Here is a 144,179-nt window from a genome sequence, read left to right on the forward strand (position 1 = left end):
AAGTCATACTTAGCATATTTGAAAAAAAAACTTTAAAATAAAATAAAAATATATGTGAAAAGATTGAAAGAAAATAGAAGAGAGAATTTTATAAAGCTAGAGAGAAGAAGAAGATTAAATTCTCAGATGTTGAGAGATATGTTTCTAGGCTTACCCTGAGAGGGTATTTATAGCCTTCAAAATCCTAAAAATAAGCTAAAGATAATTCCTAAAATAAATAAATAAATACTAATTAAAATACTTAAAACTATTTAAACTAAAATACCTAAAACAAAGATAAGATAAAATAATATCCTAAATCATAATTAAAATACTTAAAACTATTTAAACTAAAATACCTAAAACAAAGATAAAATATAATATTTAAAATAATATCCTAAAACTTAAGTTTAATTCAAATCCGAATTGTAAAAACGTGCGATTGATCCATTAATTCTTCTAGAAGCGCTGACTGGATTTTCTAGAAGGTGCTGACGTCATCTCCTCGTCAGATGTTTCATGCCCAAAGTCATGCCCACTAATCCAACTTTGATTCTGAAAATTAAAAAAACTGCAGAATTCTGTCATTTTAGTGCAATTTCCAGAATGCATACTGCATAGAAAATGAATCAAAACGAACAAATAAGCCACAAAAACCAATGATTTTAGAGCAATTTAAAAGCAAAATATTAACTAAATTAAGAACTTATCACCAGGAAATAGACAATCTCGTATTACTTTTATCCCCATCAGAGAGTGTTTACGGCAAGAGCAAACCTATCTTCTAGGAAGATCACAACCAAAGAAAGACTTAAAGATTTCAACCTATCAATTAATTACCGGGATTACCTCCAGACAGAGAGATTGAGTTTTAAATTGAGGTTATACGAGAATAACCCCAACTTCGATGGCTCCTTATAGAATGGCACCAAAGGAACTAACTGGGTTAAAGACTCACTTGCAAGAGCTATTGAATAAAGGATTCATCAGACCTAGTGTGTCACCTTGGGGTGCACCAGTGCTATTTGTAAAGAAGAAAGATGGTTCGATGCATCTATGCATTGATTATCGATAGCTCAATAAGGTGACCATAAAGAATAAGTATCCTCTTCCAAGAATCGACGATTTGTTTGATTAATTCAAGGGAGCTTCAGTGTTTTCCAAGATTGATTTGCGTTCTGGCTATCACTAGTTGAAGATTCAAGAAAGGGACGTTCCAAAAATGACTTTTAAGACTCGGTATGGCCATTATGAATTCGTAGTTATGCCATTTGGATTAACCAATGCATCAACAGCGTTCATAGACCTTATGAATAGAGTGTTTTAACCCTATCTCGATCAGTTTGTGGTCGTCTTCATTGATGATATTTTGGTTTATTCAAAGACAAATAAGGAGCATGACTCCCATCTGCGGGTGATTTTTCAAACACTATGAGACAAGAGGCTTTATGCTAAATTGTCTAAGTGCGAGTTTTGTTAATCGAAGTGTCGTTCATTGGACATGTGGTTTCTGTAGAGGGGATTAGGGTGGATCCTCAGAAGATTAAAGATATATTAGATTGGGAAGTCTGAAGAAATGATTATGAAGTACGAAGTTTTTTGGGATTGATGGGATATTATCGAAGGTTCGTAAAGGACTTTTCGATGATTTTTCCCCTTTGACCAAACTGTTAAAGAACGATATGCCTTTTATATGGACGAATAAATGTCAAGAGATATTTGAATCCTTAAAGAATGTGATAACGGAATTTCCAGTGCTAGTACAACCATAATTGGACAAAGATTATACAATTTATAGTGACGTTTCATATAATGGTCTAGGATGTGTTCTGATGCAAAATGAAAAAGTAGTAGCTTATTCTTTTAGACAGCTTAAGTCATATAAGAAAAACTATCCGACGTACAATCTTGAGTTAGCATCGATTGTGTTTGCACTGAAGATATGACGCCACTATTTATATGGTGAGCGTTGTTACATTTTCACGTATTAAAAAAGCTTAAAGTACTTGCTGACTCAAAAAGAGCTAAACCTGAGACAAAAGAGATGGATCGAGCTACTTAAAGACTATGATACAATCATAGATTATTACCCCCGAGAAAGCCAACATAGTAGTGGATGCACTTAGCTGGAAGACTTTTGCAACTTTACGTATGTTAGATGCCCGACTTGCATTAAAGGACAATGGTGCTTTAATGGATGAATTAAAGTTAAAACCGCTATTGTTGGAGCGAATAAAGGAGTCATAAAGGAGGGATGATAAGTGTTTAGCAAGGATAAAACAAGTGGGAGAAGTTGGAATCAAGGATTTTGAAGTAAGGTCAAATGGATGCTTATATTACATAGACAGAGTTTGTATTTCAAATGATGAAAAGTTGAAGAGAATATTCTTTCTAAAGCTCATTGTAGTCCGCTGACTATGCATCAAGGAGGGAACAAGATGTACTAAGACTTGAAAGGAAGATATTGGTGGTCTGGCATGAAAAGTGTCATTCCAGAATTTGTTTCAAAGTGTCTAATCTGCCAACAAGTAAAAGTTGAACATCAAGTGCCTTTAGAACTATTAGAATCGATCTCTATTCCTCAATGGAAATGGGAAAGAGTTACGATATATTTCATAATGAGTTTATCTGTGACACTGAATAAAACTGATTTAATTTGGGTAATTGTGGATAGATTGACGAAAATCGCACACTTTATTCATGTTCGAACTGATTATTCAATGGATAAGTATATTGAATTATACCTCAAGGAAATAGTTCAACTTCATGGAGTGCCCATTTCAATAATATCTGACGGAGATCCAAGGTTCACTTTGAGGTTTTAGAAGTCTCTACATGGAGCATTGGGTACCAGATTGAACTTTAGCACGACTTTTCATCCATAGACAAATGGTCAATCTGAATGGATGATTCAGGTTCTGAAAGATATTTTAAGAGAATGCGTGATTGAATTCTATGGATCATTGGAAAAGTATATGCCACTTGCAGATTTTTCTTATAAAAATAATTATCAATCGAGTTTCAAGATGGCTCCTTACAAAGCTTTATATGGAAGAAAGTGTCGAACACTATTAAATTGGTTTGAATTGAAAGATCGAGACTTAGTGGGGCCAGATATGATTAAAGAAGTCGAAGAAAAAGTGAAGATTATCTAAGATAATCTTAAGATAGTTGTTGATAGACAGAAGACCTATATGGATTTGAAAAGAAAAGAAATTGAATTCTAAGTAGGAGATAAAGTATTTTTTAAAAGTTTCTTCTTGGAATAAGGTACTTCGTTTTGGTCGAAAAGGAAAACTCAGACCGAGGTTCATTGCACCATATGAAATTATAAAGAAAGTTGGACCAGTAGCATATCAGTTCGCTTTTCCACCAGAAATAGAAAAGATCCACAATGTCTTTCATGTATCAATGCTCAGGAGATATCGATCATATCCTTCACACATCATAGCACCGAAAGAAATAAAATTTTAACCTGACCTGACATACAAGGAAGAACCAGTGCAAATTTTAGCATATGAAGTCAAACAACTAAGAAACAAGACGATTCCGTTAGTTAAAGTTATATGGAGAAATCACAAAGTAGAAGAGACAACATGGGAGCGTGAAAAATACATGAGAAGACATTTTCTTCATCTCTTTGTACAGTGAAAATTCGAGGATGAATTTTCTTAAGGGGAGAATTATAATACCCAAACATCGGGTCAGAGATTAAAATGTAAGAATTTAAAATTTAGTGGTTTAATTGGAATAAATTAAAAAGTTTAAGGACTGATTTTGGAAATTTGAATTTAGGACTTATTAGCAAAGAGGAATCTTCTCTTCTCATTTCTTTCCCGTAAACTCCATTTTCACAGTAAGTTGATTTCAAGTTGGTTGTTTCTTTAATTTTTGGGTTGGTTTTGAAGCATTGCGTAGTATAGAAGCTTAAGGAAAACTTAAGGATAAATAAAACTAAGAGTTTGGTGAATTAATGATTAATTGGTGAAATGGGTTTTTAAGAGTTTTGATGAGATGGATTAGTATTTGGATTTCTGATGATATATTTGACTTGTCAATGATCTAATTAAGAAGTTAGAAGTATTAGGAATGATTAAGAACATGTTTGAATATTTGGTGTGATTTTTAGTTCTAAGTGTTTTATGGAGAAATTTAAATGTTACAAGGGGATTTATGGAAGTAAGTTAGCTAGGATAAGTGATAATAAGTTTGAGGGTATGAATGGAGCTAAAAGCTTAGAATTTAGGTGAAGTGTGGGAAAATTTAGGTGAAGTGTGGGAAAATTTCGGAGTGAAAGAGGTAAAATCTGGGTTCGAGTATCGGTACTGGACGAACAGTACAAATACAATTGGGTTAAATTGAAAGAAATTGTATTGAATCGGATGAACATTATTGATACTGGTTGAAGTATTATCGATACTGATAAAGAGGTATCGATACCAAGAAGAAGATATCAATACTATAATTGAATTCCAGAATGACAGAATGATATCGATACTGAAGTGGATATCGGTACCATAGAATAGAAGTATCGGTATTGTAGGAGGGGTATCGATACTATTCAGCCTGAAATGTTAGATTAAATATTTTATTTCGTTTGTGTAAATGCTAATTGGTTATACGCTAATGGAAGTTGGTATTAATCTTGGACATATTGGTGTGTAGATTTGGATCGAAAATGTATTGATCGAAGCGATTTAGCAAAGAGACTAAACGAAAGTTAAAACGAATTTGTTTAGGTCTTACATGAGGCAAAGATGAGTGCAAATTAGATTTTTATATTAGATTTGAGGACGGCTTGCGATAAGCCAGCCTCGAAGTTTTTTATCAAAAACTGTTTATTTATTTTATGCAATATTTTATTATGTTTTATATCAAGTGTATTTTCAAAGTATTGTTTTGATTTTATATGTATATGATTATGTTTTATATGAGAATGTTCTACATGAAAGTGCACTATGTGAATGTACTCTATGTGAATAAGACACACTTTGAATAATGAAATGAGAAATAATTATATGGTTAAAGCCCAAGGTATATATATGAGAATTAGAGGTATAGTTGGCATGCCAAGAGTCGAGGGTTTTACGCTGTCCTTCGGGACAAATCTATGTGGTCTTTTGGGATAATTCTACGTGGCACTTCGGTGCAATTTATATGAGCAGTGGTGCCTGCATTAGTGCATAACCTCAATGTACTCAAATACCTAGAGTTCTCAATAATATACATTGGGCTGTTAAAACAAAGTGATATAAACTACACAATGTGTAAAAGTATACATTCTTTTCATGAAATATAAATTAAGTTCATTATGAAATGTTTTCTATGAGATGAATAAGTAAATATTTTACAATGTTTTGTTATACTCGTATTTGCCTCACTAAGTCAACGACTCAGTGTGTGATTGTTTCACACATATGTTCAAAGAGATCAGGAGATTAAGGCGAGGAAGGGATAACATACACGGAAAGAAGATCAGATCTGAACAATTTAAATTGTAGGTTTTCTTGTTATTATGTAAATTGTTGGCATGTATCACAATGTTTAAATTGAAATGCCCTGATCCATTTTGTAATCATATTATTTTATATTAAAGTAAATTATTAAGTATTTACTTTCAATGTGAGTTTGAATTTTTAATAGTAAATTTGATTTAAGGGTTTCACCACTTGAGTATAAATAAAAGTTTAAAAAAATCTACAAGTTTTCAACAAGTCAAAGTTTTAAAAAGTCATGTAGACAAAGCTTTATGTGGAAGAAAGTGTCGAACACTATTAAATTGGTTTGAATTGAAAGATCGAGACTTAGTGGGGCCAGAGATGATTAAAGAAGTCGAAGAAAAAGTGAAGATTATCTAAGATAATCTTAAGATAGTTGTTGATAGACAGAAGACCTATATGGATTTGAAAAGAAAAGAAATTGAATTCTAAGTAGGAGATAAAGTATTTTTTAAAAGTTTCTTCTTGGAAGAAGGTACTTCGTTTTGGTCGAAAAGGAAAACTCAGACCGAGGTTCATTGCACCATATGAAATTATAAAGAAAGTTAGACCAGTAGCATATCAGTTCGCTTTTCCACCAGAAATAGAAAAGATCCACAATGTCTTTCATGTATCAATGCTCAGGAGATATCGATCATATCCTTCACACATCATAGCACCGAAAGAAATAAAATTTTAACCTGACCTGACATACAAGGAAGAACCAGTGCAAATTTTAGCATATGAAGTCAAACAACTAAGAAACAAGACGATTCCGTTAGTTAAAGTTATATGGAGAAATCACAAAGTAGAAGAGACAACATGGGAGCGTGAAAAATACATGAGAAGACATTTTCTTCATCTCTTTGTACAGTGAAAATTCGAGGATGAATTTTCTTAAGGGGAGAATTATAATACCCAAACATCGGGTCAGAGATTAAAATGTAAGAATTTAAAATTTAGTGGTTTAATTGGAATAAATTAAAAAGTTTAAGGACTGATTTTGGAAATTTGAATTTAGGACTTATTAGCAAAGAGGAATCTTCTCTTCTCATTTCTTTCCCGTAAACTCCATTTTCACAGTAAGTTGATTTCAAGTTGGTTGTTTCTTTAATTTTTGGGTTGGTTTTGAAGCATTGCGTAGTATAGAAGCTTAAGGAAAACTTAAGGATAAATAAAACTAAGAGTTTGGTGAATTAATGATTAATTGGTGAAATGGGTTTTTAAGAGTTTTGATGAGATGGATTAGTATTTGGATTTCTGATGATATATTTGACTTGTCAATGATCTAATTAAGAAGTTAGAAGTATTAGAAATGATTAAGAACATGTTTGAATATTTGGTGTGATTTTTAGTTCTAAGTGTTTTATGGAGAAATTTAAATGTTATAAGGGGATTTATGGAAGTAAGTTAGCTAGGATAAGTGATAATAAGTTTGAGGGTATGAATGGAGCTAAAAGCTTAGAATTTAGGTGAAGTGTGGGAAAATTTAGGTGAAGTGTGGGAAAATTTCGGAGTGAAAGAGGTAAAATCTGGGTTCGAGTATCGGTACTGGACGAACAGTACAAATACAATTGGGTTAAATTGAAAGAAATTGTATTGAATCGGATGAACATTATTGATACTGGTTGAAGTATTATCGATACTGATATAGAGGTATCGATACCAAGAAGAAGATATCAATACTATAATTGAATTCCAGAATGACAGAATGATATCGATACTGAAGTGGATATCGGTACCATAGAATAGAAGTATCGGTATTGTAGGAGGGGTATCGATACTATTCAGCCTGAAATGTTAGATTAAATATTGTATTTCGTTTGTGTAAATGCTAATTGGTTATACGCTAATGGAAGTTGGTATTAATCTTGGACATATTGGTGTGTAGATTTGGATCGAAAATGTATTGATCGAAGCGATTTAGCAAAGAGACTAAACGAAAGTTAAAAGGATTTCGTTTAGGTCTTACATGAGGCAAATATGAGTGCAAATTAGATTTTTATATTAGATTTGAGGACGGCTTGCGATAAGCCAGCCTCGAAGTTTTTTATCAAAAACTGTTTATTTATTTTATGCAATATTTTATTATGTTTTATATCAAGTGTATTTTCAAAGTATTGTTTTGATTTTATATGTATATGATTATGTTTTATATGAGAATGTTCTACATGAAAGTGCACTATGTGAATGTACTCTATGTGAATAAGACACACTTTGAATAATGAAATGAGAAATAATTATATGGTTAAAGCCCAAGGTATATATATGAGAATTAGAGGTATAGTTGGCATGCCAAGAGTCGAGGGTTTTACTCTGTCCTTCGGGACAAATCTATGTGGTCTTTTGGGATAATTCTACGTGGCACTTCGGTGCAATTTATATGAGCAGTGGTGCCTGCATTAGTGCATAACCTCAATGTACTCAAATACCTAGAGTTCTCAATAATATACATTGGGTTGTTAAAACAAAGTGATATAAACTACACAATGTGTAAAAGTATACATTCTTTTCATGAAATATAAATTAAGTTCATTATGAAATGTTTTCTATGAGATGAATAAGTAAATATTTTACAATGTTTTGTTATACTCGTATTTGCCTCACTAAGTCAACGACTCAGTGTGTGATTGTTTCACACATATGTTCAAAGAGATCAGGAGATTAAGGCGAGGAAGGGATAACATACACGGAAAGAAGATCAGATCTGAACAATTTAAATTGTAGGTTTTCTTGTTATTATGTAAATTGTTGGCATGTATCACAATGTTTAAATTGAAATGCCCTGATCCATTTTGTAATCATATTATTTTATATTAAAGTAAATTATTAAGTATTTACTTTCAATGTGAGTTTGAATTTTTAATAGTAAATTTGATTTAAGGGTTTCACCACTTGAGTATAAATAAAAGTTTAAAAAAATCTACAAGTTTTCAACAAGTCAAAGTTTTAAAAAGTCAATGTGACACATCAAATTTGTATCCGGGTCGGGTACGGGTTGGGGGTGTTACAACCTAACTATTTAATTGGTTTCTATATTTAACGTAAGTTCCTACATGGCAGTTAACAAAATTGATCTAGTTACATATTAAATCTTTATAACTTATAAATCCTCCCACTTTGGTCCTAATTTCAATTTAATTTAATAAATTTATTTCTCCAATCAAATCGTGTCACATATCACAACTTGATTAGAGTTTTTTTTTTTAATTTTAATTTAATTAATTTAATAAAGTTTCAATCCAATCAGAAGATGACACATGTCTCCTTTTGAATTGAAGAGAAAATAATTAGTGAAAATAACCTCAGTGACCGAAAATGCCTTATAATATATGATTTTAACCAACTTTTTTTGGATTTGCCAAAATGACCAACAAATTCGCAACGCGATCTCAAATTCGCAACACGAATTCAAATTTCGCAACTCAGGTTCCAAATTCGCAATGCGAAAGTCAAATTCGCAACACATAAGTCAAATTCGCAACACGAAAGTCAAATTCGCAATGCGAAAGTTAAATTCGCAATGCGAAAGTTAAATTCGCAACGCGATTTTAAGATTCGCAACGTGATAGTCCAAAAGCACAACGCGATAGTCAAAATTCGCAACGCGATTTAAGATTCGCAATGCAATACTCCAAAATCGCAATGCATTTTTTCTTAAGAATTTTCTTTAAAAAGATAGTATCCGCGCGGACGTGTCGAAGACACGTATTACCACGACCACGACCACGACGGGACGAGACGGGATGGACGGCGGCGGCGGTGCGCGAGAGTCCCCCTTGTTCTCTTTCACTCAATAAGGAAATGGGAAATCCAAGCCTTAAATACCCATTCCCAATAGTGTTTCCAATACTATGTGGGATTGAGTATTACCAACACTTGTTTCCAATACTAAGTTGAAACATTTAACATTTAACATTTGGAAGTTGGAATACATTTAACCAAGTGAACATCCTTTCGGTGGCCAAGATAATTAAGTGATATTTGTAATCGAGTTGGGAAAACTTGGTTTGTTTTGCAATATTTAAGTGATATTTGTTTTTAACATAAGATTCTATTCTATTATTACGTGCCAGGATGTACACAACACATTGGGGTTAATCAAATGTCTTTTGTGTTGGCTACATGGTGTGATGGCGACATCGTCGGGGGAACACGATGAAGTGCTTATGTAACATCCTCAATCCCGGGTTAGTGACCAAATTGTAAAGTTTTAGAAATTGGTGACTAAAGTAGGATAATTGGATAGTTCAATGATTTATTGGATATATGATGAAGGTTATTTAGTAATTATTGAATGAAGCCAAGGGTAAAATAATCATTTGACATGGAAGATTTTTATTTTTCTTTATTAGATAAGGAAGCCACGTGGAAGAGAAAAGAAGGCAAAATAAACTTCCAGAGTTCTCTTCTTCTTCTTCAGTCGTGAGTTACCATGGCAAAGGTGAGTTTTGTGGTTAGTTGATTATTTGTTAAAATAAAAGTTGGCTTATGATTATTAGATGATAACTAAGCTTAAGGAAAGCTTAAGTTATCTTAAAATCAAAGTATGATGGAGTTAGGAGGGATTAAAGATTTGAGGTTCTTTGGTAAAATCTTGAAATAGAGTTCATAACTGGAGTTGAAAGTTAAATTTGACTTGTCAATGATCTAATTAAGAAGTTAGAAGCCATAGAATTGGAATTAAAACATATTGCAAAGTTGGTTTAATTCTTGAGTTACATATGAGGAAAAGAATTTTGAAGCTAAAGATGGTTTATATGAATATAATTGGGTTTAAGCATGTGTATATGAGTTGAGAACATGAAAGGGGATGAAAAATAAAGCATTTGAGTTGATTTGAGTAGATTTTTGGGTTTAAAAATGAATTATGGGTTATGTGCATCGATGCACATTCAATGTGCACCAATGCATCAAGGGTAAATTTCCAGAAATTTGAATGTCACCGAAAGACTCTATGATTTTGAATGTCAAATTACCTCTATTATTTATAGAAGTTAGTTGGGTGCTCTTCTATATTTCTTAGCCATGTGTGATTGTTTTGTTCTTATATTTTTACTCTTTAGACTTTTGAGATGCTCTTATATGTTTCTTAGCCATGTGAGATTGTTTTTAAAAAAAAAATCAAATCAAACAATATCATTTTGTTATGTTTTTTAACCCCAAATTTATTTTTAATTATAGTTATATAATTATATTTATTATTTAATATATTTTATCTTAAATATTATGTTGTAGTTAATTTGAATCATTTTGCTTCACATGATTTTATGGTTTTTAACATATATATGTTATGACTTGCTTTGAATATGACTTGTGATATAAAAAATTATTTTTTATTAAATATTTTTGGTATTTTTATTTAATTTTTTAAATAATTATAACGTCGTCCGATTCTTCACCGATCAAACCGATTCGACCGATTGAATCAATGAACCGATAGCATGATGGGTTCGGTTCTGAAAACCATGCCAATATGTTACAATTCTATATATGCTGCTAACACTCACCATACAAATGATGACAGCTGGCCTTCCCTTATAACAGAATTGATTCCCCAACAACTGCTTCCCTTATTTATTCACAAGCAGGCTCGGTGTGACAGGCCTAATGAATCACCACGTCCCCCTGGCCCATGTCCTTCCCAGCTGACCCATCCGCCACGTGTGCTCCACCTGATTCAATTCCCACTCCTCATGAAACCACATTCCCCTCTTCTGTTTCATCCAAAATCCCTAAATTTCTCAATTCCTTCTCGTAACTCTCCAATTCACCACCTTGGGCCATGACAGAAGAAGAAGAATAAGAAGGGAACGGGAGATAAATGTCACGTAAGATAAAATTAATGGAGGTAACATTAAAGATTTTATTGAAAATATATTAAAAGTTTAATCTGTGATATAATTTTTAAAAATTAGGTGATCAAACACCCTTACAATTCAAAGACTATTTATGTACTTTACCCATGATTAAAATCGTTACTTTGGTAAGATATCAGTAAAATAAAATAATTTAAAATTTACAGTTTGGCTAGCTCGGGCTGTAATGGTGACGCTTTTGCGCGTTTATAGCAGAGGATACTGTCTGAAGATAAAAGTTAGGTTGATAAAATTTATTTTGGTTGTTTTTTAAACTTATCACTTTTTATTAAATACCTTTGCATGTATTTAATTCATGCCTTCTTGCTACGATTATAGAAAGAGTTCAATTTTTTCAGCTTTTTCACGGGCTCTGTCGTGATTGGATGGATAGAAAATTCGTTTACTTAACACACTTACAGTATAAACGGCAACTTGCAATTGTTTTGTGTAGTTCAAAATGCTAGAATAGAGTTCTTAAATCCTCATTTGATGAAACTTCGGTGACAAGGCTTGTTTTACGTTATCTTTCAATTTCCAGCTCTGCTTTTACAAACAAAATGTATTTTTCAATTTGATATGACTTCGATTTTTTAAATGATTGATCTGGAATGGGTTTTGACCATCTGAACCTTGGTTTTCATTATATTTTAGATTCGGGTAACAAACAGGAGTGGATTTGAATTGAAGGCAAGTGATTTTGAATGGAAATGAGCTTACACTCGATGTTTCTACCTCACTTTCCGTTTATTTCATTCGAATCTTAAGTTTACCTTTTGTTGTTTCAGTCTGTGAACAGCTAAAAAAAAAAAGCAAATTCTGCTTCAAAATTTGTTTTTCTAAGAGTTCCACTTTCAGCAGGGTTTATGGATCTAGTATCTTAAAACTGGGAAAAAAGGATCTCATTTCAAGTTTATCTTAATGAAGATTTTCATTGCTTAAGATGAACCATTTTCCCCTTTGGCTAACTGTTGAGGATTTCAGGTTATAAAAATGTCAAGGCCTCAGCATCAAGGTGTATCTGCAAGACGGATCTCAGGCAGCAGCAATGATCTATTGGAATCACAAGTGAAAAATAAAACCGAAAAGGAAGAATTGAATAGAGATCATTCTTCCCTCAGGTTGCCTTTTTTGACTACCCATTGCAGATAATTCTCCCTCAAAATATGATGCCACTGATAATGGTTTTGCATTTGATCCTTTCACTGTTGGGGCTCCAAGAAGCCGCCATAGGTTGACAATGCTGTTTTTGAAGTCAAGTTTAGTTATGATTGTGATTCTTGCTCTCACTGGTTCACTTTGGTGGACACTTTCCATTTCAACATCATCTAGAGATCATATATTTCATAGTTATAGGAGACTTCAAGAGCAGCTTGTTTCAGATTTGTGGGATATTGGGGAGCTTTCTTTAGGCGCTTCAAAGATGGGAGAACTAGAATTCTGTCCTGAGGAGTTGGAGAATTATATTCCCTGTTTTAACGTTTCGGAGAATCTTGATTCGGGTTTTTCTGACGGTAAGGGGTATGATCGAGAATGTCGGCAAGGGTCTAGGCAAAGTTGTTTAGTTCTTCCACCTTTGAACTACAAAATTCCTCTTAGGTGGCCAACTGGGAGAGAGATCTTTTGGGTTGCATATGTTAAAATCACTGGTCAAGAGGTATTTTCCTCGGGTAGCTTAACTAAGAGGTGAGGGAGTGTTTCACTCGTCGGTCAGCTTCCACATTTAACTTCCTTCTTCAAGAAGTGTTTTTTCATCTCAAGTGATTTATCATTTATGCAACTGCAGGATGATGATGTTGGAGGAAGAACAGATTTCGTTTTGTTCAGCATCATCCATGTTTGATGATGTGGAAGACTGTTTCCATCAAATTGCTGAGATGATTGGATGAATCTAATTTCATACAAGCTGGGGTAAGCCAAATTTTCCTTGAACATACTTGTCGACCTTGTAGTGTTCCGTTGTTCATGATTTTTACTTCATCTAATTTATTCTGGTAATGTTATACCTGTTTTGCTTCAAGGTTCACATACGATTTGATGTTATCAATTCTTACTTATTAGTGATGCAATAGTTGCCACATTTGGCTTGTTGCACATTGCGATGTTGGTTATATGGGCTGAATTAGCTTTAACCATTCTCAATAGCTACTATGAACAAGACTGGTACTTAGTTTCTTTTACATAATCAATTAGGCTACCCGTGCAGATTCGAACCATCTTGGATATAGGATGTGGTTATGGTAGCTTTAGAGCACATCTCTTTTCCGAACAGATCTTAACCATGTGCATTGCAAACTATTGAGTCCTCAGGCAGTCAAGTTCAACTCACTCTCGAAAGGGGCCTTCCTGCAATGATGGGTTCTTTCAGTTCAAAACAGTTACCATATCCATCTCTTTCTTTTGATTTGCTGCATTGTGCATTCTGCGGTATTGACTGGGATCAAGAAGGTATCAGTTATAACAGTTTCCAACCTGCCTTATTTAAAATGATAAGTCTTGTTTATGTGATAAATTCCTAGCGAAAGCCGAAAGGTTCATTTTGACTGCTACTCGATGCATATGTTGGCAGTTCAGATCTGCCATCTGATAAATAATTTAAAAGAACACATTAAAACCATGGTAAACTTCACTTTTTTCATTGCAAGTTCAGACCTTTATCGACCTTTATAGTATTTGCTAATTATGATTTGTAAACATATTTCAACTCACTTGTGTGACATTTTAAACCTTTTTGTTCTTTCCGTTTTTGTGTTTGAGCTAGAGTTAGTTAAACTTTTATGTTAAATGAGCGGTGCAGGCGGTATTTTCTTGATCGAAGTTGATAGAGTTCTAAAGCCTGGTGGATACATTGTGTGGACTTCACCTCTTATCAATGTTCACAGTTCTCGCCGGACAAAGTGAAACAGAAAAGATGGAACTTCGTTCGTGATTTGGCAGAAAATCTCTGCTGGGAATTGATGTCCCAACAAGATAAAACTGTTGTGTGGAAAAAGACTAGTAAAAAAAGTTGTTATAGCTCCCGGTAAGGCTGTTTTCTTGATTTACTTTCACTTTCTTCAAAAGTTAATTCATTTTGACTGTTTGAATCATTTGTGTCCAGGAAGCCTGGTTCAGGTCCTTCTATCTGTAGCAGAGGACAAGATGCTGAATCTCCGTATTATCGACCCCTTCAGAACTGCATTGGTGGTATGCATAGCCGCCGATGGGTTCCTATCGTGGAGAGGGCAACCTGGCCTTCTAGGTCTAACTTAAAGACAACTGAACTAGCTCTATATGGTAATTAGATGTTCTTCTCTTGCTTATGTTACAAGTCGCTATTCTTTCATGATAGGCAATGATTAAAAAATTTCTTACTGCCACTCTGATAATCTATTTGCTAATCTTTTTTTTTTTTCTTATCACGTCTTCAATCTGAAGAACTAAATGAGGATACTGCAAACTATAAGACAATTGTTCATAATTATTGGTCTCTTCTGTCACCCCTAATATTCTCCGACCATCCGAAGAGACCCGATGAAGAAGACCCTTCTCCACCTTATAACATACTCAGGAATGTGCTAGACATGAATACACGCTATGGGGTTTTGAATGCTGCATTACTGGAAGCCGGGAAAATCTGTCTGGGTGATGAATGTAGTCCCAACAACTGGACCTAACTACCTTCCCCTGATTGTATTGCATGATTGGTGATTCTCCTTGCTAGCTGAACTTTTCTTTATTGTTTTTGTTGTGTTGTTCTAATATATGCTCTCCATAATATGATTTTTAGCAACTTAAATACTCCGTAATATGCTTTTTAGTGTGGAGTAAAAATAAAGTTACATGCAACGAACTAAGAAATTATTTGTTTACATTAAAATGCATGCGTCCTATGACTTTCATAAGACTAAAAGGGAAGCAAACTTGAGTTTACCGACTTGTGTTTGCAGAAAGTATTATTCTGCTAGAAGATGCCTATTCTGTTTATGGTTCGATGGTGTTCATCGAAACTTGAGTTTCAGGTCAGGGCACCATTTATTTGACATGGTTCAAAGTTGATTGGCCGCTCTTCATTTATCAGCTTTTTCAAGATACAAATGGCTTCCATTTCTGTTTCGACTTTTATTTGCTTTATGATCCATTTGTATCACTTTCAGGTGTGAAGCATTTCCGACATATCCTAGAACTTACGATATGGTACATGTAGAAGGACTTCTATCCCTCGAATCTAGTCAGCATTGGAGGTGCAACATGCTTCATATATTCACCGAGATAGACCGGTTGCTTCGTCCCGAGGTACAAAACCCAAGCTATCGATTTACAAATCAGACTGCATGAATGACCGATGTCAAAGCAACATGAGTCATACACTCATAGCATGCAAACAGCTTTTCATATACTTCATTGAGTATCATCTATCAAACTAATCTTTATGTATTTTTTGCATAATCTAAATTGTAGATTTAAGGAATTGCTTGATTGTTGTATCACCAGAAGAGTGTTAAGAAGTAAATTGATCATTTAAACTCAATCAACTATGAATCGACCTTTCAAATGCTTCCAGTGGAATTGTTTTCTTGTGCTATGTTTTAATATGATATTCAATGATCGGTGCAGGGTTGGATAATCATCCGCGACATGACTCCGCTTATTGAATCAGCTAGGGCTCTAAGGAGGCAGTTGAAATGGGAGGCTCGAGTCGTAGAAATCGGAAGTAACAACGAGAGACTCCTTATCTGTCAGAAACCTTTCTTCAAGAGACAAGCAAGCTAAGAACCATTTCGCGAGAGAAACTCGAAGTTCAAGTCTCTGTATTCAAATTCATCTTGTGCATGCTTAACCATATATTTAGATCGGAAACGAGAAACATGAAGATAACTGAGGAAAACAAGAACAAAACTTGATGACACCAACGACGACGATTCCTAGGAATCCGTAAGGCACACATAGGACGACGACCTTGTAAGTACTCAAACCCGAGGCACCATTACAAGTTAGAAGTATAGCATTAGATTTTAATATTCATGGTATGTCTCATTTATAACTATACAACTACATGATTAAGATTGCAAAGATGATCTAAAGAATAAGCAAATGCATTGAGCTGGAACTGTAGGGGAAAGGAAAAAGAATTCCTCGGCAGTGCCATTTATGATTAAATGTTTTTTTCCCCTATCATTCATATTCAACGGAAGATGATCTAAAGAATAAGAAAATGCAATTTCGTAAATTTTAATAATTTTAAATATTTTTATTAGTGAATATCATAAAGAACTATTATTAGTGAAAAATATCTATTTTTCAAAATTTTATTGATAATAAATTCTTCATATATTTTATTAAAAAAATTTAAAAGTGTAACAATTATTTGAGATGGAAAAAGTAATACATTATAATCATGTTTAATAAAATTATGGCCCCAATTGATTTATGATGCAATTAATTCGTACATACTACAAGGCTTGGTTTCAACTCCAATTTGGCTTAGTTTCAATGGGTAACATGGTTTGAAATACTTAATCTCGAGTTCGAGTATCGAATAAAAGTATGTGTGTAATACATATTCCATTCTCTAAACTTTTTCATATATTTGAAAATTTATAAGTAAATCAAGAAAAAAAATGCAGAAGAAACATAGGAATGGCTTATACAATACAATAACTTCCTAATTAGTCAAAATGTGAATACACAAAAGCCTGGTTTTATTACAGGATTACAACATTTCTACCATCATTCTCTTCTTCCCTTCCTGATGAAGAAGAAGAAAAAAAATACTATACAGCAGATCTATGAATATGGTAGAACATCGGGAACAAAGGATAGCAGATACATGCATCCAAGTCCAGAGTAAACTGCAGATCGAAATAGATTGGGGGGACAATAGATGGGGTCGATAACACGACATTTTATCGTCCAATCTGGCCACAAGACCGAGCATTCCGCATGTACTAGGCCACTGCCTTCTGTGTGTATTTGTTTTACCTGTGATTCATATTGCCGAAGCAGTCATGGTTACAGTGATATTAAATCGATAATTGATCGGTTAGATATGGAATAATGATTCAGAAGTACTTACCCGGTTTGAGATAACCGCTGCCTCCAATTAACGATTCGGTGGGATTGCGGATGCCTCTGTAGATAAGATGAGCTCACGCTGATACCATTTTCATCCCCTATGAATGGCTCTGGATAACTCGAAGAAGGTGGGGACCAAACCGGAACAACTCCCCCATCCCTTTCTATTCTACTACTACTGCTAGATGATTCGGCTGTGGAATCCTCAGCATTTCTCAACCCCATTGGGAAGTTAAGTTGCGGCAACATGTTTTCCTTGCGAACTGTTTCCGAGATCCCTTGGTTTAATGTGTTTCTTTGCGGTTCTCGATTTATATTTATAGTTCTTGGAACTTCAGCTCTGCTTTCTTCTGCAGATGTTCGAAGAGAGTAAGGAGGTTCTTCGTGTTCACCTCTCAACAATGAAGAACTCAAGCTAGGAACCATCTGATCCTGGTATCTCCCAGCTGTAGCTGAACCACTGTTCCTTGCTGGTTCAAGGTTTTCCTCCATTTGTATGTCTTGCGGAAACGCAAAAGGTGACGGTTCGGTAGTCTCTCCAAGGCCTTCCTCAGTTACATAATGCAGCTCTTGAAGCTGCTGCTAGTTGCCACATCTGCGAAAGTGCTTCTTCTAACCTAGATTTTGCAGCATCTATTCCTACAATAGGCAGAGGGTAATTCGACCCAAGGTCAAATCCAGCGGCTTGGAGTACCGATTCAGGAGCATTCCAAGGATGGTGAATCCAATCAGTTGGAAGTCTTGCAAGTTCCGGGAGCCACCGCCGGACATATTCTCCATTTGGATTGAACTTGTAACCTTCAAACTGAAAAACAACTTTTAACTAGATGAGAATGCATAAACTAGATTTCAAACACTTCATGAAACAGAAATAAAAACAATTGCAGCCAAACCTGTGGATTATCAATACGATCGAACTCACAACCATCTGGAAGAGTACTGGATATATACTGCCAACCGAGAGCATCGCTTTCTAAATCTGCATCCAAAAGGGTATCCCAAAAATACTTCATACCCCATCTCCACGGAAGCTGCAAAACTTTGACAAAGAAACTCGAAACGACAACCCGAATTTGATCGTGTAGCCAACCAGTGACCCACAATTCTCTCATGCCGGCATCAACTAGTGGATAACCAGTTCTACCTTGTCTCCATGCCTTGAAATAACCCTCATTGACAGCCCAAGGGAAGAACTTAAGATGCCCAAGAAGAGGCCTTTCATGGCTGTAAGAATGGTTAAAACTCAAGTATCTCAAGCACTCTCTCAAACCAATTGATTTGAGAAACAAGTTTACACTCTCTTCACCAGATTTATTCCCTTGTTAGCCCATAAAACCTGCTTCATTCGGACGAGATGAAAGACTTTTCGGACGCTAACCTCCCAGAAATGTAAATGGGGGGGAAGAAATGAGGTTGTTGCACTATCAGCTTTACGTCTGTTCATTGAGTACTCAAGTAAAGGTCCGTTAATGAATGTTGTCAAAGCCTTATCAGCATTGCTCCATCCAGTTGACCATGCTCCAGCTAAAAGCGCATTGCTTCCCTTCTCAGATTTGTCTTCAAACACCAACGGATCCATGGTGCAAGTTAACACATCACCTGAAAACAGAGATTGAGCAATAAACATGTACAATTTCAACAAGGATATGGCAATCTAAAGCTAAAAATGCCTCAAGCTGCGCCCGAATTTCAAAATTTCATATTGTTGAAGTTCAATGCATTAATGTAAATCAATTATGTTAGAGCAAAGTAATGCAGCAATATCAAAAGCATTAACAATAGGGAAAAATAATATTTCACTCAAATTCGGATAATCATACATATACAGGTATTTCAATTTTTCAAGTATTTGGAGGGTCTTTGGGAGATCATATCTCCTACACATATCCGATATGCATCCGACAGTGAGGAAAAGAAGGGGGCATTCAATGGAGAATAACCTGAAACTATTCTATTAGGTGGAAGAAGTGGAGCTTCAGGGTCCAAAGGCATGCTAAGGCATTTTTCCCAGAAAGCAGAAAAAGTAGTGAAGGGGCAGCCATTATCATCAGTAACATCCCAAGGTTCATAAAGTAAATCAGCATTGTAAGATCTCACTGTTACACCATGGGCTCTCAATATTTCCTTTGCTCGATGATCTCTAACCAAAGATATAGGATCTGCAAATCCAAAAATGAACAGCAAATTTCCTCTTAAAATGTTGAACCGGCAAGGATGTTAACGGAGATTTCACATTTACTCAGAATTTGATGCTTAAATGGAACATAATCAGAAACCCAAAATTTCAGAAAGGGCCATTTATACAAGCTGATGGCAATTAGTGAACAATCAGTCAACAAATATTATAAGAATCCATCTCTCCATCGATGCTAGCATCATAAAAGCTCAACTATTATATATAATCATCTTTTTGTATAGAAACTGGCAAATAAAGAAACTAAAAAATTAAAACTACTGGCAACCTTGTTAATGGAGATTTCAGATTAACTTGAAACATGCATGATGCAAAAAAAAAAAAACAGAAACTCAAAATTTATACAACAGCTGATTGCAATTAGTAGACAATAATCAATCACAATTATAAGAATCTATCTCCCTCTTGATGCGCCTAATAAGACTGTGTACCAGGGTGGAAATTATTGGTTTCTGGGTAAAACTGTCATCTTTCTTGCTTTTTGTCAACAAAAGGAGATTTTAAGCATTATTAATGAAGTATAATGGCGCAAATAGTATTTACTATATGATTATTATCTCCATTATTTTTCTGTGAATATCTTCTATATATGAAACCTGAGCGAAGAGGATTGGTTAATGAAATTGTGGGATACTCAACAAAACTGATGGGCGATATGCGGCCACAACTTTTTTTATTTTTATTTTCCATTTTTCTTCTCTATCCATCCTTTGTAAGAAAAACAAAAATCCACCCACCAACTCTCTGAAAAAAGTCTAATCCATTTGCTTAATTTGTGTATTATATACTTCAAAAGCCATTTTTGAATAATATAAGAGAGAGATTTGTGATTAATTAGTGCTTCTCTGAGAAAAAATTGAAATTAAAAAACAAAGCACTTAAAAAGATGCATATAATCAGTTTTCTTGAATCTGTGCCATTTTTTAGGGTACGATACATTCCTGCTCGCAGTGTTTAAATTATGAAAAGCTAAACTGAATTTATTTGCATCCGGTTCTATTGAAGAGATGACATGAATGATATTATCATCTCAAGTCTCAACTTAAGATTGCAATGGAAGCTTTAGACACGGGAAGGGGACAGGCAGGCGGCAGTTTGGTGTTTACACCTCTTCAAGTGCCTCTCCCTCTCCTTTCTTTTCTTCTTCGTATAAAAGTGATTTATGATGCTCTTGTACATCCATGGATCCACTTAGATCATGATTCAAATCTTTTTTGGTGTACTTATTTTGCGAGGAGAAAAGACACGGCAAAGGAGCATGGTGTGAACACCATGTGGCAGTGGTTCTCATATGTTTATATGCTATTCACGATCGATTAATGGTCCCCCGTTCTCAGTCTCAACCTTCTCCTGACCTCGTCAATTCAAGAATCCAAACAACAACAATAATATTTGGTTTCGCTTTTGTCTCCCTCTCTCATTACGTATATGATGGCATATAAATATATGTACATACTCGTAAATTAATTAAAAAAATCAAAGATTTGACAATAATATTCAATCCAAACATTAAATACTTAAAATATTTTCATTCTAATGGGGGTAGTTAAAGAAACTTGATTCAAAGCAACATAAGGTTAGATTTCGCTTGGTTATCTTACTTTTAACATCTTTTTAGGGTTTGTCTATTTTAAAATAGATTTGTATCATTTTTTTTTGGGTACAAAAGGTAGATAAGCAGGGTCGCCCGAAACAGCTTCTCTTACATTCTAAGCTTTCCTTCGCCCCGAGCATCCGCATCTAACAAGGGAAGGAGTTCGCTTGGAGGTTCATCCTACACTGTGGTGGAATCCACTTGATTTTTCGCCAAGTTGGCTATGCCGTCTGCACATCTATTCCCTTCTCGCCAAATGTGTCTCACCTCGCGCACCCAACCTTCTTTTACCGGCTTCATGCAGTCCTTTAAAATCACATTATCCTCATGGTCCTCATCCTGGTTAGCATTTAGCATATCGACAACCCACTTAGCATCCATTTCCGTTATACGACTTGTCGCCCCTAAGGACTTGACTAATATTAGACCTTGTCTCACGCCCCATAGCTCAGCTCTTACACTGCTTGTTTTCCCAATTTTTGTCATGAATCCTCCTATCCAGGAACCTTCATCACTTCGGATTAGTCCACCTGTTGTCGCTAACCCTGTCGATTTATTGTAAGCCCCATCTGTATTCAATAACCAGCAACTCCTCGGAGGCTTATTTCAACGAACCCAAATTGGTTCCTTTGCGATGTTTCTGCTCGCAATATTCGTTGCTACGCAAATATCTCTAGCTAGTTTGGTAGCCTGGTAGGAAACTCTACTAGGGTTCTCCACCTTACTATTGAACACTTTATCGTTTCTATCTTTCCATAAATCCCATAGCTTAGTCGAAAAGAGAGTTCCCCATTTTAGTCCATTTCCCCAGTCTTTATTCGAATGACAATTAACTTTTAACCATCTCTTTAACTCCATCATGTCAAACTGATCATTCTGTTGGTAGTTCCTCCCACACCTGCTTCGCTGTGTTACATCGTCGGAGAATATGCTCGATCGATTCCGATAGTCCTTGGCAGTTACTACAGTTTTCACCCTGCGTCATATCTTTCTTGGCTCTAACCTCATTGGTGTTCAATTTATTCAGATAACACAACCAAGTAAAGAATCTAATGTGTTCTGTCGTTTTGATTAATTTCCAAAGTCAGTCGGCGACTCCATATGCTCAATCAACTTACATGTCGATGCTACAGTAAACTGTCGGTCTTTCGACCATTTCTAGCGGATTCTATCACGATCCCGATCACTATTTGTTAAAGGTATAGGAATACCTTTTATTTGATTCATGGTTTCTTCCGAGAGGATGTGCTGAAGTTCTTGTTGGTTCCAGGAGTTCTCTTCCGAGATATACGTGCTCACTGTGTCATGATTTTCAACTGAGGTCATTCTCGGATAAGCCTTTATTAATGGATCATCTCCTACCCACCAATCATGCCTAAGCTGCATTTGGTTTTCCGATCTAACTAGCCAGCGGCTGCCGTTCTTAATAACGTTTCGAGTTCAAGATCCCTCTCTAGGTTTAAAATCTCTCAGTTGGCGTATAAGTTGTGGGTTCAATATGATCTATATGAGTAAAATTCTCTTCCCCTTCTTTAGGTAGTAATTATTCAAATAATAATAATATATGATTTTTCAAATAATTGGAAAAGCATTAAATATGTTTAAATCAAATATATATCCATATTCGATAGGTATATTAAACTCAGATAATCTGGTATCGTCGGATTAAACATCATTTTCACCTACTATACCCAGAGGCGGGACTAGGCATGATCAACATGCGCGATGGAACAGGGTCCCGGAATAGTAAGGGCTTAAAAAAATAGATTTATTACTATTCTTACAATAAAAAAATAAACAAAGTATTATGGATCAGTGATAAAAATTTTGGGCCTAAAACCATAAACCTGCAGTCGAATCTTATAAAGGTTTTCTAGTTAATAAAGTCATCTTAAAAAAAATTGAGATTTAAAGACCTCTTTTTAAGAATTTGCACAGGGCCTCCAACGTTCTAACCCCAGCCCTGACTATACCTACCCCATATATTTGCTCTTACTAGAATTTTCTTACGTCGTTGCAATTATATATTGTATATTAAATGATTTTTTTGTCCGTCTGGTTCTAAGGCTTTTGTTTGATTAATCTAAATCAACTCGCGTGCACACTTAGTTTTGTAGGTGAATATCCCAGCAGAGTTTACTTCATACACAAAGACAAACTTGAGACATTGCTTAAGCGATATCAAGTTACTTACCACTTGAACAAACACATATTCGTATTAAATGAAATCTTTGAATGATCATATGTATAATATATATATATATATATATAATGTGAACGAACAAAAATGTTTGATGTAAAAAAATTATATTATAAAATATTGATTTAATAAAATCTTTCAAGTAAAAAAATAATTAATAACTTTTATATAATATTTTTAAATTTATTTATTTATTTGAGATATAAAATATTTATTATTGTATTATAAAAATTATAAATTAATCAAAATAAAATAACCATAATCTTTATTTTATAAATAATTGATCATCTAAAGACTAAGGTTCAATTCAATTTTAAATTTATTCATTTTCTTTACTCAGTCTTAACTATCATCTCGAAATTATATACATAAAACTGCTTAGTAGAGCAATTTGATAATTTTTGTATAATTAATAACAATTCAATCATAATATATCATGTTCCTGCTCACTCAGATAATATATATATAGAAAATTAAAGCCTGAAATGCAGTGCAGATTTATCTACAGTAACAACAACCAATGGGAAATCCGAATCCCAACACTCAAAATCAAGACTCACTATGAAATAATCTCATGAATGATAGAGTCATCGAAATAGAGTTCAGACCAGTAGGGAGAGGCGGCTGCCGTGCCGTTGTAGCTCGACGCACTGCTCGTGTCTCCCGGCATATTACTCACTGATGCATCGGCTGCGGCAGCCGCCGTTTCCAGGGGGTCCTCTAACGATTGAAGAAGCCAGGACGATGAGTTATCAGTCAGGTTATCTGCGTGGCTGACGACAAAGTTGGAACAGTACTGCCCCAACTCATCGCTGTTCATCGATGTTCTCTTCTCGTTATTATTCAAAGATGTTTGGAAACCGAAAGGGACTTGAGGTGGTGGTGGTGGATAGTGGAGCAGTTGAGATTGAGAGGTTTCGTTAATATTATTTCCAAGTGGAAAATGGGTTGGATTTAATAAGTTGAGAGAAGCTGCTTCTTCCATGTCTGCAATGGCGCCACCGTAGTTGTTGGGCATGGAAGAAGATTGGAGGAAAAAGTGGAGGCATTGAAGCTTAGCCATGTGAGCAGCCTCGGCCTGCAACGGGTTCTCCAAGAGATCTTTAAGGCTGGCAAGGGCTATCAGCTGAGGCAAGTTAGCCAAGATATCGGTTCTGGGTTGATGAGTCATCGGGTCGATCCCCATTTGAATCAGCTTTTTCTTCAAATGGGTGTTCCAAAAGTTCTTGATCTCGTTATCCGTGCGGCCGGGCAGATGTGTTGCAATGGCTGACCACCTTTCACCCCCGAAAAGAAAAAATAATTAAAACCAAAATTTGAGCAAAAAGAAAATCGAAATCGAAACTGAGTAGTAGTTACTTGTTCCCAAGAATGGAATGCAAGTGGAGGATTGTTTGTTCCTCATCTTGAGAAAACTTTCCCCTCTTGATATCAGGCCTCAAGTAATTGGTCCACCTCAGCCTGCAACTCTTCCCACATCGGTTGAGACCTGCAATGGCGGATTTCAAGAATCCCACATCGGGAAATGAAAGCAGAGATTATTAGGGTTAAAAATCAAGAAACCTGCAAGCTTGGGCAAAGCTCTCCAGCTGCCATGGCCGTGGTCGTTTATGAACTGAACCAGCTTTTCATCTTCTTCGGGAGTCCACGGACCTTTCTTCAGACCATCTTCATCGCAACAAGTAGATCTCCCCATGCTTAATCTCCTGTATTCGCTTTGCTTAACTGCTTCCCTTTATATACACATTCTTTGACTACTTCCTTGATTTGCATTTTATAACATGTTTTCACGATTAAGTGTGTTTGGTTTGGCCATATGTGTTATTTATTTATTTTTATTCACCAATATATTTCATAAATATAAATTTAAGCAACATTTAGCAGTGAGAAAGAAGTCAATAAAATCTAGAACAATTTTAGATTCAATATTACTCATACTCAAGTCTAATCTATTCAATTTAATTTCTAATTTATAAGTTGAACAAATATTAGATTATTTGAATTGAATTTTAATTTCAATTCAATATTATTAATTTACCTTTATATAGTATAAAATAAATTTTCATATTTGAATTAGAGAAAATAACTTAAATCCATATATTTTTAATAAAAAAAATATCACTCAACAACGAATATTTAATTTACATATATTACTTTTTTATATAAAATAATTTATTCCCTCGATATTTGATCCTAACTCATCGTTGATTCAAACCGATCATAACCAATGAATTATTTCAGTTTGGATTGATCATCTTTGGTATTTAATTGAATTTAAACTTATTTATAAAAAAATAGGGTAAACTACACCAATGGTCACTGATATTTGGGTAAGTTTTCGTTTTCACCACTAATGTTTCAAAAGTTACAAATCGGTCATTAACAGCCATTAAGAGGCGTGACGAAAAATACAGTTGGACTGTTATCTACTGAGTTGGATCGTTGACTGCCATTTTGACTGGCTCTTCTTCTTCTTCAACCCATTCCCCATCTTCTTTTTCTTCACTTTTCTTCTTCTTTCTTTCTCTTCACTTTTCTTCTTTTCCTCTTATCACACACGTTACAACCCTCACCTCCAAAGGCCAAACCAAACATGGAAACTTGCTTCATTATCATTGTAACATCCTGAAATCAGGGTTAGTGACAAAATTGAGAATTTTAAATTTTGGGAATCAATTAGGAAATTTAAAAATTCAAGGATTTAAATAGGATTATTTTAGTATTGGATGAAAGGAGTAAATATGAAAGGATTATAAGGGCATTATGGTAATTTTAGCTTAAAAGATATTTTCCCCCTTTTATAAGAATGAAACACATGGGTTTGGAGAGTTATCTGGAACTCTTCTTTTTCTTCTTTCTTTCTTCTTCCCGTGTGTTCATGCTCAAGCCTCAAAGTTGAGTTTTAATTTTGATGGTTAATTCTTGAATATTTGAGTTTTGTTTTATTCTTTGAGTGTTATATAAGCTTAAAACACCAAGAGGAAAGAATTAGGAAGGAATTTCTATTAAGAGTTTAGAAATGAACTTTTTGTTATAAAAAGGTTTTTGAAGTTTTAAGGATGATTTGACTTGTCAATGGGTTAATTGAGAAGTTAAAGGTGATAGAATTGAATTTAGAACACATGGAAAAGTTGATGAAATTCTTTAATTCAAGAATTGTGGTGAATTATGAGAGATGGTAAAGTGTTATAGTGTTATAAGAAGGTTTACATAGGTATAGATAAGTTTTAAGGTATAAGGAGGGATTAATAAGTAGAATTGGAGAGATTTTCGTGCTAAAATGACATTTTTGGGGGCTATGTGCATCGATGCACATTCAATGTGTATCGATGCATCAAGGGTATTTCCAGAAATTGTTCAGTGTGTATCGATGCACAGGAAGTGCATCGATGCACCCATTAAAAAGGAAACATTGAATGCAATTAGTGCATCGATGTATAAGAAGTGCATCGATGCACCCCCCTTAAAATGAAAATATTAAAGGTGATTTGTTTATCGATGCATGGGTAGTGCATTGATATATTATAGAATGTACCGATGCTCTTCAATGGGAAATGGAATAAATCTTTCTTTCAGTCTAAGAAATTATAGATTATAATATATCAATGGGATACTGATAGTATAAATATATGATTGTGTAGACATTGATCGAAAGCAAAGTTCAGATAGGTCGGCAGAGTAAGATACGCAAAGAAAACAAGAGCTTAAGAGTGTTCATTGAGACCATGTGAGTACATGATAGTAAGTGTACATTAGGTTAAGAAATTAAGACTTGCGATGACTCTAATTCCGATATTATATGATATAAGTACTAAAACATAAACATGTAGTGATATGGTGTTAGATGTATGGTATATGAGTAAATGCATATGTTTAATTGTTGAATGCATTTTTATGTGTGAACTATGTAAATGCATGTATTTATGATAATAGGTCATGTGATCATGAGATATATGATAAAATATATATGAAAATAATATGACTCATATGTGCTTCTATTAGAATGATATATGATATGTTATGTATATGAAATGAATGACATGAATACATATTAGTATAATAAGATAGATTAGATGTTATAATTGAATGAAGGGATTGTATGAGAACATGTATATGCGAACATGTGTTGTATAATAGTGATCTATGAGATATTGATAATAAGACATAAGATTACATGCATATGTAATATAAGTTAAAAGATAAGAAATAATATGTTATATGCATATGAGAAAAAGGTATATGTGATGTGACCATGTGTGAAAAGGATGAATAATGTGAATTTCATGGAAAAATACTACGTGAAAGTAAACTACGTGACTATGTGATCATATGAAATGTGATAAAGAGCTATGTGAAAGAACTATGTGATATGAATATGTGAATGTGTAATGAGGTAAAAGATGATGCCCGTGTCATGTGTTATGAGAGCTATAGGTATAGTTGACATGCCAAGAATCGAAGGTCTACGCGGTCCTTCAGGACATAGTGGTCCTTCGAGATATATGTGTTATATGTGGTTCTTTGGGACATATACGTGGTCCTTCGAGATAAATTCTACGCGCCCCTAGTGGGATTTAGACGAGCTGTGGTGACAATATTGTGCACAACCACTATGTACTTACATACCTTAAGTTCTCAATAGTATGCATGGGCTTTGAAAAGAAACATAATTTGATATAATGATATGTGTGTTTCTTGTGAAATAGTATATGTGATATGTGATATGTATAAGTAATAAGTTAGGATCATATGATAGTAATGGTAACAAATGCATATGTGTAATGGTGATATGAGATGTTATATGGTTATGTATGATATGATCATAGTAATTATTCATGTATTGTTGTGTGTTGAAGTTATATTATATGTTTATGTTCAATATATGCTCATATAATAGAATGGAATTAATGACAATGAAATAAGTAAGGATAAACATGTTAGCGATGAGTTCAATAGGTGTATAAGTATAATGTGTATTACATAAGATGTTCATGCATTTGTTAATTTACTTTATATATTTACATATCTCACTAAGTCTATGACTTAGCGTGTAAGTGTCTTACACGTAGGTGTGGATAAGTCAGAAGATCAAGCTTCGGATCCGTAAAGCAGCATATCTCCGTGCAAAGTTCAGATCGGAAATATTTTGTAAAGAATGTCTTGTCATATAATTTGGTATGTTGGCATGTAACTAAGTTATTATATATATGAACGCTCTGATAGAGTCTGTTAAGGTTTTAAACAGGTTTATGTAAAAGAATTACTTTATAGAATAGAACTTTTAAATTTTCTATGGTTTTTATAAAAGTATACGCTTTAACTGGTCAATGTGACATCTCAAACTCGTATTGGGTCAGGTACAGGTTGGGGGTGTTACATTTAATGGTATCAGAGCTAAGATTTAGCCGATTCTAAGCTTAAACCGAAGTCAAAAGTATTTTGAAAAGATGTGCATGCCAATAAATAGTGAAAGTTTCTGATCTGATAGAGTCATGAGTATGTTGTCTTCTAATAAATTATATTGTTATGTATTAGATGTCTGATCGTGAGAGTCCTCACAGTGAAAGAAAAGTAATAGACCTGAGGGTAGTAGCAATTCACTGTCCTGGCCAGGCATGATGAAGAGCGAATACCTCCAGAAGTACCAGTGGGAGATCGAGGGTTATTTTTTGGGACGTTAAATGTTGTTTTGTCATGTTTTCAACCCTCTGCGCCCTCAGTTCCTCGAATGAATATAGCTAAAGAATTGAAAGGTTTAGGAGCACCTGAGTTTAAGGGTGAAGCTGAGGAAGATCCGATTGCTGCGGATCTTTGGTTGAACGATGTTAAGATTATGTTAGATGGGCTCCACTGTTTTGATGTGAAAAAATTAGATAGAATAGTTTCTTTGTTAAGGGGACAAGTTAGAATATGGTGGACTAATGTCACCATGAGATTAAGAAGTGATCAAGTGACTTGATTATTCTTCTTGGAAGAATTCAATCGTAAGTATATTGGTGGACAATATATTAGACAGATGAAGCAAGAATTTCTGAATTTGAAGCAAGGAATTATACAGTGTATGAATACGAATGTGAGTTTAATAAGTTAAGTCGTTTTGCTGAGCTTATTCCGACTGAGAATGATGTATGTGACTGGTTTGTGGAGGGTTTACACCCTAGGCTAAGAGAGTTGCTGATAGCCTTGAATTTGTCATCGTTTCAAGAAGTGGTTAATCGAGCTAAAGCTCTAGAGAGAGCTCAGAATGAAAGATTTAAAGAACAGAAAGTTCAGAAGTTCAAAATAATTGGTGCTTCGTGAGCTCCTCTCCATCCAAGAAAAATAGGGAATGGGATTCTCCAACTCATGATATGTTGGAATCAGATGTTTTTATTGATAGAAGATCAAATCTCAGTCAAGTCAGGCAATGTTCATATTGTGGAAAGAATCATACAGAGGTATGTAGAGTAATCTCCAAAGCTTGTTTTAGATGTGGGGATGTTGGACATCTCATTCGATATTGTCCATTTATGACTGAGGAGACGATGCAAAGAGAAAGATCTACTACAATACCTCAACGAAATAGAGGTAGAGGTCGTAGAAGGAATCGATCTGAGTCATTCACTCAACATGATATGCAACCATCTGCCCAAGTTTATAATTTAAGGATTTATGAAGATTTTGATGACCCAGAGATTTTGGCAGGTAAATTTTGATATCGTGGTAAAATAGTTTGGTTTTAATAGATTTGAGTAAAAACAATAAATAATAAATTGTTAAGAATTAATAGTATATGGTTTCCAAGTAAATAAGTTGTATGAAGGTTGTTTATAGAATGAGTAAGAAAGATATATATATATATATATATATTGAGTATTGAAGGAGAACTGTATATGAGAATAAGGTTAATAATAAGGGTAAGATAAGAATTGTTGAGTATTATAAATGATTGTTTCATTTCAAGGTAAAGTGAAAATTCGAGGACGAATTTTCTTTAAAGGATGGGAGATTTGTAACATCCTGAAATCAGGGTTAGTGACAAAAATGAGAATTTTTAAAATTTGGGGATCAATTTAGGAAAATTAAAAATTCAAGGATTTAAATAGGATTATTTCAGTATTGGATGAAATGGGTAAATATGAAAGGATTATAAGGGTATTATGGTAATTTTAGCTTAAAAGATATTTTCCCCTTTTATAAGAATGAAACACATAGGTTTGGAGAGTTATTTGGAACTCTTCTTTTTCTTCTTTCTTTCTTCTTCCCGTGTGTTCATGCTCAAGCCTCAAAGGTGAGTTTTAATTTTGATGGTTAATTCTTGAATATTTGAGTTGTCTTTTATTATTTGAGTGTTATATAAGCTTAAAGAAAGCTTATATAAGCTTAAAGAAAGCTTATATAAGCTTAAAACACCAAGAGGAAAGAATTAGGAAGGAATTTCTATTAAGAGTTTAGAAATGAACTTTTGTTATAAAAAGGTTTTTGAAGTTCTAAGGATGGATTTGACTTGTCAATGGGTTAATTGAGAAGTTAAAGGTGATAGAATTGAATTTAGAACACATGGAAAAGTTGATGAAATTCTTTAATTCAAGAATTGTGGTGAATTATGAGATATGGTAAAGTATTATAGTGTTATAAGAAGGTTTACATAGGTATAGATAAGTTTTAAGGTATATGGAGGGATTAATAAGTTGAATTGAGAGATTTTCGTGCTAAAATGGCATTTCTGGGCTATGTGCATCCATGCACATTCAATGTGTATCGATGCATCAAGGGTATTTCCAGAAATTGTTCAGTGTGTATCGATGCACAGGAAGTGCATCGATGCACCCATTAAAAAAGGAAACATCGAATGCAATTAGTGCATCGATGCATAAGGAGTGCATCGATTATGCATCGATGCGCCCCCTTAAAATGAAAACATCGAAGGTGATTTGTGTATCGATGCATGGCTAGTGCATCGATGCACATGTTAAGGGATGCATCGATACACTATAGAATGTACCGATGCACTTCAATGGGAAATGGAATAAATCTTTCTTTCAGTCTAAGAAATTATAGATTATAATATATCAATGGGATACTGATAATATAAATATATGATTATGTAGACATCGATCGAAAGCAAAGTTCGGATAGGTCGGCAGAGTAAGATACACAAAGAAAACAAGAGCTTAAGAGAGTTCATTGAGACCAGGTGAGTACATGATAGTAAGTGTACATTAGGTTAAGAAATTAAGACTTGCGATGAGTCCAATTCCGATATTATATGATATAAGTACTAAAGCATAAACATGTAGTGATATGGTGTTAAATGTATGGTATATGAGTAAACGCATATGTTTAATTGTTGAATGCATTTTTATGTGTGAACTATGTAAATGTCTGTATTTATGATAATAGGTCATGTGATCATGAGATATATGATAAAATATATATGAAAATAATATGACTCATATGTGCTTCTATTAGAATGTTATATTATATGTTATGTATATGAAATGAATGACATGAATACATGTTAGTATAATAAGATAGATTAGATGTTATAATTTAATGAAGGGATTGTATGAGAACATGTATATGCGAACATGTGTTGTATAATAATGATGTATGAGATATTGATAATAAGACATAAGATTACATGCATATGTAATATAAGTTAAAAATAAGAAATAATATGTTATATGCATATGAGAAAAAGGTATATGTGATGTGACCATGTGTGAAAAGGATGAATAATGTGAATTTCTTGGAAAAATGCTACGTGAAAGTAAACTACGTGACTATGTGATCATATGAAAATGTGATAAAGAGCTATGGTAAAGAACTATGTGATATGAATATGTGAATGTGTAATGAGGTAAAAGATAATGCCCATGTCATGTGTTATGAGAGATATAGGTATAGTTTGCATGCCAAGAGTCGAGGGTCTACGCAGTTCTTCGGGACATAGTGGTCTTTCAGGACATATGTGTTATATGTGGTCCTTCGGGACATCTACGTGGTCCTTCGAGACAAATTCTATGCGCCCCTAGTGGGATTTATACGAGTTGTGGTGATAGCATTGTGCACAACTTCTATGTACTCACATACCTTAAGTTCTCAATAGTGTGCATGGGCTTTGAAAAGAAACATAATTTGATATAATGATATGTGTGTTTCTCGTGAAATAGTATATGTGATATGTGATATGTATAAGTAATAAGTTAGGATCATATGATAGTAATGGTAACAAGTGCATATGTGTAATGGTGATATGAGATGTTATATGGTTATGTATGATATGATCATAGTAATTATTCATGTATTGTTGTGTGTTGAAGTTATATTATATGTTTATGTTCAATATATGCTCATATAATGGAATGGAATTAATGACAAGGAAATAAGTAAGGATAAACATGTTAGTGATGAGTTCAATAGGTGTATAAGTATAATGTGTATTACATAAGATGTTAATGCATTTTTTAGTTTACTTTATATATTTACATGTCTCACTAAGTCTATGACTTAGCGTGTAAGTGTCTTACACGTAGGTGTGGATAAATCAGAAGATCAAGCTTCGGATCCGTAAAGCAGCATATCTCCGCGCAAAGTTCAGATCAGAAATATTTTGTAAAGTATATCTTGTCATATAATTTAGTATGTTGGCATGTAACTAAGTTATTATATATATGAACGCTCTGATAGAGTCTGTTAAGGTTTTAAACAGGTTTATGTAAAAGAATTACTTTATAGAATAGAACTTTTAAATATTCTATGGTTTTTATAAAAGTATACGCTTTGACTGGTCAATGTGACGTCTCAGACTCGTATCCAGGTCGGGTATGAGTTGGGGGTGTTATAATCATCATCACTTTTTCTCTACTTATTGGAGCTCTTTTCATCTCTTTAATCAAGTACAAAGAAGTACCAAATTATAAGGCCATTCTTTTCCCATATGTATTACTATAGACCTAAAATTTTTACACAATTTTCCATCTTGTTTTCTTCTCTGTAAAGAAGCTTAAAACCCAATACGTTTTTAAATATTATATTGGGAGTTGAGGTTTTTTCCCTTTTTTAAAACTATATTTCTTTTCCATTTTCTGTCTCTATTTCCCCTGCAACTAGTTTCTTTTATATTCCCGTTGAATTTGTTCATTTAGTTAAACCTCTAAACCATTAAGTTTTCCCTCAAAATATTCATAACTTAATCTTCCAAATCTTTTTCTTTTTAACTGTCAATGATACTCTCCGCAACTATTACAAGTCTAAAAATGGAGAAGCGATTACAAGTCTAAAAATGTAAATGAATGCAGAAACCAGACAAGAGCCAAACGTGGTGGAAAACCAGTGCTCCTATTTTCTGATCTAGTGGTCCCTTTCACTCTCCGCAAACAACCGTTGATTCCAGACATGCACAGGTCCTAAAGTACTCCCACTCAAAATCTTAAAATAATCAATACCGCTCTTTTAAACCGATAGCTATACCGCGAATTATTATGCACCAGAAAAACCTAAACCTGGTTTTCACTTTATCCTGCTTTGCAACCCAACCAATGATCATGACTTTTCCAATAATGGCTACCACTCGAAAACCAGACCATTGTTAATCAAAACGCACTTTCTATTTAAAAAGCCTTTATTAAGACTCCAAAACCTTAAAAACCCACCAATCAATTCGCTTTCAATAGTTTCTGATCATCTCTCTCATTTTTGTATAGTTCCCAACTCTAAAATTTTACTGCATGGAAGCTGGTAATAAAATCGGTTCGATAGCTCATCCCAGTTCCTTACACCCCTGGTCCGCGAAGATGCCTCGAAACCCCAGGTGACAAAGAATTATGATGCATGCTTGTCATGTTGTTAGATTGCATTGCTGGCACAGAACCTTGTAAATTTATGACTGCAACTGAGGGTTCATTTAATTATCAAGAGATTGTGTCTGATTAATTTGTGTTTATGCTTGTTGCATGGAATGTATATGAGGTGGAGGAAACTGTCCTTGCAGCAGCATAGAGGCAGGCTTTCATGGCCTATTGGAATTCACAAAATTTATTATCTGCTTCTCATATGAACTCAACTTCTCCTTGAAAGGGGTGTTATATTTGCTTTGGGAATAAATAAGAAAGCTAAAATATGCTCCAACATGGTCTTGAATAGTTTCAACTTGTCAACCTGCTCAGACTTTGGCTGTTGTGGATTAAAATCATGCTGGAAAATAGAACACATAATTATCTTAAGCAACCCAAGTAAAATTGCAAACCACTATTCCACCATATAAGCATAAGTGAGACCACTAAACACTGCAAGAAGCAACACAAAAGTGGGGTGGGATCAAAAGCTTTAACATAAATTAGTGACTTGCTCTCTAAATTTTGTTAATAGATACAACAGCAGAGTATGATACATAAGGGTTTTATCACTCTTGAGATGTTAAAGAATGCAGAAGGGTTTTATCACTCTTGGAAGCAACGTGTGTGATAAGAGGAAAAGAAGAAAACTGAAGAGAAAGAAAGAAGAAGAAAAGTGAAGAGAAAGAAGATGGGGAATGAGTTGAAGAAGAAGAAGAGCCAGTCAAAATGGCGGTCAACGATCCAACTCAGCAGATAACGGTCTAGCTGTATTTTTCGTCAAGCCTCTTAACGGCTGTTAAATGCTAGTGACCATGTTGTCACAAACGATAACGTTAGTGACCGATTTGTAACTTTTGAAACATTAGTAGTGAAAACGAAAAGTTACACCAGTGACCATTGGCGTAGTTTACCCAAAAAATACTATAAAATGAAAAAAAAAAAATTAGTGTTTCAACTGAAAATATTATTTTTCAAGGCTTCTTGAACATAATTAAGATATGATTTCGTGAAAACGTGGACATGCGAAATTGGTCAAATCAATTAAAAGGAAAGCATTTCATGCACGCAGGCAACGAAGAATAATAATCGTCTGCGTCATACCGATTTCTTCTTTTTAATTCTTTTGCCTTTTTTTGCATGGCTTCGAAAATCTTTAACGTCCCATTATTTATTTTAGATTTCGCGACGAGACTTCAGTTATTTAAGAAATCTACATACCAAAGCAGTGCCCCATCTACATGTATCCGAATTTTTTTTTAATTAGTTAATTTATTCTATTTATGGTATCAATTTCGATAACAGATCTAAAAATATTTTTAAGAGAGGGTAACATGATATATATATACTTTGATAAAAAGAAATTGATTAATTTTGAATGATTAAAAATACATATTCGTAATTTTTTAATCATTAATATATATAGTAATTTTTAATTGTTCAACTTTAAATTTTCTATTTAATATATTGAAAAAAAACGTTTTCATAGTCTACGCTTTCTTTTCTTTTTCCAAAGAAGAATCCATACAAATAATTAATTATTCACGCAACATTAAATTTTAAATTTTATATTTATTTTCTAAAATATTTACTCGGTACTTTTTCATTTATTTATTTATTTTTACCAAATCAAAAGTGATTATTTTTATAAATTATAATTATCAGTTTTTTTATATTAATATTTTCACCCATAAACCGGTATACAATTGGACTAGTATTAGGGATATTCAGAGTACCGTATCTGATGAATTTTGATGCAATCAGATTATATAAGGCTAAATATTTTTCTTAAAAAAAGGTTTAGGTTCGAATTTGAGGTCGAAATTTTTGGAGGATAAATTTAGTTCAATTCAAGTTTGATTTTAGGGTAATTATATATGATATATTTATAGATAATTGCGACAATATTATTATTATATTCATTCATATCTCCATTTTATGATATAAATTAAGAAATATATACATATATAGGGGCGGAATTAGGAGTTTATTAAGGGGATCAAAAAATTAGAGGGAATCTAACAATATCAACATATCAATGATCATATAATAATATTTAACTTTTTTCAATTGAGAGACCCAATAGAACTTATTTTATTTATTTCCTAAAAATATATATTTTCTTTTAAAATTAATAAACATTAAAAAAAGTTGGGAGGGTCCCAAGCTACTCAGATTATATCATGTCCGAGTTTTATCCCAAAAGAAGAATCTAATGATATCACGGTAAATCCGAGTTAGATCAAATTTTGGGCGAAAGGTTATTTTTATTAGATTAATCAAAACCAGACTCATGTCCATCCATAACTAATACATATGATTAGTTCTGTTGCTATTGTTGTAAATTTTGTGTGCTCTAATATGAGGCGTAGGCTTCTATGAGGGCTTCCTTATGTTTTGTTTGGGCATAATACATATGATTTTATTTATGGATACATAGTTAAATATATAAAATTGCAAATATGTATGGAAATCATTATTTAATAAATAATCTAAGGGTGAAAAGTAAAATGCTTATTCATCATGACAGATATCTAATTTGTTGGAAAAAAGACAAATGAGGATAATTTGACCCATTATTATACATGGTTAGAGGAGAAGAGGTTGGTAGAGCCAACACCCCAAATCAGCACCAGGCTTTTATTATAGTTTTTAAATAAAAATACCCATCTTCTACATTTACATCCGATAGATATTCGAAAAAGAATATATAGATACAATTTAAAAAATATATAACAAAGTATGTACTTCAAATATATATTGATAAAGGAATATGAAAATGTGCAATAGAGACGGACTTATTAAAAATAAATAAAATAAAGATATGATATAGAGAAGAAAAAACAATAAAGAATATCGGCAGTCGTAAGTTGGCGTCGCCGCTGATCAACAAAGACGTAAAAAAAGAGATGAACGACACACCAATGAGATAAAACTAGGTTTTTTCTAAAAAATTCAATCACACGTATTTATTTTGTGATTAAAATTGATAATAATAATAATAATAATAATAATAATAATAATTAGGATGAGTCTGTCACGTTCGATGAGCACTATTGAGTATCACTAACGATGATAACCGTTGAACACCATTAATTTAATTTATAAAAATTGAAAATTCTAAAAGGCTCAACGTATAATTATAAATTAATTAAAATTTTAAACGTAAATGATTTAAAATAAAATATTAATTACATTATTTTTCATAATTTTCAATATTTTTAAATAACTTTTAAAGGTAAATTATAATTTTTTATTAAAAAGATTATAGAAAATAATGTAATTAATATTTTATTTTAAATTTTTAACTAAATTATAATTATACTTTAAGTCTTTTTAGAATTTTAAATTTTTATAAATTAAATTAATGATGTTCAACGGACTCTTCGAACGTTGTAGAATTTTTCTATTTATTATATCTAACGTCATGATTGATCCATCATAACAAAAATTGATGAATTGAGGAATGGTATTAATGTATTTTTAGATTGAATTTATTTCTTGATTCTTATTTCTGAAAGAATAGAAACTTAACTTAAAACATAAGATAAATTAGAACATTCAAACCTAAACTCTTGTCTGATTTGTCAATGTTGTTAGTGTCGATGTCATTTGCCAACAGCTCCAAGAGTGACACCCATGTTTGTACTCAATTTTTCCTCTCTTTCCAAACAAACTCTAACCTAAGATCTCTCTCTCTCTCTCTCTCTCTCTCACACACACACACAATGATAGTATATATATATACTCTCATTTTTCAAACCCTTGTTACCTGTACAGGTAACGTATTTAATTATTTAATTTTTTTATATAATTTACTTCTCTGTCATATAGAATTCAAACATGATAAGATAATAATATTTTATTTAAATTAATATTCAAATAATAATAATTAAATTCGATGTAGATAATATATTACTTTAAATTTTAAATTATTTCTGAATTTATGTTCAAATATTACATAAAATGAAAATATATTACCTTTAATCAATCTTTTCTCTTATCAGTTTGATAAGAGTTAAAAATTTGGGTATATGGCACAGGTGCCACTCAACTATAGTAAAAAATCATTTTGACCATCGATGTTTCAATTTGATCAAACAGACCACCAAACTATTGAAATGGTTCAATCAAGCCGCTGACCGTTAGCTTTTAACGGTGGAAGTGATGTGGCAGTTAAAATCTAACCCTCAGAATGACTCCTCAGTTAATTTTTTGGTATAATTATATATTTGGTCCTTGTTACTTACTCAAGATGTTAATTTGATCCTAATTTTATTTAAATTCAATAAATTTAATCCCCTAATTAAATTGCGACACGTGTCGGTTTCTGATTGGAAGAAATAAATATTAAATTAAAAATAAACTAAAATAAACTTAGCCTTCCAATTAGAGACTGGCACGTGTCGTAATTTAATTAGAGGATTAAATTTATTGAATTTAACTAAAATTAGGATCAAATTGACATATTGGGTAAGTAACAAGGACCAAATATATAATTATACCAAAAAGTTAACCGAGGAGTCATTATGAGGGTTAGATTTTAACTGTCACATCACCTCCACCGTTAAAAGTTTACGGTCAGCGGCTTGATTGAATCATTTCAATAGTTCGGTGACCTGTTTGATCAAATTGAAACATCAATGGTCAAAATGATTTTTGACCATAGATGAGCGGTCGCCCGTGTAGTTTACCCTAAAAATTTTCCTACTCAATATTTAAATTATAATGAATATTTGATATTTTTATTATAATGAGTGGGAATATAAATGATATATAACTAGATACTAAAAAGTTGGTCCTTCAACACAGGTTCCTTGTCGGGTGGACCTTGGTGTGATTTGAACAAATAAATAAATAAATAAATAAAACAGTTATATAATATATTATAATACAAACCAATTAAAATAAAGTTCAGTTTAAACTTTCAATTGTCAGTTAAACAAACCGAATTGCTTGATTCATCAGGTTTCCAACGAATGCATTTAAAAATCTGCATTTACCGACACATAATCATGCAGATGTGTATTACATCTTCTAATTAAATTTATTATAAATATAATACTCAAATTCAAATTTTAAACTTTAAACTTTATTTTTTAAAATTATATTTTTTTTATCAGTGCTGAAATAATGGGAATAAATGTCAAAGTGATCAGAGTTTTTATTCTCAAGTAATGTATTTAGTGATCAATTCTAATGCAGTGTTAAAATTAATTAGTCCAAAATTTTAATAAATGGTTCTTCCTGGTTCCAATATATATATATATATAAATTGTTTCCCTTAATTCAACAGTAGCAAGTAGTCTGCCTGTAATCCACCTTCAGTTAAAGGCAAGAGGATGAGGGAAGATGGCTTGTGGAATAAGGTTGTCCCCGGGAATTGATAAAACGGGAACAGTTGGAAACCCATTTCACTAAATTTGTTGTTAAGTCCCCCTAATGGATAACCTAATCAGGACCATTTTCCACTTTCATCAAACACCAAGCAATCTTACCTCACTTTAACTTACCCTAGCTATCAATCTCCCACCTTTCTAAATTTCTTAATTTCAAATATGATACAAAAATACATTACATTCTAATATAACCTGAATATCTATGTGATAAAAACGAAAGTTATTTTTTAAAGCAAGTCTAAATATATATTAAATGTGAATATTTAATATAAATAAATCAAACAAAATAAGAAAAATGGAACCAGATAAATCAAGTTAAATGTCTGGTAAGACAGAATAAACAAAATCAAAATAATTAGAGTGAACTGCTTGAATTATTATCTACCCGAGATGTGTGGGAGGAGATTTAGGAGCTTCAACCATTGAACTAAATTAATTAATTGGTTAGATTATAACATGTTTTATTTATTTTATTGATTAAAATTTTATAAAATAAACTCGATATCGAGGGATTTAAACCCTGATCTGATGAGGTGGGAGACTATATTCTTAAATGCTACGTCAAGTTTAATATTTCATGAAGGTTGACAATATATTATATATAGCTTAAACTGTCACTAATAAGCAATTAATAAGATAATATAAAATAGTATGTTTTTATTTTATTGTTATACAAAAATTATGAATCGCGATAATAATCTAATGTGATAGGTATCATATGTTTAAATTGTGAATCACGATAATAATTTAATATGGCATCCTAAATCCTCAAAATTATTTAAATCAAATTTGGATGTTACAAGTGGAACAAATTTTATAATACTAAGTGCAGTGACATGTGGTGTTTGATAAAAGTCGAGAGCAAGAAAAGTAAGCTAATCATGTCAGATGTTACAAGTATTCCTTTAAAAGTCTCTAATCAATACCAACCAAACTTATTATATGTTAAAGAAATAGTTATTATTCTTAGTAGTCTTAGGTTCGAATACTAGAGACGACAGAATATTTAAACATTATTAAATAATTGAAAGTATTTAAGACATATATTACAATTTGTAAGCAACCTAAATTAATCCAAAAAAAATCCCCAAACAAGTCCAAATTGTGAATGGTTTATTTACAGGCCTTAAAAGTGGTGATTATAAAGACATATACTAACAAGCTATTATATATATTAATATATATACTAAATAGGCATTTTGAAAATAATGAATTAAAAATAATTAAAGGGAATAAAAATTAAATTTATTAAATTTAAAACTAAAAGTTATAAAAAGGAATATATAAACCTACAAAAGTTGGGGGATGACACCTCTCAAATTACAATCATGAAATGAAAATGGAAGAATGAATTACACAATAATAAAACCTTGGATCTAAACTGAGCTGTTCTATTTTTATATGACCCAAACTAAAATTGCTCTCGAATATTCAACCATTGTTATTCGGTTTAACTCAATAATATCTCTAGTTTTGAATAGATCGAAACTTAGATATAGAAAGGTAGATTCACCTTTGAATAGTTAAAATCCCTCCAAAAACAATGAAAAAAATTCAAGTAAGTCCCTAATATTAAAACCTTTGAGTTATGACTGGTGAAAACATTTTTTCCCCATTAATCTTCTATATAGCCCATTAAGTGATTACATGATAAGGGACAATATAAACGATGTAATGTTACTAATGTGACAGCTGATATTGAAAAATAATGACGTATAAAAGATTTAGTTTGATATTGATTTTTTATTGTTTTATAAATACCTTTAATTTTTTAAATAAAATTACTATTTAAATATATAAAAACTTATTTAAACAGTATAGAATGCTATTAAAAACATAAAAATTATAATTATGAAATAATTGAATAAAATCATAAAATTTATAAAAAATATTAAAATCATAAATTTACGAAAGTTCATTTATAAATTAAAAACATGTTACATTATTCAATTTATAAAAAAATTGTATTTATCACACACCATATGTGATACTTTAATGAAAATATTAATTTATTAATGATTATCATATGTGATATATAATTATTTTAGATATATATTTGAAAATGTAATTTTTATAGATTCTTTTTAATTATTAATATATCAACAATTGCAAGGTATTTGAATATATATTGTTAAATGGTTGAGAGTTTTAGAATAATACTACTACTACTTGTAATCACTCTAGATTAATAAAAAAACTCTAAAATTAAGCAAGAACATTTGGTCAGACTAATCGATTGACTAAATTATTTGTTTTTTGTTTCCTTATATTTTCTTAAATCATGAGATTTATAACTACTGAAAATGCTATCTTTTTTGTAAAGTTCCCCTTCCTTTTCCTCTTTTAGGGTTGTTTGATAAAATAAAATAATTAAGGGTTGAATGATTCAATGGCCTGAATGATTCAAAGGTTTTGTATGAATTAGTTCTGAATATACAATCTGAATTATGAATATTTTCATTTTTACCTTCATAATGATTTACTATATTATAAGATATGATTGTTTAATAAGACAACATGTGAAAAAATAGGTATTATGGTAAAATACCGGGTGCTTAATGATTCAGAATGTACTTTAATGATGAATCATTCAGCTGTGTTTTGTTGTTTCATTCAGCATAGTCTTCATTCAGAGGTGAAAATCAAACACACTTAATGCTGCTGAATGGTGAACGGTTCAACATTCAGTGCTGAATAATTCCATTCAGCAGTAAACAAACTGTCCCTAAGTAAAATTAAGATTATATTTAAAATTTATATTAAAAAAACACCTCAAAAACTATTGGCTCAAGCTCTAATGCTGACTAGGGATAACAGTATATTCCAGCCCAAACCTAGATTTGGCTCAAGAATTAGGGCTTAGCTCTAACAACATCTTAAATTACTAAATCACCCCAAATTTAACTTATATATAAGGACGTATTCGTCTTTCCGCATGTCACTGATACTCAAAAGGCACTAAAAAAACCCTACAAGAAGCCAAGCATCAATCAAATAAACTGAAAACAAGCGATAGCACTGAAAAGAAGAGAAAGAGATGAGATTGTTAACTCACAACATGTTATCGTCGAACATCAAAGGGGTAACCAATGGTTTCCCTCTGAGGATCCAAGTGGAGAAAGTGGTGGAGAAGGAAGTCGAAATCAATCACGATTTCCTCAGGAACATATTTCCGAAGATCGATTGGAAAGCCCTCTCCGATGCTTCGAGAATCATGGGGTACAACGAGCTCCCGGAGGTGCCGCCGGAGCCGTCGGTGTTGGAGTCGGACATCGAGATTTTGAGGAAGTTTCATCATGCCCTGTTAGAGCTCCATCTCGAGGAAGGTGCGCTTCTTTGCCCCGAGACTGGCCGAAGTTTCCGGTTAATAAGGGTATTCCGAATATGCTTTTACTCGAGGATGAGGTTTGAGAAAATGGTTTGGTGTTTGATACGGTTGCGTTTTGGGGATTATGAGTTTTAATTAGGGTTTCACCTCTCTCATTTTGTGTTTGAATATTTGAATCATTGTATGGATCTGTTGTCTTAACAAATAAAAACAGCGTGAATTTGTTTGGCAAATTGAAGATCTGAAAACAAACAACTGTATTTCCTTTCAAAATCAAAATCAATTTTTTTTCGGCAAATTTCATGTCAAAATGAACAGAAATATTTGAAGAATTTTTAAGCCGAGGCTAGTTTGCCCAGTAATTAATAGCAGTTACATTCATCGTCGATAGAGATATCAAATGTCAACTTCATAAAGAAAGTAGAAATCAAAATAACGAAGATTACTTGAAGAGTGAGCTCCATTGATCCCACACGGTTCCTTAACAAGAGCTAACCTCAGATTTCTATTTCTATCATCATCTTCTTGATTTTACCTCAAGTTCAAGAAGGTCAAATTACGATTTTACCTCAAGTTCGCCGTTTTCTGCAGATTCGAAGACGCTATTAGAAGATGATTTCAGTGAAGAAAGCAGAAACGCAGCTTTGGCACATGGAACTGCGATTTGTGGTTTTGGAGTACCGTCTATGATTTGCCCTTTGGTTTCTTCCATTTGCTCTTCCTAAATGAAATTGAAAAGCTGGTTTTGAAATTTGAACTCTGATAAATCCTTAAATAGTGTGGATAATGCGAGCCAAACCCCGGTGTTTACAACTTTATTTTTGGGACTTCTTGATTTATTCTAATGAATCAGACCAAGCTCAAGTAGTCAAAATTCGAATTGAAACAAAATTTAGGTTTAGAAGTTCAGCTCGAGCACGATCAGACATTACTCTTAGAGATTGAACTACTCAATTAAGCTCATTTTATAAATAAAAACTTAAATCTTTATCTTAAACTTTTTATAAACAAATTAAACAATCTTAATGGTTAAAATGATAATTGTTATATTTAAAGATCGAAGGTTCGAACACATCGTTTATAAGGGTGTTTGAGCCTTCATTATCTAATGATTGAATCTTTTAAACAAATATTACATCCAAATTAATTAAAGAAAAATTAACCACTCATGTTTGAAGTCAAATTTAAATTTAAATTCTTAAATAAAAGTATTATTCATAAAAATTAAAAGTTAGATTAAATTTGATTCAAGAAAGCATTAAGATGCTTAAATTTGATTCCCTTAATAACTCAAGCTCTACCTCAAGTGAACTGTATTCAACTCTATGATGGTTCTTTCCTAAGGGTTTTTTTTATATCTTTTTCCATTTCCTAAGTTGACCTCTTACTTTTTCTTTTCCCCTCATGCCCCTTTATAATTTGAATTATATTAAATTAGACTTCTAAAATCACTTTTAGCTAAAAAAAAGCTCTCTTTTGACCGCACAATTAATGTCAAACGAATAAAACATAAAAAAATACAATAGAAACGGTAGATTCAAACCAACTACAAAAGTTAAGATTTGAAACTTTTTCATTTTCAATTTTACGGTTGAAACAATGGTTATTGACTCAAACTAAGAAGCCGAAAAAACCATGCTTTTACATTAAAATAGTTCGTTTGGAAAAGCATTCCTGTAACCCTTATATAGTTTTTTTTTTCTGTTTCTTAGATAACTATTTTATTCACCAATACTTATAAGAGAAATATCATATTTATGTAATTATTTTTTATTTTTTATTTCATCCTGTAGTTTTAAATATTAGTTATATATTTAATAAAATTAATGGATATTATTATTCGTTTGGAAAAGCATTCCTGTAACCCTTATAAAGTTTTTTTTCCTGTTTCTTATATAACTATTTTATTCACCAATACTTATAAGAGAAATGTCATATTTATGTAATTATTTTTTATTTTTTATTTCATCCGTAGTTTTAAATATTAGTTATATATTTAATAAAATTAATGGATATTATTATTAAATATTTGTAACCGAATCATACTCAAGCATTAAACATTTTTGAGTTGTATCCAAGTAAAATGTTTCGTTTACATTCTTAGGAGTTGTTTGTTTGATCCTGAATAGAACCATTTAACGCTGAATATTAAACCGTTCAACATTTAACATGTTTGTTTCGCCCCTCTAAATGATTCAGTGTCAACTGATTCAGCAAAACGGTATTAAATGATTCAACATCAAAATATATTTTGAATGATTCATAGTCATTATCAAACAGCATGCCACATTCAAAGCTAATTCATACAAAATCTCTGAATCATTCAGTATTTAAATCATTCAACGCTTAATCATTTTGAAATAAACAAACAACCCCTTAGTTAACATTATTATTTGCGTCTTCCTTGTATTTAAGCTTAGAGGTTAAGTCGCGACCAGTGTCAAAAGGAGGTCAATTAAGAACTCACACTAACCGAACAATTACAATCAATGTACCAAAATAAGCAATAAAATTAAATCTGAAACAGCCAAAGACCTTCACTAATACGGAATTGATAAAACACAAGGCCATGGACTAACCATGCAATTAGCAATGGTCCATAGCTCATTTGACATGTTAAATCCTAAAACATAATTCCCAAAACCCCACAATGAAAAAGGTCAAATAATATAATCACACCTCCATTGAAGAGAGAACCGAAAAACACCCGGAAAACAGAGCAAACTCACATGTTAGACCTAAGATATTAAACCAAAGCAATGCTGCTTTCGCCGCCAGGGGGTTTGCGTACACCACCAAGGTAGTCTCGAGACTCGAGCTTCCCGTCTGCAAATATGTTGCTGCCACTTATCTCCCGCAATTTTGCTGTACTAAGTGGTTTCTCGGCAGAACCTGGCGGAACATCACCCTTAAATATGTCATTACCTGAAAGCTCAGCGAATTTCTGATTGTGAATTTTCTTAGCTGTCTTAACCACAGCATCCTCAACGCCACCTCCAGCAGCCTACAAAAAAAATCATCCAAGTTCAAAAACAGGTTAGATATTCAAATTTGATTGTTGATGCAAATCGAACTAAATGAAAACATTTGTGTACTTAATGATTGTGAAAGGAAAACTTCAGGTACAACACAGTCCCTGACACCCTGTACAAGCAAAATTGAAGCACAGGAAATGTATTTCACCTATTTATTGAACTTTCACCAAAGCACAGGTATATGATTCATAACTAGCTTAGGTGCAATTTATTGCATCAAGCACAATACGTTCTAGCATTGCCAAAATTCAGTAAGCAGTTTTGACATGTACTTACATTGCTAGTATGAGATTCTCCCATGTCAAAATTGTCCTTCAATGCCAATGCACGTACAGTTGTTGGCCTCGGTAAGATTTCAGATGGGGGAGCAAAGATGTCGTGTCCACTAAGCTCCCTGCACTTTGCATCTGAAACCTGCTGCTTCAACTTTGAATCCTCACTTTCTAACGTTCCACTCAGCTCACGTTGCTTTGCAACTTCGGGAAGAGTAGTTGGCTTTCTTGGGGAGATACTCTCTTCCTCATCAAACGAAATGTGACTAATTCCAGCTAGCGCTTTCTGATGGTGCCAAACATTGGAACATTTAACTAAAACACTACTTGACACAAATGTAGTATGCTCTAAACATTCACATAAATTACAGTATATCATCGTAACAGAATTTGGAAACAAAAGAATTGGACAGGTACCTGGTACATTCTTAGTCCTGTTTTGGGGTTTGAATCAGGATTGGCACTACCTGTTTCGGCCTCGTCATTTTCTCCGTTGGCTGCAAAAATACCACTACCAGTCATCTCCTTCATTTTGTATCCAGAGGGAGGTTTCCTATAGCATCAATGGCAGTTGCAGAGATAATTAGATAAACAACATAAAGAAGATGCAAAGTTCATCGACTAACAAATATGCATCAGAGATGGATACTTCTAGGTTAATAATGAAGAATCAAAAAAGATTTGAACTGAGTTTTACTGCCAGTAATTTCACCAAACTAACAAATCTTAAATAACTGATCCTCGCAAAGCATTATGTAATTACCCAATTGAAGAATACATTATTGATCCAGTACGCAAGAAATAGTTACAGTTAGATCTCGTTCAATGGTTGATACATAAAAAAATGGAGATCCGACGGATCACGGAATAATGGATGGTAAATTACAGCTAATAAGGAAAGAATGCACGAAGAATTGAACAGATCAAACTTGAAGTTTTTAAATTACGCGCAGATTTGACAAAGTTTCCAATTTTCCTCAAAATTTTCAAAATAGGATTTTTGAGATTATATATATCAAAACAAAAGAAGAGTTAAAAATTTCCAAATAAAGCAGATCTCACCGTTTGTTTAAGCTTTCAAATTCTTCGTCAGTCACTTGACCTCCAAATACCACTTTTTTTATCCCATCCGACGGCTACCATTAATCAAAAGACAAAAATCAATCAAAAACACTAATTCACCGCCCAAAGTAAAAGTGTTTGGGGGGGGGAGAAGTACCTGGAAAGGGCGGGCGGGGCGGGCGGCTGAGTCCGGCGGAGGAGTCTCAGACCAAGTGAGCAGATCTGCTGTAGAAGTATGTGGCTTCCTAACAGGAGTGTTCCTCTCCATTTCTCTCTCTCTCTAATTCCACTCTCAAAACTACTGACAGAAACGGAAATGCTTACAATTTAATCAAACGAAAGCCTGCGGTTCCTCTATTCTTACGCCTCCTCTGCAACAACAACAAAAGGAGGGCAGTAGGGCACTGTTTTCAGAGGTGTGGAAGATTGAAGAGAAAGATTTAAAATGGGATCTGAGGGAAAGAGAAAGGTGGATATCGACGAACCTGTCCAAAATCCTGATAATCCCTTGATCTGGAACTTTCTTTTGTGCCTTTTTCCTTTGAATTTTGATCTCTCCTCTCCTTTTTCTTTTAAATTTCCATTGATTTGCTCAAATGAATTTATACATTGAAAATGAAAAAGTAGAGTAGCTACTATACTCATTTTTTTGAATATCTATACGCCCTACTATTCCATCTAAATTTGAAATTCTGATAATTCTTTATTATTATTTTAAACTTTTCCCCTGCCGTGCTTATAAAGTATTTAGTGATTGAATTTACCAATAAAATATGAACATAACAAATATTTAAATTATAAAAACAAATATGCCCACCCTTCTTCTTCTTTCAATCAATTTATGATAAAGCAAAAGCTGACAGGCATCTACTACTTTTACGTCTTCAACAATTTCTTTTCATTTCCAATTTTGCTAAGTTCTACTTCAATATTCCAAAACAATGATGTGTTTATGGATACGAAATTAAATGTTAGAAAGACGAGTTTGTATGTTTGAGAAATTATATTTTACAATAATAGATACAAGAACAAGAGATTATAAATATTTTATCCTTTGGGACTTGAGATATAAGTTAGGTCTTATTGTGATTGAATTTTGAAACCAAAGGGAGAAAATAAGAGAGTAGCATGGTGAAGGTTGAATTTAAATTTTTTCAATTAATTATTTATTTTGAGAGAGATAGAGAGAGCATCGTTTTCGCTTTTTCTCCGTTGCGTTGTCATCCCCGTGTGAGCATTGAAGGGATTGTTTGTAAGCATTTGGACAGCCATTCAATCATCTCACCACTCCAAACCAAATCATTCTTGTGGACGTCCTATCTCTATGTTTCACGTGCGCTGAACTCAGCCACCCAGCTCCCATCATTCCAACCCGATCTTGGATAATACACTATATATTTATATTCCATTCATTCATAAATTAATTTATAAATTGGGTATAATCAAATATTTATAAGAAATATTTTCTTAATATTTTTTTTATCAATATTAGATAAGTACAAGTTATTATCTATTAAAAAATGACGTTCAATTATTTGACATTAAACGATCATATCCTTAATATTTCATAGTACTCGAACCCGAGACCTCAAGTAATAATAATATCTGCTTTACCAAATAAACATACTATTTAATTCATTTGATCCGTTAATAGAATTAAAAATAATGATAATATTAATTATGAGAATTTAAATTGAGATCTAAGTCTAATATTTATAGGTGAGATCATCTTGCGTTACGTGACCTTCAACATGCTAATAAACAAGCTATTGAACATCAAGAGGGCCTGAGTTTTAGTTGGATCTTGATTCATTTTATGTTAGTATATCAAAACTCTACATACTATTCATTCACTCGGTCCGAAAATTAAATTAAAATTAACGATAATGGTAATATTAATTATAAGAATTTAAATTGATGATATATAATTTTAAAACTTTACTATTTTTATGGCCCATTTTATGAGAAGAGATCGATATATATATATATGAAGATTCTGGTTTCTGTTGACTCCACGTTGCCTTTTGGGCCTTTCATTTGCTCTCATTGAAAGCTACCCTTTTTATTCCTCCCAGGGAGGCCTCTTCAATTATTACCAAGAGATTCTTAGATTGAAACGATCAGAGGAAAAGAACATGAGTTCAGTTATTACCGGTAATCTCAGACCCGCGATTTTACCACGCCAACTCGGTAAAAACTCAGCTCATTGCTTGTTCAGAGTTAGATCCTTCACCACTTCCGTTTCCAGAAGAAATTTAACCTCGAAAATTCGCCTTTCTTCTACTATCTTTGTTGAAACCAAGCCTACGGTATGCAATATCAATTCTCAGAAAAACGGGTAAGTGTTGATGCCAAAGATATTTGTCTTATTGTTATTTCTTAGTATTATTACCGATTCTTTTGCAGGCACCGGCTGCGGTGGAGAAAGAGGATGGTGGCGGCGCCAGTGGTTTAGCATGTCCCATTTGTTATTACCCATTAACGGGGATCAGTGATTCTCCTTTATATGTGTGAGTTGCTGTTGTCATTTTTATTGCTATGCTATGTTTCTGTTCTTGAATTCTAACTCGAGTTTGAATTTGGAATGGAACAGGGGAGCAACAGTAGGGTCTAATTTGCAGTGTAACACTTGCAAAAAGACTTACTTTGGTAACCAAACACATCTTGATCTGGTTGTCTCAAGTGGGTCTAAGCAATATGATGAATCCATGCCGCTAGCCACCGAATTTTTCAGGTTAAAGTGGTGTTTTCATTCATGGTTAAATCTTGATTTACATGTGATGTTTATATTCAAGTTGAGTTGGTTTAGGTTGGACATTATTCTGTTGTTAGGTGTTACTTGTTACCGCATGTTCTCCTGTCTAATACTGATCCGAATTTGTTAAGTAGTCTGGCAGACTATCTTTATATTCAAGTTAATCCTCTCCACCCATCTCATGCCACTTCGGTTTATATTGAATAGAGTCTAGGTTCTGTTTTGTTGTTATTGCATGTTCTCTTCCCTTTTACTTATTTTGATTTTGTCAAGTAGTATGCTCTTATTGTCTGCAAATGATGGGGCCTGTTAAAGTAGTGTTTGTTCACATAGGTTGAAATCTAGATCTACTTATGGTCCTTTTATTTAAGTTGGTCTTTCCACCTATTATGGATTTGTTTTAAGGTTGACGATGTCTTTAGTCTTTACTATCTTTTTCAAGAGGTCTTTGTTGGTACAAGCTCTAACAACATTTCGTGTCAATGAATGGTTGTTTTGGTTTCGAAATGAAGTTCTGAATCTGTTGTTTAACACTACATAGTGAACTATTTTTGATATTGTTACTGCTTATGCCTTCAATTGATTAGTACATGAGCTTGATGTTATGTCCTAAGCTTGTTTTGCTTTTATCTTACTTGTCTGTTGTATGTTGGGATCATTTTCATAACCAGGACTCCTGTGATATCGTTCCTCTATGAGAGAGGTTGGCGTCAAAATTTTGTATTTGGTGGCTTTCCAGGCCAAGAACTGAACTGGCGTAATATACATTGAATAGTTTCTCAATCCACACCATATTGGTTTACAGTCTTCCTATTGATTTGTTGACAACAGCATTCTAAAGATTTGCCTACACCCCTCAATGAATTATTGTATTTTTTGGAGGTCTAAGGACCATATGGTTTTATCCTTCGAGAAACCGCGCTTTTTCATGGGGAGGGTGACCATTGCTTTTAAAGTCAGAATTCAATCCCTGCCATGTTGGTATGGGATGATTTTATCCCTCAATAGGAGTCACTAAGTAACTATCAATTTACATTGCAGTTTGATATGGCTAAGAATTACCTGAAGCCAGTGCTAGGTGGAACCATCGTTGATGCTAGTTGTGGCAGCGGGATGTTCACCAGGCTTTTCTCCAAGAGTGGACTATTTTCGCGGGTTATTGCTCTGGACTTCTCAGAAAACATGCTGCGACAATGCTATGACTTCATAGAGGAGGAGGAAAACTTCCCCAAAGAGTATAAGTTTACCTTTAGTTTAAGCTAATCTCATTCGATATGTGAAAGTATATAACTTTAAGTACTTATGAACTTAATGATATATGATTATGGATGTTATGTGTATTTTTGTTTTGAAGGAAAGTGACCTTGGTCAGAGCTGATATCTCTCGACTTCCTTTTGAATCAAGTGCTGTTGATGCTGTGCATGCTGGTGCTGCTCTTCACTGTTGGCCTTCACCATCAACCGCTGTAAGCATTTCTTTTAAATGTGGTGATTATTTTAACCATTCCCATCTTATTATCCCTAATTACTGGCATACACAGACTTACATAATAGACCGACATGGCAACACCTATATTGCTCCGGCTTTTCATTTTATTTGAAGTCCTTGTACACATTCAAAATATGAGTGTCGGGTTTGACCCTCCAAATATATGAAAAAAAATCATAGAATGGTTGGACATGCTTTTTTAAAAGACGTGTCCTTACCCAACACTTTCACAGAAGTTCGAAAGGGGATATCTTAAGGCCTCATTCCTAAAAATGGTGGTAGCAAAGAGGATAACTGATAAGCTTTCACGACTTAAGATTCTTGCATATTTTGTTGGAAATGAGTTCTTTATGCCAATACTACAGTTCTTGGGGTAACAAATACAGACTTTAATGGGGAACTAAAGTGTTGAAAAAGAGAATTCTGCTGCATGGAGAAAAATCTAGTAATGAAATTATCAAAGATCGGGTCAAAGTTATTAATAATGAAACTAAATATCGGGTCTAGTGAGAATATATGTAAGTAAAAAGGTTTAGAAAGAGCAACATTGTTTCTGACAAAGATACTTTAGAAGCTGTTCTTGTTTCTTCTGCTGCTAATGTGTGGCATAAGTCCTTGTTGCTCGAGGGCTTTTATATTTTATATTTTACGCCCATGTTTTAAGTGATTCCTAAATGTCTGGTCTAGGTAGCAGAAATAAGCCGAGTTCTTCGACCCGGGGGTGTTTTTGTTGCTACCACCTACATACTTGATGGACCGTTTGCATTTCTTCCATTTTTGAGAACTTTCCGAGAGGTAAACTATTTCACCTTTGGAATCACATCGATCACTTCACAGGTTTAGTCTTGAACGTTTATCATGCACAACTGACACCCATAAAATCCTTTCCTGAAACAAATTCGTTGATATTTTCCGTAAATGGTATTGAGTTCATAAAATCCTTGTTCATTGTTCTATGTAGAATATCATGGGAATCGCAGGAAGCCATATCTTCCTTTCCGAACATGAACTTGAGGATCTGTGTCGAACTTGTGGACTGGTTGGCTTTACATGCATAAGAAACGGAACGTTTGTGATGATCTCTGCTAGAAAACGAAGCAGCTAAGCATCAGTCTTCCCAATTTACAGGTTCTTATTGCCTTGTAATCTCAATGATTTTGCAAACTCAAATTTGTATAGTCTATAGTGGGTCGTTTCTTTCCTCCTCTTTTTTTCTTCTTAAGTGTATGTTTCTGATGGCCTTGTATTGAAGTATACCCAAGTTTACTCGGCTTGTCATTCAGTTGCTGTTAAAAAGTAATATTTCTTATAGTCCTATGAAGAAGATAATGGAATGTATATGAAACACCCCCAACTCGTACTCGACCCAGATACGAGTCCGATGTGTCACATTGACTTTTCAAACTTTGACTCTTGACAAAATTCAAAGAAAATTTAAAACTTTCCTTAGAGTAAAAGCAGTTTAGTTATGTAGTTTGACCACAATAACCAAAATCGATCATAGCATATTTAACTCAATCAATTAGTACATGCCAACTATATTCAAAATAACAAAAATCATTTAACTCATCTATTTTCTGATCTGAAATCTTGTAAGGGAGATGCTGACCTGTATTACTCTTCTTCTCTTCTCTTCTTGCTTCTGTACCCTACGTGTGAAACGATCACACGCTAAGTCGAAGACTTAGTGAGACATAAAAACTTATAATGCACTTTATAACATATATCAATACATGCATGTTCTGTTCTATCATGTTATACCAAATTACATGATTTCCTCGTATCATATAAAATCATATCAGATTAGTTACAGTAAATACATACATACACATAACTCATCATTAACAGTTTATCATGTAATCACATATTTTTATGCTTAACCTTTTCAATCAAACACTATACATACACAACATCATATCATTTCTATAACATTTATCATATCATTAACATATATTTGTTTATATCTCTTGATTATCCCATGTACATATGTGAAAACTATAGATATGTGAGTTTATGGAGGTTGTGCACTAATGCTGTCACCACAGCTCATATAAATGCACGAAGTGCCACATAGAATTGCACCGTAGTGCCGCGTAGAATTGCACTGTAGTGCCACGTAGAATTGCACCGTAGTGTCACGTAGAATTGCACCGTAGTGCCATATAATAATGTCCATAAGGACCACATATCATTCCTTAAGAATCATATACATATACTAGGGATCAAGTATGTGTCTCACCAGACTTCACACATGTTCCAAAGAATACATATATGTCCCGAAGGACCACATATCATTCCTTAAGAATCATATACATATGCCAAGGATCAAGTATGTGTCTCACCAGACTTCACACATGTTCCAAAGAATACATATATGTCCCGAAGGACCACATAGACCCTCGACTCTTGGCATGCCAACTATACCCCTAGCTCTCATGACACATAACATGGGCATTGTCATTTATATCATTTCACTTCACTTATTCATATCATTTCCTTTCTGTCACGTACCACATGTACGTGTAATCATTGATCTTACAATCACATATTTCATATAGTCACTTGGCTTATTTCATTTCACATTGGGCATATCTCATAGCATATACACATGCATATAATCATGTAACATATATAATAACTTATATCCATTTCATGTATCCATGCACATTCAAAATCATAAATCAAATAACATTGTATTATTACATACTTTGTTCCATAGCCATATATTTACATATCTTATACTTACCTAGTTTACTCTATTTCACACATAGTCACATAATCACATAATTTACTTACGCATAGATCATTTTCATACCTAAATCATATAACACACAATTCTTCCTCATAAAGTTATATATTATATTCATATAATATCATATTATCCTATAAGTAAATACTTATCTTATGGTTTGGTATCATCATTTAGACTCAATTCCCACTAAATATTATTCTCATATTACTCTATAGTCTAATCTTATTTAACTCATCACCTTTCTCATGTAGTCATATAAATCTATTATATTAATTCTTATACTTGATCACGTATACTATTAACATGTATGGTCACCTATCATATAACCTATTTCACATTCCCATGCAATCATATAGACCATTTATATTAATTCCTATACTTATCACAATACATGTATTCACACAATCATTTAACATATGTAATATATACACTTACCCACATCAAACATATGCCTATGATCATAAATTAATACATTCTAATATAGGAAATAGACTTGTCGCAAGTCTTATTTCCATTAAACATCATAAACTAACTTGTATGCACTCACCTGGCCTCACTAGTCCTTTCCAATCTCTTATCTTCCCTTTTTATCGATCTTACTTGTCAATGATTCCGGAACTCGTTTAGGCTCTGAATCTACATAATTATACATTTTAAGACAATTATTAGATATGTTGAGATAATCGAATGACGAAATTGGCCAAGAGGGGGGTGAATTGGCAATAAAAATTTTGTGGAAGCTTTTGCAGAAAATTGAAAGCAATTGCACAGCGATTTATAGTGGTTCGACTTTCTCAAACAAAGTCTACGTCCACTACCTTATCCACACTAAGGATTTTCCAACAAATTCACTAATTTGTTCTTTCTTTTGAGGCCAAAGAGATAACCTTACAATTCCCTCAAGAGTATACCCCAACTCTTGAGAACACTCTTTTCTCAAAGAGAAGATTACAAATTTGCAAACTTACAAGAAAACCTCACAAGGTAAGATGTTTGCACAATTCTAGAACAAAGAAAAGAACACTCAAAGATGAATACAATTGAGCACAAAAAATGTTCTTGAAAGCAAAATGAATATTGAATGAAAATGGGCTTGAAATGCTCAAACTTGAGGTTTGATGCTTTCTCTTTGATTCTCTCTTGATTCTAGTTGCTTGATGTTTCTTGTTTTTGATCAATGGCTCTAAGCTTGCTTAAATACACCTTGGATCACTTCTAACGTTGGGGATAATTAGAGAAGATATTATAGCGTTTAGTGTGAAAACATTTAATAAAACAGCTTAGAGCGTGGGGGGAATCGGTTCCCTCTCATAGGGAATCGGTTCCCTAAGTGTAAAATTCAAATATTTCGACGTTGAACAGGGGGAATCGGTACCCCCTTGGGGGGAATCGGTTCCCTCCGAGCATTCTGGAAATCTCGGAGCCAAACCATTCAGGGGGGAATCGGTTCCTCCTATGGGGGAATCGGTTCCCTCTGAGCAATCTGGAATTTTTGGCTTTGAATTGGTTCGAAATACTTTGTAAAATTATTTTGAAATTATTTTATGATTAAAACTTAATTTTACACTTAAGTAAGGATCAAAAATGATTTTTGAAATATTTGGAGTAATGTTTTGATATTCGAATAGTTATATCGAATATACTTAGAAAATCATTTGGAAAATCTTAAAATCCATTTAACTTAATTTGTTATATCGAAATATTAAAATGTTTCAACAATCTCCCCCTTTTTGATATAACAAAACATTTTAGTAATTTTAAGATTTTTGAAATCAAGTTTTGAAATTACTCCCCCTTACTTTAACACTTCTTAAATTATCATGTAAAACATTTAAAACTTATCTTCTCCCCCTTTTTGTTAAATCAAAAAGACATTGTAAAACAAGGTTTTGAAAATCATTTAGCCAATTGATTTATTAATTATAAGCTTAAGCTGCTAAGATCACAATCAAAAGAGAGGTTAGCCATTAATTTCATAAATCAATATTCATAAATAATGTGATATGGCAAAATGGTCATATTGTTAATGATAATGTAAATGATGCAAAAATGAATAAAACACCAAACATATAATTTCACACTATCCATAATCCAAAATCCAACAAAATCAACAATTCAAAATGTTGAGACAATATTCATTTTGTTCAAAGTTTAAAGCTAAACATAAATCAAGCATCCGGATCGGTAGGTGGAAAACGGGCTCGCATAGCGGCCACTCGTGTGTGAGTTCATTGATACGAGCGTTGGTTGATTCATTGTTTGCACGCATCTCCGAAGAATCTCTAATTGTTGAGCTCCCATTGTGGATAAATGAGACTCTATAGAGGAAAAGCGTGAGTCCATGGTAGCGTATCGGAAATCGAATGTCTCCATAAAGGATTGAAATATGGAGGCATTTGATGCGTTTGTTGTGCTTGTTCCTCGGACTGCTCTTCGGGTTGTTCAGGTTCTTCTTCAGCTTCATCAATCCCTCATTAATTGTTCAAACTCGGGATCTTCGTCAGCTTCGGGTGGAGCTTGTGAAGAACTAGCTCCCGGAGTAGAAGAACGAACCCATCACCGGTTTCTTTGTCCTTTACCCATCCCGCTCTCGTTAAGGAAAGAAGATTTATTTGTTTCTTAAGAGGAAAAACGGCATCTAGACCGACTCTAAGCCCAGCTTTGAAAACAGATTACTCAAAAAGCAACCGTAAACTAGAGATGAACAGTGTTTCTTGTTTAGGAACAAGATTTACGGTTTCAACAATTTCAGCAAAAATAATCTGAGGTAGGTTAATTTTAATACGGTTTTCGAAACAATGTAACCACCAAAGATCCAAAGCTCTAGTAGAATAACGACCTCCGGATGGTCGAAACCACCAAGAAATCATTAGATGAAGAAAACGCTCATGTAGGTCTAAGACACTCGCACTATCTCTTCTTTTGTAACGAGAACCTAAAATTTTGTTTTTCATTCGAGATACCATCATTCTAATCCAATGTATGGGCTATATATGCCGGGTCAATATATAAGAATTGTCCTAGGAGGTAGGAACGAATTCCTATGGTTTCGGTTTCAGCTTGGTTTTTAACATACGGCATTAGAGTAGAATATACGAACAAGTTGATGGTAAACGATGGGTTCAAGATCAAAGTTTATCAAATTTCCATTCTTGTAAAATGGGAAGATATTTAAAATCGATAGCTAACATAGCTTGACGAGAAGGAATACGTTCTTCCCGGATTTTGTAAGAATCGAAATATTGATAATACCAATATCGGTGATTTCTAGACCCAGGATGATTGAAACACGAATTTTGGATAGTCAAGTTAGGATCAGTGGGATTGGGATTAGAAATTGGAATAGAAGGAGGATTTGGAGGTGGATTTGGTTGACGACTAGAACGACTAGATGAAGACCTAGGACGTTTAGGATTTGACATGGTGAACGAAATCGGAATAGATATAATAACCTGCAATTTTAAAACAAGTGTATGCAATTCAATTAATCCCAAAACTCAAATGAGTCCTCAATATTTCAAGATTCTCTAAATCAATTCTAATGGGCAAAGTTTTTGAAAAACTTTTGAAAAATATGGTTTGAGAAACAATATGTTTAGTTTTTCATAACAACAATATAATTTGATCAAAACACAATAATTTGAAAAATAACATTTTTTTATTTCGAAAATTTTAAAAAATTTGAAAATTCTTGTGTTTTTGATGAAATTAGTTGTAACATCTAGTTTCTAATCACTAAATAATCAATGCCCGATCACTATTTCACCTAGAACTAATTGAAACTAATCCTATGTTCAAAAATAATGAAATAAAGAGTTTAGAAAATTACCTTGAAATATGAAGATTGAGGGGATTTAGATGTTGTTTGCACGATTTTAATGATTCCAACAGGTTTGGAAGATGATTTATGAAGCAAATTCCGATTAATATCGTTGATTTGAGGCAAAAATGGAGATTTGAGGGGTTTAGAGGGTGAGAACGGCGGAAGATATAATAAAATGAGGGTTTGGGATTTTGGGGTGTTCTGTTCGATTTTAACAGAACCCCAGGGGGGATCGATTCCCCTGTGGGGGGAATCGGTTCCCCTTCAAGGGGGAATCGGTTCCCTCAGGGGATCGATTCCCTCTGCACCAAAATGCTAAAATCCGAATTTTTAAGCACAAAATGCTAAATTAATCTTTTCTAGTGGTATTGGCAACTCATATATCAAACATAATTATGTTCAAATAATTAAATTAATCTTTAATTGATTTTTGAACATAAAATTAATTTCATTAAGAATCACAAACTCCCCCTAACTAATAGCAAGAATGCAATCAAAAATTATTATTATAAGCATTTTTCAAGATTTATTAAAAGTGCTAAAATTATTTTAAACACTAAGTGAAGATAGGTTAGTCAAACCTAATTCTCTCCTAAGTGTCCAAAATCTTTCCTTGTCTAAGGGTTTTGTAAAGATATCCGCTAATTGGTGCAAAGTATCAACAAATTCTAGAACTACATCTTCCTTAGTGACATGGTCTCTAATGAAGTGATGTCTTATTTCAATGTGCTTAGTTCTAGAGTGTTGGATGGGATTTTTAGTGAGACAATAGCACTAGTATTGTCACACTTGATAGGAATAGTACCTACTTCATTCCATAATCAAAAAGTTGTTTCATCCATAAAACTTGTGCACAACAACTACCAGCTGAAATGTATTCGGCTTCAGTGGTAGATAATGCAACACAATTTTGTTTCTTTGAAAACCAAGAAATCAGCATATTTCCAAGGAATTGGCAAGTACCGGAGGTGTTTTTCCTATCTAATTTGCATCCTCCATAATCCGCATCAGAAAAAGCATGCAAGCTAAAGCTAGAGTCTCTAGGATACCAAAGTCCTAAACTAGGAGTGTCCTTAAGTATCTAAAGATTCTCTTAAGCTAGTAAATGTGATTCCTTAGGACATGATTGAAATCTAGCACATAAGCAAACACTAAACATAATGTCCGGTCTACTTGCAGTTAGATAAAGCAAAGAGCCAATCATTGACCTATATAATTTAACATCTACACATTACCTCCTTCATCTAAGTCAGCTTTGTTGAAGAGCTCATTGGAGTGTTATGAGGTTTCCCATTTTCCAGTCCAAACTTCTTGAGCATATCTTTGACGTACTTAGCTGATTAATGAAGATGCCATCTTTTCTTTGCTTGATTTGGAGTCCCAAGAAAAATGAGAGCTCCCCCATCATGCTCATCTCAAACTCACTTTGCATTAGCTTAGAAATTCTTGACAAAGAACATCATTAGTAGAACCAAAATATTATATCATCAACATAAATTTGAACTACTAATAAATCTTTACCTTTTCTCTTTAAAAACAATGTAGTGTCAACCTTTCCTTTTAAAAACCTTTTTCAATTAAAAATTTGACAATCTTTCATACCAAGCTCTAGGAGCTTGTTTTAAACCATAAAGAGCTTTTGTCAATTTTAAAACATGATCCGGAAATTTGAATCTTCAAAACCTGGAGGTTGTTCCACGTACACTTCTTCTTTTATAAACCATTTAAAAATGCACTTTTAACATCCATTTGATATAATTTAAATTCATTGAAACATGCAAATGCTAATAACATTCTAATTGCTTCCATCCTAGCTACGGGAGCGTATGTTTCATCATAGTCTATGCCTTCTTCTGAGTATAGCCTTGAGCAAAAGTCTAGCCTTGTTCCTCACTATATTACACTTTCATCAAGTTTATTTCTAAAAACCCATCTAGTACCTACAGTAGATTTATTACTAGGCCTTTCAACTAATGTCTATACTTTACTTCTCTCAAATTGATTTAATTCTTCTTGCATAGCCATAATCCAATGTTCATCTTTTAATGCTTCTTTGATGTTCTTAGGCTCTATGCATGAAATAAATGCAACATAATTACAGATATTTCTAAGAGAAATCGAGTAGTTACCCCTTTTGATGGATCACCTATAATTTCACCATCCTTGACATAGTTGTACTCTCTTGGAAAAGATACTTCCCTTTCTTCAATGGTTGGATTCTCGAGGGATCATGAGTTTCCTCATCTTTTGTTTCTTCCTTGATGATGATTCTCTCAACGTCATGTCAACGTCATTTGCTTGTACAATCCTACATCATCATTAACAGAATCCTTCCTCGGAAGGGGATTATCATCGAAAACAACATGTATAGACTCTTCTACAACTAAAGTTCTTTTATTAAATACACGATAAGCTTTAGAATTTAAGGTACCAAGATTTTCTTTACCGTTGTTTAAAACAAAATTTACATCCAAAAGATGAAAATAGCTATGTTAGGCTTTTTATTTTTGAATTTCATATGGTTTTAAAAATTGGCCTAATCATTACTATTACAACATAACAGCGGTATTTGTGGCTTCCGCCCAAAAATTTTTGGCAAATTATTTCGCAAAGCATGGTTCTAGCCATTTCTTCTAAAGTTCATTTTTCCTTTCAACACTCCATTTTGTTGAGGGTTCTAGGTGCTGAAAAATTGTGGCTAATACCATTAGAATTACAAAACTCAATAATCCAAGATTTTCAAATTCAGTTCCATGATCACTTCTAACACTAGTGATGAGTATCCTTTTCATTTTGGATTTTTTTGAAAATGTGATGAAATTTTCTAATGCTTCATCTTTAGTACTTAAGAATAGAACCCAAGTGTATCTAGAATAGTCATCTACCAAGACAAATGCATTGTTTTCCTCCCAAGCTAGTAGTTCTAGTTGGCCCAAAAAGATCTAAATGGATCAATTGTAATACTCTACTAGTGATACATCATAATAGATTTAAAAGAAACTCGTTTTGTTTTCCTTTAGCACAAGCATCACAGATTTTATTATTATCAAATTTAAGCTTAGGCAACCCTCTTACTAAGTCTCCTTGAATTAACCGTTGCAAAACATCATACTAGCATGACCCATCTCCTATGCCATAACCAACTATCATGCTCATCCTTAGCAACTAGGCATAAATTAGTCATATCAATAGAATCTAAATGCACCTGTAAATGTTTTCCTATTATGACCAACAAGCATAATCCGATTAGCAATGCAATGACTTTACAACCATTAATTTCAAATAAGACATTGAATCCTTTATCGCATATTGACTAATACTCAATAGATTATGCTTTAATCCATTCACATAAAACATTCTTAATTTGTATGGAAGAGGTATTACCTATTGTACCAATACCTTCAATGTAACCTTTTGAATTGTCTCCAAAAGTCACTTCTCCTCCATTTTGGCGTTAAGCTCAATGAACCGGCTTTTGTCTCCGGTCATGTGTCTTGAGCATCCACTATCAAGGTACCATGAATTTGAATTTGTTTCCCGTGCCTTGTAGCAATGCTCCTTTCCCTACAAACATAGATTAATTTTTGATTTTGGTACCCAAATTCTTTTGGGTCCATATTCATTAGTTTCCAAAATCCTAGTTCCCTTAGGTATCCATTTTGTAGGATATCTTTATCTTTAGTAGTAATGAGTCCTTTAGGAACCATATACTTCTAAATATTTTACCATTTAGGTTCGTTGAGGATTTCTATGATTGTAGTTTCTAAAATCTTTTCTAACAAAGTTGGATTTTGAATTTTCTCCTTTTTCAAAACGTTTTGTTCCAACTTTATCAAAAGATTTTAAGATCATCAATTTTCTTTTGATGATCATCATTGACCTTTGAAAAATTTTGCAAATCTAAATTTTTCTTTTCAACTCTTCTAGTTTGATTTGCAATCTTTAATTTTACTTTCAAGATCATTGTTGGTTTTGATATGAGTTTATTTTCATTTTTCAACTTTGAAACATCATTTTTATATTTTAAAATAATTTCTCATAATCCGAAGCCAACCCATTATATTTCTCTAATAGCTCATCATAAGATAAATCATCAAAATCAGATGAGTTAGAGGTTACCTTAGAATCTTCCCCGAATGCCATCAAGCACAGTTTGCTACTTCTTGTTCCTCTTCACGGAACCTCTTCATCGCTCCATAGCCACATGAGCCTTGTGCTTATTCTTTGATTGACTCTTTTTCTTCAATTGTGGGCAATCATATTTGACATGCCCCGGCTTTTGCATTCATAGCAAATGATTGGGTCCTTCTCTTTTGGTTCTTTTTGAGGCCTTCGTTTCGTTTGAATTTTCTTCCTTGGTAAGGCTCATCATTTTCTGAACCGTTTGGCAAACAATGCCATTTCCTCGTCATCATCATCATTAGAATCACTCTCTCTTTTGGGATTTGAGAGCAACTCCAAGTTTTCTTCTTCTCCTTTGGTGTCTCTTCAACTTTATCAAGGTCCACCTCATCTTCAAGCATCATCTCATGAGTGAGGAGTGAACCGATAAGTTCTTCAAGAGTTAAGGACGATAGGTCCTTAGACTCGATGATTGCCGTTCTTTGATTGCCATGATTTGGGAGGGAGTAGACTAACTTCTCACAAGCTTTTCATTTGAGATGATCTCTCCATATGATTTGAGACCATTGACAATCGTTGAAAATCTATCCGTCATAGCTTTGATGTCTCATTTGTTTCATCCTGAAATTTCATAGCTATGCGTTAAATACTAATTTTTGATTTCTTTACATCATCTGTACTTCATGTGTGACTTGAAGTTTGTCCCATATTTCTTTGGCGGTTGTACATGAAACTCTTCCGTATTCATCTGGTCCAAGAGCACAAAGATAATATGGATGGCTTTGGAGTTAAGCGGAACATTTTGTATCTCCTTCACTCACAACCTTGAGTGATAGGCTTAATGTATCCTTCTTCTACGGCATTCCATGCTCCCATGTCACTTGCTTGAATGAAGTACATCATTCTATTCTTCCAATAGGCGAGTTAGCTCCATTGAAGAAAGGAGGCTTGTTGACGGGCATCGAATCGAGACCGGAGTCGAAGTTTGAAGTGGAGGCCATTGATGACTTTGTATCGATGTAACTCTTCCCGGATCGACTCAAGAGGCGATTAAACCTTCAAATGAGTTAGGCTCTGATGCCAATTGTTGAGTAATCGAATGACGAAATTGCCAAGAGGGGGGGTGAATTGGCAATAAAAATTTTGTGGAAGCTTTGCAGAAAATTGAAAGCAATTGCACAGCGATTTACAGTGGTTCGACTTTCTCAAACAAAGTCTACGTCCACTACCTTAGCTATCCACACTAAGGATTTTCCAACAAATTCACTAATTTGTTCTTTCTTTTGAGGCCAAAGAGATAACCTACAATTCCCTCAAGAGTATACCCAACTCTTGAGAACACTCTTTTCTCAAAGAGAAGATTACAAATTTGCAAACTTACAAGAAAACCTCACAAGGTAAGATGTTTGCACATTCTAGAACAAAGAAAAGAACACTCAAAGATGAATACAATTGAGCACAAAAGTGTTCTTGAAAGCAAAATGAATATTGAATGAAAATGGGCTTGAATGCTCAACTTGAGGTTTGATGCTTTCTCTTGATTCTCTCTTGATTCTAGTTGCTTGATGTTCTTGTTTTTGATCAATGGCTTCTAAGCTGCTTAAATACACCTTGGATCACTTCTGAACGTTGGGGATAATTAGAGAAGATATTATAGCCGTTTTAGTGTGAAAACATTTAATAAAACAGCTTAGAGCGTGGGGGAATCGGTTCCCTCATAGGGAATCGGTTCCCTAAGTGTAAAATTCAAATATTTCGACCGTTGAACAGGGGGGAATCGGTACCCCTTGGGGGGAATCGGTTCCCTCCGAGCATTCTGGAAATCTCGGAGCCAAACCATTCAGGGGGGAATCGGTTCTTCCTATGGGGGGAATCGGTTCCCTCTGAGAATCTGGAATTTTTGGCTTTGAATTGGTTCGAAATACTTTGTAAAATTATTTTGAAATTGTTTTATGATTAAAACTTAATTTTACACTTAAGTAAGGATCAAAAATGATTTTTGAAATATTTGGGTAATGTTTGATATTCGAATAGTTATATCGAATATACTTAGAAATCATTTGGAAAATCTTAAAATCCATTTAACTTAATTTGTTATATCAAAATATTAAAATGTTTCAACAAGATACCTACACCTTGTAATTTGATACTAGCAACTTAAACGAACTTATTAAACCAATTTACAATTTCCTTTAGGGGAATCGGTTCCTATTGGGGGTATCGATTCCCTCATGACATTCTGGAAATTTTTGTTCGTTTGAAGGGGTATCGGTTCCTCTTGAATGGGTACGATTCCTTGCCCAGAAATCATATTTTTGAGCTCGAAATTCACTTCATTTCAGCTTAAATCTTCATATTTTACTTCCTTTAATATTCCTAACTTCCATACACATATTTAAACTCATTTCTATTCCATAATCACCACTTTAAACTCAAAATTCCATCATTTACATGGCATTCAAGAATCACACTAAATTTTCAATGTGTTCTAATTCCAATTCTAACACTTCATACCTTAATTAGATTGATGACAAGTCAAATTCATTCATAAAACTCAACAACCATTATATCAAATTTCATTTTAAACTCATATTACAAATTCCTTCTTAATTCCTTTATCTTATTGTTTAAATCCCATATAAGCTTTCCTTAAGCTTATTTAATACCCAAAGAATCAAAACTAATTTATAAATTCAAGAATTAAGAAGCTGAAATTAAACTTACCATTATGAAGTAAACCAACGAGAAGAAGAAAAAAGAAGAATGAAGCTTTCCAGATACTTCCTCCCAGCTTCTCTCTTTAAATAAGAGATAAATATCTTTTACATAAAAAGACTATAATACCTTTCAATTCTTCATAATTACCATTTAATCCACTATCAAAATATTACACTTTAAATCCCTAAACTTTTCAATTTTTCCTAAATTGATCACCAATTCTGAAACTTTCAATTTAGTCACTAACCCGGTATTGCAGATGTTACAAATCTCCCCTCCTTTTAAGAAAATTCGCCCTCGAATTTTCACTGAACATCTTAATAAGTGCATATCTTCTAATGTTCTTATGTTGCTTCCCTGACTTATTCTTTCTTGTCATATCAGAAACTACTTTCAATCATTTAGTTTTCCAACTATCTTTTTCGTTTATACATTCATCTTCTGTTGCTTATCATATAAACAATAACCATAATACAATCCATTGTTGTCTTTTCTCTCATTCGATTATGCATTTTCCTTTGACCTTTCTAAAATTCCATATAATGTCACTCATCCGTTGACAGTAAAATCCTCTCATCACTATATATAAATCCATCTATTTCTTCATAACTCTCTAAATACCTTATAACTATACCAAAATTGTATTTTCGTCATCATTTGACCAAAAAACAACTTTAAATCTTCTTCAATTGTGATTAAACATATATTTTTAAGGAGTCAAACAATATTTTCACATCACCTGCACACTTTCGTGTTTCTATATCGAACTTATCATTTACACTTCCATACGAATTCTCACTTCATTCACTATATCACATTTACGTAATCAAAATATACAACTAATCCAATACAATTTCATCACAAAATCTTGTTAGTCAACGCTAACTCTTTCATTCTAAGTACAAATCCTTATCATCTCCACACTCTTTCTTATACGCAATACTATCCCATTGTTTCAAATTCATAACTCTGATTTCATTCATATAATGTTACTTATCCTGTAGACAGTAACATCAATTCTTATCACTCAAAATCAAAAATCAGTCAATTGATTTCTTTCCTCATTTTCTAATTAATTCACCACAATCCAAACTTTTATTCATTCTTTCATCCTTGTCTGTATTACGATACACATAATCTTCATATAATCTTACATACTTTCTTACTTATATATCAAAATTATCATCTACATTCCATATAACCTTGATCGTATTTGATCCTTTAAACTCAATCCCTTTTCATTTCTTTATTCCATTCTTCCTTTTTTATTCCTTATACACAAATCATATCTTTCCTTTCATGTTCACATACTCTGTCTTATCACCTATATTCATCTCTGTGTAACAATCTTCATGCTCCTCATAACTTTGATATCCTTATTTCTTATACCGAACTTTATTCTTATCATCTCTTGTATATGTATTTTCTTCTTTAAAGCACTTTTTAAAACATACCAATGCTTATCTCTTTGCCTACATCATATCTGTATGATCAAGTACATAACCACATCCAGATTCATATCATATTTGATTAACTCCACTTTATCTTTCCTCCAATCTTATAACTCTAGCACCTTTACTCTGACAGCTATATAATAAACTTTTGTTCAATCTAGGGCACAAGCCCTATTATACCAATCATATACATCCTTTCCAATCTAAATTATCTCAAAATTCGCTAACTCAACTTATCAATTTCACCTCTATTCTTATACATCCTGAAATTTCTTTTGCTCAAACTCAATATTCTGACTTCCTGTGTCCTATAATCTGATCATCGATATACACATTCTCAAACTCTTCTTATCACTCCTCAACTTTACTCAAATATACAAATTCTTACTTCCTTTTCCTTTACTATACCATACTATGATCCAAATATGCAACTGTATCCAGATCCATTTCAGATTGGTTATTATATCCTGACAATATCTTATAATCTTATAATTTTAGTACATTTTATCACATACTCTGGTTAGCCAATGCTAACTCTTTCCATCTACAATTTCACCTCTATTATTATACATCCTGAAATTTCTTTTGCTCAAACTCAATATTCTGACTTCCTGTGTCCTATAATCTGATCATCGATATACACATTCTCAAACTCTTCTTATCACTCCTCAACTTTACTCAAATATACAAATTCTTACTTCCTTTTCCTTTACTATACCATATTACTATGATCCAAATATGCAACTGTATCCAGATCCATTTCAGATTTGGTTATTATATCCTGACAATATCTTATAATCTTATAATTTTAGTACATTTTTATCACATACTCTGGTTAGCCAATGCTAACTCTTTCCATCTAGAATACAAACTCTTTTACAAACAATAACCGCGTCACTTAATCTTTTAACATCCTTATGGTGACACTCGTTCACCATATTCCATCTTTTCCACATAATAACAAACTTCTCAATTTAATTTCTCCACTATGGAGAAATGAACATCTTCTAGCATTATCTTCATATCATATATCCAAAGGTATGTAACAACAGAGCCTTTCTCAAATTCACCCTTGAGATCGGGTGCTCATAACTCTTTTAACTATTTCGATACATTCATTCTATGAGTTAGCGAAGTATACAATTAAAAACACATCGGGATATCATTCAACATCATGAATCATTCTCTAATCTTATACAGACATTCCCTGAGGTTTTCGCTCTTCTCCCTGCCTGGCCAGGGCAGGTGAATGCTATTACCGTCAGGTCTATCGCCTTGTGCTTCACTTTGGAAGCTCTCATATATTCATGTGCCCATATCCTTACTTCTATCACATATCACGTGTGCAAATGATCATCCAATTCATATCATATAACGTATGTCATTTGTATATGTTCACATATCATCTATCAGATTATATAAACATATATATATATATATATCTCATAACTCATTCTCAGTATTCACTTATCTTATAACATACAATTTAACTCTATAACAAGACAACACACTCCTTACCCTATCAGATCATAAATTTTTCACTCTATGTTGGCATGTACACCTTTTATGACACTTTAGACTTCGGTTTATGCCGAGAATCGGCTAAACCTTAGCTCTGATACCATTAAATGTAACACCCCAACTCGTACCCGACCCGGATACGAGTCTGATGTGTCACATTGACTTTTCAAACTTTGACTCTTGATAAAATTCAAAGAAAATTTAAAATTTTCCTTAGAGTAAAAGTAGTTTAGTTACGTAGTTTGACCACAATAACCAAAATCGATCAGAGCATATTTAACTCAATCAATTAGTACATGCCAACTATATTCAAAATAACAAAAATCATTTAACCATCTATTTTGATCTGAAATCTGTAAGGGAGATGCTGACATGTTTACTTCTTCTCTACTCTTCTTGCTTCTGTACCCTACGTGTGAAACAATCACACGCTAAGTCGAAGACTTAGTGAGGCATAAAAACTTATAATGCACTTTATAACATATATCAATACATGCATGTTCTGTTCTATCATGTTATACCAAATTACATGATTTCCTCGTATCATATAAAATCATATCAGATTAGTTACAGTAAATACATACATACATACACATAACTCATCATTAATAGTTTATCATGTAATCACATACTTTTATGCTTAACCTTTTCAATCAAACACTATACAAACACAACATCATATCATTTCTATAATATTTATCATATCACTAACATATATTGTTTATATCTCTTGATTAGCCCATGTACATATGTGAGAACTATAGATATGTGAGTTTATGGAGGTTGTGCACTAATGATGTCACCACAGTTCATATAAATGCACCGTAGTGCCGCGTAGAATTGCACCGTAGTGCCGCGTAGAATTGCACCATAGTGCCGCATAGAATTGCACTGTAGTGCCACGTAGAATTGCACCGTAGTGCCACGTAGAATTGCACCGTAGTGCCATATAATAATGTCCATAAGGACCAAATATCATTCCTAAGAATCATATACATATACTAGGGATCAAGTATGTGTCTTACCAGACTTCACACATGTTCCAAAGAATACATATATGTCCCGAAGGACCACATATCATTCCTTAAGAATCAATATACATATGCCAAGGATCAAGTATGTCTCACCAGACTTCACACATGTTCCAAAGAATACATATAGGTCTCGAAGGACCCACATAGACCTCGACTCTTGGCATGCCAACTATACCCCTAGCTCTCATGACACATAACATGGGCATTGTCATTTATATCATTCACTTCACTATTCATATTTCCTTTCTGTCACGTACCACATGTATGTGTAATCATTGATCTTACAATCACATATTTCATATAGTCACTTGGCTTATTTCATTTCACATTGGGCATGTCTCCATAGCATATATCACACAGCATATATCATCATATATAATAACCTATATCCATTTCATGTATCATGCACATATCAAAATCATAAATCAAATAACATGTATTATTACATACTTTGTTCCATAGCCATATATTTACATATCTTATACTTACTAGTTTACTCTATTTCACATAGTCCATATCACGTAATTTACTTACATAGATCATTTTCATACCTAAATCATATAACACCCAATTCTTCCTCATAAAGTTATATTTATTCATAAATATCATATTCTATAAGTAAATACTATCTTATGGTTTGGTATCATCATTTAGACTCAATTCCCTTCACTATATTATTCTCATATTACTCTATAGTCTAATCTTATTTAACTCATCACCTTTCTCATGTAGTCATATAAATCTATTATATTAATTCTTATACTGATCACGTATACTATTAACATGTTGGTCACCTATCATATAACTTATTTCACATTCCCATGCAATCATATAGACCATTCATATTATTCCTATACTTATCACAATACATGTATTCACACAATCATTTAACACATATTGTAATATATATCACATACCCACATCAAACTATGCCTATGATCATAAATTAATGCATTCTAATATAGGAAATAGACTTGTCGCAAGTCTTATTTCCATTAAACATCATAAAACTAACTTATATGCATCACCTGGCCTCACTAGTCCATTCCAATCTCTTATCTTCCCTTTTTATCGATTACTTGTCAATGATTTCGGAACTCGGTTAGGCTCTGAATCTATAATTATACATTTTAAGACAATTATTAGATACCTACACCTTGTAATTTGATACTAGCAACTTAAACGAACTTATTAAACCAATATTTACAATTTTCCTTTAGGGGGAATCGGTTCCCTACTATGGGGGTATCGATTCCCTCATGACATTCTGGAAATTTTTGTTCGTTTGAAGGGGTATCGGTTCCTCTTGAATGGGTATCGATTCCCCTTGCCCAGAAATCATATTTTTGAGCTCGAAATTCACTTCATTTCAGCTTAAATCTTATTTTACTTCCTTTAATATTCCTAACTTCCATACACATATTTAAACTCATTTCTATTCTATATTCACTTCTTTAAACCCAAAATTCCATCATTTACATGGCATTCAAGAATCACACTAAATTTTCAATGTGTTCTAATTCCAATTCTAACACTTCATACTTCTTAATTAGATTGATGACAAGTCAAATTCATTTAAATCCCATATAAGCTTTCCTTAAGCTTATTTAATACCCAAAGAATCAAAACTAATTTATAAATTCAAGAATTAAGAAGCTGAAATTAAACTTACCCTTATGAAGTAAACCAACGAGAAGAAGAAAAAAGAAGAATGAAGCTTTCCAGATACTTCCTCACCCATAAGCTTATCACTTTAAATAAGAGATAAATATATTTTACATAAAAGACTATAATACCCTTTCAATCTTCCATTACCATTTAATTCATTATCAAATTACACTTAAATCCCTAAACTTTTCAATTTTCCTAATTAATCACCAATTCTGAAACTTTCAATTTAGTCACTAACACGATTATGCAGATATATATATATATATATATATATATATATATATATATATATATATATTATTTGCTATCGGAATGTGCCGTTACTTATCCGATCGAGTGTTCATGTTGGTAGTTACTTCTTTGGTTTATTTAATGACGATGCCTCTTCCTATAGAGATAGTATCATTGATGGGTCAGCCGACGATCATACTATGGCCAATGACTGCCCTACAAGTAGGATTGGGTTTGAGGAAGTCAAAATGACTCTTAGAAGATGGGGACAAAGCTGTAGGTCCAGATCAATTCTCACTGTGTGGGGCCCTAGGAAAGAGGGAGTAAAGTGGTGACCAACATCTTATATTATTTAGAGACTGCCAAGATGCCAGAGGAGTGGAGAGAGTATACGATGATACCAATCTATAAGAACAAAGAAGATCCTCAACGTTGTGGCAACTACAGAGGTATTAAACTACTCAGCCATACCATGAAGCTATGGGAAAGGGTGATAGAGGCTAGGTTGAGACAAGTTACTATGGTTTCGGAAAACCAATTTGGCTTTATGCCAGGAAGGTCTACTACGGAGGCGATTCATCTACTTCGACAGCTTATGAAGAAATATAGGGAAAAAATAGAGATCTTCACATGGCGTTCATTGACATTGAGAAGGCATATGATAGCGTTCCCGAATACGATCTGGAACACCTTGGAAACGAGACAGATCCCAACTGCTTATATCCGGGTGATTCGTGATATGTACTGTAGATCTACTACATACGTCAGGACTACAGTTGGCGACATCGAGGCATTCCCAATGGAAATCAGACTCCATCAGGGGTCGGCTCTTAGCCCTTACATCTTCGCCTTGATTATGGATGACATCTATTGTGCGACACCAGATGGTTCCATGGTGTATGCTTTTCGCTGACGACATTGTCCTAATTGCTGAAACAAAAACCAAGCTAAATAGTAGACTGGCTACCTAGAAGACTACTTTGGAAGAAAAAGGTCTAAGGATCAATATTGAAAAGACAAAGTATTTATGTTCAAACTTCAGTGGGAACCAAAACGATGAAGATGTAGAAGTATGCATAGAAGGACACGCTCTTCCCTCAAAGGATTGTTTCAAGTACCTAGGGTCTATGATATATAAAGATGGGGGGGTAGATGATGACGTTACACACCGTATAAAGGCGAGATGACTAAAGTGGAGGGTTGTTACTGGAGTTTTGTGTGACCAGAAGATGCCTCTAAAACTTAAGGGAAAATTGTATAGAATGGCAATAAGACCAGCGCTGATGTATGGATCAGAATGTTGGGCAATCAAGAAGGATCACGTAAGGATGATGGAGGTCGCAGAAATGAGAATGCTTCGATGGGCATGTGGTAGGACTCTGTGGGACATGACACCAAACTCTGCTATTAGGATGTCCTTGGGGGTGGTGCATGTATCCGAAAAATTGAGGAGAGAAGACTACGGTGGTTTGGGCATGTCTTTAGGCGACAACCTTGGATGTGGTCAAGAGGGTTGAGTCGATTACAGTCGACGGTGCCAGAAGGAGAGGACGACCAAGGCGGAAGTGGGAAGACTGTTTGAGGTCTGATTTGAAGGATTTAGCTCTTACCGAGGACATGACCTCTGATAGGAAAGTATGGAGACTTAAGACCAGGGTAGCCAAGTAGTATGGGTCACAACCATAGGGTGTGACATCTATGTTTTCTTTTTAATGTCTTTGTAGTAATTTCCATGACTTCTACTTTTTATACGTTTATGTCATTGGAATTTATGAAGGCTTAGAACTAGGGTAGCGTGAGTAGTGTTGCCTTATTTTAGGTTTTAACCCATTTGACTTTATTCCTTCTCGTAGCTTGCTATCATTGACTTCCGTGTATCATTCTCTTTAGGTTTCCTCTTTTTAAAATTAGTCAGATCTTATGTTTATGTCTATATACAGAGATTTCTATACAGGAATTTATTTGCAGGGATTACTTCTCATTACATACGCGCATATGAAGACTATATATGAAGACTGTTCAACTATGTATTTATTTATTTATTTATACATGCATTGCATTTTATCTATTTTTTAATTTTTTGACTACCGGAGGTCTTCCACGGAAGATGCTCTTAACCTGACGTTGGGGGCAGCCTACTACCCTACCTCCCCCTTACCCCATTGCATATGGGAATAGGGTTTTGTTGTTGTTGTTGTCTTTTACCCACCGTCGACCATTGATTAAATTCTTTGTTGTTGTTGTTTTATTTTTTTAAGGCGTAAATGAATTGAGTTTAAACAAATAAAGTTATTTTTGTGTTTATTTATTTATTTATTTTTAAAAGTGTTCGTGTTCGTTCATTTGACGTTCGTGAGCATGTTTATTTAACGTCACAAACATATTAGTTTAATGTTCAACCACCAACATTCTTTTTCTTCTTCTTTTATTTGGAATAAAAATGGTGAAATTATACCTTTAATCCTTAAGTTTTTTAGATTTCACAATTTGAATTCTAAAGTTCATCTTAAGTTCCATTTAATTAATATCTTTACCAATATTTAACTATCCCTACACGCACCAAAACAAGGCTTCATAAACAAACAGAAAACGAATAAAACTCACACGGCATTAGGGAACTGAGAATTTCGATCACCGGATAGCGCCCTTTTGACTGACGTGTCCGTCTTATATTACAGGACATGGGGATTAGTCTGATGGAAATATAGCCCCTGCCAATAATCTGAAAAATACGCCAAGTTAAGACAGAGAAGATAGGGGAATTTAACTGGATCGTAAATCCAACCCATAACATTGAAACAATCACTTTCCACCAACAATTTACAGATGCCACACCAATTAGATGCAAGAAACAATGGCCAGAATTTCGATATATGTCGGGGACCTTGCACCAATCGGACAGGAGAACAAAAGAACAATGTTACCACCATGATCTCTGAGGAGACCCCAATCCCACCACGGCTCCCATCAGATTTTAATGCACACTTCGGGCATCCAACAGGAGGAGGGGACCAAGATAATGGATTAGGATTGGCCTGCTTGCTCACAGGGAGTCTATCCACAAATGTCGGATTGAGAAGGATATCATCGAGAGAAAAATGGGAGTCAGGGAAGATAGCCTTGAACCACCAAGAAAACCAAGATTTTATTAGGAATAACAACCGGAGAGAGTCAAGTATCTTACCTTTAAATACCATCTCATTTCTAAAGGATCGTAATGATCAAAAGACCGCGAAAAGAACCATATCCCAAATGAGACCCCTAAGGGAGGCAGGTCTCGCCGATCTCCAAACCTCCAAAAACTTAGTAGGATCATTATGGATGACCATTGAAATATTCCAAATAGCACAAAAGAGTAGATAAACGAGTTTATAAACGAGTTTGTTCGTGAACATAAATGAACTTAACACATCTTTGTTTATGTTGGTTTGTTTATTGAATGAAGATCAAAATTTTATTCATACTCATTTATTTAACTTAATAAACAAACGTTATATGAATGGTTCACAAATAGTTTATAAAATCCTCTGCTCATTTACACCTCTAAATTTCTTTAACATTTCATCATACAATATGGATTTAAAATTTAGCTTAATTTACGTTTGGACCCCAAAAGATGGAAAATTGAAGACGATTTTATAAATTTGTTGTTTTATTTAGAATCAGAATAAAATTAAGAGAATTTATAAGTTTTGAGAACTAAATGCATAAATGTGGACGGTCTATTTGATAGAATTTATGAACGTGCGGGATAAAACTGTTGAAGTATTTAGAATTAGGACAAAATTAACAAACCTCGTAAGTATGGAGGACTAGATACATGATTATACCATTAAAGAACTTACCTGTCAACTTCCATATGTTATAATTGTAAAGGATAATGACTAAATTATAAATATATTGTAATGTTAATATGTTGATTCAAGTGATAAGCAACTTGATATTATTTAAGTAAGGTTTTAGGTTCAAGTCATTGTGTATCTAAAACTAGATGAACGATTCGGATCGGTCTAGATTAGTAGGGATAAAACTTTAAAACTAGAGGATAAAAAAAATATACTGTAATATTTGGACTAAAATAATGAACTATTTAGTTTGATCATGAAAATAAAATAAACTGAATAATTTAGTGAGTAATGTGGGAAGTTTACCCCAGGTATAATTACGGTATGCCTTTTAAACCTAAATCTCGGTCGTAAATACCGGAGAAAAAGCAATCCCGTCTTCTTTCTCATTTCGTATCTAGGAGACGCAGGCGAGAAGAAAAAAAAGGAGTCAACGTCCCCAATGGCTTAGTTCCTCCCAGAAAATCTCAAGCTCCTCCTTTCAAGCCTAATATCTATATTATAATTTCAACGAGGTTTTAAGCATTTTGTTCCGTCGGATTTGAATATTTTAATAGCTCTTTTGGATTTGAGGGTACGAAGAACAGGGATCATTTTATAAATCAATTAAAAAAGAAGAAGAAAATAATTCAAAACAGATAGAATTAATGGATGGAATCATGAATAAGCTAAGGAATTTAGATGCGTACCCTAAGATAAACGAGGATTTCTATAGCCGCACGCTTTCCGGTGGCGTTATCACTCTCGTGTCCTCCGTTGTTATGTTCTTGCTCTTCTTCTCCGAGCTCCGTAAGTCTTTTTTCTCAACTCAATTATTTGGATCTGTTTTTTGTCTACCTTGGAATTGAATTATTTGAAATTTGTTTTCTTACTTGGGAAAATTGTTAGTCAATTTTAGATTTGAATTGTGATTTGAATCCAGATGGAGACTAAGTTTTATTGACTATTTAGTCACTTAAACAGAGGAATTAGTAGGTGAATGGTTAATGATTTTACTGAAGGGGTAGTTTTTTGTTACTGTTTGCGAATTTGACCTAAAATGAATGTCAACATAACAATAGCTGTGAGCTAGAGTCATGTGCAAGCTTAACTTCATTTATAACTTCACATTCATTTTAGACCAAGTTTGATCGACTTATATGGTGTACAATTCTTAAGAGGTTTCATATACAAATGAGAGAGTTATAGTTCAACATATTATTGTTGCAGTAGCGTGAAGAGTTGGTAAAGATGGTCTTTTGTTTTCGAATGGAACTACTGATAACCCAGTTATTAAGTCATTTACACTTGATCCTGTTTTTCCTACCACCAGCATTCTGTGATTTTAGTGCAAGGCACTTTGCAGGCCCTTTTCTATTGCCAGTAATCTATATTTTCAAACATTTAAAGTAAAGCCATACTGTAAATGTGGCATGTTAGTGATACAAAATGAGATTCCAAATTGGCGCTGTAGTTCATGCTAGGAACTTTGTATTTGTCTATGATCACTTGTGCCTTCATTGCTCAACCATGATGCTTGTGCTGTTGTCAAATTCGATTCAAATTTGAATATGGTTATTGAGATATTTATTGATGGATGATGTTCTTGTTTACATGCTTTATTTTGAATACTTTCACGGTAAATCTGGTTTCTCTTTAGTGTCTGTTTGATCAGTTTTCTTCAGTTCTCTGAGTCCTAGCATTTTTTGTGTGGGGTATGGTTAGGTTGGGTAGGGGGTGGGTGAGGTTTCATTTTTTTTCTTAATCAGAATCTAAGTTAGATGATCTGTTTCCATTAGCATTTTTTTTGCTGGTCTTGGTTGCAGGATTATATCTTCATGTTGTGACTGAAACAAAGCTTGTGGTTGACACTTCAAGAGGGGAGACTTTACGCATCAATGTATTGTCATTCGTTAATCCAACTTTAGTTTAAGATTTCCTTTTTTTCTTTTTCCCTATGGCCTTGCTGTGAATCCTTTGTGATTATCCTATCTAATTTCTTAATATTCATTTTGGATTTGAAAATGCAGTTTGATATCACATTTCCTGCTCTTGCATGTTCAATCCTCAGTGTTGATGCAATGGACTTAAGCGGAGAACAACACCTTGATGTGGTATTGCAAGGATTTAAGCTTCTTTTATTCTATATTGATGAGTTTTTCTCCTACATCAAGAATAGTAAGGAGAATTTTCCATATGCATTATAGGCAGAACTTTATGTGCATGCTCACAGAACTTACTTCTTTCTACACATGCTGCTCAAATTGCTCATTTGTTCCTGCTAAATGTTATTTTTATAAACTTTCAGAGACACGACATAATCAAGAAACGGTTAGATGTGCATGGAAATGTTATAGAAGCAAGACAAGATGGAATTGGTGCTCCCAAGGTTTGCTATATGGCAATATTGCTTGAAGTCGATTTCTCAGTTGCATTTTTTACATTATCTAAAGGATCTGAGGAACAACACATTCAGCTCTCTCTTTTTCACATTCTTTCTGCTCTTAATTATTTTGCTTCGCACAGATTGAAAAGCCTTTACAGAGGCATGGTGGCAGACTCGAGCACAATGAGACGTATTGTGGTTCGTGTTATGGTGCGGAGGCGGTATGCTTTATCTATAGTTCAAATGTTCAATGTGATATTAGTCAATCCACTGGGTGCATGTTTTTCCTGAATACGATCTTTTACCTTTTTTATGCCTTGATTCCTTATTTTATTGATCCTAATATGTTGTCATTTCATCATCATTTGCCTAAAATAATATAAATATTTGATTTCGTAGCATTTATTCACCTTTTTTCTTTGTTCATTTGGCTATTCTCTAAAGTTGTGTTGTATTTTATTCTGGAGTTGACAAGGTAGCTGATCTGGTCGTATTAGGTAGTGAACAATCATTGAAAGCAGTTCGGTTATAACTTATAAGAATTGCTATCTGTCTGCCCCAGGCACGATGTACTTTTCCTCCCTGATCATTCTTTTTTATTTCGATGTTGCAGGCTGATGATGATTGTTGCAACTCCTGTGAGGATGTTCGCGAAGTATACAGAAAGAAAGGTTGGGCTTTGTCAAACCCAGATTTGATAGACCAGGTATGTCTGCATAATAGCTTAAACTATCAGACTTCTGAAGTGATTTTTATTCAAATGATGCACACATGATGCTGGGATAGAACATTATATTTTCTTTTAGCATCATTGATATTAGAAGTCACATTTGTACTTTGTTGTTTTTGCTTCCGTAAGCTACTTAGCATAAACTGAACCCTATCTTCACTTCCTAAGAATGCCCATTGAGTATTGACCAATTTCAGATCCAACTCCCACTTTTGGATGCCAGATTCCAAGGTGGCAAGTGGTAGTTATTTGTCTAATAATTAGGTATTGACATGGGACTTTGTATGCCCCCTTCTTGGTGCAATGAAAACTTGATCCTTTTTTTTGTTTCAGTAATCTTAAGATAAATACTTATGTGTTGGTCCTGTATCTGGATGACCACCGATATGGTTTTTGTTGCAGACTAACTGAAACTTTTAGTTGTTGATAGTTGAGACATGCAAATACACACACAAGTTTGCCTGAACTAATATCCTAGTGTATGCTTATGTATAGTAGTTTATTGCTTTCTGGTTGGCCTATCCAAAGGTTTTGTCTGTTCCCTCTTTCATACTGGTCTTAACCCAATTGACCAACATGACTTGATGTGACCCTGGTTTATGCTTTCGTGTTTCTATTGTCCAGTGCAAGAGGGAGGGTTTTCTTCAGAAGATTAAGGATGAAGAAGGTGAGGGGTGTAATATATATGGCTTTTTAGAAGTTAATAAGGTGGCGGGGAATTTTCATTTTGCACCTGGGAAAAGCTTTCAGCAATCAAATGTTCATGTACATGACCTGCTTGCATTTCAAAAGGACAGTTTTAATGTAAGATATAGCCCTTTTGTTCCCATTCTTTGTGTACATTAGCATGTCTTATCCGAAAATGATTGTCTAATGTTATCATGCTTCATGAAAACTGGATATAGATAAGTCACAAGATCAATAGATTAGCTTTTGGTGATTATTTCCCTGGGGTCCTGAATCCTCTTGACAGGTACCTGCTATTTTTTTCTTAATCGTTTTATGTTGGTCATGTACAAGACCTAGACGATGGCATACCACCATACATTTTTTCTTCACCTTAATCATATCTTCCATCTAATTCAGTGTTCAATGGACTGAAGAACAACCAAGTGGGATGTACCAGTACTTTATCAAGGTCAGTTTCCTGGGTGAATTCCTCTTTGGTTCATGCTTATCGTATAATCCAATTATTATCAGGGTTATCACATCTATCTAGTAATTGAAGCAGGACCTTGATCTAGACTATATGCCTTTTGGTACCCTTTTCATTCCATTAGCCTATTAGGTATGCAAGCTGCAGCAGGTGACACACCGACACTTCCGTGCTCAATTCTACATTTATAACTGTTATATCATATCCAGATTCACAATTTAATATAAAAAAACTGACCAGTGATAAAATTAGTATATGACTGCTCATTGAAAGATATAAAGTTGCAGAGTATTAACGTCTGATTGAATTGCTTAATTATTTGAAACTTAACACATGTCAGTCAAATTTACTGAGGAAACAGTTCCATTTTCAAATACTAATGACACAAGCAAACAGACACAATTTAATATAAAAAAACTGACCAGTGATAAAATTAGTATATGACTGCTCATTGAAAGATATAAAGTTGCAGAGTATTAACGTCTGATTGAATTGCTTAATTATTTGAAACTTAACACATGTCAGTCAAATTTATTGAGGAAACAGTTCCATTTTCAAATCCTAATGACACAAGCAAACAGATCAATAAGAATGAGACCCTGCTGAGGATGTGATTTACGACCATTAATTTTGGGCTAATAAAAACCAAAGTACCATGTCTTCCATATTCTCTGTGAAAGCAAAAGAGAATGACTCGTTCAAGAAGACAGATTAGCATGTATTCTTACTAACTTTTTAGCATCCTAGGTAGACTGATGGCACATTATCATATTTTCAGGGAAACATATTCTTCCTTGTCTCTGATGCATGTAGCTTATCATGTTCCTAAATGAGGAAAGGCTCTCTTAGTTTGAGGGATTTTCAATATACTTTATATCTTGTAGGTTGTACCTACGGTGTACACAGATGTGAGTGGACACACTATCCAGTCAAATCAGGTGTGGTTATAAAACTTGCAAGAATCAATTCTATCTCATCTTTCATTTAGTCAAAATGATTAATGCGTGAGAGATTGCTTTCAACAGTTTTCTGTAACAGAGCATTTTAAGGGTGGAGAAATAGGCCGACTTCAATCCCTCCCTGGAGTTTTCTTCTTTTATGATCTTTCTCCTATCAAGGTTGGTTTCTCCTCTGCTTTTGTTTTTACGCAATCTCTTTGTTTGGAATAACTAATTGACATCTCAGAGATGCTAAACCACTTTCAAGGTTCCATTTATAAGGGAGCCTAGGGGTCCTGCATCGGATCTAAGTTCTCTTAAAGATTAGTTATAGATGTTAACCCAAGTCTGGAAATTTTTTCCAGTCGTTTCATTTGACTCCTGCTATTTCTCTGAGCTTATTTTCAATTTCATTTCAGGTGACTTTCACTGAGCAGCATGTCTCATTCTTACACTTTCTAACAAATGTTTGTGCTATAGTTGGAGGTAATGATCCTTTTCTGCTTCTTTTTTTTTAATACAAATTAATACTAGCACGTTTCCCCCATAATGAACTTGTTCGTATTTGATCACCTTTGTACGAGGGAACCCAAGATCTTACAGATCCGACTTCTAAAATCTAAAATTCACTTCACAAGTTTAAAATCCTCTTCCCTTGAACTTTTTTTTTTGTTATTTTCTTTAAATAAGGGAATGAAAAATAAAGGTTCGTTTTTATGTTGTATAGGGACACATGAATAGATTCGGTAGTTCCTGGATCAATCTCTCTGTAACAGAGTGAAAAAACTATTTTCTTTGGTAGGGGTCAAAATAGATGATATATTTTCAAGTTTTAATCACCTTCATTAAAATCTAGCAATTTATTCCCATTTTAATTCAAGAACAGTTTCAATACCAAGACTATGGTTTTGTCAACGAATTTACAGCAGCTTTTAATTCACAGATATACCCTTGTTTGGATTGGTGTTTGATTAATTGCTTTACTTTTTTTTTCCAGGTGTTTTTACGGTTTCGGGAATATTGGACTCTTTTGTATACCATGGTCAAAAAGCAATCAAGAAGAAGATGGAAATTGGTAAATTAAGTTGAAGATGCACAACATTCTGCTATTTCATGTTCCGTCAACAGGTGCTTGGTGGGGGAAAGCGAATCAAGCAAGAGGACCAGTGCGATCAGTTCAGTTATTATATTTCTTGGTAAACATGAATGAGATTTTGTTGACACATTCGATGGTTGAATTAGACCCATGTCATAGTTCATTTACAAGTTATAGTCGTCTTTGAGCCTATTAAAACCATATTTAATATGATTTATGAATTAACTGGATTTAAGTGTTAACTACGTATCTAAAGCTAAATTCTCAGGTCAAATGAATCCAAGTAAGGAATCTACCAAGTACTCAAGATCAAGTTCAATTACCAACTTAATACCTTTTCCTATTTTTCACACATCGAGTGTTTCGGCATATTCTTAGCTTTACATTCTTCAATTAAATTTTCGTGAATCAACTCATAGGCATATATTGGTTAGTTATGAGGAAGGATTGGTGGATACTTGAATTTATCAAATATGATTTACAAAAAAAAAACAGTTTAAAATAATTAACAAAACTTAATCGAGTAAAATAACTTCATAGAGAGAGTTAATTGGATAAAAACACTTAAAATTTTGAAAAAAAAATTATTTCAATAACGTGTTAAAAAAAACAAATTGACCATATAAGGTACAAGTACGTTAAAAGGAATAACTTCAAAATTCATCTGGATCACAAGACGACTTCCACGAAACACCATACCAAGTACCCTAGTTATAGAAATAATTTAACTACACCCAGAAGTAAAAAATTCCAACCCTTTACTCAAACAATTTTGCCCCTAAAATCTATTAAATAGAAGTTTAAATAAAAGACTGTCCGGTTAAAAAAAACACTAGGGGATCTGGACCACAATGCCCTAGTCCCACAACTCATATCAATGTAACAGGCAAGCCATCATGATGCAATCGTAAAACCTACCCAGGGTATCAAACACTCGTTCAGTCAACCTACTGCCCCTACTTGAGTTATAAGCTAACGCTACTTAACTCGGTGGTACACAATTTGTGAACCAGTTCTTTATAAAATATAATTAAGCTGTAAACATGGTCCATGTGGGACTACTTAGATTCGATTCAATTGAAAAAAATTATTTTTAACTTTGACTCGACTTAAAAACTTATAAGTTTAAAATTATCAAGTTCAAACAAAATTAGAAATAAAAAATTTAAGATTGATTCAAGCTCAAAAAAATTTGAACTTTAAACATTTTCAGATTTAACTCGAACATGAACCTTAAATACATAAAAACTTTATATTGTATTTTTCTAAAATAAATTAACATATAAATATTAATATTATTAATAATTTAATTCTAAAATAAAAAATTAATATATATTTTTTAAATTTTTTGTGAGTTTTTCTAATCGAATATCAAATAGTTTATTTCGATTCGTTAAGAATTCAAGTTAAATTGAAACTCAAATCGAACTCATTTTATTTGAATATTGATTAATTTTAATAAAATCCAATTCAAATACTTTGTTATATGTATTTGCTGTTGAATATGTGTTTGAATGACCTATATGATTACTGATGATAATTAATTTTAAGATTCAAAATTTATTGAGTGACGCTTAATTGAATTTAAGTTGTATGTAATACAATAACTTTTATATTTTTGTTATGTAATGAATATTTATTTAATTCAACTATATTTATATTTTGTTAATATAAATTATATATTGTAAATATTTTTAGATATAGATATATTAGTTTTCAAATAAATTAAAATTAATTATTTTATATATAAAAATGTTTTTTAACAGCTAAGTATATTAGAAAAATAATATTTTTTAGATTAATTTACGATAAGTCCAACACATTATCTTTTCAAAGATAACTCTCAATCATTTAATATATACAATCACACCCCCTAATATTCTTAGTTTTGGAACTTAAGATTATCAATAAAATAAAAAAATTCCACAAATAAATTAAGAATACCATCACATTTCCCAAAATTTAATGGTTTATTTGTTGCATTCGTAGAGATACAAAAAGGGTTAAGGCGCGAACTGCTCGATGACCAACCTTAAAACCGAAAATGGCGGGGGAAGGAAAAGAATTAAGCCTCGCCTTCCTTCTCAATAGGCTTAGCTCCTCCCTCGAAATCTTAAACTCCTCGTTTCTCATCTGAAGCATAACGAGGTATTTAAGCAATTTGTTCCGTCGGATTAGATTCTTTTAATTTGTATCTAGATTATTATTATTATTTTTCGATTTTAGGGGAAGGACAAAGGGGATCATTTCATATATCAATTCAAACTAGATAGAAGAATTTTAAAACATATAGAATAAATGGCTGGAATAATGAATAAGTTGAAGAAATTAGACGCCTATCCTAAGATCAGCGGGGATTTCTACAACCGTACACTTTCCGGTGGCATTATCACCCTCGTCTCCTCCGTTGTTATGTTATTGCTCTTCTTTTCCGAGCTCCGCAATTTTCTCTTCTCCACTCAATATTTGGATTTGTCCTTGTATATTTGAAATTTGTTTTCTTACCCTGGAGAATTGTTAGTCGTTTTAAGGATTGAATTGTGATTTCAATCGAGACGGTGACTAAGTTTTATTGATGGATTAGTAAGGAAATTGTTAATCAGTTTACTAAGAGGGCAGCTTTTGATGACTTTGGGAGTTGGTTTGATCTAAAATGAATAAGGAGAGGGTTATGGTTAAACTTCTATGGTGCACAATTCTTGAGGGGTTGTATATGAATAAGGAGAGGGTTATAGTTCAAATTCAGCACATTATTGACGTAGCAATTTGGTTGAAGAGTTGGTAGAGATGGCCTTTATTTTGCAGATGGAACTACTGGTAACACATTGAAGTCATTTACAATTGATCATGTTTTGCCTACCATCCACTTCCTGTGATTTTAGTGCAAGACACTTTGCCTGCTCTTTTCTAGAGCTAGTAATCTGTATTTTCAGACATTTCAAGTAAAACAATACAGGCATGTTAATGATAAAAAAGTTGGGATCTTTGAATTTGCCTATAATCACTTGAATTTGCCTTCATTCAAGGAACTTTGAATGTGGTCTGGCCTTCATTCAAGGAACTTTGAATTTGCCTATAATCACTTGCACATTCATTCCTCAACCATGACGCTTGAGCTGGTGTCAGGTTCCATTGAAATTTGAATATGGTTATTGAGATCTTTATAGATGGATGGTATTCTTGGTTATATGTTTTATCTTGATTCTTGAATACTTTCAAATTAAACCTGGTTTCTTTTGTGTCTGCTTTATCTGTTTTCTTCAATTCTATTAACTCCTAGCATTTTTAACATGGGGTATGGATTTATTTTATTTTATTTTATTTTTTGTGTTGGGTTGGGGGGGTTTACAGTGAGGTATCTTTTTGTCTTATTAAGAATCCAAGTTAGATGATCTGTTTCCATGAACATGTTTTCGTTTTCCTGGTCTTGGTTGCGGAACTCTATCTTCATGCTTTCACTGAAACAAAGCTTGTGGTTGACACTTCAAGAGGGGAAACTCTACACATCAAGGTATTTTCATATGCTAATTCAACTTTATTTTAAGATTTTCCCTTTCAGATTTTTCCTTATGGCCTTGAATTTCACATAATTTTTTTTAAAATTATTCTTTTGCAAGATTTCCTGAAGATTCTTCCATGGTATTTTTTCATGTTTTATTGTAACTTTTTTTAAAAAAAAAATTGTAAACTGTTTTTGTATGTTCTGAATCAACATATTCTGCATTATGAGAATGAATGTAACCACCCATTATATTACACATTTCCTAGTGTCTCTTCCGTTGGGTATAGCACTGCTGTGAATCCTTAGTAATTATTCTATCTAGTTTTTTAATGTTCGTTTTGGATTTGAAAATGCAGCTTGATATCACTTTTCCTGCTCTTGCATGCTCAATCCTCAGCGTTGATGCAATGGATATAAGTGGAGGGCAACACCTTGATGTGGTATATATTGTAAGTAGTTATGCTTTTTCATTCTATCTTGTTGAATTTCTCTCCTACATCAAGTGTCGTAAATGGATGTTCTAATTTACTCTCTCTCTCTCTTCATGCGCGCATAGAGGAATTTTCATATGCAATATGGGCATGAGTTTATGTTCATGCTCACAGAACTTACTTTTTCGATGAATGCTGCTAAAATTGTCTAGTTGTCGCTAAACATTTATTCTTATAAGCATGCAGAAACATGATATAATCAAGAATCGGTTAGATGAACATGGTAATGTTATAGAATCAAGACCAGATGGAATTGGTGCCACCAAGGTTTGCTATATGGCAATATTTTTGAAGTTGATTTCCCAGATGCATTTTTTTTTCTTTATGTAAAGGATCTGATGAACCACACATTCATCTCCGTTTTTTTTTTGCTTAACTTTCTGCTCATAATTCTTCTTCTTCACACAGTTTGAAAAATCTTTACAGAAGCATAATGGTAGGCTCGAGCACAATGAGACGTATTGTGGTTAATGCTATGGTGCAGAAGTGGTATGCTTCATCTATAGTTCCCTGTGATATAAGTTAATTACTGGGTGCATGTTTTTCCTGAATACGAAGCGTCTTTGACTTGTTTTTGAGTTCTCAATACCTTATTTTCTTGATCTCAAGATGATTGTAATTTTGTGTTGTCATCATATGGCTGAAATAATATTAATTTGATTTAGTAACATTCGTTCACCTTTTTTTCTTTTGTCATTTGGCCATTCCCTAATTTTTTTTGTTTTGGTTGTATTTTATTCTGGAGTTGATGAGGCAGGTGAAGTGGTCAGTGCATAGGTAGTGAATAATCATCGGAAACAGTCTGGTTACAAGAATTATTATCTTTCTGCTCCAGGCATGATGTTCTTTTCCTCCCTGAGCATTGTCTGTTCTTTTGATGTTGCAGGCAGCTGATGATTGTTGCAACTCCTGTGAGGATGTTCGTGAAAGATACAGAAAGAAAAGTTGGTCTTTGTCAAACCCTGATTTGATCGACCAGGTCTGTCTGCATAATAGCTTAAACTAACTATCAGATTTTTGAAGTAACTTTAATTTGAAGGACACACAGACGAATGTGCACGGATAGGAAATGTTTTTTTCCTTTTGCTTCATTGATATTGATAGTCATGCTTGGACTTCATTGTTTTTCATTTGATAGCTACTTTGATATATTGAATCTCTTTCTCCGTTCCTAATAATGCCTATTTAATATTGGCCATTTCTATATCCAACTCCCCAAGAGGCTCTATTTGGATGCCAGCTGTCAAGGTGGCAAGGGGAATAGATATTGTCTAATAATTAAGTAATCGACATGGAACTTGCATGCCCACGTTTTGGTACATTAAAAAACTTGATATCTCTTATTTTCAATAATCTTAAATATTTATCTTATTCCAGGAAAATGACCAATATAGTTTCTTCTTTGTAATCTTTCATGTCCGTTTTATGGTCCAAATTCTAGGTTTGCGGCTACCCCTCCCAACAATGTTGTCTCCAAGGTTCAAACTTGGGTTCTGTCCTCAGGAGTGCAGTGTTACTTTCCAATTCAGTTTTGTAGCATAAATACTTGTAACTTCTAGTCATTAACAGTTGATGCCAGAAAAAAGATATACAAGTTTGCCTTAACTATCAAAAGACTGTCTGTTCCCCCTTAAATATTGATTTTGTTTTTAACCCAGTTAACCTACATGACTTAATGTGACCCTCGTTTATGCTTTCTTGCTTCTGTTGTTCAGTGCAAGAGAGAGGGTTTTCTTCAGAAGGTTAAGGATAAAGAAGGTGAGGGGTGTAATATATATGTCTCTTTAGAAGTTAATAGGGTGGCAGGGAAATTTCATTTTGCACCTGGGAAAAGCTTTCCGCAATCAAATGCTCATCTGCTTTATTTTCTAGCATTTCAAAAGGACAGTTTTAATGTAAGACGAAGGCAGCCCTTTTGTTTCCATTCTCTGTGTATGTTAGCATGTCTTATCTGAAAATGATTATCTAATGTTTACCATGCTTCTTGAATATTTGATACAGCTCAGTCACAAGATCAATAGATTAGCTTTCGGAGATTACTGCCCTGGGGTCGTGAATCCTCTTGATAGGTGCTTGCTAACTTTTGCTTGAGCATTTTACCTTGGCCATGTACAAGAGCTCGTTGTTTGCATATTTTATATTTTTTTTTCTTGTTCTAATTCAGTGCTCAATGGACACAAAAACAACCAAGTGGGATGTACCAGTACGATAAAGGTTGGTTTTCTGTGTGAATTCATATTTAGTTATTTACTATTTTATTCTCCAATCCTTATCAGAGTTGTCACATAAATCTAGTAATCCAAGCCATTACTCTAGGGTCTAGACTATTTGCTTTTTGGTACCCTCGTCATTCCATTAGCCATTACTGTATGCGGTGACACTTCCAAACCTTGTTCTACATGTAATTGTTATATCGCATCAAGGTTTGATATTCAATATAAACAGAAAAAAGAACAAGAAAGGAAAACCCAACAATTTTGATAAAATTAGTATATGCTTGCCATTCATTGAGCTGTATAAATTGATTGGAGAATTAAAAGTCTGATTAGCTTAATCGATTTAAATTTAATGCATGTTGTTTTGTGTATTGACGAAACATTTCCATTTTCAAATGCTAATGGCACTAGCAAACAGATCAATGAAGATAAAAATGAGACCCTACTGAATGTGGTTTACTACGGTTGAACATTTAGGGCTAATATAAACCAAAATACCATGTGTTCCATCTTCTCCATCACTCTACGAAAACAATAGAGAATGACACATAGAAGAAGAATGATTAGCATGTATTCTTACAAACTCTGCTACCTCCTCGGTAGATTGATGGCTTACATTAATATTGTCAGGGTCATGGATTCTTCCTTCTTTTATATCTCATGCACGTAGCTTATCATATTCCTAAATGAGCTTTAAATAATAAAAGGGTCACTTTGAGGAATTTTCAATATACTTTCTGTCTCGTAGGTTGTACCGACCGTGTACACATGTGAGTGGACACACTATCCAGTCTAATCAGGTGTGGTTAAAAAACTTGCAGAAAATCAATTTTATGGTCGCTCATTTAATCAAAACGACCAACTTTCGGGAGATCGCTTTCGACAGTTTTCTGTAACATAGGCCAGCTTCAATCCCTCCCTGCAGTTTTCTTCTTTTATGCGATCTCTTTGCCTGAAATGAACATTTGATGCCTTAGAGATGCCACATCACTTTCAATGTTAGCTCTAGTTATTTATTATTAAATAAACAAGGGAGTCCAAGGGGTCGAGCACCAGAATAAAGTTGATCTCTTAGAGAGTTTATTTTCAACTTTTTTGCAGGTGACTTTCGCAGAGCAGCATATCTCATTCTTGCATTTTCTACCAAATGTTTGTGCTATAGTCGGAGGTAAGAAGCCTTCTCTTATTCATCCGTTACGAATTAATATACTCGTTCACTATTCGATCAACTTCGTCCATCTTTATCTTTATGTTGGGGATTTTATTTATTAACCATATCTCTTTAACTGAGCTAACAAACCATACCTGAAGACTTTCTTTTTCGGGGTTCAAAACAGAGTATCATCTTCCCATGTTTTTCATCTTCTATTAAATTCTATCAATTTATTCTCAAGTTCAATTCGAGAAAGCTTTGATTCCAAGAATATGGCTGTGTTAACGGATAAACGGAAGCCTTAAATTCACAGATAGGCCCCTTCACAATGACTTGATCGGATTGGACTTGTTGATTATTTGTTCCCATTTTTTTCTATTCAGGTGTTTTCACAGCTGCAGGAATATTACTCTTCCATATACCACGGCCAAAAGGCAATCAAGAAGAAGATGGAAATTGGTAAACACAGTTAATGGTCAATCCAAGCTGCAGTTTCGTGTTCCGGTAACAGGTGGTCGATGAAAATTCAAACCGATCGACTGAGAAGACCACAACGATGTATGTACACTTGTTTATTAGATTTCTAGCTAATCCTAACTGAAAATTTTGATAACACGTTCCTGTTACAATAATAACAATCCAAGATGAGAATCAAACAAACAAACAAAAAATTCAACTTCTTAAAAATAATAATAAAATGATCTAAAAAGAAATATTCTATATGATAAATTAATCGATTGAAAACAGTTGAAGGCATGTTTTGAAAACAATTTTATTAAAATAGATTTTCGGTCGCGAAATATACTTTTACCTTTATCTATCATCAAAAAAATTAGAGGAATAGAAAAATATTTTCCTTTCGAGTTGTTTTAAGTTTTTGAATTCTGAATTATAATCTAGAAGGTTAGCACAATAGTAACAAAACGTTTTTTTATCACTTAATTAATGATTTTATTTTTTAATTGTTGTGATAAATCTAATTATATATCACAAGGAAAATAAAAAAAGTTTGGTCCAACGTAATTAATAAAAAAAACGAACAAATCAATTCAATTTTATGTGATATTGCATTTAACATTTGTGTTGAGTGATGGTGTATATATACATACACACACACTAGTGTAATGAACTTTTTCTAGAAACCAATATTGATACTTGTTGGGCAATATCAATATAATTTGCACCAAAATGATAGAAACTAACCTAAACGTGCTTCAAACTCATTTCTAAATACTTCCAACTTATATAATCATGACAAAATATATATCATCAATTTAAATACTCAACAATTTAATAAAAAAATACTCAACAACAAGCATGTATCATGATAGAAACATCATAACTAGTTCATTATAAAACCACTTGGAACTAATAATGAGCTCATACTATCATACCGTTTGACAATGAAGGGTTACTCTCCCCGTTACAATTGCTGCCGTTGGTGCTCGAACTTGTAATCTCTAAAAACAACAACGGTTCCTTTAACCACTTAGGTAAGTTGGTTTGTGCATACCATACATAACTTCAATACAAACTAACGTTGACATTTACATACTTATACACACACTTACATAGATTAAATCAAATTATATATATACAAGGATGGACTGAAGGGGTTAGGGGTAGTCGCCCCCTGAAATTTTAAAATTACTATATATTTTAAGTTTTTTCTATTGAAAATCTATTTTTGTCCCTAGAATTTTATAAGTTTAAGTTCGCCCCCTAGAATTTTAAAAGTTCAAGTTCGTCCCCCTAACATTAAATTTTGCGTCTGTCATTGTATACACACTTATATATAACATACCAAAACTTAACAAAAACATCTATCACTTATACATGCCACCACTAATTAGGATTTTGCAAAATAAAAGAGTTTACATATAGATATGAAATATTGATTTGTCACTTGTGAATTGCCCAAAGTACGGTATAAAAACTTGAAGTAACTCTATCTTACAATTCCATAGAAACAATCAAAGTGAGGTAATCAAACAAGCAAATATAAATAAGCTTAAATCAACTACAGCAATAGAAAGTGCAAACATAAAGATGATCACAACACTTAATTTGCACATTTCATGCATAATTATTCTTGAAATCATAATTTATATTACATTATCGTATCAATTACCTAGATTTAGACAAATGAACGGATTTACAATATCCCTAAAGATAACACCAAATAAGTTTATAATCACATAACGTCTGACGGCAGTGATGAAACATAATACACATTCGAACATGTATCACATCATCTAAAGACACCCTAAACACATTTAACCCATATCGCAAGTGCTAAAACGATCATATGATACGCTACCTATATCCGTAAAAGTACTAAGATAACTAATACTCTTGTTATGATATCTTCATACAACAATTGTCCATTTGTCATTTCTTAATATATACTAGCGGAGCCAGTATGTATTGAGGTATTTTTTTAAAAAAAATTGACCATGTAAATTATATCTGTAATACAAAAAAAATACACTCTTTTTACAAACACTACAACAAAACAGGTTTTTAGCATCGTTTTTTCAATCATATAAAAATGCCGCTAAAAACCTTTGTGACAGAAAAACAAATGCTGCAAAAAACGCCGTAAAGGTTATGATATTTAACGGCGTTTTTTTTTTCAAATGTTGCTATTTATCTTTCCTTTTGTGACGTTTTGTCCCAAAAACACCGCTAAATGTTCTGACATATAATGGCGTTTATTCCCAAAAATGTTGCTAAATGTTATGCCATATAGTGCCGTTTGTGAATGTAAAATGTCGCTATTGACCACATATATAGTGACATTTAACATATTGACTAAATTTTCAAATGTTGTTTTCTACTCTTTTGTTACCCAAATTTGAAATTTTAACCTATAGCATTATCCAATAAACTTCACATCCATAATACAAACTTGAAATCCATAATAAAAAACTTGAAATCCCAATAATAAATCAAAGTTTACATTAACATAAAATATAACGTAGTTCAACATTATTAACTAGAATAAACAATAATAACGTCTAAGATGGTGGACTATGGGGTTAATTTTGTAGTACATCTGCATATAGCTTGAAGTTGATTTTGAAAGTCTTCACATTCCGAAATACAATCGAAACATAAAAATTGATCCAATCTTTTTGCTTTTTCAATGGTCATATCCATGCAAGAAGGATGAAACCTACAAACATAATTATGTTTGGTCAGGAATATATGTTTCATGTACAATCAGGAATTTATATACACACACAGTACAATGGAATCAGTGGCAAAGAACTGAGAAAATACTAACATTCTAACAGAACTTGAAAACATGTCTCTTCAGATCAAATATGTTTTAATTTCTAGCGAAAAATAATCGCAAATAACTCATGCAAAGTCCCTTGAAGTCAACATTGAATCATTGATAATCAGATTGAGTAAACTAAAATCTACTTATCAACCAGCCAGTAGTAGTTCCAACCCATATGTGCCCAAAAGTAACTAGAAATACAACTTGATGACGAGTTATATTGGTCAAAACTAATATAAAATTAAAGCTAGTCAATATAAGTTTCAAAAGTTGAATAGATAACACCCCTAAAGGCACACCAAACAATATGTTACATTTGGTAACATTATGAATTTCAAACTCATCAAGTTCTTAGTGAAGAGGAGCATTAGAAACCTCCAAAAGGCTCTAAAGAAATTTGTCTCCTTTATTTGTCAGACCAAGAAGAAAGACAACTTTGTTACACTTTTCATTGTAGTTTTAGATTAAATAACCTGAAAGGTTAATCTACAACTACTTTAGAGTTAAACTGTCAAAAGTAACATTATTTTGCAGTGTGCGCTAAAAATTCTGAGATTTGTTCACTCAAGGTATTTTCAATAACGTAGTGAACTCCAAATTTTTAAGGAGATATGAGACAACAACACTACAGTGATTTACGTAAAATTCTCTACACTCCACTACTGGCTGACATTACCAGAAGCTAAATCCTCAATTGCAGCAACTATTTTTCCATAAAATGTCAATCAACTAAAATCTTAGTTGATTCATTAGATATGAACTTTCATCAAATTGTAAATCATAAAATCGTTACCATTTCCATGGTGAATTAGGTGATATGAAGATCAAAGGAAGATATTACACATTAATAGTAGAATGTTAATATGGAAATGAACCATATCCGAATAAAATAGAGCAGTTAAGTAATATCAGGCGGCATAAACAGACAACTTAAAGATTCTGAATGGTAATATAAAAGTTTTCAAGGAACTGAAGGTGATCTAGCTCATACTTATCTGTGTCTTAATGAGTCTACCATTACAGCTCACTAGAATGCCTTACATTTAATTGCTTTCAGTCACAACAAAACTACAACTTTATAGGAAGTAAATTTTCAAAGATATTATACCAAATAAAATAGGACACATATAAATCATTATTGGAAAATAACTTCGGAATGTTAAGATATTATTTATACAAACATTATTAAGTAAATGAGTAGTGACTTTACCAATCCTTGCATCCCTCGCTTTGCACCATGAGGTCATCCGAGTTATATGGCATCTCACACTTGCAATGCCTTCAAAACCGAAATCCTGAAAATTAATAAATAATCTCTAAAAACATAGTACAAGGCACTGGGAAAAATCTCAACCCAAAAACACGAGAAAAATCTAAACTCACGCTGCCACCCGGTCCGGAGTGAAGCCTCCAGTGGCAGCCTTATATTCGAACCTACAAAAGTAATCTTCAGCACCAACATTTTCAAGCTTAGTATAGTTTTTATCCACTCTTCACAATCTTGTGTTATTCTCGATAAGACATTCTTTAACCGATCTAGGAATAAGAAAAATTAGGAAAATGCAGAAATAAGAAGCGAGTACATAAGTTAAAGACATATCAATTGATATATAAATTGACATCATGTGATGAATGAAAATTAACTTGAAGTCTTTGCACTTGAATTCATGTTTGCGGACCAAATGTTTCAAATATATAATGGAAAAACAACTCAAATAATTGGCATATGCCCTGTAACAATGTACTGAATCAGGAAAAATAATGTAGAGGGAAAAAGAAAAATAGTATTCAGATTGTATGCGCATCTGAGAACGTAGAGCTTAGGAAAAGAGAGGTTTAACCAGTACACAACGTAAAAAACTCGATATTTATTATTTCAAGTTTCTGCATCAATCTTGCATACTTATCCATCGACATAATGTGTCAAAGTTAGAAAACAACTCAATATTCACTTGTAAGAAAATAAACAACATTGAGAAATCCATATTATTTTTTTTAATTGCAACCATCTAACCTTAGAACACAAAGAGATGATCTAGTTTGTGCTGTAAAAATCGTCAATGCCATGAAAAGAGAAACCTCTTGAAAGGATGGGCTTTGAAATTCGACTAGGGAGATGACTATCCCCATCAATAAAGTCAGCAAGTAAATCCTCATTTTCCTCTTCTGAGATGGGATTGGAGCCATTGATATGATTCTCATCATCATATTGTGGAGAGACATCACCATGAATATTATCAGCATTTCCCTCGAATACCACATAGGATGCTCCATTAAGTGGGGACGAATTGTGAGTTACTTTGTAACTGCAGCTTAGTTTTAGCAAAAATGGGTTTCCATTTCTAAGACAATGAGAAAACCTACTCTTCTTGATATCTGTGTCGACTTTGTTGGCTGATTTGTCGATGTGAAGGACACTAGAATTAGAAGACCTTCCACCAGATGCAGCCATTAAGGGTGCTCCATCACCAACCAGCCCAGCAAAACTAATTATTTGGGCCGTCTCTGGTGGCAAACTAAGCCAGGTTTCCCTCTCCAAAATCATTTTAAGTTCCTGGAAATAAAACAAAAAATAAGCTACAACTCCATTTCAACAGAAATAATAGTAACAATTTATAGGCAGAAGGTACTAGAATTATACACACAAATAATAATAACAATTTTAATATGCTACACTAAGCAAGAAGATAACATAAACGTAAATATTGATACTTGCCTGCCAAAAAATGATCCATGTTCCATTTTTATTCAAAGTTTCATGGAAGTTAGAGCAAAACAATTAAAATATCAACAGTCATTACAAAATAATAATGATGATGACGATGATTATGATGCAATTCTCGAGCCAAACAAAATAACCTTAATAGAATGGCCAAAAACATACCTGAATTCCATAAAAAAAAACCTAGAGCAAAGCGGTTTTTAACATACAATAAACATATCAAAGAAATTGTAGTAGTCTGCAAACTAAGTTGTTAGAAACAGAAAACAAGGAAGCACTGAACTAGTCGAAAACATAAATCCAACTGATATCTTGGTCTACCTCCCTAGTGTTCTATGTAGACGACAAAAATGTAGTAATTTAATGAAAGGTGCAAACAATGATACATCATCCATTTGATAAAACAAATTGACCACAAATGAATTGGTGAGAAGGAAGCCATAACTTGTTTGTATACACTTGAAACATAAAATAATTTGCCAATAATACGTTATGAGGTTATCATCTATGGAAAAAGCAATGCATAAATCATCTAGAAAGTTGAAATCAATGACTTCATACATATACCAGGTATCGAGAATAAGGGGCAGACAATAAATAACTGACAATTAAATAGCTTTCTTCTTTAAACTTTTGACTAACTCCTAACAAGAGCGAATCCAGCTTTTGAAGAGTCATTCCTAGCCAAATCTGCATTAGTATTTAAAATTTGAAGTAAACTTTATTTTCTAAAACCGTCATCCTAGAAACTGAGACCAACGAAGAGAAAGTGAGATCGGCAAAGAAACGGTAGATGGGTTTAGGTAAATGGCGGGAATGAAAAATAGGTGAAGGGAAAAATGAAAAAGGGTTAAAGGGGCATGAGACTTAGAAACCGTAAACTTGCGGCCACTAATGTATTGATAAATTACGGCGTTTATTTAAAAAACACCATTACAGTATGAATCTCTTACAGTGTTTTTTCAAAAATGCCATTATATGAGTCATATTACGGCGTTTATAGAAAAACGCTACTAAAGTATGAGTCTTTAGCGGCGTTTGTCTAAAAACGCCACTAAAGTACGAGTCTTTAGCGGCCTTTGTCTAAAAACGCACTAAAGTATGAGTTTATAGCGGCGTTTGTACAAAAACGACACTAAAGTACGAGTCTTTAGTGGCGTTTATATATAAAGTACAGGTATTTAGCGACGTTTTTGCTTAAAACGCCGCAATATGCAAAACATTAGTGACGTTCTATCAAAACGCCGCGAAATTTGTTATTTTGTGGTGTTTGTTCTAAAAATGCCGCTATAAATTGACTCACCATTTAAAAAAAGTTAAAATAAAAAATTAAAATTCAATTTTCCCACTTAAAAATATCTTATAATTTTTAAGTTTGATATCCCAAAATAAATTTTCTAACACTATCTCGGTTGATATATTAAAAAGTATACTTTGTTTCGATTTCTATTATAGCTTTAACATATCAATTTCTATGACTAATTCATAATCATAATATGTCACAATCTAGAGTTATGATTGTACTTTTCTATAATTTTGAGTCTTTTACGGTCCAAAAAGATTCTTTTGAACCTATATTAGGTTATACAACTCATATGTAACGATCTTTTAAGTCTATTTTGAAATTCTAAGTGTTAATATGTTTAATATACCCCTAAGTTTAATTTAATAGATCATGGAACTCTAAGTTTTGAGAAATGACCAAAATTTTCATAGTATTAAATACAATAAAACTTCGATAATTTAATAATATTGATATCACATAATTTTATTAATTTAAAGAAGTATTAATTAATCAATAAATTAATAATTATTAATTTAAAGATATATTTTTTGATTCAATGAACCCAGGTAAAAATGATAGAAGTCCAAAATTTAGAAGAAATTGTAGCTAGTTTTATTGAAAATTTTAATGAGGATGAAAGTGAAGATGATACAATGTCTTTGCAACCAATTACCTGGAAGGAAGCATTCATAGCGACAAAACTATTCACATTTTTTTGTTGCAGTATGAGAACGTAGCATTGGAAGTTTTGGTGAAATACCACTAGACTTAAATTTTAAGAAGAAATATTCCTTACTCTATTGAAAATTCAAGTCATATACTAGAAATAATTTTGAAACATTTTTACAAAGGGTTTCGGATTTTAATTGAGTCAAAAATCAATTTTTAACCTTGCAGTGTCGATACTGCATGAACAATATCGATATTGATCATGTTGTACCGATACATGTATCGATACAAATAACCTAAAAATGTGAAGCAGTACCAATACTTCTCGTAGCAGTACTGATACTGCTTATAGAAGAATCGATACTCTCGTTATGTTTTTGTCAAATGCAAATTCCAGTATACCATTTTAGCATCGATACTCCATTGGTGAGTACTGATACTCCCGTTCCCCAATGGATAGATTTTTTACGGGAAATTTCTTTCCAACGACTCTATTAACCCTCACAAAAATACCCATACAGTTAGAATAAAGTGAAGGGTATAAAAATAATATTCCAAGTCATATGTAAAGACAATAGATCAAATAGAAAGTCAAAGCAATCACAAAGAGTAAAAAAAATCAAGTCAATATTTACAAATATTCTTTTGCTTTTAAGTACACTTTTGTACTTCTTTGTTTATTCTTTCAAGTGTTCTATTTGTTATGAATTGTGCAAACACTACAAGAAAATATACCTTTAATGACACACGCTAATTTATAACTTGCAAAAAATGTGTGTCATAAAAAAATGTCATGTTTTTTAAAATCTGAACTATTTATGACTTACAATAATGTGTGTCATATTTAGAGTACACTTTTATTTGTGTGTCATCTATAAAAATCATCTTTTAATTTCCCCCATTATTTTCATTATTTCCCGTTTCTTCCCCCTTGATAAACAATTTAGGCCGCATGCTTCCCCCTTTTTCTCTTTTTCCCTTTTTCTCTTTGTTGATTTCTATTTTGTTTGATTTAATGGGTTTGATGTTTTTACTTCATATATGTTTGATTTCTCTTTGCATTTTCCCTTCCTGTCTTAAGCAGGTAATTCAAATTTTTTGTTTGTTTTTAATTGAAATTGAGATATAATTTCATTATCTGGTACAAATGTTTTAAGGTAGCATGTATAAATTTCATTAAGGTTGTAAATGTTTGCAGTTTAGGGTAGTTTAATTTTATTTTTTTAGGATTTGGAATGTTTTCGAGTTGGGACGATTTGTGGGGAATTGGTGTAAAGTTAGTCTTTTTTGGGTTTCATTTGTTCTAGTTTATTGTAATGTTCTTTACTGATAGATCTTATTGATTGATGCCATTTGTTCCTGGTATCTAATTTAGGGAATTAGTTTGTGCTTCTTCTTTGTATTATAGGGGAAATATACTAGGTATAGAGTGCAAAGTTCGAATCAAAATGTCATTTTCAAATACTCCAAATTAAGAATAAATAACGTAAAATTTCTTTCTTTTGTCCTCTTTAAGTGTATTCGCTTATTGTTACTAGTTTGGATCTTTACATAATTTAAGTTGTTTTGCAGTTGCTGGTTACGAATATAAAAAGCTTCTTGGATTTAGAGTTATAAATCGATGAATAAGTCAATAAGTTTTGGAGTTGATGGTTTTATTCTCTTTTGCTATGCAGCCTGGTCCACTGGAGTTTCCAAACCAGTGTATTATAAAGCGGAACAAAAAACTCTACGTTTTTCCTTTATCTTTCCCTTTCACCATGTAAGTACTTTTTTTCTTCACAAGCAAAACTTGACGAGGTCGTGTTAATTAGACTGATGCTGAAATAAAAAGGGTTAAAAGGGACATAATCTATTTTGTCAAAGGTCTTAAATTGACTTTTGACTTCCATTTAGGTAGGTGCAAAACTATGGACTTCTAACCTAATACCTTTGACTAAGTTATACTTGGTCTCAACCTTTCAAAATCTCTATAATTGTCTAGACAAATTTTCAATTTTCTTCGCGGTCTTACACACCATTGAGCCCTCTGGACTTGTTTATTCTATACATGGAACATTATCATCTTATATTTGGGGTTTTTTAATGTGATGATACCAGTATGCTCACCATTTTCTCTTGAAAACAAATTGTTGTGGTTGCTAACTTGCTAATTTTGTTTTACTAGAACTCACCTTCACATTCTTATATCCAGTCCTTGAACAATGTGGATAAGTCTCCAGTGATTTCTTCTAATCTGTATGCTATTACACTTTGGACTCATTTCTCCATGTGGCTGGGGTTTTCTTTAAAAAAATTGTGTTTTTTCCATAATAACCTTGTGATAAGCATAACAAAATCATGATTGTGTTGGTTATGTTGTTGAAACAGGCATATGTGTTATTTCTTAGTTCGTAAGGATCTGATTATGCAACCTCTTTGCACCTCATTCTCTCTTTTACGCTCTCAATATCTTTCCTTCTTCAGAGATGCAGAGTAGTGATATTTTCTTTCTAGAAGTGGAAAATTTGGGTAATGGAAAACATGCTAGGATAACAACGATTTCCTTCATTTCAGTTATTTATTTAACAGTTCCCTTAGTAAAGATGACCGAGTCATTTTGTTAATACTAAGTGCAGAGTTTAAAATCTTATTTCCAATATGATTTTACACCTTACAAATCTTTGCCTGATTTAAGTATGTTACAATCAATCTGCTATCATTTATTCTTTTTCCTCAAAGACGATGCTGCCAGTTGCAAAGCTATATAGGTTACATTTTCTTTATAAACCAACTAACCAAGACATTTTTGTCTTTCGATAGTTAATCAGAGCATATGGTAGGGTTTATTATGGTTTAAACAATCTTTAGCAGTTATCTTTTTGGCCAACATGCAACTAGAAAGTGGGAGGAAAACAATAAAGGGGGTGTTACATGTGAAAGTGAGGAAAACAATCATAGGTTTGTGTCATTTTTTCAACGTGATGTGTAGTAAAGTCGTTGACGTTAATAAGCTAGGCAAGTTGCAAAGTGACATCGTATTAACTTTGTGTTTGTTAGAGAAGTATTTTCCTCCTTCGTTTTTCGATGTCATGATTCACTTGATAGTGCATTTAGTTAGAGAGGTGAGGTTATGTGGGCCGGTTCATTTTAGGTGGATGTATCCATTTGAGAGATACATGAAAATCTGCTCAACCCTCCAGATATGTATCCTTATTTGAAGAAAGATGACTGGAAGGTTTTTGTATCACAAATACTTTCAAAGAAGTGGGAGATTAGTTAAACTTTTCGTGTTTGTATTTATTATATATATTAGTTTTAGAAACCATTCTTGACTGTTTTAATGTTTCTAATGCAGGAAACAAGTAAGAAAGCTAAAAAAAATGCACAACGAGGTAAACACCAACTTGGAACAAAAATCTATTTAACATGATCAATTCTTGCAAAATGGTGTTAGGCTTCTGAAAGAATGAGTTGATAAACAAAATTTTTGTGACCCTTGTGCTTGATTTTATAAATTTTGAATTATTGTCAACAATTGTCTTCATACAATTTTTGCCTGTTTATCCTATCAGAAACTGGTGTTTCCAGGAGTTTTGGTCCTGGGAGAGATAATGGAACAAATCTAGTTGTAGAGAAAGGAAGTGGTCAATCTTCATTAACCTTACTGGAGACAAAAACTAAAGAATCAACTTTGGTAGCCAGGTGGCCAAAATTTGGAGATCTGTTATCTTATATGATTTTCCTTTTATGCTTATTATTGTCGATTGATTAAAATATGGCTTCAGTTAAATGTGGTTTGTTACATTTTCATTATTTTGTCTTATAGCCCTATACCTGTCATCGCCAATGGTCCTACTGTTGTAGTGGCTGAAACTTCTTCTACATCGGCAAGAAATGCTGCTAATCAACCTTCAGAAAATTCATCTGTTGTGAGCTCAGACGGGAGTACACCATCCCCTGCTGGTGCAATAAACAAACCTACCATTGCCTTTGAAAGTAGGGACATGAGTGGGCCACCTGCAGCAAGCTCTAGTGGCTGCTCCATGTCAACTACTCCAGCATCTTCCTTGACAATCTGCTTCTCGTCCTCAGACCCTGTACTAGTTCCATCTAGTGATTCTCAGCCCCCTGACACTTTGGGCACAATCAAACATGAAGTGGGAGGTGGTCGGGCTTCTGCAGAACCATATGTAGTTGTCCCTACTGAAAGAAAATTAGCTTATGGTTAGGATTTTAAAAAATAGTTTTGGAGATTTATATTCCTCATATCGATCAATCTGATTAGTTCTTTCTATTACTTATGGCAGCTAATGAACTTAGTAGCACTTTTATGCAAGGAAAGACGTTAAGCAAGTCTTCTAGAGTAATGAAAAATCTGTTGAGTGAGTCTTCCCAATTTTCATCTACTGTAACCTATAGTTCCTCTTTGAGTCAGTCTTCATCTAATTATTGTAGCTGCTCATAAGTAATTAGCCCTCAGAAAGGTATTTTTGAATGAATATTATCTTGATCAATGCTGTTTTGTAACTTTTCTATATATTGGTAATTGCTGATGAAACTCAGATGGTGTTTTATTGGTTTTATGGCTTAATTGGGTAAATCCAGAGAAATATTGTGGATTTTGTGCTATAATCCTTCTGATACACCCAAAAAAACTGATTTTTGGCTTTTTGTTGGACTGTATATGGATGCTTAAGTTGTCTCGATCTAACCTAGATATCAAGATATATGCGTTATTTGTTAGAGATGGGATTTATCTAAATTCACTTAGACCAGGAAAGTTTAGTTGAACGCCCTCCTTTGTTTGATTGATTAATGATGTTCAGAGTTTAGACCCACTATGTTACTCCTTATAATCATTGGAATCTATAACTAATTTTGGTAAATAAATATCAGTAACCTTTTCCTCTGAACGAAATAGAATTCAGTAGCACGTTTGTTGCAAAGTTTGAATGAAAATCATCATTATAACCGAGAAGGATGGGTGAATTACCCATATGAAATTTAAGTATCCTCTTAAATAACAGTGTAACTGTGAGAAATGAAAAGTAAAGCTTTTAAAGCTTAAGATACCTTTACCACAAATTTACTTGATTTTTCGTTCGTTTCATATTACTTAGTGATGAGTGATGACTTGATAACCATAAATGAAAATGTTTGCTCTTTACAAATGTTTGGACTACTTTATGTTCTCACCTGAAGATAGTTGATGCTTGATTAATATATGCAAAGTATTAATTCCTATATGTCATCAGCAGTTGGTTCAAATAAGGAGTGGAAACCAAAGTCGATCAGCTCTAATTTTGGGCAGGGTTCGGGAACAGCTGGTGCATCTGATGTTCCTACTAGTTCAGTTGAAGCCAATGCTCATTCACAGCCTGTTTCAAGAGTTCTCGACTCTGAAGAAGCAACTTCAAAATTGCAGAAGAAGCTAGAGGAGTTGCATCTCCCGCAACGTCTACATGTTTAATATTCCTAAAGAATTGGTATCTAATGTGGAAAACTTTATTATGCCATGATATTTTGTATTGACATATGATTACAATATTTTTGATAACTTAATGTTAATATATTGTATTCAAATGGATTGCTTATATATAATATGATATACATATTTTGTATTATGAGGCATTAAATGTGATTTAGTTTGATTATTTGTCAATCTACAATATATATATATATAATTTACGACATACAATCACGACACATGAATGTGTGTCATCTTTTCTAATGACGTGTGCTTCAATGACACACAATGTAAGTCATAAATGCGTGTCATAAATTATGACACACAAATGTTTGTCTTCTTTATTTATGACGGGGCTTCAATGACGCGCAATGAGCGTCATAAATGCGTGTCATAAATGCGCGTCATAGATTTATGACGCACAATTGCGTGTCATCTGAGATTTATGTCGGTGGCTTTAATGACGCGCATTTGTGTGTCATCTGCACCCATAGATGACGATCAATGCGCTTCATTAAAGGGGTTTTTTCTAGTATTGAACCACATTCATTGTAAGAATTTTTTTAAAGTTTGTTATTTGTAATTTCTTCTCAGGCAGGGTTGTACACTTGAGACTTTGGGATACAAGTCTAAGTGTGTCGTAAGGTTACATCTTATCCTAAAAAGTTTAAACAAATTAGTGAATTTGTTGCAATCCTTAGTGTGGAAGCTAAGGTCGTGGATGTAGACTTAATTGAACAAGTTGAACCACTCTAAAAATGCTTGTGTCAAATATTTCATTCTCTTGCAAAAAGCTTCCATCGGTATTTTATTTGTCAATTTACCCCTTCTTGGCCATTCTATTGGTTCGATCGACTAAACAAAAAATAGAATTAGAACCTACATAAATTATAAAATAGAAATTGTATTTTTCCTTTAAAACCTTGTTATTGATAAAATTGTAGAAATGAAAAAACAATAGAATTAGAACCCACACAAATTATCAAACAAAAGATCACATAAATAATTAAACAAATATAATATTTTTAAATTGTAGTTAATGAAAGATTTACTATAAAAATAAATTTAATTTTTTATATTTTAATATTAAATTTAAAATGTAAAATAAGAATATAAAAATGAATTATAAATTATTAAATAATAAAAATAAAGATAAAATATGAAATTTATGATTTTCAATTATGTTTTTATATTTTAAGATTTACACGTGCCACCACCTAATCAGAATTAAATATAAAATTATAAAATAAATTATTAAATTATTAAATTTTGTTTTAAAATATAAAAGAATAAATTTATTTTTATTGTAAATCTTCTATTAGTTTCAATTTAATATATATATAATGTATTTAAATATAAATAAAATATTATATTTATTTATTATATGCTCCTTTATTTTATAATTGTGTAAATTCTAAATTCTTTTATTTCTTTTTTTATCGTTATTATTGATACAATCTGTTGTGAGTTTAAACCGTTGGTGACCTTTGGCCTTGTGATTTGGCTACCCAGTTTCTGAATCTTTCTCTTTAATGTTGGTTTGATTCTTCTTAAGTGCAAATATGTCCCCTTTATTTTCACTTCAATTGGGTGGTGACACGTGTTACCTCCAGATTGAATAGAAAATCATTTAATTAAATAAATTAAAATTCATAAATAAAATCTTCCAATCATGTATTAACACGTGTCACCTTCTAATACCATGATTAATTTATTAAGTTAAATTTATTTAATTGAATTAAAATAATGACTAAATTGATAGAATGTGTAAATATTAAGGACCAAATATAATTATGCCAATTTTATTAACTAACACGTCACCAACTCTGTTAAAATTAACGATCAGTGGTTTAATTGAAGCATTTAAATAATTGGATGATTTGATTGATCAAATCGGAACGTATGTAGTCAATATGAAAATGAGTAATAGTTTAATGGTCACGTGTGGCGTGAAGTACCGTACGCATCTGAATGAAGCAGACGCTTTGCTCAACCATTACTAGATGGTGACAAGGTGTTTCCCATCTAATGTTTATTTGTGTGGCAACCATCGGTACAAGCTTGCGTTGATGGTTTTTTTTTTGTGTTTTATCAATATGAGAAAAATATGTTATACTCCTTTTAGATTTTCCCCTTTTCTCTCGCTTATGGGTCTGAGTGGCCCTAGTGGGGATTTTATGTTTTTAAACTTGGATTATTAACTTCGCTTGGTGGATCGGTGGCGCAAAGTGTGGTGAGTGTGTCTTTTACTTCGTTGCTTTCAAAGGCAGTTTCGGGGGCTGGATTTGGCTGGTTGGTAAGGAAGGTCCTAGATCTCTGTTGGTTTCTAATCTTCTGGGATTTGTTTCAAAGGCTGGGGATGGTCAGGCTGGCAATGAGGTTCTAGATCTCTGTTGGATTCTTATTTTCATCACTTTCGAAGTTGATGGATGTTGTTGGATTGGCTAGTAAAGGGGTGGATTTGGTTCTCCTCCTGTATTTTTTAATATGGTAGTTGGGTCGATTAGGAAGATTAGAGAGGAACCGAATTTGATGGAGGCATCTAGTAGCGTTTTTTTAGGTAATTCGAGTCATTTGAATTGGAAATCTTTGTTTGATGTTAATAAGGTACATTGTTTGGATTATTTTCCACCGATTAAAATGGATGGTAGGATTGTGGTTCAACCACCTCAGGAGATGTTGGAGGCAGGTTCGGCTCAATGAAATACTTCATTGGTTGGGTAATTCATTAGTGACCCTCCTAATTTTTGTTTGTTTCATAAGGTTGCTAACAAATTATGTGGCTGAGAAGGGCTGTTGAGGTAAAGTATTATAGACCTAATCTTTATCTGATTGTGTTTCTTTTATTGGTATTGAGGGATTGCGTTCTTAATGCAGGTCCTTGGTATATTCAACATGAAAGTTTGTTGTTAAAAAAATGGGTGCCTAAGATTCAGTAAGTGAAGTTTGACTTGGCTAATACATCAGTTTGGGTTAAGTTGGGGTAGATTTCTTTATAACTTTATAATAAAAAGGGCTTGGTTATCTTGCGAGTGTTGTTGGTCGGTCATTATGTTCTAATCATAGCATGCATTTAGGGGTTCATCTGGACGATGCTAAGGTTTGTGTTGAGATAGGTGTTGAGGATGAGATTCTGTCTTTTATTGAGGTGGACTTGGGTCATGGTGGGTTTGCTGAGGTTAGTGTAGAGGTTGGTTGGCTTTCTTCTAAATGTATGGATTGTAGGAGGTCTGGTCTTGAGGTAAAGTTTTCCCTATGAAGAGGTTGATTAGGGGTTGAATGAGGTGTAGTCTACTGTGGCTGGAGGTGGTGATGAGAAGGTTGTGGTGAAGGAGAGATTAAGTGGGTTGGAGGTAGAAGGTTAAGGTGTTGTTGGATAGGGGGTGGTGTGGGTTTGGGTGAGGCTAAGGGGAAGAAAGTTACGAAGGGTGAGAGTATAGATTGTGGTCATTCTAGTTCAGTTGTGGAGGGGTTGGGGGTAGGTCTTTCTAGGTTGGTTTTAGTGGGTGGTGTTTTGGAGTCGAATAGATTTGAGGTTCTTCATTCTATTAATGATGAGGTGGTTAAGGAGAAGCAAGTTGTTGTGACCGAGGTGTTAGAATTGATGACCACTTTAAAACTGAAGGAGCAAACTAAGGGGAGAAAGAAGGGTAGAGGTGTGAAACAAGTAGGAAAAGTAAGTCTAGGTCTAGTTTCGTAATGAGTTTCTTAGTATGGAATGTATGAGGCCTTAATGATCATGTGAAGTAGGGATGTGTGTTGAGTAAGGCTAGATTGTTGAAGGTGTGTTTTTTTTTGTTTTAGTATAAACGAGTGTTAAAAAGGATAATTCTAAAGGTATTCTTGATAGGGTGTTTTTGGATTGGGATAGTTATAACAAATAAGGGTATACTGATAATGAACGTATTTGGTTTCTTTAGAAGAAAGGTTGGAGTTACCAGCTTCTTCAAACCACTAAATATATGTTATCTTGTAGGGTTTGTAAAGGGGGTGTTTCTTTGATTTTTTAGCGGTGTATGGGTGTAATATGGGGGTGGATAAGATGATGTTATGAGAAGAGCTAGGGGAGTTGCATAATAGTATTAGAGATAATGGTTAGTTTGTTGCTAGGGATTTAAATATGGTTGTTGATCCGAGGGAGAGTTTTGATTTTGATGGGCTAACCTATAAGTTAGGACACACTTGAGTTTGTTGAGTGTTTGCAAGGTCTGGGTCTTGTGGATCATTCCTATTCACGTGGCTTGTTTACTTGGTCTAATAAGTAGGAGGTGGGGTTGTTATGCATAAAGATGGATAGAGTTTTGGTTTCAGCTAATTGGTTTTCTCAGTTTTCAGGCTCTATAGTGGAATTTCTCCCTATGGATATATCTGATCATTTTCCTGGTGTTTTACGACTACAAGCTTCTGAATATAAGCCTCCTAGGCCATTTAAATCTTTTAATTTTTGGGTGACACATGCTGAGTTTCTGGATGTGGTACGAGAGTCGTGGGGTGAGAATGTGAGAGGGGATCCTATGGTTAGTTTTTTTTTGTAAATTAATGAGCCTTAAACCGATGTTAAGGGGTTGAACAATAGGTATTTTAGTGATATCTCTGGTAGGGTAAGTGGTAAAAGGATGGAGTTGGAGGGAGTGTAGTCTAGGTTGATGGTTTCCTATGTGCCTAATTTAGTGGTTGAGGAGAGGAAAATTGCCTCAAAGTTAAGTGTCATTCAGGGGGTGGAGAAGTAGTTTTACATACAGAAATCTAAGATTAAATTTGTTTATGAGGGATCAAAATACTAAATATTTATCAAAGGGTTGCTATTAAGCAAAATAGAGATTCGATTAGGTGTTTCGTTGAAGATATAAGGGCTAGGTTGAAGGTTTCAGAGATATTGTTGTTGAGTTTATTAGTTTTTTTCGTCATACTTTAAGGAGCGCGGACAGGGTCTCGAGGAAGTTCACAAATGAATTGTTGGGTGAAGTTTTAGGGGTTAGGGTTTCTAATGGTAAGTTGGGGGTTTAAGGGGAGGAAATTAAGGATATGTTATTTGGTATGAATAAGGATAAGGCTCTCGGGCTGGATGGTTACACAACTAAGTTTTTTCAAGCTGCGTGGGATGTAGTAGGAGGGGATTTTGTGGAAGCGGTTTAATATTTTTTTGCGACTAATGTTCTCCATACTGGTTTTAAAGCTACAACTATCATATTAATGCTTAATTTTCTGAATACTTTGGTGGTTATAGACTTCAGACATATTTCGTGTTGTTGTATTGTATACAAGTACATTACTAAAATAATTACAGAACGTATGAAGGTTGTGTTACTGAATGATATTGGAGATAATCAAAGTAAGTTTATAGAGGAAAGAGAGATGGTAGATAATGTTCTACTAGCTCAGGAGCTTTTGAAAGGGTATGGTTGAAACCAAATCTCGTGTAGGTGTGCGATTAAGGTAGATTTAAAGAAAACATTTGATTCGATTGATTGTGTCTATATTATGCGAGTTTTAAAGGTTTTGAATTTTCCTTTGGAGTTTAAGGGATGAGTGGAAGCTTGTGTTTGTTATTCTAAGTTTTCTTTTGCGTTGAATGGTGGATTGGTTGGTTATTTTAGTGGGGCTAAAGGAGTTCATCAAGGGGATCCCTTATCTCAATATTTGTTTATTCTTGGTATTTTTTTTGTATTGTTTGCTTAATTGTGCGGTTCGTTGTGGGGTTTTTGCGTATCATCCTAGGTGTTAGAGGGTGGGGCTTCGTCATCTTTCTTTTGCTGATGATTTGTTGGTTTTTGTAAAGGGTGATGTTGATTCAGTTCAGGGTGTGTGCGCGATTTTAGCTTTGTTTCATGAAATTTTTTATCTTCAAGTGAATCCTATTGTAACACTCTAATCGAGTTTGACCCATAGATCCATGGATTACAATGTTACACTGGACTACCAAAATAGTGACACAAAAATTTCCTTTAAAAACATGCTTATAATTTACTGATAGATAATCATCCATAATGAAAAAATAAAATGTGATAATAATATGGTTTACAAATTGATGGGGACCTCCAAAAATACATCCACAAAATATAAATAATAAGTACCAAATAAAGTTACGACTGAATGCAACAAGGTTCTATAATAGTATATGCCCTCTAAAGATAAATCAAGACGTACTCTGGTGGTCTCTAATGATCTGATCTGCTGAACTAGAATGCCTGGTGGCGATAACTCCCCTCAAACTGCCCCTAAGGTCCTGCACATGGTAACTTATTCCGAACACTGAGCTTACGAGCTTAGTGCCTTACTAATAATTGTACAATATTATGTATTCATTAAAAGAGTTGGCTTGCGACATAGGTATGAAATATGTGAAGAAATAATATATTAAAACCTACTTTGCTAAACTATAGTAGGCATCATGGTGCGGTGGAGGGATTATGTCATCTCAGAGCTTACACACCTCTAGTCTACCGGGTGGGAATCCAAAATTTTGTCGTCGAAAACTTACACCCGCCAACCACTTTGTCGAGTCTTAGGGCATCTGACTCCTAGTCGACTGCTGAAGTGTTATAAACTGACTTGGATATCCACTTACTATCGTACTCTGCTAAAGAGAAACTCGGATGTCCTAACCGTTTCCTGAGCCTCAAACAAGGCTAGGTTTTTGTAACCTAACTGTTACGATTTCTACTATTATGATATTAATTACTCTTATCACTTGAAGTCTTATTTACTATTATTAGAGTGTAATTGGGGCACCTCTAGTCTTTTCCCTTAACCCTTGGATTATTTATCAAAATTTTCTCGTGGGTATCAATACTAACCCATCAGTATCGTTACCAATCCCTTGGTATTGATATCTACATGTTGGTATCAATACCCCCTGTTTGACCTGGCTTTTTGGTTAAGGAAGTATCGATACTCAAGGATAAGTATCGATGCTCTAGTGTGAGGGTATCGATACTTGACCGAGTATCAATTAGGTTTCATGTTTCAAAAATTACCCAATATCAATAACCTTATGGGGAGTATCGATACTCCTTCCCTGGTATCAATACCCAATGAATGAGTATCGATATTATCCTTATAAAACTGTCTGATTTAAGCTTGACTGAAGAATAATATCAATATTATTTTACATTATTGATACTCTCGCTCATGGGGGCTTTGTTTTGGCATGAAAAAAATCTTATATTTCCATACCCAAAAGTCCCATTGAGGTCCCCAAGTGATGTTCAAGTATTTTATTTGATAAAAATGGGTCATAAAAGGTCTTAACACATACTGAAGCATCAAAAATATGAATCTACCATGAAAATGCTTCAAGCTCATGCAACCTATCAAATCTCATCTAAATGAGATACACATGATATTGGTGAGTTAAAAATGAGTTACCTTGAGTATTTGGCTACTGGTAGTGTCAACGACTTAACCCAAGGTGAGTTTTTCCTTCCCCGTTGATTGAGAGCCTTCTCAACTTCTCCCACTAGAAAAAATCAAGAATATAAATCACTAACATTGTTGGGATGATTAGAGGATAATTTAAAATGTTCTAAGAGGCCTAAATCTCTCCAAAACGAACTGAAAAATACTTGGGTTTCTAAAACCTTCACTAAACCTATTTTTTTTGGTTTTTTGTTCACCAAAACCTACAAATGGGAGCTTGAATTAGAGCTGAAAGTGAAAGCATGATGGTTCTTACCTTAGCTTAATCTTGCAATAGTTGGAAATTTATAAAGTTTCCACATTTAGGCTTATCTTGAAAAATAAGTAGATGAAGAGAAGAGAAGAGAAGAAGACAAAGAAGAGTTGAGAAAAAAGGGAGAAGACAATGTGATATCACCAATAATTAATAACTATTCAGCTTTTGAAATCTTTATTGCTGAAATTAATTCCTTGGTCCCTTTGATTTTGAATGCAGACTAAAAACACCCTTTTTACTTTTCAAGGCCCAACTGGGGTTGACCCGAAACTTCTAAACCAAAATCTGGGGTGTTACAACTTTCTCCTCCTAATAAGAAATTTTGTCCTAGAAATTTACCTGGATAGAAGAGGTGGGTGTACTGAAGCTGCATGTCATCCTTGGTTTCCTAAGTTGCCTCATCGATGCAATGGTTCCTCCATAGCACATTGACCTGTGAAATCCTCTTGTTCCTTAACTCTTTCACTTCGCTTACCAAGATTCTGACTGGTTTTTCTGTATAGGTCATATATATAATGACCTCAATCTGCTCTAAGGGTATGAAGTGTGAAGGATCCGAGCGGTACCTTCTGAGCATAGATACAAGGAACACGTTATGGATGCGCTCCAAATCTGGTGGTAAGGATAACATCTAAGCCACTGGTCCAACTCTTTCAAGCATCTCATAAGGTTCTACGAAGTGACGAGCCAACTTTTCTTTATGCCTAAAGCAGATTACTTTCTTCTATGAGGAAACCTTGAGGAACACCTTGTCCTCAACTGTGAACTCGATGTCCTTATATTTTAAATCTACGTAAGACTTCTGTCTATCTGAAGCTTCTTTAAGCTGGCTCTGAATCATACTGATCTTTTCCTCTGTCTCTCCGATCAAGTTTGGGCCTACCATCTTACCCTCACTGAGCTCTGTCCAACAAAGTGGAGTCCTACACTAATGGCCATACAAGGCCTCATATGGATTTATCTGAATGCTCGACTGATTGTTGTTGTTGTAAACAAACTCCACTAACGTCAAATGCTCCTCCCAACTACCATCTAGATCAATGATAGTACAACTGAGCATGTCCACAAGAATATGGATAACTCGCTTAGACTAGCCATCTGTCTGAGGATGAAAAGATGTGTTGAAGTACAGTTTGGTGCCTAAGGACTTGTGGAGGGCTTTCCAGAAATGAAAAGTGAATCAGGAGTCTTTGTTTGATATGATGGAAGTTGATACACCTTGCAACCTCACTATCTCATGAATGTATAACTGAGCTAACCTCTCTGAGGTATAGTCCATCATAATTGGAAGTAAGTGCTTTGATTTGGTCCGATGATCTACTATAACCCAAAATACATCATATCTTTGTTTGGTCATTGGTAACTCGGTTACGAAGTCCATGATTACCCTGTTCTATTTTCACTAAGGAATCTGAATGGGCTGGATCAAACCTAAGGAAACCTTGATTTTCGCCTTAACCTACTGACATATTAGGCATCTAGCGACAAGCTCTGACACTTTTCTTTTCATAGCCGGGGTGTACTGAGAGTGGACTGTAATGTGCCTCGTAGAGAATTATATCGCGCAACTGAGCGTCTATAGGTATGCACAAATGACCTCTAAAGTACAATACATCTTCATCACACAACTCAAAACCCGGGCCTCACCCTGACGGACCTTCTCAATCTAGGCTCTCAACTGATCATCTAAACTCTACAGTATTTTAACATCACCTACCAACTCTGGATCAACTTGTAGCTCAGCTAACAACCCTCCATCACTAGATAAACTCAGATGTGCTAGGAAGGCTCGTAACTCTGTCATTGACTTTCTGCTCAAGGCGTCTACTACAACATTGACCTTTACAGGATGATAATCTATCACATAGTCGTAGTCCTTAAGTAACTCGACCCATCTACACTGTCTGAGATTCAAATCTTTTTGAGTGAAAAGATACTTGAGACTTTTGTGATCGGTGAAGATGTGACACTTCTCACCAAAGAGCTAGTGTCGATAAATCTTGAAAACACTACTGCAAGGTCAATGTCATGTGTAGGGTAATTACCCTCATGAGGTTTAAGTTGACACGACGCATAAGCCATAACTTTACCTTCCTGCATTAGAACACACCCAAGTCCATTCAACGATGCATCACTAAAAACTGTGAAGACCTTAGCCGGATTTGGTTGGGTCAACACTGGGGCTTGGGTCAAGATGACCTTTAACTATTTGAAGCTCTCTTGTCGCTTCTCATTCCATATGAAGGGGACTCATTTATGAAGTAATTTAGTCAATGGGGAGGCTATCATTGAGAAGCCCTTGACGAAATGACAATAATACCCGGTTAATCTAATGAAACTAGGCACCTCTGACACATTCTTAGGTGGCTCCCACTCCACTATAGCATGAATTTCTAGGGTCGAATCTGATACGTTTACTGAAATGACATGTCCCAAGAATGATACTTCTGATAGCCAAAACTCACACTTTCTAAATTTGGCATACATCTATCTCTTTCTGAGGAACTGAAGGATAATACAGAGATACTGATTATGGTCCTCCTTTAATCTGGAGTACACCATAATGTCGTATAGAAACACCACCATAAAATAGTCTATGTGTGGTGAAAGACTCGATTTATAAGGTCTATATAATGTTGGAGCATTAGTGAGTCCAAACGGCATCACCAAGAATTCATAATGACCATATTGTCCTAAAAGCTATTTTTGCCACATATGCTTCCTTGACTTTCAACTGATAGTATCTTGATCATAGATCAATCTTTGAGAAGATGCTCACCCCTCTCAGCTGGTCGAAGAGGTCGTCTATCTAAGGAGTGGATAACGATTCTTAATGGTTAACTTGTTTAACTGTCTGTAGTCGATGCATAGCCTCATCCACCCATTTTTTTTCTTAGTGAACAAGACTGGCGCTCCCCAAGGAAAGATGGTCAGTCAGATGAAACCCTTCTTTAGAAATTCCTAAATCTGGGCCTTTACCTCATTCAGTTTTGTTTGTGCTATGTGGTAGAGAGAAATAGACACTGGAGCTGAACCGTATTACTTTAATGCAAACTCCAACTCACTCGGGGTGGTAAGCCCAATAATTCCTCTAGAAACATGTCAGGAAAATCTCGATCTACTCAGATATCCTCGAGTATAGGGACTGAGGTTCGGGTGTCGACCACATAAGCCAAGAATTCCTTACACCCTTGGTCGATCATCATTTTGGCTTTCAAAGCTGAAATTATCCTTGTCTACCGAGACCTCTCGCTAGTCATTACTAACTTGGTCTCATCAACTGTTCTGAGTTTAAGCCGTCTGGCTTTACATCTAAAACTTGCATCGTGCTCGATTAGCTAATCCATTCCCAAGATCAAGTTGAACTCCCTAAAGGGTAACTCCATAAAGTCACTAGGAAAATCTGATCCTAAATCCTCAATGGGCATCGTCTGAAGATTGATCCATCAGGATGTCTAAACCTAAAGGGCTTAAGTCTCGAACACCTATCTCTACGTTCTATGCTGGAATTTGTATCTCTTTACACATTATGCACAGACAGGACGACTGAAACCTCTGGGCAAAACATGGGTACTAACTTCTAAATCAAACACTAAAAGGTCTCCTCCGAGTCTCAGATCTACCCCCTCAATCCAAACTTTGTCCAGTCCTCAATTGTACTGTTGAGGGTATTGACAAACCCTGATTATCTCGAGCCCTCTTGGCCAGAGTCTAAGATGTCCTCGCTAACTGAGAGGCTCTGTCTTAAAGTCTCCCTGAACTATCTAGCATATTTATCTAAACCTCTCTCCACTACTTCAGCCTGGTGGGTCATTTGGGAGAAGACCCTGAGAGGGTCGACTATAAGATGTGATAAAATATCACCACGAAGGCCCTCTCTAAACCGATAACAACAACGTTCTTCTGTCGGGATCAATTCTGCAGCATACTTACTGAGCTTGAGGAACTCTTACTCCATCACTGAATGGTTACCCTGAGTCAAGTACAAGAACTGCTCCATTAAGTCATCGGTATAAGTCTACCTAATGTACTTCAATATAAACTTCGAGAGGAACTACTCCCAAATCAACCTATCTGGCTCCATAGCCTTCTCGATTGTCTCCCACCAATCTATGGCGTCACACTGTGCACAGATAGGACGAGTGAAACCTCTAGGCAAAACGTGAGTACTAACTCTTAAATCAAACACTAAAAGTTTCCTTCGGGTCTCAGATCTACCCCTTAATCCAAACTCTATACAGTCCTCCTTAATTGTACTACTGAGGGTCTCGACAAACCCTGACTGTCTCAGGCCCTCTGGCCAGAGTCTAAGATGGCCTACTGAGAGGCTATGTCCTAAAGTCTCCATGAACTGCCTACCCTACCTATCTAAACCTCTCTCCACTACTATCTCCTGGTGGGTCAATTGGGAGAGACCCGAGAGGGTCGACTGTAAGATGTGATAAAATCACCACGAATGCCATCTCTGAACCGATAACAACAACACTATTCTATCGGGATCAATTTTGTAGTATACTTAGCTTGAGGAACTCTCACTTTTACTCCATCATTGAATGGTTACCCTGAGTCAGGTGCAAGAACTGCTCCATCAAGACATCGGTGTAAGTTTACAATGTAATCCAGTCTAAACTTCGAAAGGAACTGCTCCCAAGTTGGCCTCTCTGATTCTATAGCCGCCTCGATTATCTCTCACCAATCTATAGCGTCACCCTTGAGTAGGGCGATACTCCAGATTACCCTTTGGGTAATATGCAATTATTGGAGGGTGTGGAGCGTAACTTCAAGCCAATAGTAGTATACTAGGATCATCATCCTCGATAGCAAAAAACTCGATGGTCTTATATCCGTGGAGTCATTTTACTGGTGCTTGTGGGGTATAGTTACTGATTGAGTTGGGGGTACTGCATAGGAGGTGGTGCAGTTGAAGAACAAGAGAGGGACCTAGCTATCTGTCTAAGCACGTAGGTGAGGTCCTTGAAAAGATTGCCTCCTCAACTCTCACATTTACTAGGGCCTGATGTTGTACTGTATCCGGGATTAACTCGTCATTGGAATATGTTTCTAGTAAGGTATGACTCTTGTCCCTGCCATTTTAGCTATAAGCTGGGTCGTCTGCCATTGGGTCTATTTGAAATTGGAAAGAAAATGGGCCATTATCGTCCTTCCAGTTATTACAATACTATTGACTCTCTAGAGACATGTACAAACGCTAACTAACTCCAACCTGTGGGTCCTAGGAACGACTAAACCTGGATGCTCTGATATGTTAAATGTAACACTTTAATCCAGTTTTACCCATATCCATGGATTACAATGTTACACGGGACTATCGAAATAGTGACCCAAAAGTTTTCTTTAAAAACATGCTTATAATTTACTGATAGATAATTATCCATAGTGATAAAATAAAATGATAAATATGGTTTATAAATCATGGGGAACTCCCAAAATACATCCACAAATACAAATATTGAGTACCAAGTAAAGTTACGACTAAATACAACAAGGGTCTATAATAGTATATGCCCTCTAAAGATGACTCAAGACTTACTCAGGTGGTCGATCTGCTGTACTGGAATGTCTAGTGCCAATAACTCCCCTTGAACTGCCCCTAAGAACCTACACAAGGAAACACATTCCGAATACTGAGCTTATGAGCTTAGTGCTTCACTAAATAATTGCACTTTACTATATGCATTCATTAAAAGAGCTGGCTAGTGGCACATATCTGAAACATGTAAAGACATAATATATTAAACCTAATCTACTAAGTTGTGGCAGATATCATGGTGCGGCGGAGGGATTCTTTCATCTCGGAGCTCACACCCCTAGCCTACCGGGTGGGAATCTGAAATTTTGTTGTTAGAAACTTACACCCGCCAACCACTCTGTCGAGTCTTGAGGCATCTAGCAACCAGTTAGTTGCTGAAGTGCCATATCACTGACTTGTATATCCATTGACTTTAGTACTATGCTAAAGAGAAACTCGGGTGTCCTGGTGTTTCCCGAGCATCAAATAAGACTAGTTTTATGTAACCTAATTGTTATGGTTTATACTATTATGATATTAATTACTATTATCGCTTGAAGTCTTATTTACTATTATTAGAGTGTAATTGGGGCACCTCAAGCCTGATCCTTTAACCGCTGGATTATTTATCAAAATTTGCTGGTGAGTACCTATATTGACCCTTCAGTATCGATACCAAACCCTTGTTATCGATACCCACCTATTGGTATTGATACCCCTTATCTGACGTGGCTTTTTGGTTAAGGCAGTATCGATACTTAGTATCGATACTTAAGGATGAGTATCGATGCTCTGGTGCTGGGGTATCGATACTTGATCGAGTATTGATACCAAATTTAGGTTTGATATTTCAAAAACCTAGTATCAATAGCCCTATGGGGAGTATCGATACTCCTGCCATGGTATCGATACCCAATAAATGAGTATCGATACTACCCTTATAAAATTGTTCGATTTAAGCTTGACTGAAGAACAATATCAATATTGTTGCTCTTGGGGGCTCTGTTTTGGCACAAAAAAATCCTATCTTTCCATACCCAAAAGTCCTATTGAGGTCTCCAAATGATGTTTAAGTCGTTTATTTGATAAAAGGTAATAAAATCTTAACATGATGAAACACCAAAAATATGAATCCACCATGAAAAGGCTTCAAGTTACCTACCAAATCCCATCTAAATGAGCTATATATGGTATTGGTGAGTTAGAAATGAGTACCTTTAGTATTTAGGCTACTGGTAGTGTCAATGGCTCAACCTAAGATGATTTTTCCTTCCCCTTGCTCGAAAGCCTTCCCCGACTTCTCTCAATAGACAAAATCAAGCATATAAATTACTAACATTGCAAGGATGATTAGAAGATAATTTAAAACGTTATAAGGGGCCTAAATATTCTCAAACGAAATGAAAAATACTTAGGTTTCTAAAACCTCCACTAAACTTGTTTTGGTTTTTCCTTCACCAAAACCCACATATGGGAGCTTGAATTAGAGCTGAAATGAAAGCATGATGGTTTTTACCTTAGCTTAACCTTGGAAATAGCTAGAAATTTATAAAGTTTCCACCTTTAGGCTTATCTTGAAGAATAATGAGATGAAGAGAAGAGAAGAAGACAAAGAAGAATTGAGAAAAAAAGGGAATGAGACAACGTGATATAACTCATAAAAGAACTATTCAACTTTTGAAATCTTTAATGGTGAAATTACTTCATTAGTCCATCTGATTCTGACTATAGACTAAAAACCCCTTTTTACTCTTTATTGGGCTTGGCTTAAGCCCAAATCCATCTTAATTTGGGTTAAAACTTCTCATAAACTAATGAATTAATTCAAGGCCCAACTCGGGCTTGCCCAAAACTCCTAACCTGGAATCTTGGGCATTACTTGCCAAGACAGAGGTTTTTAGCGCGGGTGGATTTATCTTGTCTTGCTAAAACAGTGGGATGCACGGGGTGAAGGTTGGCTCTTTGTCATATTTGGGTGTACCTTTGGCGTCGAAAGCTATCAATGAGTGTTGTTGTTGCATGCTTGTTGAGATGATCACTAGGAGATTATAAGTTGGGGCTGGAAGGCTTTCATTTTTTGGGTGTTTGCAGTTAATTACTTTGGTAATTTTATGCCTTCAGACGTTTTGGAGTCATATCTTGTTTTATCGGTAAGGGTGCTTAAGAAGGTTTCTTGGCTTTGTAATGCCTTTCTTTGGAAATGGAATGAGGGGGATATGAGAGGGGCTAGGGTGAGTTGGGAGATCATATGTCATCTGAATGAAGGGGGTTGAGGATTAAGGAGTTATCGGCTTGGAACAAGGCATGTATTATGCATAACCTTTGGCATGTTGATTCATAGGCAAACTCGTTGTGGGTTGCATGATGCATTTATGTGCTAAAAGGGTGAGTGTCTAGCAGATTCAGCTTTGGGTGGGGCATAGTTGGGTTGGAGGAAACTATTGAAACTCGGGGACTTTCTTTATGTGGATGGTCCATTAGGATAGTATTCTGCTAAGGCAGCCTAGGAATTATTTCGAGGGAGAAGGGATTGTGAAATGCATAGGGTGATTTAGGGTGAGCTGACTATTCGAGGCATAACTTTATTGCTGGTTGGTGTTGGGTAATCGACTTCCAAAGTTGATTAAGGACTTGGGGGATTCAAGTGTGCCATGTTTGTATGATGTGTGACAGAGGTTTGGAAGAGGATAAACCACTTGTTTTTATTGTGGTTTTGTCCGTATTGTGAGGGTTTTAATTTTACAGGCTGGTGATGGGTTTTGCGAATTGGGGACTGTATGATTTTGTTGAATGGATTCAAGTGAATGGTAGTGGTAGGTCATTTTCTCACGTTGTTCTTCGTATTGTTTGGAATGCTCTTGTTTATTTTATATGGTAGAAGCGAAATTATAGATTGCATGTGAAGGGATAAGGGGCGAACATACTGTTTTTAATTTGATTAAGGGTACAGTTAGGGATAGAATGATAGGTGTTAAGGGTTGGGAATCTAATAGTTTGTATAGGATGTGAGTGCTTGAGTTGACTTGTTGGGTGTTCTTTTATTGGTTCTTTTTTGGATTAAGCTTACTTATCCAAAAAAGAAGAAGATAATAATGGACGCTAAGCGTGGGTATTTGGCAGGTAGGATAACAGTGATATTGGGGCAGGACAATAGGTTAAACTAAACTAGTCAAAGCCCTAGCAGTTCAATCTCCAATCACATGGTTGGTGCTAGCCTATATCACCTTCAACTGACCATCACCAAAGCTTCAAAATGGGTTGGCCCTAAGTAATTCGAGGCATGTTCAACTTAAGTTTTTAAGATGGAAAAACATTAGAATGAAATTGAAGAATCAAGTTTGTTATTAGATTTTCTTCATTGTTTTAAACCCGAGATATTTAATGTTTAAGTTGAAGCTATATATCCACGGTCATTCAAGCATGGTTGCATGGATAAAAAAGACTTTCCTTAATAAGCTGAAGCATGTTTTCATGTCGACACCACCTTGGCATGAGCCTTTAAGAATATTAACACCATGTTTCATCAAGAAGAAGAATATTATAATCTGGGATCGAACGGTAACATTTACGGGTGGTCGACGACGACCGACGATAGTGTCTAACCATCTTCTGTTTTATTTTATGTTTTAAAATTATATAAATAATGATAAGAAATATCACATCATACAAAAAATAATAAAATAATTCGTAGTGATCAAAACAAGAACAATTCAAAAGTTTAACATGTAAATTAAAAAAATTAAAACTGTAGTGAATAAAATAAGAAAGAGAATATAGTTTATTGAAGAATGATGTAATTTACCTTATATATCATAATTAATTGAGTTTAAAAGAAAAAGATAATAGTGGAGGAGGCCAACGAGGAAAGGCCAAGAATAATATGATGAGAAACAATGTTTTAAAATCGGACCGAACATTTAACAGGTGAAGGTACTGATTTAATCGGATTCAACCGCGGTTGAATCGAATTTTATATAAAATATTTTTTTTAATTTTACATAATATTCAAAGCAATATTAATATATATGTAACACTTTTTTTAAGTTTACAATATTAAAGGTATAAAAAATATCACAAGTCATAACATATATAAATTAAAAAACTATAAAATCAAGTGAAACAAAATGATTCAAATCAACTACAACATAATATTTAAGGTAAAACATATTAAATAATAAATATAATTATATAACTATAATCAAAAAAATAAAAATTGGAGCTTAAAAAAATCATAACAAATGATGTCATTTGGTTTAATTTTTTTTTAAAAAAAAACAATCCCACATGGCTAAGAAACATAGAAGAACATCCTAAAAGTTTAAAGAAAAAGTATGAGACAAAACAATCACACATGACTAAGAAACATAGAAGAGCACCCCAAAAGTTTAAAGAGTAAAAATATGAGAACAAAACAATCCCACATGGCTAAGAAACATAGAAGAGCATCCCAAAAGTTTAAAGAACAAAAATATGAGAACAAAACAATCTCACATGGCTAAGAAACATAGAAGAGCATCCCAACTTACTTCTATAAATAATAGAGGTAATTTGACATTTAAAATCATGGAGCCTTTTGGTGAGCACAGAGCGAACTATTCTTTCGCTTCAATTGAGCTCAAATTTTAGGCTTCAATCGAACTTCTATTTTTTTTTTGAGTTCAATCCTTTTTGAGTTCAAGTTTTAATATTATATTTCGAGTTCGAGTTGAACTTGATAATTTTTAGCTCGTGAGTTTTTGAGTCGAGTTGAGCTTACTTTTAAAGTTTTCGAGTTCGAGTCGAGCTCAGCAATACTCGAATTTGACTCGGCTCGTTGAACAAACGACGTCGTTTAGTTTAATTTTTTTTAAAAGAAAAAAAAGTAAACCGACGATTCAAACGATTTTGCCGGTTTCAGCCGGCTCACCCCGGTTTTATCGATTTTCAGGCGATTCATTACCAATTAGGTTTTGTGAGATAATCGAACCGGACAGACTATCGATTCACGATTCAACCGGCTGGTCCAATCCGATTTTGATAACATGATGAGAAGAGAAGAATAGTAAATAGAGAGAGAGAGAGATATTTGACAAAAATATAAAAATAGAATTTAGAAATATATTTTATTTAATTAAAACTTTTGTTCTTTTAAATTTAGTTTTAAATTAAATATTGACACAGCCCGTTCTCTATGCCACTGATTATTTTATTGACGTTGAAAATTAGACTGAAATCTATAAATTTAAGTATAGTTTAGGTATTAAAATGGAAAAAAGGGTATTAAAGTGAGATAAAGTACATATTTTAGGGTCAAACAGTACATTAAACCTTTATTTTTCATTGGGAAAAATGACGTGGAAATAATTAAACGGTGACGGAGAAAAGGCCAGTTAGATGGGATCGTTATTTTATAGAAACCCGTTCTCCCCTCCCCTTCACAACTTGCATTCTATTTCTATATTTTCAGCGGGGAATCCCTTATTTCCTCTCGAATTTTATAACTAATTTCTCCTTTCTCGCTTGGACTTCCCTGCACTTCTGAAGAGGTAAACCAAAAATAAGGAATCGACATATAATAATTAAATAAAGTGGAAATTCTTTCTATCTCTCTCTTTCAACTGAATGTTTTGGGTTTTTTTGTTTTTATTTTGGATTTATTTATTGGAATTTGGAACAATGCCGGAGGGATGAAATTGGGCTTTGTTGAATCGAAGAACAGAGGGTTTGACCTTTGGATTAATGCAATGTTTTTTATTGTTTCAATGGAATTAATTTTTAGTTTATCGAAGGTGAATGCCAGTGGGACTAAGTGTTAGATTTATGCTTATTCAAAACCCTAGGCTTTATTCTGTCGCTGATTGGGGGACTAATAAACTATTATTGGGATTGTTTACGTTTGATTGTTTGTTTGGCATTGTTTCGAATGATTATGACGCATATTGTTTGGTAGATGGATAGGCGATAATCCTAGATTTGTTATGTTTTACTTTTGAAAACTGTTCATGATTAATGAAATTGATTGTGTATGTGGATGTGTCAATTTGGCAGTCAAGCTAGTTGTTATTGGTTTTTGATTCTTGACAGGTGGTATTTAGCAAGTGCATTCTTCGTTTCTTACCAATTGTGCGAACTTTTGTTGCTTAACTGGGTGTTGCTAAAGCTGATGATTTTTTTACAGATTTGTGTTTTATGTGTTTTTGCTGGAACAAAAAACGCTATTAGACCGGTTAGATTGTTAGAGAAATCATATTGATTTTTGCATTATACATGAAATGGGCTCCCGTGGAAGACCATTATTTGATCTTAATGAATCCCAGCAGAAGACGGTGAGGAGGGTGACCTTGCTGCCTGTTTCCAGCTACAGAAGGTGTTTCCATCTGCTAATGCCCCTACTTGGACTTGTCTGTGATATCTGCAGGTTCTCAACTAATAGTAATAGCCATGGGTTCCACATTGTCATCTGGCTCAGATTTCAACCTTTATTCAGCCTAAAGCTTCTCCTTTAATGAAGTAGGAATTCAACTTGAGAGAGCAGAAGATCAGAATTCAAATTTGGCGTCATCTTCTTCAAAGTCAAATTACTGTAGGGAGACAAAAGCACATGTACCAGCTCAATCTGTTTCAGGAGGTTCTGCAAATGCTCAGGCTGCAGAAAGAGAAGAAGGTGAGTGGGTCAAACGCTGCTGCTGAGGATTCTTCTGATGTTGGAAATAATAGTGTACATGAAGAGGTAAAACTTCACAAGAGCAAGGTGTAAATTCTAGTGCTTCAGGCATGATTATCAAAGTGTTAGTGCCACTGAAACCAACCATTCTCCATTGAAGCTGGACCAATCTCTGAATGATCAGAAAGGCAACGGTAGCCAAAATTCAGAAGGCTGTGATAAAGGTGATATACCCATTGATGATCTGGAAGAACCTGGCTTCATGCCAAAACAAAGAGAAATTAAAGGTATTGAAGTTAGCAATGCACTTAGGTGTGCGGATAATCGAGGAAAGAGGAATATAGATGAGCAAAAAGAAGCAATGCTGGGCAAGAAACGGAATAGGAAGACAATGTTCTTAATTTGGAAGATGTCAAACACGGCGGCACTATGAAAACTCTACTCCAAGAAAACAAAATTTGCCAGTGCCAGTTATTACTCTCACTGTGAAAGAATTTTATACTGGTGAACAAGATGAAGAGAAGCAAAGACAGCCAATAAATGGGGGTCAGAAGCAAGTGATGTACCAGATAATGAAGGAAGCAATCCTGCAGTGGAGTCAAGTGATCGTAAATTTGAATGTAATGGTGATATGAATTATGGGCTACTTTCCAGGCCTCGTAGGTTAAATAGTGGCCCTGATCTTCCAGAGGCTCGTTTAACAACGTTCCCAAACAGAGTCCATGGAAACAACCTATAGATTCAAGGCAGAATAAGAATTTTCAGTTTTCTAATAGGAAGGAGACTTCAATCAGCCAAAGCACCATGGACACAAAGATGGTAAACAAGAAACATCTTCTTCTAAAAAGATAACTGCCATACTACTCATAAGACACATCTGTGGAACGTTTTATACGAGAGGTGACCAACGAAAAGTTTTGGCATATCCAGGTAATAACATATGTGTTTATGTGTGTGTGTGTTTTTAGATTTCCGGATAGCTGTGATACTACTAGACTTCCTGTTCTAGATATCTTATTCTTTTTTCCCTTCTGTTGCTTCACAGTTTTTTTTTCTTTAATTTTTTTTATTGTTATTTTTCTCATCCCAGTTGCCAATGTTCCTTAACTTTTCACCTGTGAGAATGGTAATGAACAGAGGAAATGGAAACTGTGAGATGTATATTTTTATTCTAAAAGCTGACATTTTAGTTTACCATTGTCTATTTGCAATATCTATTAGCTGTTTCTCACGATCTGGTTATTTATAAAAAATTCTATTGTTGAAACTATTCATTGGCATGTTTTTAGAGTTGCTAGTTCCTCATTTACTCAATTATCCAAACTTAAAGTGTAATTATTTGTTTAATGAAATATCTTGTTAGGCACGGCATGTTATATGAGATTTCTTGGGTAAATTTCTCATATTTCCCTATTATTGCTAAGCCACAGAATATTAAATTGAGCCCTAATATGTACAAATTCTGAAGTCATTGATACTCAGAGTGAAACAGGGCATATTTAATTAATGAGTAAATTATATGATCAGGCTATTTTTTTATCTTTGCTTCCATCATGGTAATTAATGAAAGTTCCTTTTTTTTGGCTTGGCAACTTCTGAATTGCAGTTAATCACTTCTGTATAATGTGTAAGTAACCACTGTGTTATGATAGTATTCTTAGTTCTGAGGCTAGATTGGATTTCCATTCATCTCTATCTTGTTGTTTTATCTTTGCGTTTGTTGTTTTATTAATTTTATGGATTTTAGCCCTGTACTTGGACAATGAATTTTTTCACTTAATGCATCAGAAAATAGTGAACTCCAGTGTGTTCCCAGGCTGTTTGAGTCTGTAGAAGATTATGTCAGAGTATTTGAGCCATTGCTTTTTGAGGAATGTCATGCACAGCTGTACAGTACATGGCAAGAGTTAGCTGAAACAACTTCTAGGGACACATGTAATGGTCCGTATCAAAACATTGAAAGGCGAAAGAGGTAACAGTGCCTTATAACTCTTCTTAGTCTACAACTTTGTAATGTTTACCTAGTGATAAAGTACTGTAGGTGGGGATTTATAGTTTACAATACAGCATCGACTTTTAATTTGGACACCTTTTTTTGGCTCCAGAGTAGAAATGTCATTTTTTACATTAGAGAGCATAGCTTCCTACTAGTTTTATTAATTGGCAGAAAAATTCTTCTGCTGGTTTAGGATGTATGTGTGATGTTCTTCCTGTAAATGCGTGCAAGTGGGTATTTAAGGAGGGTGATGTTGCAGTTTTATCAGCCCCAAGTCCTGGTTGGTATGATTGGAATAAGACTGCTTTTCAGATTGATTTTGAAATAATTAAAAAGTAATGTATATTTTAACAATGTTTATTTCTTTATTAAGCAGTTAGAAACATGTGGAGCAACAACTTCAATAGAAGATGAAGGGGATGAGGTGACTGGTCGTGTGGTTGGTACTGTTAGGCGCACAGACCATTGATACTCGTGATCCTCTTGGTGCGATCCTTCACTTTTATTGGGGATTCCTATGATTCAAGCAGGTAATTAGAGAAACGTTACTTATTTGATATTGTGTGGTTGTTTCCTTCAGCTTTTGCTACTGTGATTATTGCAAATGCTTAGACAAAATTTACAAGAATTATTTTTCTTCGTTTCTTTTAATATTGAAATAACATTTTGCTGTTTGTAGCAAGGTCGATGATGATCACATTCTACGGAAACTTCAACCCAGAGCTTTGGTTTTAACTGTTCTTGGATCTTTGCTACCAGCAACGAGAGTATGTGGCACTGCATGCATTTTGTCGTCTTAATTCCAGGTATGCATTATTATTATCATTTTTAAAGATTATGTAGCAAGATGCATCTTACTAGGGTAACAAAATTCTCTTGGCCACAGATGCAAACTGCCATCCTTAAACCAAGTCCATACACTTCCAAAATATGAGCAGCAAACCTGCTATGCTGAATGTTTCACCCCAAATTTTGTTGATTATTACATAGGACCTTAATGGTCCTCAGCTTGCAGCAATCCAGTGGGCAGCTACGCATACTGCTGCTGGAACAAATAGTGGGGTGACAAGGAAGCAAGAACCATGGCCTTTTACACTTGTTCAAGGGCCTCCTGGAACAGGTAAGAGCATACAGTCTGGGGGATGCTAATGTTATCCATCTGGTTCAATATCAACACTATTATACATCTTTGCTAAGAAATTAGCACCTGAGAGCTATAAGCAAGGTAATGAGAACAATCCTGACAATGTTGCAATGGGATTAATTGATGAAGTCCTTCAGAAAATGGACCAGAATCTTTTCGCAGCCTTCCAAAACTCTGTCCTAAGCCCAGGATGTTAGTTTGTGCTCCTTCTAATGCTGCAAATGATGAACTTCTTGCACGTGTTCTTGGGTCGGATTTATTGTGGTGAGATGAAAGTTTACCATCCTGATGTGGCCCGAGTTGGGGTAGACTCTCAAACACAGGCTGCCCAGGCAGTTTCTGTTGAGCGGAGGACTGAACTACTTCTGCTCAAGAATCATGATGAAATTTTACAACATATGCGCTCTTTAAAGGTCGTGAAGCTATGTTATCTCAGCAGATAGCTACTCTTCAACGGGAATTTTTGCTGCAGCTGCTACTATTTGGTCCAAGGATCTGTTGGTGTTGACCCTGACATTCTTGTTGCTTGGGACCAGCATAGGGATGCATTGTGCAGAACCTGGCTGCAGTGTGGAAACCAGAGATAAGGTTCTAGCGAGATCTCTCGCCTTCTCATTGTGGAATCCAGGTTCCGTGTGGCTGTAACTTCAACTTAGAGGAAGCCCGTGCTAACCTTGAGGCGAGTTTTGCCAATGAGGCTGAGATTGTTTTCCCCGTCTCAAGTAGTGGTCGCAAGTTGTTCTCTCGTTAGTCATGGTTTTGATATGGTGTCATCGACGAGGCTGCTCAAGCCAGTGAAGTAGCAGTACTTCCTCCCCTCTCTCTTGGTGCAGCACGATGTGTACTTGTTGGGGATCCCAGCAGCTTCCAGCAACAGTCATCAGCAAGGCTGCTGGCACTCTCTTATATAGTAGGAAGCCTTTTCGAAAGGTTCCAACAAGCAGGATGTCCAACTATGCTGTTGTCTGTGCAGTATAGGATGCATCCTCAAATTAGGGATTTTCCTTCTAGGTACTTTTACCAAGGACGTCTTACTGATAGTGAAAGTGTTGCCAACTTACCTGATGAGGTTTACTACAAGGCCTTACTTAAACCTTATCTGTTCTATGATGTTACACATGGCCGCGAGTCTCATAGAGGTGGATCCGCATCGTTTCAGAATGTGCAGGAAGCAGTGTTTTGTTTGCGCTTGTATGAGCATCTACAGAGAACTATAAAATTTGGGTTTGCCAAAAATCACGGTGGGATAATCACACCATACAAGCTGCAACTAAAATGCTACATCAGAGTTTGAGAGTGTTATAAAATCGGAGGAAGGAAATGATCTATATATCAATACCGTGGATGCTTTCCAGGGCCAGGAACGTGATGTTATAATCATGTCTTGTGTCCGTGCCTCAAGTCATGGGGTGGGCTTTGTTTCCGATTCGGCGAATGAATGTTGCTCTTACTCGGCCAGAAGGTCTTATTGGTATGAATTCTCTCTTTTATTTTATTTTATGATACGACTACTTTCTAGCTCATAACATCATCTAAACGCTTGAAGTTGTGTTATTTCTGGAATTGACATTGATGTTGAACAGGTGATCGGTAATGCCAAAGCTCTGGTGCAGCCAATGACTGGGCAGCTTTAATTGCTGATGCCAAAGCTAGGAATTGTTATGTGGACATGGATTCTCTCCCCAAGGACTTCCAAAAAGACTTGATCTCCAAAAGATTTTCCAGGCCAAGGGGTTTGGTTACCCTCCATCACAGGGTAAGGCTTCTAACACTAGGAGTCAAGGGCTACTGGACCGAGACATCGATCATTAGATATGCATGGACTCCAGGTCGGGAACACCACTAGAAAGTGCAGACGAGTCAATTTATAGGAATGGGAATTATAGGTCATTTAAGCCACCTATGGAACCACACTTGGAAAACATGATCAACCAGGTGATAGATCTAGAGATGCCTGGCAATATGGTATGCAGAAGTGGTATTCCGCTGCTGGTGTTATGGGGAGAAAAGATTCTTAGCCATTGATGATGCCTAAAATATTTGTGCACAGTGAAGAGTGTGAGCAGCCCTTTCCGTTGCTTGTGATTGAAGTACGTGAATAGCTCTTGGTTCCATGAAGGATCAAGTGCATTTAGTAGCTCTGGATATTTGCTAGGGGCACCAACAAGCGCTTCCAAAACTATACCTAGATCCACCTCCAACCTTCAGAGGTAAGAAACACTTCTGGACAAAGCAATTTGATCTAAAATTTCATCTGTATCTTTATATGTTTTACTATGTCTTATCCAGGAATTGATTTCTGACATTGAGGATGCTTTACCTAATCAAGATCACTTAGCTTGACAACTTTTAGAAAATCTCTGATACAGTGAGGAGTCATCCTAATTCTTTTTGGCCCGTGATCTGTCTCTCCCATAACATGTGGTTGACTCGCACTTGAAAGATGCTTTCCTTATTACATACATCGACTTCAGAAATGCTTGCAAAAAATCTTGAAGCCTGGTCTCCACAGGGGTTGCGCAGAAGCGCCATGGTAGCTGGGTTCAGTCTTTGAACAAGGTGAAGTGACAATTTTTTGTGTGCACAAGGTATGGGCTGTAGTTGACTGAATATTCTTTCTCTTTCTTTTTTGTGGTAAAAACATGACTTTCCATAATTGAAGAAAAATGTCATAGCATAGGAATTTTCAAGTTAAATGATTTGGAACATACATACACCTTATGTTCAGTAGCCCATGGAATCGAATTATTTCACAATGTTCTAAAAAGAAACTCATATATTTCTGTTTCTCGTTGGATATGATATTTCTATTATTTTTTCCCTTTATTGCAAATTCGGGTCGGTTGATTTTGAAAATTTAAATTATATTCATTTATATAAACCTATAATATTCATTTTTGGGTAAAGTGCACAAATGGTTCTCCAACTATATGGTGTGCTTTGTTAAGTCTTCAACTATTAAAAATACAAAATGATCCATTGATTATAGGATTGAGTCCTTAACTATTAAAAGTTATAAAATCGTTACCCAAATATTCATATATTCTAAACTGTCCATTTTCTTAAAAAATTGATAGTTGTTTGAGTTATTCTATTATTGTCTACTGGCATAATTTTGGAATCAAATTTAATTATATATCGGTTATCAGATTAACGTCTAGTTAAATGATCGTCAATTTTTTAACGGAAAATAATAAGTTTGGAACATATAAACAGTTAGGTGAGTATTTTATAACTTTTAATAGTCAAGGACGCAACAAAACAACACTATATAATTGATAGAGTGAAGGGTTATTTTGTAACATTTAATAGTAGGATGATTTAACAAAATAATACCCTATAGTCGGAACTATTTGTGTATTTCACAGTTTATCCTTCATTTTTTTATACGGTGTTAGAATGAATTTGTTTTTAAGAAACGATTAGGCCTAATTAAATTCAACAATGAATTCACAAAGGAGTTAAAAAGAACAAAGATGTCATTAAAACATAGCTGTGGAAACAAAATCATGTGTTGTACTGAATAGGTGAACACACCACCTTAACCTTGGCACCTACAAAACCACATTATAATCAGTCAACCAAAATTCCAGAACAAAAACCAGACATAGGGAAACATAAATGAAAAGACAAAAGAGGGATGTGCCAACGGCCATGTTTGTAGTCTTTGGTGTTTCAAACCCAGCACGACAATGGTCACAGTAAACTTGACCTTGAACCACCAATGGGTTCTTCACATTCGTGTAGCATAACCAGAGATGGAATCACACTCAGCGCAATGAACAACAATATTTTCGCCATTTGTCGGCTTCTTTTTTCTCTTCTCTTGTGATGTGATGGGTGTAATGGGAGATTAAATTCAAGAAGAAAAGGGAGACAATGATGATAAAGTGGAGTATAAGTAAATTAGCCGAAAAGTTTGAAAAAGGAGAAACTGAAACTGGGTAAGCTTACGAGTAAGAACAGTTGTATATAATAATGGCGGAGTTGAAGGGTGTTTTGGTAAATGGGCGGAGTGAGGGTGGTGATGTGGCAATTATTGGTGGAGTAGACAGTAGAGGATAGGACTGGGGACGACATTGATTGTATTTTCGGTTGAGCAAAGAGCAAGCAAAGCGTTGGGCATTAGCTTTTAGTTCATTTTTTTCTACCGCAAATTACGTCTGTAAAGCAAAAGGAGTTTTTTTTATGATAAACGACTTTAATTATTTATTGCATCTAAAATAACCAAGTTGGAGATACAATCGGAATATCCGAAACAAACCATATAGGTGAGGGACACGTAAAGGCTATTGGGTCAAAGCAAGTGCAACAATATTTGCTTCACGAAGGGTGAAGAGCACTCCAATATTCGGATGTGAAGCATGAAGATTCCTAGCTTCTTCCAACGTAAGGCCTGTGATGAGAGGTCAAGATTGGTATTTGTCAGTCTGAACAATGCTTTGAGCATCTCCTTCAATGATGATCGATTCCCCCCGTCTCAACAGCTAGATTAATACAAAGGCTCGGGCTTCTACAGATTTAGCGCCAACAAGATTTGTTAATCCTCTCGCATGGCCACCAACGACGAGGCAGTGATGATCACTAGCAACTATTCCAATGGCTACAGCTCTCGAAGTTCATACCAAACACCATCCAGTTTATTTTTAGACTGTCGTACGATGGGCGCTTCTAACAGATTCTTTCAGGAGCTTTATAGCATGTTTTATTTACAATGATTGAAGATCGGAAAGAATGAGCTTACATAGTCGTTGATCAATGAGCTTACATAGTCGTTGATCACTTTAGGCGGCAATAAAGTTTCTTCATGCTTTAGCTTGTTTCTTCCATTCCATATATTCCAAAGTAGGGCAAGTAACAAAGCAAAATGTTCTTCATCTATAAACTCCAGAATATAATTAAGCCAATCTTTGCATGTGAGATAGAGGGGTTGAAAATTCTGTTATCCCAATGAGTGAAGGCGAGAACTTCTCTGGTATGGGGGCAATCGTAGAGCGTGGATACAGTTTCTTCAGCAGTACCGCACAATTACATATGCCATTACTAAGTTTAAACATGAAGTTTTGAACCAATAGGGATGCTTCATGAAAGATATGCCAGCCAAAGATTTTATATTTGGAAATACTGGATCTGACGCCAGAACTTACCATAGCTTGGATGGTTCTTTCCATATTTAAACTGTTTAGCAACCAATGGTAAGCAGATTTCGTTGAGTAGATGAGGAATGATGACTCCAAATCCTTATCGTGCGATACTGGAGCGATTGGCCAGTAAGAATCTCATTACCATTCGTGGTGGAAAACACGGGAGACTTTAAAAGCATCCACTCATGCTACCAGGGATCATGAATTTCCGCATTCAGTAGGATGATAGAACTATCAGTCTCAAGAGTTATCAAAAACAATTTTGAAGATCCACCCAGTTGTCAATGTGGATTTTTGCTTTTCTTTCAATACTGATCCTCCAGAAGAAGCCCTGCTTAAGGGCTTCTTAGCTTCGAAGATGCTTGACTAATCATAAGATCCACGTTTAGAAAGTTTTCGTCCAGGATGTCACAATCATAAAAGTATTTTGCTGCCAGGATTTTTATCAGAGGGTATTTCATGGTGAAGCAGCCTCCAGACTGTTACGGAATACGGTTATCAGATAGAGTAAAACCGCAACTGATAATTTGAGAAAATAAAAATGAAGATAAAGAAGACAATTTTACGTGGAAATCCCCTAAATAACATAGGATAAAAACCACGGGCAAAGATAGAAGAATTTCACTATGAGAAAATAGGAATTACAACTTCTCTCGATCTACAAGGGAGAAAACATTGACAATTCTTCTTGATAAAAAGGAGGAAAACAACTCTCAAGAAACTCTCTAAATTCTCTAGTATTGTGAGAAAGCTAGAATGATTTGGGATGGTTTTGAAGCTAAAGGGTTAGAATATTTATAGTTGAAGCTTAGGACTAATTTGTAAATACTCTAAAGTATAATGACTAAATGTGCAATACCATTGCTAATTTTCAACATAAAACCAACCCTTTTTGACAATTCCATTCGGTGCATTAATTGCACCGAAAAATGACTTGACTTTCAACAATCTCCACTGAAGATTTGATTGTAACAATCATATCTTCACACCATCTTTCTACCTTGTATCATCATGTTGCTTACATCTCTGACAGGCCACAAGAGGATCGACACAGGTAAATTTATCAGCATGATTGCCTTTGTCATGAAATTGCTATGTTATTGGTATGGATCTTCTGCATATCTACCGTCCTTCTTCCACCTTTTTACGAATGAAATGGTACTAAACGTATGTGCTTTGTCCTTGAATTAAATGATGGATCCTGCTAGATGTATGGCGCTTTGACTGTCACAAAACAGAGAGATACTCTTGATGTGCCCAAGCTCCTCCAATAACATCTTAACAAATTGCTTCTTTACTAGCTTGTGTAACTGCTACATATTCTGCCTCTATTGTGGAGTAGCCACAACTGACTGCAATTTGAAACCCAATTTACAGCTCCATCAACAAATTTGAAACACATATCATGTAGTAGATTTGCTTTTATCCAAATCCCTGTATAGTCAGAATAAACATACTATTGATAAGTAAATTTGATCCTCCGTAACAAATGCAACATTTGAGGTCCCTTGATGTATCTCAAGATCCTTTTACTATTTCCAATGCTCTTTGTCTGGATTTACCATGTATCGACTAACCACTCCCACTGCTTGTGGAATGTCTGGTCTTGTACATATCATATCGAACATTAAACTTCCCACTGCCGATGCTACGACACTCGAGATATCTCCATCCTCTTCTTCATTGCTAGGACTCATACTGGATGATAATTTGAAGTTAATAGGAACAGGGGCAGAAATTGGCTTACAATCTTGCATGTTGAATCGAGAAAAGATTTTCTTCAAGTAATTCTTTTATGAAAGCCAAATCTTCCTATTACTTTTCTCAGTGAATTTGCATCCCTAGATTCTTGTTTGCTGATCCCAAGTCCTTTATTTCAAATTCCCTAGCCAGTTGTGCCTTCAATTCTTCAATATGATCTTTGTTGGGTCCTGCAACCAACATGTCATCCACATACAACAGTAATATAACAAAATCGTTATCACCAAACCTCTTGAAATAAGCAAAAGAGTCTGTATTAAGTCTGTTGTATCCAAGACACATAATGAATGAATCAAGTCTCTTATACCAACACCTCGAAGCCTGCTTTAGACCGTACGGAGATTTGTTCAACCTGCAACCAAGTTTTTCTTTTTTTTTCTTCAAAACCTTCAGGCTGGAGCATGTAAATCTCTTCTTCAAGATTTCCATGAAGAAAAGTGTCACGGTTGAGAGAGAGGAGGAGAAGCACGAAGCGAAGGGCATTGGGGATTCAGAAAATGAATTAGGGATTGAGAAATGCGAATTGGGAATTAAAACACGAAATAGCCAGGTGATTATCTTACCAGATGAAAGGGAGCAGGCCAGAGGGATACGAAGCATGCTGGAGCGGCCCAAATGAGACGACCAATACCTGCTGAGAGAGGAAATGACACAAAACGATTCTGTTAGTAATCTGTTAGAGCATATGACAGCTGGCAGAAATTAGATTATGCGTACTACATTGTAACTAAATAAAATACCTGCTTGTAGTCATCTTTTTCTTATTAAATGAATGAATGAATTCTCAGCATTCTTGAATCCCTTTTCTTCTCTTCTTTAATCTCAATTCTATCCAATCTTCGTCTAATTTTCTTCTCTAATCTCCTAGGGTCATAACAATAAGTTGTTTTAACATCTAGCTGCTCTAGATGTAAGTTTAATGTAGTACACATTGCCAAAACTACTCGAACTGTTGTTAGTCGAACCACAGGAGAAAATATTTCATTGAAATCAGTACCTTCTTTTTAGCATATCCTTTGACCACCAGTCTTGCACGATACCTCTCCACTTGATCGTCACCATTTCGCTTGATTTTAAAGACCCATTTGTTACCAATTTGCTTCCTTCCTTGTGGTAGTGGCACAAGGTCCCATGTATTACTTTTATGAAGGGCTTCAATTTCTTCTTGCATCGCCATCATCCACAGTGAAACATCTGAGCTGTTTATTGCCTCCTGGTATGTTGATGGCTCACCGTCCTCTATTAAAAGGCAATATGCAATATTACTTTCTATAACATAATCTGAGTGCCAATCGGGACGTCTTCTCACACGATTTGATTGACGAGTTGTTGGAGCTTCAGAACTCTCTGGTTCTTGTTCATCATGTAATGGTTCTGCTTCAGAAGAATCTCCTTGTTCAGCCTTTTTTTCCACATATATCTGCGTAGTCTCTAACTTTTTAGTACTATCATCGTCTTCTTTTCTTTTTATTTATCTTCTACAAAGATAACATCCCTGTTGATGATCACTTTACGGGCAGTGGGATCCCACAACCGATACCCCTTTACACCACCAATATACCCCAATAATTTGCATTTCCTGATTTTGGATCCAACTTTGAAATTTCTTGGGAGTTGTACATCACGTACACAATTCTTCCAAATACGTGGAGGTTTGAATAATCAGCTGGTTTACCAGTGCACATCTCTATTGGTGTCTTCAGTACTATTGCTGTTGATGAAGCTCGGTTTACCAAATAACAGGAGGTATTAATTGTTTTTGCCCAAAATGATTTTTCTAGGCATGCAGCTCTCAACATTGCTCTTGTTCTTTCTAACAAGGTTTTGTTCATCATATCTGCCACTCCATTTTGTTGAGGAGTGTTCGCCACTGTGAACTGTCTTTTGATGCCTTCTTTCCTGCAAAAGTTATCAAATTCTTCACTTGTGTATTCTCCTTCATTATCTGTTTTGAAACACTTGATCTTATTTTCAAAATCAAGTTCCACCCGCGCTTTGAAGTTTTTGAAAGTTGAAAACACGTCTGAATTCTTCTTAATAGGGTATACCCAACATCTCCTGGAGTAGTCATCAATAAATGAGACAAAGTATTTTGCTCCACCTAGGGAGGTAACTGGTGCTTGTCATACGTCAGAATGAACCAATTCTAGAACACTTTTGCCTCTAGAATTTGACGTGTTGAATTTTAATTGGTGCTGCTTACTTGTTATGCAATGCTCACACAAAGTAAGTGATACCTTTGTTAAGTCTAGAAGTAGCTTTTGCTTCACAAGGACTTTCATTTCTTGTTCTGACATGTGTCCAAGTTTCTGATGCCATAGTATTGCAGAATCTGAACTACATGAGGCAACAGAGACTTCTGCTTCTAGCAAAGTTTCTCCCTTCAGCATGTACAAGTTTGCTGTTATCTTTTCTCCTTTCATCACCACAAGCACTCCAGGAACACTTTTATGATTCCTTTTCGTGTTTCAATCTTGCTTAAATTATTATCTAACAATCCGTAGGATAATAAATTTTTCTTCAGGCCTTTCACGTGCCACACGTCTCGAACAACTTTAATTATTCCATCATATATCTTCAATTTGATGGTTCTCACGCCAATGATCTATAAGGCATGATCATTGCAACTATACAGATCCTCCTGAGACATGTTCATAATGATGAAACCATTTTCTTCTTGAGGTCATGTGATATGTTGCTCTTGAATCAATGAGCCATATATCTGTAAATATTTTTCTGCCTTCCATGGTGGTTGACGCTTCACAATATAGAGCATCTCCATCATCTGAAGCGTTTACGGTATTGCCTTGTGGATTGGAGTTTTTATTTAGACTCCAACAATCATTCTTCAAGTGACCATTCTTTCCACAGTTGTAGCACTTTAAATTCTTCTTGCTTCTCGACTTTGATCTACCATGTTTGCGAATGTTGCTTTGGTCACGTTCTGTTGATCTCCCTCTCATCGTTGACAATGCTTCTACTTGTTGCAGATTTACTTGTATGTCTTCCTTGTTCTTGCACCGATTTTCTTCTTGTAGAACAGCAGCTGCAACGTCATCGAAGACTAGACTGGTGACATTACTGTTTGTCAAGTTGATGATGAGTTGATCATACAAATCATGTAGAATTTGAAGTAGAAGTTCAACACGTTCTTGTTCTCCTATTGTACATCTTAGGGATGTAAGCTGAGAAAATAAGTGTTCAGCGTGTTTAAGTGCTCCGTCACTGAAGTAGATTCCGGCATTCGAAGAGTGTACAATTTCCTCTTAAGAAAATTTTATTGTGCAACGATGTGGCCTCATACAATTTGGTGAGATGATCCCATATCTCTTTAGATGTCTTTTTCTCCTCGATGCTTGACAATACTTCATCTGCTAATGTTAGATGAAAGTTTGCCATAACATTCTCGTCCATTTCGATCCATTTGTTGTCATCTGTGAAGTCTACCGGCCTTTCACTGATTGCTGCTTGACAACTGTCTTTCCTCAGGATGACTTTCATCTTCAATTTCCACAAAGAGAAATTTCTCCCATTGAACTTTTCAATATCAAATTTCGTTGTCATAACTTCTATTACTGATAGCTCCCACTATTTCACTATCGTGAATAGTTCTCTGGAACCTTCAAAGAATGAGTAATAACTTCTTACTTCTTATGTTGGAGGATCCACCTTTTGGTGGCAACCACAAAGACAATAAGTAGATATTACACACTCTAATCTGGCTCTGATATCAATTGTTGCGAATACGGCTATCAGATAGAGCAAAATCGCAACTGATAATTGAGAAAATAAAAATGAAGATAAAGAAGACAAATTTTACGTGGAAACCCCCTAAATAATATAGGGTAAAAACCACAAGCAAAGGTAGAAGAATTTCACTATGAGAAAATAGGAATTACAATTTCTCTCGATCTACCAAGGAGAAAACATTGACAATTCTCTTTTGATAAAAAGGAAAAAACAACTCTCAAGAAATTATCTAAATTCTCTAGTATTGGGAGAAAGCTAGAATGATTTGGGATGGTTTTGAAGCTAAATGAGTTAGGGTATTTATAATTGAAGCTTAAAGACTAATCTCGTAAATACCCTAAAGTATAATTACTAAATATGCAATTTTACCATTGCTAATTTTCAACATAAAACCAACCATTTTTGACAATTTCCAATCAGTGCATTAAGTGCACCGAGAATGGTTTGACTTTCAACACAACCTTGTTTCCCAACTAGAGCTTTGTTGAAAAGGTGAAGATCCCTAAAATCAATACCTCATTTTCACTTAAGACAACAAATTTTTTATCAGGACACGTCTGCCCATCCCATTTCATTCGCCCTACCAGACCACCAAAAAGATCGAATTATTGATGTAACGTTGGTAAGTATGCCATTAAGGAGGAGGTAACAAGACATGATGTAGGTGGTGATGGCTTGTGCAACGGTTTCGATGAACACTTCTCGGCCTCCGTAAGATAATAAGTTTTTAGTCCAGCTTCTAACAGAAACTCTCTTAGAGACTCTATCTCGGAGTAAATCACAGGCATTAGTTTTATTTTTGTATATCATAAGAGGGACGCTAAGGTAATTATTGAAGGGCTGGGCAATGTGGGCTCCAATAATATTGGAGATAGAATCCTTAAAATTGATTTATAATCTTTCTAAAAAAATTTAATATATGTAATTGTTTTTCAAAATTTTACAGTATAATTATAATTCAAACACTAAAATTAATTCCTTAAACTTTATGTTTCATTTAAAGGGACAATTTTTAAAATTTTATGTTTAATCCTACACTTTTATTTCTTTATAATTGATCCTAAAATTGTTAAAAAAAGGTAAAGTCATCTTCAACCGTTGATAATTTTATCGACTATTATAACTTTCTTCATATTTCACTAAATGCTTGTTCATAATCCATATTTCTCATTTTTTTTTTTCATTCACAATATATTCCTAAGTTTACTTATGGATGCACGACTAATTTCTTGATATAGTATCCATTTTATATTATTTTATTAAATTGACACTTAAATAATATTATTATCTAATAGATTCGTGTTCGTGAAAATATGTGTCTTTGACACACGCATCATATACTCTATTTTTTGAATAAAATTTTTATTGTTTTTAAGTTTTTATCCATTTTTCTTATTTTTTTTGTTTTGCTAATGAATGCCGTAAACATGAGAGGACCATACGAAAAACTTATCATCTCGATAAAGGTGTGCTCTATAAAACATGCATTTTAAAAAGTATATTTATGTAATTTTTTTTTTGGAAAATCAAATTTATTTATCTAAAGAAGCAACTAACTTTTACAAAAAACTATTACAACCAGTTATATAAGCCCCCAATCAACACAGAATTACCTATTTACATTATCCGCTCTATTCATTCTATGCCTATACAATTTAATCGAAATTTCTTTAGTAAAAGAATAATATTTTGATCAATAATATTATTTTTATATTATTTTAGTAAATTAATATAAAAGGCTATTATTTTTAGAATATTACCAAGATGCACATTATATATATATATATATATATATATATATATATATATATATATATATATATATGGGTATAAATAGCTTATAGATAATAATAATAATTAAATTTTATTTACTTTTAATTATAAAAAATAAAAATATAAAAGCAAACATGCCTGAAAATAGAGCGACGACGTTTTAGATACCAAAATAATATGAACATCTTTGGTGGTGAGTCGCATCTTCCGTCCAATACGTCTCAGCTGAGCCTGTGTTACGCTTTTCTTTCAAACATAAACAAAAGTCAAAAAAAAAAAAAATTCTTCATTTTTGTTCCACATAGATTTTCTTATCAACCAAACACGAAATTTTCCTTTACGTTTTACTTTTCTTCTTAGTGATTTAGATTTGCGATTCCTTTGATGTTGAAGGGGAATATTTTAATTAGATTGTTGTGACGATGTCCAAAAAAGCAATCAGCTGCGCTATTTGCGACAATTCAAATCGCGCTTCCATTTGCGCTGTTTGCGTCAATTTCAGGTATATAGTATATATTTAATCATCGGTTAAAAGTTGTTAAATTTGTTTTTTTTTTGTTCTGATGAACTTTTCCTTGCAGATTAAATGAATATAATTCTTTGTTAAAATCATTAAAAAGCCGTCGTGATTTCTTATATTCAAAACTAACCGAAGTGCTTGCCGCAAAGGTTTGATTTCTTTCACTTAATTTGAAATTAGTTTCTTAATACTTTTTTCGAGTTTTGTTTAATTTTGATATGTGTTATTGTCAGGGGAAAACCGATGATCAGTTTAATTGGAAAATTCGTCAAAACGAGAAGCTAACTTACTTGAAAGAGAAGCGTCTTCGTAGTAAAGAACAATTAGCGATAGGTTTTGATGCTTTCCTTGTAGTTTTTTTTTTGGCTCATGTTTTATTCATCAGGCGTATGCTAAACGATGCTTTTTTTATAGGGAAGACTAAGATTGAGAGAATGTCTCATGACTTAAAGGTTAATTATGGAGTGCTTGATTCTGCTCGAGCCACGGTATTAATTCTGTTCCATTTTGGTTTCTTGGGAAGAATTGCAAGTTGTGTGAACATTAACTATAGGAATTATGCTTTTTCTCTCTGCAGCTGGAAAAGAATCGTGTAGAACAGATTGAGAAGTTCTATCCCAATCTTATTTGCACACAAAGCTTGGGGCATGTAAGGACTCCCTGTTTTTGACATTTTGCTTCTTCTTTTTCTCTCTCGTTATTAGAATGTCTTCTATTTTATCTGAATGCTGTGACCTAAGACATTTTCTGTGTTGCAGATGGCAATTACCTCGGAATGTCTACATAAGCAGTCTGTGGTCATAAAACAGATATGCAAATTGTTTCCGCAACGCCGGGTAATTGCTTCTATGTTTAATTTTGTTTTGGTTCCTGTCATTGACTGGTGGTTGACTAGTAAGTGTGCCTAATATGCTTCTTCTAGATATGAGCCTTGTCTTGATGATTTTGATTGATCCTGCATTTTACAGAGATTAATCAAAACCAAAAATCTTGAGTGATTTTTTGTGTTTACAATTATTTAAAGATTCAGCAAATGCAGTTAAGATGAGGATATTTACCCCGGACTTGTTCATATCCCCTTCCTCTCAGCTTTTCTGTTCTAGCTACTGACTCTCTCCTAGGTTAAAGATTTTGCTTGTAAGTAAGCTGAATTTTTTCTACTCTCGTAGGTAAATTTAGAGGGGGAAAGAAAAGACGGATCCATTGGTCAGTATGACCTTATTTGCAATGCTCGCTTACCTAGAGGGCTTGATCCCCATTCTGTTCCATCAGAGGAGCTTGCTGCTTCATTAGGGTAAATTTTTTTCTTGTTTGCATAAGGCTATATGACAAATCTAATTCTTCTACATTTATTTTTACCTCATATTGGATAATATGACCCCTTTACTCATTTTTGAATCTTCTTCGTTTCTAAAGTCTTTGATGAGCATGAATGTCCAGTTTTTGACACATAATCCACTTAAATTCAGGTACATGGTGCAACTCCTTAATCTTGTTATTCATAACCTGGCTGTTCCTGCACTTCATAACTCAGGTTTTGCGGTAAGAGCTAGAAATTGATTACACTTGTATGCTAAGTCTAAGAATTTATTGACTCTTCTGGTATTGGATTTCTTTATATAATGCACATCCACACACAGAAGAACATATATGCATATAGTTTTTCAGTTATTTGGATGTCCTGTGGGTAATCGATAAGTGATCTAAAGCTGTAAATCATTACGGGTCATTACCAAAGAAAATTCTTTTATCATAGACTTAGTAAAGAATAGCTGATGCTTATAATGTATTTTCTTACGCCTTTTTTAGATATTTTTAATGTTTGATATGTAGTTCCTTCGTCACAAGTTCTACTGAAATATGTCTTCGTTTTTATTTGTATGAGTTTCATCTTTAAATTTTATTGATTTCTATGTAAAAAAAAAGTAATTTGAATTCCATTTTTCTACAACCTTTCTGGTTTCTAGAATGCCTATAAAAAATTCAAAGCAATTGATTTTTATAAATAGCATTGTGTTGATTTGTTCTTCCTTCAAATCAATTCTGGTTTTAAAAGTGGTAGATATTTTTCCGATGGTATTTTTTCCTCTTATTTTTCTTTAAATTTGCTGGTGTTCCATTTTTTGGTTCTGGTGGTGAGAAATGTGTACTGACAATAATTATTTCAAAACATACCCCCTTTTTGAAGTTCTTCCGTTTCATGTTGGAGGATATTGGTTTCTATAATGATAAGCACAACCAAATCGAGCATCTGTGAGATCTATTTTATTCATTGTTATACTCATCATGTTATAGTTACACTCAGGGGTCTTGCTCACGAATATGGCAACGGGATTCTTATTGGGATGCACGCCCTTCTTCTCGAAGGTATCTCACCTGAAATGTTATTCAACATGGTTGACTAAGGTTTATCTCTTCTGTGATTGAATATGTTTGTTTATTTGTAGCAATGAGTATCCACTTTTTATACCTCGCCAAAATTATTGCTCTGCTGGTGGGGATAATTCATGGACAGATAGAAGCTCTAGTAATTTGGTGTTGCTTCAATTGATTCTGAGAGAAAATTCCATCTGGATTCATCTGAAAGTAGTAGCTTCAATCATTCTTCTGCTTCTGCCCACACTGCTGAAACACACAAGGACTTGCAGAAAGGGTTATCTCTTCTGAAGAAAAGTGTGGCATGCATAACCGCTTACTGCCACAACTCACTCTGTTTAGATGTTCCTGCTGAGGCATCTACCTTTGTAGCATTTTCTAAATTATTGGCCACACTATCTTCAACCAAGGAAGTTCGATCTGTCTTTTCGTTGAAAATGGCCTGTACGAGGTACAGTCTCGTTTCTTGCCATCTATTTCTGATATATGAGCTCAAGTTATGCTTTTTTGGGGGAAAGTAAGTATAAAAACAACTTTGGTAACCTCAAATAAGACATAGGAAGAATGAAATTATGCAATTATCTTTCAGAGGATAGTTTTTAAGTTTTAAATTGGATTCTCTACATAGAATAAATATTGAGAAAATTATAGCCAAGGTTGAATTCATGAATTGAGTTGTTTTTGATTGTTACAATTAACAGTCACGTGAGGAGTTTTGGTGTCTCAAACCTAATTACTGTGCTTTTTATAGTATCCCGTTGATTTTAAGATTCACCGTAGTCCCATTTTTAACTTGCTGCAAGTGAATAAATGGTCTGGAATTCTTCTTTTGGGTAGGATATGATTCTATTCTTTTCCCTTCTAGTTTCATATAATTCAGTTTGTTTTTCTTTTTAGCTCTTTCATTTATCGAGCTTACTTTCTTCTTATAGTTTAATTTTCACCCATTGTTATTTGTTTCATCTTTGTCAGAGTAGAAAGTGTCTTCTTGACAATCAAGTGTGAAGGAAAGACTTTGAAAATTACCTGTTTTGAGTTTCCTATACCTTAGAGGGAACTGAGGTTGAAATGACCTTATCATTTATGCTTTTCTAATGTTCTGGCTCAACCTACCTTAAGGAAATATTGGCCTGATGACGATGGCAAGAATTGTTATTTTCCATTTTGTGTTTTTTATACACGGTCAAAATGCACATACTAATTACTATTTTGTATTTTACAGCTGGTGGTTGTTCTTATCTTTCTTATTTCAGGTCAGGCAAGCAAGTTCAACATCTTAACAAATCTGTATGGAATGTGAATTCTGCTATGTCATCAAGCACATTATTGGAGAGTGCACACATGCTTCCTTTGACGGTATAATATTTCCATTGACTTTGTTTTAGCAACTTCTTGAAATTTCATTTTGCTGATTTTTCTGATTACTATTAATAACGTATATGGTTTTTTAACGATATGCACCTATAATATGTGTATGGTTTTTGAACAACATGCAGCTATATATATATATATATATTGAATTTATGTACTACACATATTTATGCTTTTCTTATATGTTATTCGGACTCAAGTATGAGTCTCAGATGCAGATGTCTGTATCCCCATAATCATGTCTGTATCCCCATAATCTTGTCTGTATATGCTGCGGACATAGATACTTAAAGAAACATGAAGAGTCCAAGCTTTTTCATTATTGCCTCTGCTGAGAAATTCTAATAAACTTGATGGTGCGATTGGTTTTGGACTTTTGACTTGGATGCTTCACCATTTGAAGAAATTATTTTGATTTCGTTCCATGATGATGGTGCAGAAAAATTTCTCTGATAATAACCTTGGCAGTTCAGCTCCCAGTTTCCTTTTTGCAACTGAGATGTCTGATTCTAGGAAGAACGAAAATCCAATTGATGAATGGGATCTCGTGGAACATCCAAAATTTCCCCCTCCACCATCGGAAACCGAGGATGTCGAGCATTGGACTCGAGCCATGTTCATTGATGCCACAAAGCGATGACCGGTGCATGCGAGTGACACATTGCATATGTCATCTTCTAGTTAAAAGTCTCAAGTGAGGATATTATTAGCATTATGCATCTTAGGAAAATGTTTATTTCTCAACTGATAGCTTCAAACAAGAACAAAATCATGGTGTTCACGTCCGAGCATGTGGGTGTTGAACATAAATACTCGAGTTGAGCTCACATAGTCCTCTCCATCTATGGATGTTAACCTATAGCTTTTTTAACATGTGAATTCCTTGTTGGTTTGAATTTGTAGAGATGGAGGATTGGCAACTGACATCTTTAATGCTTGGCCTTTGACATGTAAATAGAAATGATTTATTTATTTTCTTCACTCATAATTTGTTTGAAGCTTGTTTCTTCCTATTTTCAATGGAAAAAGAAATTGTTAGGAAATAATCGTTTAAGATTCAGTTGTTAATTGCTTACTCATATCTGTTATGTTTATTCTGTATTTAATTTTAGTTTTAACATAATTTTTCAATTTATATTTTCTTTAGTATTTAAAAAAAAAAAATTATTTTTATGTAATATCGGAATTAAAAAATGCTTAAATCGAGTAACACATGATTTCAGGATTAATCATCTCAATGCTTAATCCATAGCTCTCAACGGTCTTCTTATCCAATATCCAAATATCCCATGCAACTGGGCAGTGTTGTCGTTTCTATTTTCTTTATTGCCCTTTATCCCAGTATTCCAATTTTAATTAGGGTTAACTATTTTAAATATCACCAATCTTTAAGCGCTGACTCGTTTATACTACCAACGTTTTAATTTTGTCAATTTTAACACTAACGTTTACTTTTAAGTGCAATTATATCACTCAGTCGTTAATGATTTAACGGTACAATGACATGACAGTTTCACGCCATGATGGGGCTGACGTGGATGCCTCACCAAAACGATGTCGTTTTGACACAACTAATTTAGTCTTCAATACATACAAAACGACGTCGTTTTGGTTGAAAAAAATTATTGAATTATTGTGGTTGAGGGGATTTGGAACCTAGACCCATGGAAATAGATTTTAATGCTTAACCGTTGGGCTACCTTGATTTGTAATTTAAAGATGTACATCAAAACTCTAATAAGAACAAATTAGGAAGTTCTGCTATGCGGCGGTTAAAAAACAGCTAAAAAAATGGTGTGACCGGTTAAAATTTAGACCGGTTATGTTATATCATTTAACCAGAAATATTATCAAGTACAATAACATATTAGGTAGCGCTTATATAATATAATAGGTAGCGCTTATATAATAAAATAGGCATTTAACCGGAAATATTATCATATATAATAACATATTAGGTAGCGCTTATATAATGTAATACATATCACTTATATTTACCTATTTTCTAACTAAACCAGTATATTTATATATGTAACATTGCAAATTTACCTATTACATTATAATTATAAGTTTCGATGTTTTTGAGATCGATACAATTTTAAATGTATCGACACTTTATGCGTGCACCTCGTTGGGCATTCATTCTGGAAAAAAAGTATCGACACAAACTTAAAAAGTGTCGATACATTATGTAGACCTATTTTCTCATAAAACCGGTATATTTCTACTGGGTACATTGTAAATTTACCTATTACATTGTAATTATCGGTTTTGATGTTTTTGGGATCGATACTTTTAATAAATGTATCGACACTTTATGCGTGCACCTCGTTTGGCATTCATTTTGGACAAAATGTATCGACACAAATTGAAAAAAGTGTCGATACATTCTGTTGACATATTCTCTCATAAAACCGGTATATTTATACCGGTTACATTGTAAATTTACCTATTACATTATAATTATCGGTTTCGATATTTTTGGGATCGATACTTTTAATAAATGTATCGACACATATATTTATCTATTCTCTCATTAAACCGATAAATTTTACCTATTACTTTATAATAATTGGCTACGATGTTTTGAGGATTGATACTTACAATAAATGTATCGACACTGTTTTGGAAACTTTATGTTTGAGAACCATATACTGGACAAAATGTTAGAAACAAATCTTTGTGTTTACGAATTTTGTCATTAAAAAAAGTCTTTTTTTACCACCTACATTGTAAATTTACCTATTACTT

General features: G+C 34.1%; 4 protein-coding genes, 3 long non-coding RNA genes and 5 pseudogenes across 9 annotated transcripts; 7 read left to right on the forward strand and 5 right to left on the reverse strand.

Moving 5' to 3' along the window:
- The first annotated feature begins 11,787 nt into the window (after positions 1-11,787).
- Positions 11,788-16,359, forward strand: LOC120118670 (annotated as a pseudogene).
- An 843-nt stretch (positions 16,360-17,202) lies between these two features.
- On the reverse strand, positions 17,203-19,666 carry LOC120118290 (annotated as a pseudogene).
- A 4,136-nt stretch (positions 19,667-23,802) lies between these two features.
- LOC120118389 (transcription factor MYB93-like) lies at positions 23,803-25,077 on the reverse strand. Its single transcript, XM_039138425.1, has 3 exons — positions 24,920-25,077; positions 24,716-24,845; positions 23,803-24,633 (listed from the first exon to the last, which is right to left on the reverse strand). The coding sequence occupies exons 1-3, from the start codon at positions 25,050-25,052 to the stop codon at positions 23,916-23,918; spliced, it is 981 nt and encodes a 326-aa protein (XP_038994356.1). The 5' UTR covers positions 25,053-25,077; the 3' UTR covers positions 23,803-23,915.
- An 8,939-nt stretch (positions 25,078-34,016) lies between these two features.
- LOC120118702 lies at positions 34,017-43,751 on the reverse strand. The gene is made up of 3 exons (XR_005515774.1): positions 43,469-43,751; positions 34,400-34,409; positions 34,017-34,027 (listed from the first exon to the last, which is right to left on the reverse strand). It is a non-coding gene; the product is annotated as an uncharacterized LOC120118702 (long non-coding RNA).
- LOC120118701 lies at positions 42,530-43,079 on the forward strand (annotated as a pseudogene).
- Positions 43,752-45,344: 1,593 nt separating the features above from the next.
- Positions 45,345-47,901, reverse strand: LOC120118495. 2 transcript variants are annotated; one of them, XM_039138523.1, is made up of 6 exons: positions 47,755-47,901; positions 47,427-47,640; positions 47,270-47,343; positions 46,625-46,760; positions 46,212-46,493; positions 45,345-45,904 (listed from the first exon to the last, which is right to left on the reverse strand). In XM_039138523.1, the coding sequence occupies exons 2-6, from the start codon at positions 47,535-47,537 to the stop codon at positions 45,647-45,649; spliced, it is 861 nt and encodes a 286-aa protein (XP_038994454.1). In that variant the 5' UTR covers positions 47,538-47,640; positions 47,755-47,901; the 3' UTR covers positions 45,345-45,646. The 2 variants fall into 2 exon arrangements, with proteins under 2 accessions (XP_038994454.1, XP_038994455.1); XM_039138524.1 differs by having other exon boundaries at positions 47,427-47,673; positions 47,755-47,892.
- Positions 47,902-48,928: 1,027 nt separating this feature from the next.
- On the forward strand, positions 48,929-88,939 carry LOC120118494 (endoplasmic reticulum-Golgi intermediate compartment protein 3-like). 2 transcript variants are annotated; one of them, XM_039138521.1, is made up of 14 exons: positions 48,929-48,957; positions 75,308-75,473; positions 76,490-76,563; positions 76,694-76,777; positions 76,972-77,052; positions 77,190-77,270; positions 77,663-77,755; positions 78,404-78,583; positions 78,685-78,752; positions 78,866-78,917; positions 79,820-79,873; positions 79,961-80,053; positions 80,293-80,359; positions 80,871-81,199. In XM_039138521.1, the coding sequence occupies exons 2-14, from the start codon at positions 75,332-75,334 to the stop codon at positions 80,960-80,962; spliced, it is 1,161 nt and encodes a 386-aa protein (XP_038994452.1). In that variant the 5' UTR covers positions 48,929-48,957; positions 75,308-75,331; the 3' UTR covers positions 80,963-81,199. The 2 variants fall into 2 exon arrangements, with proteins under 2 accessions (XP_038994452.1, XP_038994453.1); XM_039138522.1 differs by lacking the exons at positions 48,929-48,957; positions 80,293-80,359; positions 80,871-81,199 and adding exons at positions 88,280-88,346; positions 88,715-88,939 and having other exon boundaries at positions 75,058-75,473.
- On the forward strand, positions 49,359-52,743 carry LOC120118497 (annotated as a pseudogene).
- LOC120118496 (endoplasmic reticulum-Golgi intermediate compartment protein 3-like) lies at positions 83,118-85,232 on the forward strand. Its single transcript, XM_039138525.1, has 4 exons — positions 83,118-83,409; positions 84,407-84,480; positions 84,828-84,911; positions 85,142-85,232. The coding sequence occupies exons 1-4, from the start codon at positions 83,268-83,270 to the stop codon at positions 85,154-85,156; spliced, it is 315 nt and encodes a 104-aa protein (XP_038994456.1). The 5' UTR covers positions 83,118-83,267; the 3' UTR covers positions 85,157-85,232.
- Positions 85,690-86,934, forward strand: LOC120118498. Its single transcript, XR_005515755.1, has 3 exons — positions 85,690-85,739; positions 85,849-85,941; positions 86,678-86,934. It is a non-coding gene; the product is annotated as an uncharacterized LOC120118498 (long non-coding RNA).
- Positions 88,940-93,975: 5,036 nt separating the features above from the next.
- On the reverse strand, positions 93,976-108,247 carry LOC120118259. The gene is made up of 3 exons (XR_005515740.1): positions 108,237-108,247; positions 99,951-99,955; positions 93,976-94,174 (listed from the first exon to the last, which is right to left on the reverse strand). It is a non-coding gene; the product is annotated as an uncharacterized LOC120118259 (long non-coding RNA).
- A 29,138-nt stretch (positions 108,248-137,385) lies between these two features.
- On the forward strand, positions 137,386-142,185 carry LOC120118759 (annotated as a pseudogene).
- The last annotated feature ends 1,994 nt before the right edge of the window (positions 142,186-144,179 follow it).

The sequence above is a fragment of the Hibiscus syriacus genome, unplaced genomic scaffold (genome assembly GCF_006381635.1).
Source record: "Hibiscus syriacus cultivar Baekdansim isolate YM2019G1 unplaced genomic scaffold, ASM638163v2 tig00110328_pilon, whole genome shotgun sequence".
In the NCBI taxonomy this organism is placed as follows: domain Eukaryota; kingdom Viridiplantae; phylum Streptophyta; class Magnoliopsida; order Malvales; family Malvaceae; genus Hibiscus; species Hibiscus syriacus.

Excerpts from the sequence above, each read along its gene's own strand:
- LOC120118389 (XM_039138425.1), bottom strand. The coding sequence starts at position 25,052 with ATGGGGAGATCTACTTGTTGCGATGAAGATGGTCTGAAGAAAGGTCCG. Across the intron at positions 24,846-24,919 it reads AGCTTTGCCCAAGCTTGCAG|GTCTCAACCGATGTGGGAAG; the intron begins GTTTCTTGATTT and ends CCGCCATTGCAG. Across the intron at positions 24,634-24,715 it reads CATTCCATTCTTGGGAACAA|GTGGTCAGCCATTGCAACAC; the intron begins GTAACTACTACT and ends CGGGGGTGAAAG.
- LOC120118495 (XM_039138523.1), bottom strand. The coding sequence starts at position 47,537 with ATGGAGAGGAACACTCCTGTTAGGAAGCCACATACTTCTACAGCAGAT. Across the intron at positions 46,494-46,624 it reads CAGGACTAAGAATGTACCAG|AAAGCGCTAGCTGGAATTAG; the intron begins GTACCTGTCCAA and ends TGGCACCATCAG. Across the intron at positions 45,905-46,211 it reads GAGAATCTCATACTAGCAAT|GCTGCTGGAGGTGGCGTTGA; the intron begins GTAAGTACATGT and ends TTTTTTTTGTAG.
- LOC120118494 (XM_039138521.1), top strand. The coding sequence starts at position 75,332 with ATGGATGGAATCATGAATAAGCTAAGGAATTTAGATGCGTACCCTAAG. Across the intron at positions 78,584-78,684 it reads TTCAAAAGGACAGTTTTAAT|ATAAGTCACAAGATCAATAG; the intron begins GTAAGATATAGC and ends AACTGGATATAG. Across the intron at positions 79,874-79,960 it reads ACACTATCCAGTCAAATCAG|TTTTCTGTAACAGAGCATTT; the intron begins GTGTGGTTATAA and ends TGCTTTCAACAG.
- LOC120118496 (XM_039138525.1), top strand. The coding sequence starts at position 83,268 with ATGGCTGGAATAATGAATAAGTTGAAGAAATTAGACGCCTATCCTAAG. Across the intron at positions 83,410-84,406 it reads GCTCTTCTTTTCCGAGCTCC|AACTCTATCTTCATGCTTTC; the intron begins GCAATTTTCTCT and ends TCTTGGTTGCGG. Across the intron at positions 84,481-84,827 it reads GGGAAACTCTACACATCAAG|CTTGATATCACTTTTCCTGC; the intron begins GTATTTTCATAT and ends TTGAAAATGCAG.